At 53.4% G+C, this 119348-nt stretch overlaps 10 protein-coding genes across 35 annotated transcripts; 6 read left to right on the forward strand and 4 right to left on the reverse strand.

The window, feature by feature from the left end:
- Positions 1 to 233: 233 nt before the first annotated feature.
- On the forward strand, positions 234 to 7866 carry PRSS36 (serine protease 36). 4 transcript variants are annotated; one of them, XM_004330240.4, is made up of 15 exons: positions 234 to 270; positions 571 to 606; positions 794 to 829; positions 1057 to 1219; positions 1661 to 1941; positions 2233 to 2399; positions 4058 to 4307; positions 4418 to 4547; positions 4894 to 5150; positions 5237 to 5400; positions 5802 to 6039; positions 6152 to 6293; positions 6568 to 6833; positions 6911 to 7032; positions 7297 to 7866. In XM_004330240.4, exons 1-15 carry the CDS (start codon positions 234 to 236, stop codon positions 7573 to 7575), a joined length of 2568 nt encoding a protein of 855 aa, XP_004330288.2. In that variant the 3' UTR covers positions 7576 to 7866. The 4 variants fall into 4 exon arrangements, 3 of the variants coding, with proteins under 3 accessions (XP_004330288.2, XP_019777278.2, XP_004330290.2); XM_019921719.2 differs by having other exon boundaries at positions 5237 to 5385; XM_004330242.4 differs by lacking the exon at positions 6911 to 7032 and having other exon boundaries at positions 6568 to 6646.
- A 3442-nt stretch (positions 7867 to 11308) lies between these two features.
- PRSS8 (serine protease 8) lies at positions 11309 to 15635 on the forward strand. 2 transcript variants are annotated; one of them, XM_033841295.2, is made up of 6 exons: positions 11309 to 11630; positions 11913 to 11930; positions 13590 to 13752; positions 14033 to 14304; positions 14395 to 14561; positions 14693 to 15635. In XM_033841295.2, exons 1-6 carry the CDS (start codon positions 11546 to 11548, stop codon positions 15014 to 15016), a joined length of 1029 nt encoding a protein of 342 aa, XP_033697186.1. In that variant the 5' UTR covers positions 11309 to 11545; the 3' UTR covers positions 15017 to 15635. The 2 variants fall into 2 exon arrangements, with proteins under 2 accessions (XP_033697186.1, XP_033697187.1); XM_033841296.2 differs by having other exon boundaries at positions 14395 to 14519.
- A 75-nt stretch (positions 15636 to 15710) lies between these two features.
- On the reverse strand, positions 15711 to 26377 carry KAT8 (lysine acetyltransferase 8). Of its 4 annotated transcripts, XM_033841292.2 has the most exons (11): positions 25151 to 25453; positions 23775 to 23849; positions 23520 to 23695; positions 19846 to 19899; positions 19580 to 19744; positions 18742 to 18831; positions 16912 to 17052; positions 16721 to 16814; positions 16476 to 16626; positions 16171 to 16325; positions 15711 to 15886 (listed from the first exon to the last, which is right to left on the reverse strand). In XM_033841292.2, exons 1-11 carry the CDS (start codon positions 25359 to 25361, stop codon positions 15822 to 15824), a joined length of 1377 nt encoding a protein of 458 aa, XP_033697183.1. In that variant the 5' UTR covers positions 25362 to 25453; the 3' UTR covers positions 15711 to 15821. The 4 variants fall into 4 exon arrangements, with proteins under 4 accessions (XP_033697183.1, XP_033697181.1, XP_033697182.1 ...); XM_033841290.2 differs by having other exon boundaries at positions 15711 to 16325; positions 25151 to 26373; XM_073792091.1 differs by lacking the exon at positions 15711 to 15886 and having other exon boundaries at positions 16241 to 16378; positions 25151 to 26375.
- Positions 26378 to 27678: 1301 nt separating this feature from the next.
- On the reverse strand, positions 27679 to 34816 carry BCKDK (branched chain keto acid dehydrogenase kinase). Of its 4 annotated transcripts, XM_004323745.4 has the most exons (13): positions 34681 to 34814; positions 32269 to 32561; positions 31314 to 31680; positions 31120 to 31188; positions 30915 to 31025; positions 30570 to 30617; positions 30370 to 30489; positions 29794 to 29892; positions 29516 to 29589; positions 29047 to 29175; positions 28868 to 28957; positions 28227 to 28385; positions 27679 to 28134 (listed from the first exon to the last, which is right to left on the reverse strand). In XM_004323745.4, the coding sequence occupies exons 3-13, from the start codon at positions 31506 to 31508 to the stop codon at positions 27990 to 27992; spliced, it is 1239 nt and encodes a 412-aa protein (XP_004323793.1). In that variant the 5' UTR covers positions 31509 to 31680; positions 32269 to 32561; positions 34681 to 34814; the 3' UTR covers positions 27679 to 27989. The 4 variants fall into 4 exon arrangements, with proteins under 4 accessions (XP_004323793.1, XP_033697184.1, XP_033697185.1 ...); XM_033841293.2 differs by lacking the exon at positions 30570 to 30617 and having other exon boundaries at positions 34681 to 34815; XM_033841294.2 differs by lacking the exon at positions 31120 to 31188.
- A 4343-nt stretch (positions 34817 to 39159) lies between these two features.
- VKORC1 (vitamin K epoxide reductase complex subunit 1) lies at positions 39160 to 41401 on the forward strand. 2 transcript variants are annotated; one of them, XM_004323743.4, is made up of 3 exons: positions 39213 to 39517; positions 40350 to 40459; positions 40938 to 41401. In XM_004323743.4, exons 1-3 carry the CDS (start codon positions 39345 to 39347, stop codon positions 41144 to 41146), a joined length of 492 nt encoding a protein of 163 aa, XP_004323791.1. In that variant the 5' UTR covers positions 39213 to 39344; the 3' UTR covers positions 41147 to 41401. The 2 variants fall into 2 exon arrangements, with proteins under 2 accessions (XP_004323792.1, XP_004323791.1); XM_004323744.4 differs by lacking the exon at positions 40350 to 40459 and having other exon boundaries at positions 39160 to 39517.
- PRSS53 (serine protease 53) lies at positions 39380 to 48352 on the forward strand. Its single transcript, XM_033839001.2, has 11 exons — positions 39380 to 39517; positions 42372 to 43201; positions 44157 to 44177; positions 44283 to 44445; positions 44773 to 45035; positions 45179 to 45333; positions 45478 to 45697; positions 46491 to 46641; positions 46727 to 46971; positions 47058 to 47203; positions 47434 to 48352. Exons 2-11 carry the CDS (start codon positions 43144 to 43146, stop codon positions 47650 to 47652), a joined length of 1641 nt encoding a protein of 546 aa, XP_033694892.1. The 5' UTR covers positions 39380 to 39517; positions 42372 to 43143; the 3' UTR covers positions 47653 to 48352.
- On the reverse strand, positions 48277 to 58962 carry ZNF646 (zinc finger protein 646). Of its 4 annotated transcripts, none has more exons than XM_033839000.2 (3): positions 58563 to 58962; positions 50192 to 55611; positions 48277 to 48872 (listed from the first exon to the last, which is right to left on the reverse strand). In XM_033839000.2, exons 2-3 carry the CDS (start codon positions 55527 to 55529, stop codon positions 48751 to 48753), a joined length of 5460 nt encoding a protein of 1819 aa, XP_033694891.1. In that variant the 5' UTR covers positions 55530 to 55611; positions 58563 to 58962; the 3' UTR covers positions 48277 to 48750. The 4 variants fall into 4 exon arrangements, with proteins under 4 accessions (XP_033694891.1, XP_073648195.1, XP_033694889.1 ...); XM_073792094.1 differs by lacking the exon at positions 58563 to 58962 and adding an exon at positions 57503 to 57625; XM_033838998.1 differs by lacking the exon at positions 58563 to 58962 and adding an exon at positions 56860 to 57077.
- On the forward strand, positions 57258 to 67150 carry ZNF668 (zinc finger protein 668). Of its 4 annotated transcripts, XM_073792097.1 has the most exons (4): positions 57258 to 57833; positions 61291 to 61447; positions 64086 to 64754; positions 65185 to 67150. In XM_073792097.1, the coding sequence occupies exons 3-4, from the start codon at positions 64108 to 64110 to the stop codon at positions 66395 to 66397; spliced, it is 1860 nt and encodes a 619-aa protein (XP_073648198.1). In that variant the 5' UTR covers positions 57258 to 57833; positions 61291 to 61447; positions 64086 to 64107; the 3' UTR covers positions 66398 to 67150. The 4 variants fall into 4 exon arrangements, with proteins under 4 accessions (XP_073648198.1, XP_004323789.1, XP_019777280.1 ...); XM_004323741.4 differs by lacking the exon at positions 61291 to 61447; XM_019921721.3 differs by lacking the exons at positions 57258 to 57833; positions 61291 to 61447 and adding an exon at positions 61454 to 61748.
- A 10639-nt stretch (positions 67151 to 77789) lies between these two features.
- STX4 (syntaxin 4) lies at positions 77790 to 86333 on the reverse strand. Of its 9 annotated transcripts, none has more exons than XM_073792103.1 (11): positions 86038 to 86326; positions 85748 to 85849; positions 85536 to 85635; positions 85325 to 85399; positions 84524 to 84594; positions 82880 to 82988; positions 82732 to 82808; positions 82357 to 82494; positions 81359 to 81469; positions 81181 to 81279; positions 77790 to 78979 (listed from the first exon to the last, which is right to left on the reverse strand). In XM_073792103.1, exons 1-10 carry the CDS (start codon positions 86065 to 86067, stop codon positions 81199 to 81201), a joined length of 894 nt encoding a protein of 297 aa, XP_073648204.1. In that variant the 5' UTR covers positions 86068 to 86326; the 3' UTR covers positions 77790 to 78979; positions 81181 to 81198. The 9 variants fall into 9 exon arrangements, with proteins under 9 accessions (XP_073648204.1, XP_033695397.1, XP_073648201.1 ...); XM_033839506.2 differs by having other exon boundaries at positions 77790 to 79185; XM_033839505.2 differs by lacking the exon at positions 77790 to 78979 and adding an exon at positions 79830 to 79968.
- A 14896-nt stretch (positions 86334 to 101229) lies between these two features.
- Positions 101230 to 117450, forward strand: STX1B (syntaxin 1B). The gene is made up of 10 exons (XM_033840307.2): positions 101230 to 101461; positions 110197 to 110271; positions 110470 to 110569; positions 110658 to 110732; positions 113229 to 113302; positions 113708 to 113816; positions 114010 to 114083; positions 116069 to 116206; positions 116308 to 116418; positions 116675 to 117450. Exons 1-10 carry the CDS (start codon positions 101432 to 101434, stop codon positions 116753 to 116755), a joined length of 867 nt encoding a protein of 288 aa, XP_033696198.1. The 5' UTR covers positions 101230 to 101431; the 3' UTR covers positions 116756 to 117450.
- Positions 117451 to 119348: the final 1898 nt, after the last annotated feature.

The following is a 119348-nucleotide window of genomic DNA, read 5'->3' on the forward strand; positions in this document are numbered from 1 at the left end:
ACACCGGGCCCCTAGAGACCTGAGACGCGCACAGGGCTCTGGGTGGGGACTTAGGCTCCCTACTTCCTCCTTCTAGCCCCAGATCCACTCAGATTCCCAGAGATGGGCTCCAGCCAGGGAGGGTGGGGCTGTCCCTGGGACCATCAGGAGTCACGGGCTGCCTAGGCAGACAGAGCTGTGGCAGGGAGCAGATCTTCACCCATCTCTGTGCCTCCAGCTGACTCAAATGTACCATGTCCCAGCACCTGCTTCTCCCACTTGCCGTCCTTGGTAACCTCAGGGGACAGGGCATGGTTGTAAGGGGCCTGGCTTCTAACATCTGGGGAGCTGGAAAGCAGGACTCCAGGGGTCTGCCTCGGGAGTGGGGTGTCAGAGGAGGCAGGGGAGGAGGACATCAGCGAAGGTGGGAGTGAGGTGTCGGGAGGGGAAGGAATAGCATATGAGAGGAGGAGGAAAGGAGGCCTGGGTGCCATGGGGGGATGGAGTACCTGTAAAGTTTGCGGGGAGGGGGTCAGGGAGGGCGTGTTGTGAGAATAGGTCTCCAGCCTCTTCCTGCCTCCATCTTTCCAGCCATAAGCCCCATCCCAGGAGCCTTCCAGGACTCAGGTAAGGCAGCTGGACTAGGTGAATATCACCCACAGAGGCAGAAAAGATGGGAGAGGTAGCATGGGTGCTGGCAGGGCGGCTGAGAGGGCAGGGAATTGGGGAAGAGGAAAGTAGGAAGATGGCAGCTGGGCGCTGTCAAGGGCTGGATGTCACCAATATCTTCCTCTTTTTACCCTGTGACTCCCAGCTCTCAGTCCTACCAAAGAAGAACCTGAAGATCTGGGTAAGGAAGGGTGGGGGGCTGGTCCTCAGATCTTAAAGGAGGTTAAAGCTGGCTAAGCAATGAGGGAGGTGGAAATGATCAGAAACTTAGAAGTGCCCAGGTTCTCTTTGTTCCCTGTTCGGGGGCAAACTGAAGTGGATTGGGGGGTGGGGCTTTGCCCTGAGTTACCTGGGCCTCCGGCTTTGGGGACAGGGGCAGGTGATGACCTCCACGGTATCCCATTGCAGACTGCGGTCGCCCTGAGCCCTCTGCCCGAATCATGGGGGGCTCAGACTCGCAGCCGGGCACCTGGCCGTGGCAGGTGAGCCTGCATCAGGGCGGGGGCCACATCTGCGGGGGCTCCCTCATCGCCCCCTCCTGGGTCCTCTCGGCCGCTCACTGTTTCGTGACGTGAGTATTCGCCCACGTCCAGCCCCTTTCTTTCAAAAGCCAAGCCCGCCCCGCAGCTGGGTCCCGCGGACTCAAGGCTAAATTGAAGCCCAGCTACCCCCGCCTCCCCTCCCTCCTGAAGCTAAGTGCTCTGCGGGGTATCCAGGTTCGGAGTGTGGTGAGGCCGCCAGCAGACTCCGCCCACCACTCCACCAAATATCCGGGTCTGAATTCCACCTTTCCAAAGCCCCCCATCAAGCACCTCCAAATCGCAACCGCTCCTCCCCCTTTCAGGAGTCTGTCTCAACCTCGATCGCCCCAGCCCCGAATCTGGATCGGATTCCGCCCCTCCTGGCTTCCCGCTGACCCCCCCTTCTCCCTGGTTCCAAGCCCCCAGCCCCACGAGGCCTGCCCCCTCCATGCGGTCCACCTAACCCCACCCCGGCCTTGGCCTTGGCTTAGGAATGGGACCTTGGAGCCCGCGGCCGAGTGGTCGGTAGTGCTGGGCGTGCACTCCTATGACGGACCCCTGGACGGCGCGCACGTCCGCTCGGTGGCCGCCATCCTGGTACCGGACAACTACAGCGGCGTGGAAAGTGGTGCCGACGTGGCCCTGCTGCGCCTGGCCTCTCCCGCCAGGCTGGGCCCCACCGTGCGGCCCGTCTGCCTGCCCCGCGCCTCGCACCGCTTCGCTCACGGCACCGCCTGCTGGGCCACGGGCTGGGGGGACGTCCAGGAGGCCGGTGAGTGGGGCGGGGGCGGGGGGGGGCGTCTCAGGAGGTGGGTTATTGGCGAGGTGGAGGCTACCAGGTGGGGCCGCAGGGCAGCCCGCACTGGACACTTGATGGGGCCGTTCCTGAGATGAGGCTGTAGGAAGAAGAACGGAGAGGAGTGGGAGGGGACATTGGTTTGGGATGTGGTGGGCGCAGAGACAAAGATGTCCAGGAGGCAGCTGGAGGGGACCAAGCTGAGCCCTGGGGAACAGGGGGCTGCATTCCTGACTCACAGCATTTCTTCTCTGGTTCTGCCGACAGACCCCCTGCCTCTCCCCTGGGTGCTACAAGAAGTGGAGCTAAGGGTGCTGGGAGAAGCTGCCTGTCAGTGTCTCTACAGCCGGCCTGGTCCCTTCAATCTCACTTTCCAGCTATTGCCAGGGATGCTGTGTGCTGGCTACCCAGAGGGCCGCAAGGACACCTGCCAGGTGAGGGGAGGCCCCTGCACCTGCCTGAAGGGCCAGGCAGAGCCCTCACCAATAGGAAGCAGTATGATTAATAGACAAATCCCATCTCGCTCATATTTCTGAACCTCATCTGCAAAAAGAGGGCAAGATTGCCAGTGGATGGGATTGATGTGAAGATTACAAATGGACAGAACTTGGGGCTCAACAAATGGGCACTGTTATCGATGGCAGTGTAGCGCAGTGGTCACATGCCAGACTCTGGAGTGTTATCCTGGTTAGAAGCTCAGTGCCACCACTTATTAGCTGTATAGCCTTGGCCAAGTTATTTGACTTCTCTCTGTGCAGATTTTCTCATCTGGAAGATGGGGATGATAGTGTTACTTTCTGGAGGTTATGATGATTAAATAAATCATCATATGATTTATTAATCATTATGATAACTAAATAAATTTGTACATGTAAAAAACATTTAGAACAGTGCCTGGTCCTTAGTAAGAGCTAAATAAGTATTAGCTATTATTATTACTATTATTATTATCATTATATTATTATCCCATATCCTAGCCTATAGCACAGCACCTATTACTTAGTAGATACTCAACAAATAGTTATTTTTTAAAATGAATTAATCCTTCACAGAAGGGAATTTTCCAGATAACCTGCTGAAGGCCAAAACATGATATATTTTCACCATTTTCCCCAGAAATGTTCCTGCAATGGCACAGAGCTTTGAGGGCACTCAAGCATGCATGGTGGTGATGGGGATTCAGGCTAGATGGTTTTCAGGGTCCTTCCCAGTTATAAAGTTCCAGGACCTAGGGACATAATCCCTGCCTTCTTGAACAGGACTGCCAACAATTCAACTTCCTCTAGAACAGTGCTGTCAAATAAAACTTCCTATGATGATGGAAATCTTTGCTATCTGCACTGTCTGATATGATAGTCACTAGCCACACTGGCTACTGCACATTTGAAAGGTGGCTAGTGTGATCAAGGAATTGAATTTTAATTTTATTTAATTTTAATTAATTCAAATAGCCACATGGGGCTAGTGTCTACCATATTGGACAGCACAATTCTAGATGATTCTGCACCTTCTTTGTAACCCTCCTGGGGTCACAGAGGTGCCTAACCTGGAATATAGTGATATCTTAGGGACAATGCCCCGGCATTAAATGGCCCCAGAACCCTTGTTTTACTGTCTGTTCCTTGTAGTTCTTCCTCCTTACTTGCCTTCAAACTGTCCCTTCTTGCTGCTTTTCTAATAGCCTATTTCCAACAGCCTTTTCCTCCTGAATGCTGGCATCTCTGATTTACTTTAACAATTTAACAAGGAATTCTAACAACTTAGAAATCAAAGACAGCGTTTGTTTGAACTATTTATTGAACAAGAATCATTGGCTCTGAGTGAGACCTGCAGGCCTCTCTGGCATGGCCTTTAATGCGTTAGCTTGGTGCTCCTGGCTTTGACTGCTCATCAGCCTTTCTACTTTACAAGGCTTTCTTCTGTTTAGAGTTGTAGGGGTTACAGAGGACAAGGCACAGCCAACAAATGTTTCTAGGAGAAGGTGGCTGTATGTAGGGCCAACCAGAAGAGGTGTAGAACCTTTGCGAGGTGGTCCGGTATAAGCGGGTGGGTCTCTGGGCTGATCCCGTGACACTAAGTCATCTATCATCAGGGAGACTCTGGGGGGCCCCTGGTCTGCAAGGAAGGTGGCCGATGGTTCCAGGCGGGAATCACCAGCTTTGGCTTTGGCTGTGGACGGAGGAACCGCCCCGGAGTCTTCACTGCTGTGGCTCCCTATGAGGCATGGATAAGGGAACAGGTGTTGGGCTCAGAGCCTGGCCCTGCCTTTCCCACCCAGTCCCCGGAGCTCCAGTCAGGTCTCCCCGAGCCCACGGATGAGAACTGTACCATCGCCCTGCCAGGTGAGGGGGTGCAGGACACCTGGATGTCAGCTGGATCTGGGAGATTTGAGTTCAGGTGGAAATTGCCTGGGGTTCAGGAAGCCCCCTCACTCAGGCCTCTCACCCCTCAGAGTGCGGGAAGGCCCCAAGGCCAGGGGCCTGGCCCTGGGAAGCCCAGGTGATGGTCCCAGGATCCAGACCCTGCTATGGGGCACTGGTGTCTGAAAGCTGGGTCTTGGCACCTGCCAGCTGCTTTCCAGGGTGAGTGAAAACCCAGTCTCAGGCAGATTCTTGCCCCTTCCCCCATCAGTCTGAGACACTATCTAACTGGCCCAGCCCTTCCCCTGGGTAGGATAGGGGTAGGGGAGTGGGGTGCCATTGGGAGGTGTATGATCCAGCTCAAAAATCCGGGTCCTAGTCTCTCTGGGGCGAATAGAGGGGTAATACGAATTCGACCCAGGATTGGGGTGGGGGGGTGTCTGAGTGCACAGGTCTCAGGTCCGGGATGCAGAATCCTGCCTGGAGATACAGAGTCTAAGCCACGGGTGGAGGTTTAGACGTGAGCATGTGGGATCCAGCCCACGTCCCCAGTCTCCCCATCCCGCAGCCGCATCAGCTCAGACCTCCCACCCCGCGACCTGGACCACTGGCGCGTGATGCTGCCCTCGCGCCCGCGCGCGGAGCGGGTGGCACGCCTCGTGCCGCACGAGAACGCCTCGTGGGACGACGCCTCGAACCTGGCGCTGCTGCAGCTGCGCGCGCCCGTGAACCTGAGCGTGGCCCCGCGGCCAGTGTGCCTACCCCACCCAGAACACTATTTCCTGCCCGGGAGCCGCTGCCGCCTGGCTCGCTGGGGCCACACGGGTGAGCAGGGACCCGGCTCGGGCCGGGCGGGGCGGAGCCGGGGCCGGACACCACCGCAGCGCAGGCCTCCTCCCTTTCTCTTCCAGAACCAGTGCCCGGAGCCGGTTCGCTGCTTGAGGCGGAGCTGTTGGGCGCCTGGTGGTGTCATTGCCTGTATGGCCGCCAGGGGCAGTCAGTGCCGCCACCGGGAGAGCCGCCTCTAGCTCTCTGCCCCGCCTACCAGGAGGAGGAGGTGGCGGGCCGCTGCTGGGTGAGCGGCGGCGGGGAGGGGCCCATGGGTCTAAGTAGGAGGGAGGGGCAGACTGGGGGCGGGGCCTGAGAGAGACAGGAACTGGGCTCCGTGATCTGGGGACGGAGGCGGGGTTAAGGCGGGGCCAGAACGCGCTAGGGGCGAAGCTTGGCCCAGAAGGACTTTGGGGAGGGGCCCCGAGACCCGCCGGGCCTTTTCGCTACCTCTAGGTTTAAAGAGAATCCTAAAGTGAGGGCCGACTTATTACACAGATCTGTGTTGGAGCCTGGCTTGGAGGAGGTGGGATTTGTTTATCCGAGTGCGCGAGAGTGTGGAGTCTAGGAAAGCCCCAGGACTTTGGCATCCTCTCATCAACTGGCACACACCTAGAGGCTGGTAACACACACACTCTCTCGCTGCAGAACTACTCTCATTGGAGCCTTCTATGCCGGGAAGAAGGGACCTGGTTCCTGGCTGGAATCAGAGACTTACCCAGTGACTGCCTGCGTCCCAGAGCCTTCTATCCGCTGCAGACCCACGGCCCATGGATCAGCCATGTGACTCGGGGAGCCTACCTGGAGGACCAGTTGTCCTGGGACTGGGGCCCTGAGGGGGAGGAGACTGAGACACAAACTTGTCCCCCTCACACAGAGCATGGCGGTGAGGAGGTGCCTTTGGGGCTTAGGGGCTCCTGGGAGTGCTTAGATCCATGGTAGGGGCTTTGCGGGTCAGCTGTTGGGCCCCCACTGAGGGAGTCGCCTCCTCTCTCTAGCCTGTGGACTGCGGCCAGAGCCGGCTCTGACGGGGGGCCTGTGGCCCTGGCTGGCAGAGGTGCATGTAGCTGGAGAGCGAGTCTGCACTGGGATCCTCGTGGCCCCAGGCTGGGTCCTGGCAGCCACTCACTGTATCCTCAGGTGGGTCTCACCCATCTCCCTGGCAAGAGGGAAAAATTGGAAGATGGGCCAAAGGACTCTTTCAGTAGAGGTTTGTTCTCCCTTTAGGGCTTTTATAGCACAGGGTAATTGCTGCGACGTGTTTTGAGACAAAGAGAGATTTGGAAGGAGGAATAATGAATGAAGGAGTTAGTGGAATGACCCTGGAGATTCATTCCACCCTTTCCCCTGGACTGGGAAGGACTTTATCAGCAATGAGGGGAACAGAAAATGACACTGGACCTTGTTCCAACAGGCTGGGCTCTACAACAGTGCCTTATATTGAAGTGTACCTGGGCCGGGCTGGGGCCAGCCCCCTCCCACAGAGTCACCAGGTATCCCGGCTGGTCATCAGCATCCGCCTGCCCCGGCACCTGGGACTTCGGCCCCCCCTGGCCCTCCTGGAGCTGAGCTCCCGGGTGGAGCCCTCCCCATCAGCCTTGCCCATCTGCCTTCACCCAGGGGGTACTCCCCTGGGGGCCAGCTGCTGGGTGCTGGGCTGGAAGGACCCCCAGGACCGAGGTGAGAGCCCTGGGTCCTGGGGGTGAGAAGTGGCTGGATACCAGAATCCCTGGGACAACCTTCCTTCCTCTCTCTAGTCCCTGTGGCTGCTGCTGTCTCCATCTTGACACCACGACTCTGTCACTGCCTCTATCAGGGCATTCTGCCCCCTGGAACTCTCTGTGTCCTGTATGCAGAGGGGCAGGAGGACAGGTGTGAGGTACGGAGCCTGGGTATCCTGGTCCAGGCAGGGGAGAGGCAGTGCTGGGCAGCTGGACACCAGGGAGAGGGCAGGGTTGGAATTCTTGGGTGCTGGGTCTCAGATAGGAAGAAGCAGTGCTTCCTGGCTGAACCTTGAGAGAGACCAGGGGCCAAGATGCCTGAGGATGGAGGCAAGCTGTGCTTTGTGGCTGGGCCCTAGAAGGTGCAGGGGACCAGGAGGAAAGGGTAAGAGACCCTTTTGGTCTTGGCTCTGATGCTGCAGGTGACCTCAGCACCTCCGCTCCTGTGCCAGACTGAGGAAGGCTCTTGGGTCCTCGTGGGCATGGCTATTCGAGGCAGCAGGGACCTATTTGCCGCCATCGGACCCGAAGAGACCTGGATCTCCCAGACAGTGGGGGAGGCGCATTTCCTGCCCCCCAGTGGCTTCCCCCACTGGCTCCCAGAAGGCGGCGACCTCTGTCCCCCTGACATGGCCAGGGCCTCAGGTTCCCCTCGAGCTGCTCTCTTCCTGCTGCTACTGACCCTCCTGATCCAGGGCTGAGGGGGCCTGGGTCCCTGGGCCACCTCCCCTTCACCTCCCCCACCCCCTCCAGCCCTCTACTTCCTACCTGGTGGGGCTGGAATGTGGCCCAACCGGCTCTGTTCCCTTACCCAGAACCTCCTGAGTGCCCCACCCACCTAGACTGCAGCGGCTTCAGACAATTGGGCCTCAGTGCCCAGCTATTTTGGGCCCTGGCATGCTTGAGGGCAGGGGGAGCCAGTGGACCACAAAGGTGTAAACAGAGACATGCGTGGCTTTGTGGCATTGCTGGGGGCAGGCTGAGGGACGGGGGGTGGGGGTGGGGGGGTGGGGGGGGAGGGGGAAGCCCCAGGGAGCGGGCCTCTCCCTCCTGGGCCTCTGTCAGGCCTTGGGCTCCCAGAAAATGTATCCCTGATAATGTGGCATCTGTCCCTCATTCCTGCCCCAGGGCGGGGGAGGTCGAGTGGCCAGCTGGGTGTGTGTTACCTCCCCAGTGGAATCAGCATCCCCAGCACACACCTGCTGGACACCTCAGCCCTAGCTCTCTTGGACCCTGCTGCCCCTCCCCCCAGAGCAAGAAGGACTGAGGGTGAGGGTCAGAGGAAGGGTCCAGGAGTCTGGGAATCCAGGGTCTGTCTGCCATATCCTGTACCTGCACGGAGCCTCCCCCGTACACATACCCTGATGAATGGTGCCCCAGAGTGTTCACCTCCAGTGTCCCCAGTACACACACATGACACTTGTACCGTTCAAGGGTCCACGACATCCTGCCCAGTGCCCCCAGGGTTTGGGCCCCATCAAGAGTCCCCTGTATGTACATCTCACTACCTCCGCCCACCCCCACTTACCAGTGCACCTCCCTGCATTCATTCAACCACGTTCCCTGCTAATTGCTAAGTCCCGGCACAGCTCGGGCCTTGACAAGCCCATGAAGTGCTCCCAACGTGGGGGGGAACACATGGACTGGGGATCAGGAACAAGTCATAGAGGAGGTTCTAGCAAAGAATAAGGGCAAAAGGGAGACCCATCCGGGGCAGGAGGGGTGCTTGGGATGGAAACCAGCCGCTGAGGGTGGCAGAGGGGTCACCTCTGGGGCTGGGGTCACCATCCCTGAGTTGAGTAGGCAGAAGGTTGGGGAGGGGAGACCTTACAGGGAAGCTGGAAGTTCTTGGGAGATTGAGAAGATGGGCAGAGGTTCTTAAAGGCCCTGGCTAATCGTTTTGTGTTTTTTTTTCTTTGGCCGCACTGCATGGCATGCAGGATCTTAGTTCCCTGACCAGGGATCAAACCCCTGCCCCCTGCAGTGGAACACACAGTCCTAGCCACTGGACAGCCAGGGAGAGAATATTCTGCATCTATATCTCCACAGGGACATACACCCCTACCTGCTCTCCATAAGGCAGGAGATAGATAGTCCCCAGGCTGAGTAGCTGGAGTTTGTCCCCTCTGGGCAGATACTCCAAGATGAAGAGGAGGAGGAGCTAAGCCCCCACCCAGATAAGAGACCATGTATTTCTCATTCTCGAGGTCAAGGAGACCTTCCCGACTCTACGTGCGCAGAAAGGCTCCTCAGAGGTCAAAAAGGAGGGGGTGCCACCCCACAGTAAGTGATGCCAACCTATCCATAGATCTCTTTGCTAGAATCCTTCTTGGCTAAGAGTTGCTCATGCACACGTGGGAGGACCCTGAGGTAAACCAAGTACGGACTCAGAGGCAGAGAAAGCAAGATGATTGGCCAAAGGAAACCTGGAAGAAATGCCCCATATAAGTGATTCAAACTACCCACGAGCGCGCGACTCTCTCTCTGAGTCCACCTGTGTGTCTATCCACACGTACCCTTTTTCCTCCTAATAAACACTTTACTTGTTTCACTACTTTCCGTCTCTTTGTGGAAATTCATTTCTACACAGCTGACGGGACAGGGCCTTGGCACTGGCCACTCGTCCTCTGGTGGTCTAGTGGCTAGGATTCAGCGCTCTCACTGCCACGGCCTGACTTCCGTCTCTGGCCAGAGAACGGAAATCCTGCTTCAAGCCACTGCAGGCCGAGGCCACCCAAGATCACCCATGCCCAGTCAGTCACTCGTATGTCATCCCCCACAAACATTTAATATACCCTGTCCTCTACCCAAACCCACCCACAGTGTCCAGGGTCTTCCCCCTCCACCCCAGCTTAGACCCCTTCCCGAGTCAGTCTTTTTTTTTTTTAATAAATTTATTTACTTACTTATTTATGGCTGCGTTGGGTCTTCGTTGCTGCACGCGGCTTTTCTCTAATAGCATTGAGCGGGGACTACTCTTCGTTGCGGTGTGCGGGCTACTCATTGCGGTGCTTCTCTTGTTGTAGAGCACGGGCTCTAGGCGCGGGCTTCAGTAGTTGTGGCTCACGGGCTGTAGAGTGCGGGCTCAGTAGTTGTGGCACACGGGCTTAGTTGCTCCGCGGCACATGGGATCTTCCCGGACCAGGGCTCGAGCCTGCGTCTCCTGCATTGGCAGGTGGATTCTTAACTACACCGCACCACCAGGGAAGTCCCCCGAGTCAGTTTTGTCCCCTTTCCCATTACAGGAATTCCCTGCCCTCCAGCCTAGGCCCTGAAGTCCTGGCTCAGAGGTCCAGACACCTAGTCTTATGGAAGGCAGGTGGACAAGTGGGGCTCTGTATTTCTAAAGCTTGAAGCCAACACACTTTCCCAATTGCCCAGATTCATACACTCACAGAGGAGGCTCCTGTCCCCCAACCCAGGCACATGGGCCTCCTTTCCCTGAACCTAGGTCACCTGCGCCCTCCTTCTGAGGACGATTCACCTGGACCACCCTTCCCCATCTTTGCCTTGTTAACAGCTTTTCATAATCCCTTTAGGTCTCAGTTCTAAAGGCACCTCCTTGAGGAGCCCTTCTTGATTCCAGCCTAGGTCACGCTCCTGTAAGTGGCTCCCAGAGCCCGCATTCTTCTTTCTCCATCACAGTTCGTAGCTTGAAATTATTCCGTAATTGTTTGTGTCATTTTATGATTCAAGTCTGTCACCGCAACTTCACCATGAGCTCAGGGAAGGCAGGGACAGTGTCCACTGTGTCTCCTGTGCCTGGAACATATTAGGCGCTCAGTAAGTATTTGTGGAATGATTAGCACCACCAGACACGCTCACCACACCTCACCACTCGAAGATGAGGCTGCAGGCTCCACAGAGGACCTGAAAAGGCCCCAGCCCGGGGGCAGACCTGGCTGTCCGGGGCTCAGATGCTAGGCCTCAGGCGGAACGGAGGGAGAAGCAGCTGGTAACACAGGCCGGGCCGGGCCCTGGGGGCATAACTGGTCATGGAGACCTGAAAGACCTGGGACCGAGAGCCGAGAGCCGCTGGGTCAGGAATCCAGCCATCCGGGTTTCCAGCCCTGCCTGGGGCTGCTCAGCCCAACCCCCCCACCCCCCTTGCCCCCCCCCCCCCCCACACACAGCCTAGGGGTCTGAGAGGACTCAGGACTCAACCCAACCCCGCCACCCCCTCGCCCCCCCCCCATACACACACACACACACACACACACACACACACAGGACTCAACCCAACCCCGCCACCCCCCTCGCCCCCCACACACATACACACACACACACACACACACACACACACACACACACACACACACACACACACACGGTCTGAGAGGACTCAGGACTTTGGCAACAAGAGAGGCTGGCTGAGCTGATCAGGGAGGGCGGGACCAGGGGAGGGGCCGGCAGGTAGGTGCCCTTTCCCAGGAGCTGCCACTTCGGAAGGAAGATCTACTGTGTACCCAGGCCGGGCTGGAGACGCGTCCTCACTGCCGGCTGCGGAGACCCTGGCGTTTACTCTGTGCCCGCTGCCTGCCTTCGAAGCCGCCTTGGACACCTGCTTCCGCTTCCCTCTGGTTCTGACACCTGGATCTTGCCTTTGAACCCCAGCCTGAGGTCCCTTCCTTTGGGTGCCTGGTGTCTTCCCAGGGCCCCTGGTCCTGGGTCATGGCCCAGAGGGCAGGCCTGGGGCCTAGGTGGTTGGAGGCTCTGGCCACTCTGCTTTTGCTTGGATTATTCCAGAATGAGATGGGTGAGCGTGTGGGGGTGGGGAGTGTGGAGCACGGGGGGGGGGGGGGGGGGGAGGGGGCGGCCGGTAGTGCACCGGCGCCGAGGGTGTAACCCTTTTCTGGGGCACATCCCTTATTCTGGGCTCAAGAACCCCCAGCTTCAGCCTCCCTGGCTCTTGGCCTCTCCCCTCAGCTTTAGCTTCCTGGGGGGGGGGGTGCAGCCCTCTGGAGAAGCAGGAGGTAAGGGGGCGTCTGGGCACTTGAGACTTCCCCGCTTACCCCTCCCTCTTTCTCTTTCCCTCCAGGAGCCGTTGGGGCTGAAGGTGAGGCTCGCCGGGGAAGTGGGGGGAGGGGAAGGGGAGGGGGAGGTGCCACGGGTTCAGATTTCCCTGGGGCGTTTGAGTGCCTGACCCTCTCTGCAAGGCCGTCTCTTTCACTCCTGTTGTCTTATTTGGGTCCTCCAATAGCTCTGGGAGGCGAGGATTACAGCCCTCGTTCTTTGGATTAAGAAACTGAGGGGCAGAGAAATAACTTGCCCGACGGCACACAGCCAGTAAGTGGCAGAGCTGGGATTTAAACCCAGGTCTGACTCCAAACGTGGGTTGTTTTGAGGGAAACAAACCAAGGATCCGTCTCCTTGGCAATCCCGGCTTCACCATGTACTGGCTGTGTCTCGAATGCCAGTTCCCTCACCTCTGAAATGAAGTTGAGGGAGTTCCCTTGGGGTCCACTGGTTGGGACTCCGCACTTTCACTGCCGAGGGCCCCCGGGTTGGGGAACTAGGATCCCACAGGCCGTGCGGTGCGGCAAAAATAAAATAAAATGAAGTTGATTCTGGGAATTCCCTGGTGGTCCAGTGGTTCAGACTCTGTGCTTCCAATGCAGGGAGCACGGGTTCGATCCCTGGTCACGGAACTAAGGTCCCACATGCCATACAGTGCGGCCAAAAACAAAAAATTTTTTTAAAAAATTAAGTTGATTCTGTCTGTCTCCTGGGGCTGCAATGAAGAGTCTGGAAGATTAAGGAAGTGAAAGCCCCTTTGGGGCCTGGCATTGCTTGAACTGCTGGTCTCTATTGTCCTTTTTACAAGGAGAGGGGGAGGAGCCTCACTGGGTGGTTTTCCCTGCTTCTGAGCAGGTGACTTTGTGAAGGGCACTTGGGTCCTGCTCCAAACAGCGGCCTCTGCGGGGGTGGGGCTGTCCTGGAAACTAGACATTCACACCCTGGGAGCCCGGCTGTTCCGTTCGTTTGTTCAACACACATCCACAACTCCATCCATGTGCCCAGCCCTGTGCTGGGTGCTGGGGACATAGGGATCTGCCCTCGTCCCTGCCCCTAGGGAACGCCCAGGTTGGCTGGTTGAAGCAGACACGTCATAATGCGGAACAGCCACGTCTGGGAAGCACGGACCTCGGGAGCTCCGAAGCGTCGCCTCACTCAGCCAGCAGGGTCAGGGCAGGCTACAGAGGGACTGAGAATTTGAACCATCTCCATAGGCGATAGCAGTTTGCTGAGCGAAGTAGGGATGAGGAAAGGTATTCTAGGCAGAGTGACCTGAATAGGCCAAGGTCTGGAGGTGAACAAGTGTGTGGCCCGCTGTGACAGGGTGTGCAGAGGGATGGCTGTGCCACGGAAGGTCTGGAGTCTCTCGTAAAGGCAGTGCGGGCCAGGGAAGGATTTAAGCGGGGGTATGACCTGGCCAGATTTGTAAGGAGTGGAGCAGATGGAAGGCAGGAAGGCCGGTGAGGACAGAAGCTGGATGAGACCTTAATTAGGCACTGGGTCGAGGGTAGCGGGGGCAGGCGATCTGACCGTGACTGGTGAGCCATGGGATGGGGACACAGGGTGGCTGATTTCTGTGAACTCACTCCCCAAGCTCCAAACCAGACCTCCTGGGCTATGTCGGGAGTGGCAGGGTCGAGGATGTGGTTTGGGGGACCCTGAGGACCTGACCCCCTCCCTTCCTTTCCTCCCTGGGCAGCCTCCTGCGGCGTGGTCCACCAAGCACGTATCACAGGTGGTAGCGATTCAGCCCACGGCCAGTGGCCCTGGCAGGTCAGCATCAGCTACAACGGCGCCCACGCGTGTGGTGGCTCTCTCCTGTCTGAGCAGTGGGTGCTGTCGGCTGCTCACTGCTTCCCAAGGTACCAGCTGGGTAGGGGGCAGGGCGGGGAAGTCAAAAGTGGGCTGGAGGTCAAAGTTCAAGGATCAGTGTGGGTCAGAGGTTGGAGATTCTTGGGTTGTATCTAGGGATATCAATAAAGTCTGTAAGGATCCGTCAGGAGTGAAGGCCAGAGGTCACAGGTCACAGGATAAAACTAGGATGCAGGGTGGACTCTGAAAGGTCAGGAACTGAGGTTGGACGCCACAAGGCAACAGGGATCCCGGTCTCTCGGGTCCCAGCCTTCGCCCCTCTGCCTGCAGGGAGCACCGCACAGAGGACTACGAGGTAAAGCTGGGGGCCCACAAGCTGAACTACTACAGCTCTGACACCGAGGTCCGCATGGTGGCGCAGGTCATTTCCCACCCCAGCTACCTCCAGGAGGGCTCCATGGGTGACATTGCGCTCCTCCAGCTCAAACCCTCTGTCACCTTCTCTCGCTACATCCGGCCCATCTGCCTCCCCGCAGCCAACGCCTCCTTCCCCAATGGTCTCCAGTGCACTGTCACGGGATGGGGCCACGTGGCCCCCTCAGGTGAGGGTGAGGTGGGCGCTGATGTCTAGGGGCACGGAGGGAGCCGACGCAGGGTAGGAGGCCCTGGGTAAGCATCTTTTGCCCCCACAGTGAGCCTCCCGGCCCCCAAGACGCTGCAGCAACTTGAGGTGCCACTGATCAGTCGCGAGACCTGTAACTGCCTGTACAATATCAACGCCAAGCCCGAGGAGCCCCACTTTATCCAGCAGGACATGGTGTGTGCTGGCTATGTGAAAGGGGGCAAGGACGCCTGCCAGGTACACGCGGGGGGTCCGGGGAGAAGATGAGACAGGCGTGTCTTGGGAGATGAGGGCTCAGTGGGGCTGGCACGGATGGTTGGAGGCCTGGGGGCTGGTCCTGACAGCTGCTGTATGGATTTTCTCCTCAGGGTGACTCTGGGGGCCCACTCTCCTGCCCAGTGGGGGGCCGCTGGTACGTGGCAGGCATCGTAAGCTGGGGTGATGCCTGTGGGGCCCCCAACAGGCCTGGTGTGTATACTCTGACCTCCAGCTATGCCTCCTGGATTCACCACAAAGTGGCAGAGCTCCAGCCTCAGGTGGTGCCCCAAATCCAGGAGTCCCAGCCTGATGGCAACCTCTGCAGCAACTACGGGGCCTTCAACCCTGCCCCAGCCCCAGGCTTGGTGGGACCCCTCCTTCTGCTGCCACTAGGCCTGACCCTGGGCCTCCTCCGCCCACAGCACGACCACTGAGCTACTCACCCTGGGAGCTGACTTGCTTCCGGGACCTCCACAACACACCCAAGGGCACACGCCTGCTCCCAGGATGCCTGACTTTGAGCCACTCCTTCCTCCCAGGACCCTGTGGGAGTTCAAAGCACCATCCTGACCTTTGAGCCCACTCTTCTGGGTTGCTCTTTGGGACTGTAACCTCCACCACAGGAGTTTACTGCCTAGGAGTCTACTGGCTAGAAACTCTGGTCACTTCCATCTGCTGTCCACAAGCCTATCGGTTGGGCTCCTGTGGAGCCCCCAAGGACCCTCGGCTATGAAAGTGGGCCCCGGCTCCCCACCTGTTTCTAGAAGACGCCCAGATGCCTGCTGCTGAAAGGCTGGCTGTAGCACCTCACCTGCTCTGCCTGATGAGCCCCATCATTTCACCCTCTCACTGTTTTCTGGGCTGGGGCTGCCTCTGGGCAGCATGCTTTCAAGGACAGAAAAGGCCCCACTCTTGCCTCACTGGCTGCCACGCCCCCCTGAGCCCCGACTCCTGGACTCCGGAGGACTGAGCCCCCACCGGAACTGGGCCCCGACTTGCACCTGGTGTGCGGGGTTAGACGGAGCGAGATGGAGTAAAATGTTCTGAGCACAACTGGCCGTGTGTGTGTGACGTGAAATGATGCCCATCCGCTCTGGGCCTCTCCCTCCCACCTCCAAAGTCCAGAGCCACTGGCAGAACTTACTTTATTAAAAAAATGACGAAACAGGTCTGTACATATTTACAGGCTGGGGTGCAAGGAGGCACGGGTCCAGCAGCAGGGGCACAGGCACAGGACACTCACTTCTTGGAGAGTTTGACTTGCTTGTGCTTGGGGGGTGCCCACTTGAGGCAGACAGAGTCCACTGTGGGGAGAAGAGGCATGAGAGGCAAGACTGGGCCTCCGGGCCCGGCCGCTCGCAGTGGCTGCTCTGCCCTGGGCCCAGACCAGGTTTCACCTCGAGGTGAGAACAGGGGTAGACTGGGTCCTGGGGAGGGGGCTGCCCCAGGCTTCGGTCCTGGGAGCTGGTCAGACTGGTTGGGGATCCGATGACAGCAAAACAGAGGCCTTGGCTCACGGCAGTCCTTACATCTACCCTCTGCCCACACACACACACACACACACACACCCTGGGCAGACTCCACCCACCTGTTATGGGTGGTTTCTTATACTGGGCACTTTTGAGGTGTTCCTCCACCAGCTTGGGTGTGACACAGATCACATGCTGGCCCTTCCAGTACTTGACCATGTTGAGGGACTGCAGGGTGCTGATGATGTCATTCTGGGTGATGCTCGTCATCTGGCTGCAGAAAGGGATTAGAGCAGATGCTGGAGAGAGCTCCCTTGTGGGATTTGGCTGGGACAGCAAAAGGGGACAAGGAGACAGTTTGACAGCATCACGGCCAATCTTAGGAGAGTCCTTCCCTCCTGAGGGTTCCAGGTGCCTCCCTTACCTAAGGTCCTTGATGGACAGAGTGCCCCGGAAGTCTCGCAGGATCTCCAGAAGGACCCAGGACCAGTAGCTGCGGTAGCTGAGCTTGCCCAGGTCAGACAGTGGCTTCTCAGGGGAGCCTACTGTGCTCTCCAGCTTGGACAGCTCATAACCTGGCAACAGTGGAAATGAGGAAACTGAGGACCCACCCTGCCCTGGCACCCCTCACCACAGCTGCCTTTCCTGGACAGGCCGGGAACCACTCACTGAAAGCAATGAGGAACTTTCCATAGCCACGGCGCTGGTAGGGGGGCAGGGTCAGGATGCAGGCCACGTTGTTCCCATCTGGTGACTCCTTTTCCTGTAGGGGTGGGTGGTCAGGACCTTTGCGGAGGCTCAGCCCCTGCTTCAGGTTCATTCTCCCCCTCTCCCTCAACCCGGGCTTCCCAACCCAGCACCTTCGAGAAATAGCCGACGATGTGGGCTCCCTGCCTGTCCACCTCGGTCAAAATGTAAAAGACGAATGGCTCCACGTCGAAGTACAATGTCTTGTGGTCCAGGAAAAGCTTGGCCAGCAGACACAGGTTCTGACAGTAAATCTGAGGGGTCGCGAGGTGGAAGCAGGCTCAGGGAGCAGGCGTAACTCCTCCGCCTCGCCCCATGGAGGCCTGGGCAGGAGCTGCCACCCTGCCCTGCAAGTGCCAGGCTCCAGACAGCAGCCAGTGCCAGCACGGTGAGAAGTGGGATCCTCACCAGAACAGTCATGTTTAGAATTGGAAGGAGTCTTAGAGTCACGTTCTGATGGATGGGGAAACTGAAAATCAGAGAGCTATGAGCACTCAAGGAGGTAACGGCAGAGCTGGACCAATCACGGCTACCGCTTCTGAGCGCTGAAGAGGAGCTCAATCTTCACAGACACGAACTCTTCTGTTTCAGGTCAGGAAACAAGCTCAGAGGAGACAGTGGCTCGCTCAAGGTCCCATGGCTGGTGAGCACTAGGGCAGGATTCAACCTGCTATATGAGTTCTGACTGTTCACAGCTGTGTCCTCAGCACCTAGCTCAAGGCTAAGCGTGAAGCTGGGAGCTTGGTAAATGTCTGCTGAATGGACGACCCTCGAGCCTGACTGCAACCTGAGCTGTCTGCCCAGTCAGCCACACCGGGACAGAGACCAATGCCAGGAGGGCCAGTGGGACCTGGAGGTTGGCTTCATGGCAGAGATCAAGGACACCTTTTACATCCACTCTCGTTGGATTCAACAATTGTGTGAACCCAGCACTGCTAGACCCATTTTGCTTAGGAGGCAACGGAGGCTCTGGGGGGCGGCAGTGGGGAGTGCTTGCCTGAGGACCCAAAGCTGGAAAAGGCAGAACTGGGAAGAACACCCAGGTCTCCTGCTGGGGCCCCTCCTGCCGCCCCCAGCCCCATTCATGCTCAGGAGGGCAGAGCAGGGGGCTCTGGTGGGGCTAAGATTTCACAAGCTGCTTATCATAAGGCTGACAGAGGCCCATGTTTACTAAACCCTATTCGATGCCAGGGACTGTGCTAAGTACTTGACTTTGCTGTCTCATTTACTCCACTAACAAGCCTGTTAGTTAACTATTAGCATGACTCCTGTCTTAAAGATGAGGAAACAGGAACAAAGGACCTTAAGTAACTTGTCCAAGGTCAGCTAGGAAGTGACGGGGCGATTTGAAGCCAGGAGCCACTCAGAAGCCAGGCCTCTGCGTCTTACACTCCACGGGACTTCCCCAGGAGACCTTCCCAGACTGACCAGGCAAGGGTCAAGTTCTCAACACAGCAAAGCAGGCCCCAAAGGCCCCACCCTGCCGCAATGCCGCAATGAAGTCCTTCAGGAACAAGGAACTTAGCGGTCTGAGCCACAGAGCGCTCCCAGCAGGAAACCTCACACAAAGCAGTTCACACCCAGGAAAAACAAACACCTTTTCTTCAGGCAGAAAGAGAAAGCAGTTTTTAAGAACAGCCTGAGGCAAGACAGTCTCCACTCTGGGTTCCAAAAGCGCCTGAACCTAAGCCACCCCAAGCTACTCCATCAGAAGGCAAGTCCTCAGGGAGAGAAGGGAAACCCAGAACTCGAGGCTGGCACCACAGGGCCACGAGTTGACTATGCACCAACCACAGGCCGAGCACCAGCCCGCGCACCAGCCCACAGTCCTCTTCGCACACTGAGGCCAGCCTCTACCCTATGGCGCCAGGGAGATCGTGAGATCGTCGGGAGGTGCCCAGCGTGTCCCCCCACCTGTCACAGTGCCTCCCCCCGGGGCTCACCTTGTGGTCTTTGCCGTCCACCTCGTACACAGAGATGTTGCTCTTGCGGTAGATCTCCTTCCCCGGGGGCTGCCGCCACTGGCACTGGCCCTGGGGGTGGGGACGGGCAGGGGGAGGCACAGGCATGAGGCCCCAAGGCTCCCCGCTAGGTGCCCCATCCCGCCCCGTGTGGCCTGCAGCAGGCCTCTGCTTCTCTCCACCTGGAGACCCCGGGCCCCACCCTTTACCTACATCGAGTAATACTCCCAACCATCTGAGGAGACGGGTGCTATTCTACAGATGGAGAAACCGAGGCACAGTAACCGGCTCAAACATCACACAGCGAGACGGTTTTAAGTCCAGCTCAGCCTGGCTCTGGAGGACTCTGGAGGGCCGGCACCCATGACAAGGGCATTTCCCAAACCACATACATTTGCCTCAGTGTCTCTACCCTGTGGGAAACACGCCACTGCCCTGCCCCAGCAGGTCCTGCATGTGGATTAAAGCTTCCTGTCTGTCCGCACCTCATGGTCCCACAGCTCGGAGCTGTGCTTACTTCCTCTTTTCCACAGGGGAACCTGGCTCTGGACTGGCCTTGATAAACATGTGCTGAGGGCAAGGGACCCCAGAAGGTTCCCATTCCACAGAAGAGGAAACTGGGGTCTGGGGAGGGTCAGCAAGTTGGCCAGGGTCACTCCAGCAAAGGCAGAGTCAGGCCTGGAATCCAGGTCTCTCCAGCCGGGGCAGCTTTTCCTTGGACTCAACTGCTCTGGACCTTGCCTAGTGCCGCTGCCTCAGCCGGCCCTCAGCCTCTATGCCCACCACCGCACTCACCAGGCCCGGCCCAGCCCAGCCTCACCAAGTGGAAGCGGTAGCTCTTTTCGTATTTCATGTACTTGAGGCAGTACTCGCAGAGCCAGAGCTTGGGCTGTTTCCCGTAGTCTTCAGGGAACGGGGAGAAGTACCAGGCGTCGATTTCGTAGTTCCCGATGTGGATCTTGTCCACGTACTTCACCTTGGTGATCTGTGGGCGAGGTGGGAGTGAAGGGCAGGGGGTGGCTCGGTCGGGGCAAGGGATGCTGTAGGGAAGGGGTGCCCCCAGTTAGGACCCACTCCCCTACTTACCGCCTCATGTTCCTTCTCCAAGGCTGCTGTTGTGGGGTCCATCTCTGCATAGGTCTGAGTGAGAAAGAGCAGTGGACACAGGTGAACAGAAGTGGAGGTCAGGCCACGCCTCCCATCCCAGAACCCAGCACTTCCCGCCTGTCTAGCAAACCTGTTTCACCTGGTTTCGGAGCTGACTGGTCCAAGTTCCTCTCCCATCTGCCCACCCACCCATACATCCCAGACACTCCTGATGCCCAAGTTTGGACCTTTTGCCTGATGAACAGGGCTAGGATCAGGAGGCCTGGTTCCAGTTCTTGGGCTGGTAAGAGCTTCAGCTGTACAACGCGATCAATCCAGCTCTGCCACAGTTGTTGTGAGACAGATGACATAATGGGCCTGGTCTTCCGTTTCCACAGCAGGAACTGGTGCGGACACTCCGGTGCGCCTGGACCTCTTTCCTGCCCATGGGACTGCTCCCGGAGGCCCCTCCCACAGGCACATCAGGCTCTAGGTGTCCAGAAAGGAACTCAACCTTTCCTCCCTGCAAACCTGGTCATCCTCCTGGGTTCCCCATCTCACTAGGAGCATCACCTTCAGTCCAACTACCCCAGACCAATAAGAGGCCAGCTCTCAAGACTCCTCCTCCTCTCAGCCTGGCATCCGAATAATGGCCACGTCCTGTTAGCGCTACCTCCTTGTCATCTCTGGAACCGGTTCCTCTGTCCCACACCGAATAGCCACTGCCACCGTCTCAGGTCTGGATAGTTGACGAGGCCTCTGTAAATTCCCAGCCCCCAGTCTCAGCCCCCTCAGATCTGCTCTGCTATCAACACTCCTGTTGCTGGCCTCCATGGTTTTGCACATGCAGTTCCTTCCACCCTGAATGTCCTTCCCTCTCCTACAGCTGCCAGAAAATGCTTACTCAGCCTGGCACCGAGCACGAGCCAGGCAAGTGCATGATGAGGCAGAGCTTGGCGAGTGATCACGTGTGATTGTTTTTGCTGTGCTCTCCCTGTCCTTCAAGGCCCAGCACCCTGGGAAGGTGTGGTCAACAATCCTCCAGGAGGCCTGACTGCATTCTTCCCGATGCAGAATACATTCGTTCCCAAGTCAGGAATTCAGTGGTCAACAACAGTACCCTCCGACTCCCCCTTCTTGGTTTCCCCCATTTTCCAAGTCTTTGGAAGGCAGGGACTACAAGTCAGGTGGCACTCACAGCCCATCTTGTTCCTAGGCCAGATGCTGAAGGAGGAACCAAGTCCAGCCTGACAGTGGACGCAGTTAGGCCTATGACCTACACCAGAGTAGATGGCAGCCTTGCCCTGTAGTTCAGAAGGGAGAAGGAGCCAGTCTTTTACCCAGAACCCCTTCCACAAAGCACTTTGCCTGGATGGCCTCATTTAACCCTTTTGGCAACGCTGAGATACAATGTTCTTACTTCTGTTCTACAGAGAAGTAAACAGGCAGGGAGAGGCGAGGTCACTGGCCCTTGGGGACTAGCCAGCTGCCATTTATTCCAAGTACTAAGCACTTACGTCGTAGGCATTACTCAGAACAAGCCTGAGATGGGAATCCTCACTCTCTCCACTGCACGGAAGAGGAAACTGAGGCACAGAGAGGTAAGCTCACAGAACTGGCACCCAGGACAGCTGGGCATGGGCCCCTCGCCTGTCCAACTCCACACCTAACCCCTGCAAAGATGAGGGAAGGATGATTTTCCTCCTCACATGCCTCTTTAAAACACATTTCCCAACTCATACAACACAATCCTCCTCTGTAAATGCATTAAAGAATTACAAAAACACTACTTTCCGTAAATGCTGCAGTTTATTTAGAATTAAACATTAATTAGGCTCTGAAGAACCTTGCTGATCGTTAACTCGCTGTTACTCGTTCTTTGATTTTATCCCCACTGGCCCACTGTCAACCACCCTGCTGCCTGCCATACATCTTTGCGACTTAATGTGCCAGTGCAACCTGGCTGGGGAGCTAAGAAAACCGTAGATCTGAGCTGTCCAGTAGTCACTAGCCACAAGTGGCCACCTAAATTTAACTTCATTACATTCAAATAAAATTTAATTCTTGGGACTTCCCTGGTGGTCCAGTGGTAAAGAATCTGCCTTTCAATGCAGGGGACACGGGTTCGATCCCTGGTCAGGGAACTAAGATCCCACATGCTGTGCAGCGCGGCCAAAAAAAAAAAAATCTTTTAATAAAATTAAAAAATTTAGTTCCTACTCACACGAAACACATTTCAAGTGCTCAAGGGCCACACGTGGGTAGTGGCTACTGTTTCGGACAGCACAGAGGCAGAACATTTCCATTTATCACAGGACGTTCAGTTGGACCGTGCTGCCTTAGATGGTGAGAGATTTTTTTGGCCATGCCACGTGGCTTGCAGGATCTTAGTTCCTGACCAGGGATTGAACCCGGGCCATGACAGTGAAAGTGCCGAGTCCTAACCATTGGACCGCCAGGGAATTCCCAGTGAGAGATCTTTCTAATTCAGGTATTTCAAATTTTTTTTTATCACAGCACTGTAAACCAACTGCAAGTTTGTGTATATACATATATATATTTGTATGTGAGATAGAAGCTTCTTAAAACAATACTTACCTTTAATAAAGTGCAATGCACTATGGTACTTTCTACCTTGTCCTAGTTCTTCCATTTTTGAAATTTACATGGTCACAACCCACTGAACTAATTTGGCAATCTACTAACAGCCCCACAGTTTGCAAACCATTGCTGCTAAGCCCAGGACGAGCACTCAGAAGAATGGACTGGCACTGGTTGAAAATAATGAACGTCTGGGTGCCTTGAGAGTTCCATAAATCCTCCTCTTGTGTGCACACCCCATCTCACAAATCCAGAAACTAAGATTCAGAGTGGGAGGATAGAAACCCCCCAGGGCAGGCTAGCTTCGTGAAAAGAACCCAAGTTTTGGAATAAAGTGGCAGGAATTTCTGGCATGTTTCAAAGAGCTTGTGCCCCAAAGTAGGACAATCTAGTTGGTCAATCTAATTCCTAACTGGATTCCTAAAACTACCTGTACCTCCCTTGTAAACTGGGGATATAATGCTTACCTCAAAGAGTTGCTGTGAAACTTCAGTGAGATCATATACTGAAATACTTAGCCTAATACTGTGGTTCACAAGCCTATAAATGTTTGCCATTATTACTCTAATCTCAACCCACCCTTTTACTAGCTGTGTGATCTTGGGCGTGTTACTTAACCTCTCTCAGCCTGCTTCCTGTTTTCCTCAGTAAGAACTAATTATCCCCGAGGTGTTGAGTTGTTAGGGCGGATCTGATGAGCTTATACAGGCACAACACTCAGCACAATGCTTGGCAATAACAAGTGCCCCTAATCACTCATTCTCTTCCTCCCCTTTGGACTTCAGGTCCATCTGTCAATGTGGCACAGCCAAGAGCGGGCACGAAAGGTGCAAGAGGCCTGAGTTCCAGTCCCAGCTGTGTCATTTCCTTGCCACGAGACTGTAGCCAAGCTCTCACCCTCTCTGAGCCTCAGTTTTCTCATCTGTGAAGAATACCTGAGAAGAAATAGAGTCCCCTACACGCTGTAGGAGCTTAAGAAATGGGAGCTGCTGTGGTTTTGGCACCGGGACCCAAGGGAGTCAGCAGAGGCAGCTGAGCCTCCTGCGGCCCCGGGGAAGGGGAGGGGCCCGGACCTTCTGCACGTGGTTGATCTCGTCATGCTTGCGCTTTTGGTTGCGAGTGATCTTTCGCTCAGGCTGCTCGGCCAGCTCGCTGAGGTACTTCTCTGAGTTCTTCTGCACGGCATCCTTCACCGTCTTGGTCAACGCCAGCCGGTTCTTGTCTACCCATTCGTCCAGTCGCCGGTTAACTGTGAGGATGGGCCATGAGGGTGCTGCCCTTCCGCCCCCGCCCCCCCCCCCCAGACCTGGATACCCCAAGTCACTCACAGCCCACATAGTGTACATAGAATTCCTCTCGGCCCTCCTGATCGTTCACTCGAGACTGGATCACTTCAGCAGAATCTGTGAAGGGAAAAGGCTAGGATCACCAGGAAAGAAAACAGGGCTGGAACAACAGTGATCCTTCACACTGAGGAGCGGTTTCCCAGATTCTGTGGCCAAATGTACGCTAACCTCACCTGTTCACATCTGCCACTCCCTTCAATCACTGTCTGAGGTGGGCCAGATTGGGCTGTTATTCTTATTTTAGAGACGAGGAAACTGAGGCTTACCCAGGGTCACCTATTTGAAAAGTGATAAGAGCAAATACTTAACTGAATTTAAATCTGGCTCCAAATTCAATGTTTCTTTTGCTATACTCAGTCGTTCATTTGTTCAGGGGTCATGAGGGCTAGCTGTGGAATCAGACGGCCCCACTTCCTAGCTATATTTAACTGAAAAAGTTATTTTGGCTTTCTGAGCCTCAGCACCTTCATCTGTAAAATAAGGATAACCGTGCCCACCTCAAACGGTGAATTAATGGCTCTAAAACTTTCAGTGACAAACAGCCGACCATTCGATAAACGAGGAAGGCAACCACTGCATGTCTGGCCCTGTGCTGGGTTGCTGCTGGATACGGTGATGGATCATGAGCAGTCCTGCCCTCCGGAAGTTCCCACTTTGATAGAAGACAGACAGACAGACAATGACAACATAATGGTACATATACTATAGCTCAGGTATGAAGAAAATGTTGCATTTCTTCATACAGAAAGGGAACATACAGAAGGGAACGACTCAATCTGCCTGAAGGGAGTCAAGAATGGCATCACAACGGATATGATGCTAAAAGGATGACTGGGGCTAGCCAGCTAAACAAGGAGAGAGGGAAAAAAGGGCATTCCAAGCAGAGGGCACAGGCGGTGAAAGGCATATGGCCTTCAGAGCACACAGTGTGGTCTGGTCTGGCAATGGCCTTTACTAGGGGTGCTGGAAAACAGAGAGGTTACAAAAATGAATGCCATTCTAAGGAACTTGGGGTTTATTTTGGAAATGAGGCAAAGCAATAGAAGGGAGGGGAAGCTCGCTTTTGTGTTCTGGTAGGTCCTCTCCGCTGGCGGCTGCAGGGGATGGATGGAAGGGGGGAGTCACAGAGACAAGGGAGACCATTGAGGAAGGAGGTTAACAAGAAAAGGGAATGAAGCCTAAGACTGGGCAAGGAAGTGGATTGGGAGCTCTACACACATTAGGAAGAACTTGGCGAACACCCAACTCGGAGGGGGTTGTAGGCGGCGCCGGGGCAAGTCCGAAAGTCCGCGTTCTCCTCCCTCAGGCCCCGCTCCCGCCCTTAAACCCCGCCCCCTGGCCCTGGGTCCCGCCCTCACGCCAGGTGCTATCCGGCCGCCGGCACAGGTACGTTTCTCCGATCTCCACAGTGACTTCTGGCTCGCCACGCGCCGGGGTCGGCGGAGAGACGCGGCCCGGGGACGGGGAGGTCCCCTCGACCGCCACATTCTCGCCGGGCCCGGGATCGCCCTCCCCCGCGACCCCTGAAGTCGCCGCCGCAATCGCCGCAGCTGCTCCCTGCGCCGCCATCGCTGTAGTGGAAGTGACGCCAGAATACAGCGCCGCTCAGGGCCTTTAGCTCCGGGTCAGCGACTCGTGGCGGAGGCCGCGGCCGGCTGGAGGCGGGGGGGGGGGGGTCTGTGACGTGGCAGGAGCTCATTGGCTCGTGCGACGGTCTCCGCGGCGCTGGGCCAGATTGACGTGGACTGTGCCGGTTGCCCTGGAGTTGTTTTCCGTTTGGAACTATGGCTGCACCCTGGAGTTGAAAAGAGGAAAAAGGCTTTCCTGATGTGATGCCTCAGCTCGATCTTTTTAAAGGTCCGGGTGCCTGATCAGGGGGCGCTGCCCCCACTTGACCGGGGCAGAGCCAAAGCAGCCTCCCTGGATGCCTGGCTTTAGGGCGATGAATTTGGGATTAGCACCCATCCCCGTACCGCCCACTTCCGCCTGCCAAATACGGGTCTCCCGTCTAAGACTGAAGAAACTGCCTTCCTTGTTGAGTGGGAAAAGGACAGTTGGGGTGGGGAAAGCAGGACGGATGTGTGTCCTGGGACAGCCAATAAATCACTCTCACAGAATCAAGCCTTTGTAAAGAAAGGACCAGGTCCCCCAAACAGAAACTAGCCAAAGGCAGTGGACATAATGGAGAGCATCTGGGGCTTATTGAGTAAGGAATCCTGGGTTCTGCCCCTTCACTGGGGAAGTTGTACAAGTATGTCCATTCCCAGAGTGTCGTTAAAGGTTAAACTGTACAAGCCATATAACTATAAAAAGGTTGAACCATGTACTTATCTCTTATGTATATAAAACAAGTGTACTGCACAATACCAGACAGGGTAGGTGCTCAAACATTCCCTTTGGCCTCTCTCTTAATCATCTTTGACTTATAATTTGGTTATTGGGCTTAGAAACAATTCTAAGAGGGGTGTAATGCTCAAGCCCTAAGGATGAGGTTATAGATCAGGAAATGTCTAAGTATTTGTGAGGGATGGCAGTGGGAAGTGCTGGTAACTTGGCTTTTGGGGAATGAAGGAGTTTGGGGGGAGCAGTAAATGCCAGTTGTCTGGCAGCATATGAAACAGAAAAAATAAAAATCAGGCAAGAAAAAAAAAATTAAAACTGTAGTACCTTTTCCCACTCTCCACCCACCCCTAGAACTATGTAGATGATTCACCCAGATCCCCTAGAATCTTTTTCTGTTGCTTCTTTGTGCTTATATTTCCTTTGATGGGCTTTCAAAAGCCAGCACCAGAGGCTTGTTTGGCAAACTGCCCCTCAGGCTAATAGAGCTATTTTGCCTCAGAAGAGATGAAAACAGAAGTTCTTAGCCAGCGAGTTTTAAGTACCTCCCCAACCCCATTCAAATAGGGACATTAAACGAATGATTGTCCAGTGGAGGAGTCCATCAATGACTGTGGAGCTTAGCTCTCTTGCCTGGCCTCCTGCCCTTCCCTTTCCCACTTCCCCTACTCCCTTCTGGGAGCACTTTCTCAACAAATCACTCGGACACAAATCCTCCTTTTAAGATGTGCTTCTAGGGAACCCAACCTGAAACATCCCTCCTAGCTTAAAACCCTTCCATGGGTCCCTGCTGCCTCCAGGATAAAACCCATGCTTCTTCACTGTAAATTCAAGGTCTTTCACCCTGACTGCCACCTACCTCTCCAGTCTCACCCCCTCTGCCCTGCAGCCAGCAGGATCAAGTCACTATGGTTTCCCACCACCAGATACAATTCCTGTCTCCCCTCAGTGCCCCACCTCCATCACCAGTTCCACCAAACAGGCCTTCAGGCCTTCTCCTTCCCTGGCAAGATAGGCAGGTGGTCACCTCACCACGTGCTCCCTGGAGTCCTTTCCTTTTGCCCTCCCTACCAGGACCCCACTGTCCTCTGGGGCCTGTCAGAGCACAATCTGGTGTGTTCCTTTCCTTGGCAACAGCAAGCACAGCTGGCAGACAGTATTTTTAACCTTACTCAGGTTCAGGAATCAGGTGGCTTGGAAAGTTGCCTAGTCTGGTGACCGACACCTCCGCAACCTGTGACTGCTGGGAAGGGAAGGGTCAGAACTGAGGCCTAAAGCTGGGCCAACCCGGGCCTTCAATATTGTCTGGGAGCCAGAAACATTTGGTAAATGAAATAAATGAAAGGTCTTTGCACAAACTGCCCAAGTCATCCCCACTCCCGCCAAATGTAACATGCAAGCGACTCGGGGCCAGTTCCATTCCTGGTCTGCCAGGCTGTGAGGACAGAGACTGGAACATGAACTAGTTAAACCCAAGGGCCCAGGGGACCTGAATGGGGGCAGAAACAAAGGCTCACCTGCCCTGCCCACACATGGGGCCCAAGAGGGCATTCAAAATGTGAACTTTAATAACAAACAGCAGGTCAGAGTGGGGGTTCCCCAGGAACAAGAATGACGGAGCTGGTGCTGGAGACCCCAAGGGTCCCCACTTCATCCCCTCTAAGGCCTGGAGGCAGGGAAGCAGTGGACCCCATCGAGGAGGGGAGGTGCCTGGCTCCACGTAAGTCCATCTGCTTGGGGCCCTAAGACCCGAGATGCAGCAGTGTGTAGAGCAGGGTGGCACCCTGCTGGGCCCGGAAGGTCCTGCCAGGGTGTGTGGCCTAGGCTGGGCAGGCAAGCAGGCCAAGGGCTGCGGGGTCAGATGCGGAAGCTTTCCTCCCGGCCGTCGATGTGACGGAGCCGCAGGTAGACGTCCGTGCCAATGCCCTGTAGGGACTGCAGCCGAAGGGAACCACCGAGGTACTCTGCGTAGGCCCGCGATGTGGGCAGCCCGAAGCCAAAGCTGGGGGTGGGCAAGGGGACAGAACACGGGCTTCAAAGGTTGAGTCTCCTGGCCCCCCCCCGCCCCTCCATTCTGGCCAGGTGGGGCCTCACCCGTGCATGGGTCCCGACTGGCCGCCACTGTGCAGGTCCAGGTGGCCGAAGAGGGGGCTGATCCGGGGGTCCTGGGTGCTGGCCTCAGCTGTAGTGAAGTGGTAGTCCATAACCCGATCCAGGTCTTTGTGAGCGATTCCCCCGCCCCGATCTGAAATCCTGGCAGGATGACGACGACAGGGGTTTGGCTCAGCTTTGGTGGGGCTCACTACCTCCCCAAGTAGACAGTGCTAAGTCGGGCTTCCTGTCGCTTCCACGCAGACATGGAATGTGGTCACCTAGACTCTTGGGCCTTGTTTTTTTAAGCTATGTTTCTCCACCCTTACCTCTGCCACTAACTGCTTATACTTCCTCATAGGACTTGACGTTTATTCTCAGCCCAGCACCGCAGACTGTTTATTTCTGACTCTTTTCCCGCTCTGGGCCCCTCAGCTGCTGACAAGGACAGGGCCCTGGGGCCCACAGCTGGCCCCAGATCCACTCATGTCCAGCTCATGGCAACCTCAGAACTGGAGAATATCCTGTCCAACCAGAAACTAGATCTCAGACTGGGGCAGGTACTGGCTTGAAATCATCCAGCAAATCAGAAACAGTGCCCGGAACCCCCATGCATCCCACCCCAACTCCCACCCAGGGCAAACCTGATGACGAGATCGATATCATTGTTGGCGATGGTGATGACCACATCTGGGACATTGTAGGGAGTGTCTAGGTGACTCTCCATTGTGGCTCTGTGCAGGGGGCAAAGATCAGTAGGTGGTGGTGCCCCAGCCTCACCCCAGTTCCTGTCTGCCCCCTTCCAATATATCCAGCAGCCCACCTCATGGCATTCTTGAGCAGCTCGGGCAGGATGTAGTCCAGCGGCATCGGGATGAAGGGAAAACGGGCAGCCACATGTCCATTGATGCGGACTCGGGGGGCATTGCCATACTTGTGTTCACACAGGCGTCTGCGGAAAGGAGCAAGGGTTCAGATCTCAACCAGTGGTTATCAACTGGAGGTGATTCTGTCCCCAACCTCCCAGGGAAATTTCACAATCTCAATCTCTAGCGACATTTTTGGTTGTCACAGCTGGAGAGTATTACTGGCATCAAGCGAGTAGAAGCCAGGGACTCTTCTGAACATCCTAACAAGCACAGGCCAGCCCCTCACAAAAAAGAATGATCTGGCCCAAAACGTTAACAGTGTCACAGTTGAAAAACCCCGCCCTGGACCATGCCCTGGGCAACGGATCAGACCCAAACCTTCCCTGCCCGAAGACGTCACCCCCTTAGCCGTTCTAGCCTCACCTGGCAAAGTCCACCCACTTTTCAATAATCTTCTTTGGTGAGAGGCGAGTGCAGATGATGCCAACAAAGTCGGGCTGGCAGGAGAAAGAAGGTCAGGACCAGGGATCACCTCCACCCACACCGTGGCCACCAAAAGCTTGCAAACTCTAGACTACGGAAGCAGCCCCAAGGCTCTCCCCAGGCCCTCGGCCCGGGTCCCCAGCCCATGGGGGCTCCTGGCTCAGTCCTCTCTGCCCCACTTGACATTCCCAGGTAGGTCTCAGGTCCCCGTGCCCCACCTTGTCCTCATGTAGCGCCAGATGATGTGTAGCCAACATGCGTATCCCAAGCCTTGAAGTCAACGTCTTGTCTAAGAAGTAGCGGACGAGCTTCTCATCCTGTAAAGAGCAGGGGCTCAGAAACCCTGTGCCTGGGACTTCCCTGGTGACGCAGTGGTTAAGAATCTGCCTGCTAACGCAGGGGACACGGGTTCAATCCCTGGTCTGGGAAGATCCCACATGCCGTGGAGCAACAAAGCCTGTGCGCCACAGCTACCGAACCTGCACTTTAGAGCCCACGAGCCACAACTACTGAGCCCATGCACCACAACTACTGAAGCCCGCTCACCTAGAGCCCGTGCTCCGCAACAAGAGAAGCCACCGCAATGAGAAGCCCGTGCACCACAACAAAGAGTAGCCCCCGCTCGCCGTAACTAGAGAAAGCCCGCGTGCAGCAACAAAGACCCAACACAGCCAAAAATAAATAAACAAAAAATAAAAACAAAAACAAAAAATGTTAAAAAAAAAAAAAAAGAAACCCTGTGCCCTTCCCAGGCCCTCACAACAGGCCTGAGCCCCCATTGCGCTGCCCCTGACCTCTATGTGCTTCCGGCTCTCACGCAGGCCCTCAGCTAAGAGGGTCACCACATCCTTGTGGTCGTCCAACAGCTGTCGCACCAGCTGGCAGTATTGGGCATCATCCGTCTGGTCCTTGATCTGCAGGCCACAGAGTCATGAGCTTGGATGGTCCAGCCCTGACTTCTCAGCCCCTCACCCTGCCCTGGCCCAGCCCTCACCGGAGGGAAGTCTGTCAGCTTCTGGAAGGCACGGATGTACAACTCGTGCTGCAAGGAAGAGGTGTGGGAATTCACAGGGATGCTATCGGCACCAGGTAGAGAACAGCCACCCGTGCCCACCTATGGGGATCGCCATCCACCCCAATTCATTTGGTTCAAACCCCATCATGGCCTTTCAAGCCTCCATGAAGGCTTGGGTCCGAGTCCTCTGTGGCCCTGAAACCTTTTGGCAGGTAAGCCTCTACCACTCTGATTCCGTCTCCCCATTTGCCCCATGGGCGGTGGGCACACTGATCTAAGGTCCTCTCTACTAGGGAAACCGACGCCGCCTTGAGGCCACCTTACCACGTGCAGTATGGTGGGGTTGCAGCCAATGATGAAAGGAAGGCTGCGGAAGCCCTTGATACGATGAGCAATCCTCACTGGCAACTCCTGCTGCAAGTACCGGGCACTTTTCTAGAAGAAAAAGAGGAAGAAAGTTAAGGCCAGGGCCTGAGTGGCTGGGTCAGAGCTCCAGAGACCAAGAGAAAAATAGGGGCAAGAATCTTACCAGAAGGTGACTGCCATCCTGAGAGCGGCCTGAATAGAGCATCATGGTCGGAGTGAGACGGACTGAGGGCTGGAGGGGCAGAGGGCCCTTGAGCACTGAATCTCTGACACCCTGCCCCCATCATATTAGCTCCACCCCTTCCCTGGACACCCACTCCAGCTCTGGACCCAGGCCTCACCGCCCTAGCTGCACACCTTCTCCGCTGCCACATCGATGGCCGACTGGTTGTAAAAGGAGGTGACTGTCTTGGAGCGCTCCCGTGCCATCTCCACGTGGTGGGTATCGGTGGCTGATGTGGAGCGGGCCCGGAGAGACAGTGAGGGCCCCAAGAGAGGCCAGAGTGCTGGCCCGCCCCGGGGTCCGCTCCCCAGCACGGAAGCCAGTATCATCGTTTTGCTCTTTTGTCGAACTGGGCGGCCACTAGGGCTGAGGACCGGATAGATGGAGGCGACCCCAAAACGGGGCAAGAAGGGTGTGGGTGGGCAGGGGCACTTCTCTGACTTCAGGGGCGAGAGCCGGTCGAGGATGCTGACAAGCTCAGCCTCCAGGAGCAGCTCCCATCTATAAAGGCGGAAGAAGGGGGAGTTGTAAGGCTCTGAATCCAGGCGCACTATCTTTCCACGTGAGCACGGGTTAGTCAGATTTGGACAATCTCTGCCCACCCCTTCAACCACTTCCCCAAGTACACACAGGCCGACCCTGGATAACCTTGCTTTCCGGGGCTACTATTCTTCAATCTGATGTTCTATCTGGTAGTCTGGAGGGAAGAGGATCCTTAGACCCATCCAGCCCGAAAACCTCAACCCCCGCTCCCTCTGATCCCGGGCACCCTCGTTCAGGGGGCGGGGCTGACCCCTAATCCGGCGCCTTCGGACCCCGGCCGGTGTCTGGCCTGCGTACCTGCGGCACACAGTATTGTTTACCCCAGGGTCGGCTGCGTTGAAGTAGCGGCTCGGGAGTCCCTGTCTGGTTCCCTCCCTCCGCAGGGTCACTTGGTTCGGCCCGGATCTTCCCCATATGGTAGATGCCAGTCCCCCAGCCCCCCAACCCCAGTCCACGCGCGCTCCAGCAATCCAGAGCAAGGGCGGAGGCGGCGGGCGCGCGATGCGAAGCCTTCGCGGCACGGTCTGAGCAGGTAGCTCCACTTACCTCGGGGCCAGAGCCAGGGCCGGGGTCCGAGAGGAACGGCCCAATAGTCCACCGGCCGGGCTGGCCGAGCCGCTTGCGCCCTCTGCCGCCGTGACGTCACGCGGGCTATGGGCGCCCGGTGCCTCCTGGGAGTTGTAGTTTGGAGCGGAGGACTCGCAACTCGCGCCAACCCATCGTGGCTGTGTCTCTGCTCCCAGGTCCCCAAATAAATAGCACAGCTCTCTCCCGGAGAGAGCTCCCGGAGTTATCTGGTCTCTCTGGGCCTCTGTCTTCTGCTCTATAAAATAGGATCTCTGGGAAAGAAATGCGAGAGGGCGAGAAGACCCTTAGACGCAGAGTGCACAGACCAAACCCTACCTGGATTCCTCCCCTGAGGTCCCGTCCTTCTCCCTTCTAGCTCTTGACTCATTTGTGGGAAACCAGACTGCCTGGTTCAACCCCCAGCTCAGCCACTTACCATCTGGGGCAAGTTACTTAAACTACTCAATACTTCAATTCCCGTATTGGTAAAATGAGGTTGTACCAACCTTAGGGTTGTATGGTCACATGAATTTATATATGTAAAGTGCCCAGAATAGTGCCAGGTGTGGAATTAACACTCTACTAGGTATTACTATTACTATTATTGTTACTGAGTCTAAGCTCGCTCTGCTCGCCGCACGACAGGGCATAGGAGACGAGGTGTTGGGCAAGCAATTCAGCAGACCGAGAAGACGGCAGACTAAAGTCTCAAAATCACCAACTTATCGGGGTTTGGATGCCAGTTTCTTTTATAGCACAGAGAGGGGGAGGAGATGAGGAAGTAAAGTAAAAAGGCCATAAGTTTTGCAAATATCACCTGGAATGGCCAGCCTCGGGGAGGGGATGTGTTAATTTCTTCTTTCTTATAGCCATCCACAGGCAGACAGGGTCCAGATGTTTCCTTGAACAAAGGCACTTTGGTTTAACATTCAGGCAGAAGGGCAGGGTTCCCCGAGGCAGGCCATTGTGTGTAGACAGTATCCTTTTCGTGAACAAAAGCAGCAGAAAGCAAAGGTTAAAGTAAAAGAAACAGATGGAACATATAGTCAGATATGGCTCTTCCCTGTTACATTATCATTATTACTAATTAATGCCAGCAACAAACACAGTTTAGGTGACTTTTCTGTGCAAGGAGAGGAGATTGGTGTTGAATTAAATAAATAGACCCTTCCCTGCCCTGAAGAGGAAGGCAGACAATTTCCGTGTCATCAGTTGTGCTAAGAGCCACACAGGAAGGTCTGGGAAATTGGTATAGGTGCAGTGTGAGCAGGACTGGCCAGGCCTAGGAGCTGGAGTGGGAAGGACATGTCAGGACAGGGAAGAGCCTGGAGCATGTGGAGTCTGGGAGGAGAGGAGCTGAATGAGGTGACCAGAGCCAGATTTTGAAGGATGAGTGTGCATTTGTCCTGAAGTAGTAAGAAGCCACTGAAGAGGGCTTCCCTGGTGGCGCGGTGGTTGAGAATCCACCTGCCAATGCAGGGGACACGGGTTCCAGCCCTGGTCCGGGAAGATCCCTCGTGCCGTGGAGCAACTAAGCCCGTGCGCCACAACTACTGAGCCTGAGCTCTAGAGCCTGCGAGCCACAACTACTGAGCCCGAGTGCCACAACTACTGAAGCCCGCGATCTACAGCCTGTGCTCTGCAACAAGAGAAGCCACCACAATGAGAAGCCCGCGCACCACAACGAAGAGTAACCCCCGCTCGCCGCAACTAGAGAAAGCCCGGCACAGCAACAAAGACTCAACACAGCCAGAAATAAAATCAATTAATTAATTAACTAATTTAAAAAAAAAGCCACTGAAGTGTTTTATCTAGATAGATCTGCTCCTTAGACAGAATGCTCTGGCGGTAGTGATGGGACCAGTGAGACCAAACGAAGAGAGACCAGTGAAAAGACAGTTTTTCCAAGCAGGCGATGATGGGAGAGAGACTTTTCAGTGTGTGTTTGTGTGTACTTATACTGACCAGATTTTTCTTCACCATGGTCATGTATTTTCTAAATAGTTTAAATTTTTAAAGCAAAGGGGTAAGTGAAGCAGGCGATATTTTGGAGTTGGGGGGGGCTGTTTTGTTTTGTTTTTGAAAATTTTTTTTCTTTTTTGGCTGAGCCATGCGGCTTGAGAGATCTTATTTCCCGGACCAGGGACCGAACCCCGGCCCTCGGCGGTGAAAGCATGGAGTCCTAACCACTCGCCCACCAAGGAATTCCCTGGAGCTGTCTTTAAACTTCAGCAGAGGTGGGACCCTTCACCACCGGCTGGCCTGCCTGAGGGACTGGGGGAAAGTCTGCACAGATCATGAGGAAGGGGCTCCCTGGGTCTCTGGATTTTCTCTTCGCCCCTCATCCCCACACCATTCCCACCCTTTGTTTTCCCGCATCCCGGGCAATACCCTGGAGTGAAGCTGGGAGGACGCTCAGCTCTGGAGGCGGCTGGAGGAAGGCAGGGCTTGAGCCAGCGTTAAAAGGGAGAGGGGAGGGTGCTCCCGCTGGGAAGGCCGAAGTGCGCAGAGAAGCAAAAGATGGCTTGAAGCGTGCCGGATCCCGGCGCTCACGTGGCCGGCAGTGTATTTGACCCTGCGCGCTGGACCAGCCTGGCCGGGACTCGCTGCTACCTCCCGGCGGTGGAGGTTGGACTTGCACCCCAAGAGTCCACCTTCCCGTTGGTCAGGCTCTCTTCTAAGAGATTTACATGTGTTCGTTTCATCTTCATAACGAACCTCTGAGGTAATGTGATTATCCTCATTTTACAGATGGGGCAACAGAGACCCAGAAAGATTGAACGACTCCTCCGTCCCCTCTTTCCGTTCCGTCCTCACCCCCCATACTCATGGCAACAGCCACACTGGCCCACCTGTTTTTCCCTCAACATACCAGGCACGTTCCACCTCTCACTAGCTGTGCCCTCTGCCTGGAACACCCTTTCCCTAGATTTCCACAGAGCTTAATCCCTCACCTCCTGTAAGCTTTTGCCCAAATGTCAGCTGAATGAAGCCCAACCTGATCACCCTATTTAAAATTGCAACCACCCCCATTCCCCTCACACTGCTTTACTCTTATTTATTTATTTGTTTATTTGGCCGCGCGCGCTGTGTGGCTTTTGGGCTCTTAGTTCCCTGGGATTGAACCCTGGCCCCAGGCAGTGAAAGCGCCAAGTCCTAACCACTGGACAGCCAGGGAATTCCTTCTGCTTTACTCTTTATTTTATCCGTAGCATGTATCACTGACAGCATACTATATACTTATGTATTTATCATAGTAATTGCTCAGTTTTTTTCCTAAAATGTAAGCCCATAGTATGAATATTTGTCTGCTATACTGATTTATCCTGTGCCCCTAACACAGTCCCTGGCACATAACAGGTGATCAATAAACATTTATTAAATAAATGGAAGAAATATTGGGCTTTCTTCTTGAGCTATTGAAAGGCAGAGTGACAAAACTACATCTTTTAATTTTTGATAAAGAGGTACTTTGACTGCTGTATGGAGAATGTATCTTAGGGTAAGAGATAAATATATCTGAGAGACCAAAGATGAGGCTACTGCATTTATCTAGGTGGGAGGTGATGATGGTTTGGGTCAAGGTAGAGGTCTGCATAGATTATAGGGAATGAGGGAGTGGTCCAGGAGGAGTGGCTTGGGTGGATTGGGGGGGGGCATGGTTAAAATGGGAACCCCAGAGAAGGGCCAGGTTTGGGGAAGGTAAGAAGCTCAGTTTGGGGTGCATTGCATTGCATCTGATTGGCCTGTGAGACGTACATATGGTGATGTCCAAGAAGTGTTTCTGCTCTGGGGTGTGGAGCCCAGGAAAGAGATCTGGGCTCAGGTCAGAGTTCAGAAGCTGTGACCTGGAAGGAGTAAGGGAAGACATCAGTGGAAACAATGTTGCCTCATGTGGCGGTTTGTGTTTCCCAAAGATGCCCCACCCCACATGCCCACATGAATTTCTTAGAATGTGACTTTGACACTTCTCATATCAAGAGGTGAAGTTCTGTGTTCCTTCCCATTAGAGCTAAGCAAATTTGTGATTACAGTGGAAGGGATACTATATGATGACTTATGAAGCTAGATCATGAAAGATGATGCAGCTTCCACTTGGCTCCCTGGAGAACTTTTACTGGAGTCCTGAGTTACCACATAAGCAGTCTGATTGCCCTGTATTAATTGTCCATTGTTGTGTGACAAATCACCCTCAAAATATAGCAGCTCAAAACAATAAACGTTTATTATCGCACACAGTTTCTTTGGGTCAGGAATTTGGGAGCAGCTGAGCTGGTGGTTCTGGTTCAGGGTTGCTTATGAGGTTGCAGTCAAGATGTTGCCCGATGGTCCAGTGGTTCGGACTCTTCGCTTTCACTGCAAGGGCCTGGGTTCAATCCCTAGTCAAGGAACTAAAATCCCATAAGCTGCACGGTGCTGCCAAAAAAAAAAAAAAAATGTTGCCTAAAACTACAGTCACATGAAGTCTTGACTGATGCTAGAGAATCCACTTCCAGGGTGGCTCTCTCACATGCCTAGCAAGTTAGTGCTGGTTGTTGACAGGAAGCCTCAGTTTCTCACTAAGTGGACCTCTCCTTAGGGCTGCTTGAGTGTCCTCATAACATGGCAACTGGCTTCACCCAGAGTTAGTGATCTAAGAGAGAGCAAAATGGAAGCCACAATATCCTAATGACTTAGCCGCCAAAGTCACAAACCATCATTTCTGTATTATCCTACTGGGTCAGATCAGCCCTATTTCGTGTGGGAAGAAACTACACAATGTTATGAATCCCAGGAGGTGGAAATCATTGAAGACAACTTTGGAAACTGGCTATTGTAGCCTGGAGTCTACCATGCTGTGAGGAAGCCCAAACTAGTGCCTACGGAGAGGCTACAGGGATTCACGAATAGCCCCTGAGACTGCAAGAAGAGAGAGAGAGGCCAGGTTATCAGCCTCCCATTGTTCCAGCGTTAGCCAGCATCTGACCACAGTTATGTGAGCCAGAACTACCCAGCCAAAATTCTCGTACTGAATGCCTAACCCCTAAAAACTGAGAGGAAATAAAATGATTGTTTTTCTCTTAAGTCATTATTTTTGTGGTGATTTGTGTGAATCCTCGATGATTCCCACCTCCCGGTATTTATATCCCTCTGTAGTCTCTTCCCACATTGAACAGGGCTGACCTGACAGAATAGGATAAATGACAATATGAGACTTTCAAGGCTAAGTCATAAAGATACTGTGGTTTCCACCTTGCTCCCTCTTAGATGACTCATTCAGGGGGAAGTCAGTCATGGATATAGGAACACTCCAGAAAACTGTGGAAAGAAGTGAGAAACTGGTCTAAGTCTTAGTCCTCTGTATTAGTTTCCTATTGTTTCTATAACAAACTACCACAAACTTAGTGACTCAAAACAACATGAATTTTGACTTCCCTGGTGGTCCAGTGGTTAAGACTCCACCCTTCAAATGCAGGGGTTGCAGGTTTGATCCCTAGTCAGGGAACTAAGATCCTGCAAGCTACATGGCTGGGCCAAAAAAAAAAAAAAAAAATTCTCTCTGGAGGCCCTAGGGGAGAATCCATTTCTTCAACTTTTCTTGCTACTACAGGCCACCCACATTCCTTAGCTCATGACACCCTTTCTCCATCTTCAAAGCCAGCAACACTGCATCTCTTTGTGATTTTCTTCTATAGTCACACCTTCCTCTGAATCTCTTCTTCTGCTGCCCTTTTTCACTTTTAAGGACCCTTGTGATTACATTGGATCCATAGGATAATCTGTTTTAAAATCAGCAGATTAGTAGCCTTAATTCCATCTGCAACCTTTAATTGCCATTTGCTACGTAAACTAACATGTTCACAGGTCCCAGGAATTAGGACACCGACATCTTTAGGAGCCATTATTCCACTGGCCACATTGTCTGGAAGAAAAGGAATGGGCCTGAGAAGGAGCAGCCAGAGAAGGAAGGGGGCCATCAGGAGAGTGAAATATCACAGAAGCCAGAGGAAGACAAGAGTTCCCAGGAAGGAGTGCCCAACAGTGATTAATACTGCTGGGAGGCCAAGCATGATAAGAACTGAAAAATATGCATTGAATTTAGCATCCTGGTGACACTAGCCGTAAGTTTTCAGGGGAGTATTGGGGGCAGGAGCTAGTTTATGGTGTGCTGGGCAGCAAGGAAGAGGTGAGGAAGTAAAGACTGGGAGTGTAAAATCTTCCAAAAAACTTGATTGTGAAGGGATATTTGTTGCAACTTCTAAAATGGGGAAAAGTTTCAATGCAAATGGGAAGGAAGGGGAAGTATAGGTGAGAGGGGTCATCAATAGTTGCTATGTCTGTGAAGTGGGGAGCTCAGTTAGCCCACCAAAGGCTTGGAAAGGAGGGACTGTTGGGTTGATCTGGGCTCAGGTTTCGCCAGGTGGCGCCACAATAGAACAAAGGTTAGGGTACTGTCAAGGGTATGGCGGAGGTGATGGAGCTGGGCGTGTGGGGGAGAGACGGAGAGAGAGATCGGCCAGCAGGAGGCGCTGGTGCAGCAGGAGGGAATGGCTGGGCAAACTAGGCGGATTGGAGGTTATAGTCCTAATAATGTCTGAGATAGTAATTTCAGGGAAAACGCGTGGTTCTTGATCGGATCGCAGTATTCGCTGGATTCTCCGATCCTCTGGTTTCTAGTTCATGGATATTCCAAAGTTAGAGCAGGGCTTGGGCGAGAGTAAACTCTATATACTGTTAGCCCGATTAATAAAATTTTTAAAACTCCGGAGACTCCATTACCCTTGAGGCATTGCGGCCACCCCGACTACAATTCCCATCATGCCTGGCAGGCCGTCAAATCAGTAGGTACCCACGTCCCTTAATCCGGTTTTCTAGTCCCAGCATTCCTCAGCAGTTTTCGTACCCAGGCAGCACTTCTGCCAAATCCTGGGAACAGCCAATTGGATCAGGGAGTGTGAAACCAACAGACCAGTCACCCAGCCAGACGGGCGGGAGAGAGCGTGGCCAAATCCGGCCCCGCCCCTGCTCCGTGGCTGGTTCCCTTCCGGCTGGCGCCTCCGGCGATACCAGAAGACATGGGCAATACCTGGCGGAGCCCTGGGTGGGCGCGGCTCGCGCTCTGCCTCGCGGGCTTAGGACTCTCTCTCTACGCGCTGCACGTGAAGGCGGCGCGCGCCCGGGACCGGGATTACCGCGCGCTCTGCGACGTGGGCACCGCCATCAGCTGTTCGCGCGTCTTCTCCTCCAGGTGCGTGCGCGAGTGAAGCCTTGGGGGACCCGCTGCTCGTAGGAGCGGTGCATGGGGACCAGGTGTGCATGGCGACCAGGTTGCCAGATGAATCTGGGATTGGGGTGCCCGGGGAGCGGATGCACGAAGCCGGACTGCTGAAGGGGACGTTGCCTGGCGAGACGGGTGTGTACGAGACAGGAGTGTGGTGGAGTAGAGGGGTCAGATAGTGCTGGGGACTGGGGTTATTCGAGGGAGAGTGCACGTGAATCCTGATGACAAGGAATAAGTGACCGGGAAGGACGGGGAGGTGGGGTCGAGTTTAGGGACTGATTATGGTCTTTTTAATTTATTTTGATTATGGTCTTAAGGATGGCTTTGCCTGGGGACAAGGTAGCCAGATCTGGCTATGCTTGAGGGTCTAGGTTAGTGGGATGACCTGAAACAGAATAGGGGAGAGGGTGGCCAGGGCGCTGGAGATTTAGGGATCCAGGGCAGAAAGATTCTGCCCTGGTTTCCCAGTCTCTGGTAACTCTGTAAAGCAAGGTGAAGGGTTATACTCACCTTGCCATGTTAAGACTTATTGAAGGTCTAGGATGAAAAGGGGACCTATCGGGGAGCCATGGCCTGGTGTGACCTGGGGATGGGGGAGGATAGGGGCAGTGACATGGAATCCTGTCCTGGCCAAAGAAAGGCTGTTCCTGGAGGCCATTGACCCTTGGACTCATGTGGGGGTTGGGGGAAGGGCTAGAAGGGGAAGGACAGCCCAGATGGCTTCTTGGAAATAACCCTCCCAGGATAAGGCCCATGGCACTCAGTTGACACTCCTAACCTGGGCCCTCCCCTGCACCAGGTGGGGCCGGGGCTTCGGACTGGTGGAACACGTGCTGGGCAAGGACAGCGTCCTCAATCAATCCAACAGCATATTCGGTTGCATCTTCTACACACTACAGTTGTTGTTAGGTGAGCGGCCCTACGCTCTCATGACAGGCCCCTTCCTGTCTTGGCCACCCCAGCCCCATCCCTTGCAATCTTGGTGACCCAGACATCTGATGGCCAACTGCTCATCACTGAGCACCTGGGAGGTGGGAAGCTAAAGGAGTTTTTACTGTCAGAGCCAGAAGGGCCCTTAGAGACTTCATAGGAGCCCAGTTTTCTGGAAAAGACTCAGAAGTTCCTTTCTGGGGGAAAACCAAGGGTTGCTTATCTTTCATCTCATGTAGAGCTCAGCAGGAAAATTCACTATTTGGGTCCCAGGGATCATTGAACAGTTAGGAGAACCAAGGCCTTGGCGGAGCCTGTCAGAGCCTCTCATTTTAGAGACTCTTCCCCAGTAGCCCCTGCCATCTGGGTGGCACCATGGAGTCATGGCGTGTTCTAGAGGTAGCTAGTCCTGAAGCCCATGCCTGAAGCCCATGCCTGACCCTTTTCTGCCTTGCAGGTTGCCTACAGGGCCGCTGGGCATCTGTCCTGCTGGTGTTGAGTTCCCTGGTGTCTCTAGCTGGTTCTGTCTACCTGGCCTGGATCCTGTTCTTTGTGCTCTATGATTTCTGCATTGTTTGCATCACCACCTATGCCATCAATGTGGGCCTGATGGTGCTGAGCTTCCGGGAGGTCCAGGAACCCCAGGGCAAGGTCAAGGGGCACTGAGCCCTCACCCCAAGCCAGGCTGACCTCATCTGCTCTGCTTTGGCTTGTGATCTTTGCCCAAGGAGGCTACGTCTGGATCCTTAGAAGAGTCTGCAACCTGCCCCTGCCATACTCCCACACAGGACAATGGACCAAACATGCCACACTGTTTCCTTCACCTTAGTGCCTCTGCCTCTGTCCCCAAAGACTGGTTTCCAAAGTTCCTGCTATTGCCCAAGGAGGGATGGTTCAGAGCAATAAAATTCCTTAAATAAATTAGCCAAGTCTGAGCCATCTGTCTGCCAGGGACCTTAGTATTGGGGCTTTCCCAGTCTTTCCTCCTCTGGGAGGGGAAGATGTGAGTCAGAACGAGAGTGGAGGGCCTGCTGGGAAGGGTAGTTAGTCCCTTCTCCAGTATGTGGAGTCAGCAAGACCTGGGGTGCCATTAGCCCCCACTCCCAGGAAATGGGCTGGCAGCTTGTCCCTCCTACCCACAGAAGCCAGGCCTTGTCTTCTGGGACAGCCAAGCATGTGAGATCTGCCTTTCTGGTTCTATGCAGGCTTGCTGGGAAGTTCTTCCTGTAGTCTAACCTAACCCCTCCAGCTGCCTTATCTACCACCCCAAGCCAGTCTTGGCAGCCCTGGAGGGCCAGGTACAGGTTGTGTTTTTGTTTTGTTTTTCCCAGTATGTACTAAGCACTTATCCACATGTGACTCACTGTTTAAGACCCTGACATGTCAACTCTTTTAATCCTTATATCAATTGTATGAGGTAGGTATTATTCTTACAGTCATCCCTTGGTATCCACAGGAGATTGGTTCCAAGACTCACCTACCCACCCCCAAACCAAAATCCGAGAATGCTCAAGTCCCTTATATAAAAGGGCATAGGGAATTCCCTGGCCGTTCAGTGGTTAGGACTTGGAACTTTCACTGCCGTGGGCCCGGGTTCAATTCTTGGCAGGGGAACTAAGATCCCACTGCAAGCTGCGCAGTGCAGCCAAAAAAAAAATTAATTAATTAAATAAAATGGCGTAGTATTTGCATATAACCTACACACACCCTCCCATATACTTTAAGATATACTTTTAAGTCATCTCTAGGTTACTTATAATATTTAATACAATGTAAATAGTTGTAAATACAATGTGAATGCTAGGTAGCTAGTTGTTGGTAAGCAGTAAACTCAAGTTTTGTTTTTTGGAACTTTCTGGATTTTTTTTCTTTTTTGTTTTTGGATCTGCAGTTGGTTGAATCTGCAGATGCGGAACCTGTGGATACAGAGGGCTGACTGTATATCTTGATGAGGAGATTGAGGTTCAGAGAGAGAGGCTAAGTAATTTGCCCAAGATCACACAGCTAGTTTGGGGGAGGGGGTTAGGGAGCCCTCAGGACTTGAATTCACCAGGGCCATATGGCTCTGGTGTCTATGTTCTTAACCGGAGGGTAGCAGAGAGGCATTGAGATTGGCTAGTCTCGCAGCCAGCAAGCAGCAGACAGCCTGGCCCTTTGACACCTAGCCCTGTACACCCTGCCTCTGAATCAAACTAGGCGAAGATAAATGAAACCCCTTTGGACCCAGGCCTGGGAGGGAAGCTGAAATGAAGAGTGAGAACTGGGGAAGGCCTGCCCACCATGCCCTTCACCTGTTCCAGTAGGACAGCTCCCACGCTTGGGAGCAAGTTTACTCTGCTAGGCTTCGGTCTAAGCACTTTTACACTCAACAGTTTGGAGTTTTTCAGTCAAGGCACAAACGGGCTAACTGTCCAAGGTCACTCAAGTGTTAGGGGGAACTGGGATTTGAACCCAGGCAGTGTGGCCAAGGCTGAGGCCCAGGGAGAGGCGGTGAACAGCCCAGGGTCACACAGCCACAGCCCCAGAGCTGGAAACTGCTGGCTCCCTTCCAGCCCAGGAAAAGCAATGACTCCCGACTCCTAGCAAGTTGGGGGTGGAGCTAGCGAGATCCAGGTGGCTTCTCGGAGAACCAGAGCACAGGCGGCAGAGTGGCTTGGAGCAGCATGAAGGGGAGCTGGGGACCGAGGCTGCTCATCCTGGGAGCCGTGGTTCTCATAGAGGGTGAGTCACCCGTGTTTGCCGGGGAGGCGGCATGGTGGGGTTCGGGGGCTGTCCTCTACCCTAGTAGCCCCCTGCAGCTTGGTGTGTGAGAGAGTGCCTGCCCGGGAGGCCACAGTCAGCCTGTGGCAACGTAACCGTGTCTGGCTGTGTGTGTTGGGGAGGGGTATGTGGCCACCTGTGTCCAAATGGGTATGATTTCCTTGGGCTGGATTATAGTGTGTGTCTGCAGGAACTGTCATTATGCCTGTGTGTGCGCCCTGTGGCCCCATCTGCCTCTCTACTTCCAGAATGACCTTAGGCAAGTTCTGGGGTTCTGTGGCCTCAGTCTCCCCGCCTTTACATACGTCCCGGTTCTCCTGGAGCAGATGTTCAATGGGTGTGTTTGTGTGTGCCTGTGATGGGGAAGAGGCAGGGCAGGGGACCCTTTGGTAGAGTCTCTGGTGGTTTCCGGAAAGATGGCGGAGCCCGAGTTGTCAGAACAGGGGCGGGGTGAGTCTCGATCTCTTGATGCCCTCCCCAACTTGGACATGACACAGGCCTCTAATTATTCCTCTTAGGTCTCTGCAGCGCAGGGCACAATTAAGCTAATGCTCTTCACATGCACAGGCCGCCTCTCTGACTCAGCAGTTGGGGCAGGAGTTGGGGGTCCTGCGGCCTGGAGGAGGCTTGGCCTGGTCCCAAGCTGAACCCCAGGCCCTGCCGCTCAGGCCCAGGAGTGCTGAGCACGGCTGAGACAGAAGAATTAATGACTGAGTGTACACTCTGAATAGCTTCCAATACAAGCTGTTTCTCGACCTCATATAAATATTTTAATTCTGGGAGGGGCCGGTGAGGTCGCCACAGAGTCATAGCAGCAGCCCACACCAATCCCCCCAAACCTGCCCCCTCCACCAAGGCTGGGCCAGGCAGGTAAGGCTCCCTGCCCCAAGGCTCACCTGTGTCTCTCTCTTCCCAGGTCTTCAAGCAGCTCAGCATGGTAAGTCTGGGGCCGTGGGGCCTGGGCCTTACTTGGGTCTGGGTTGGGCCGGGGGTGAGGGCAGGACAGGGGCCTGCTGTCACCCTGACCCCCGCCTCTCCACAGCATGCGGGCAGCGTGGCCCTGGCCCCTCCACACCTCAGGAGGGCAACACTGTTCCTGGCGAGTGGCCGTGGCAGGCCAGTGTGAGGAGGCAGGGGGCCCACATCTGCAGCGGGTCCCTGGTGGCGGACAGCTGGGTCCTCACTGCAGCCCACTGCTTAGAAAAGTGAGTCACGGCTGTGGTCAAACAGGGTTTCTGGCTTTGGGGGTGAATGATTTGTCCCCAAGCCCCTCAAGACTGAGCCCTGCCCCTAGAGTAACAAAGTACCATTTATTAAAAATATGCCATGTGCCGGGTACATACTATCAAGTTAATCTTCACAGCCCTTCATGGTAGAAGCCTTACAAATGAGACATCTGAGTTGGGAGAAGGATGGACTTTGCTTAAAGCCACAGGTTTTCTGTCCATCTTTCACCCACTTTGTGCTGTCTCCCATGGTGTCACCATCCCCCGTTGCACTCAATGCCTGGGTCTTGTCCCCCCCACTTCCAGGGCGACAGTCACGGAACTACACTCCTGGTCAGTTGTCCTGGGTTCTCTGAAGCACGAGGGGCTGAGCCCAGGGGCTGAGGAGGTGGGGGTGACGGCTGTGCAGCTGCCCAGGGACTATAAGCACTACAGCCAGGGCTCGGACCTGGCCCTGCTACGGCTCGCCCACCCCGTGGCCCACACACCCCTCTGCTTGCCTCAACCTGCCCATCGCTTCCCCTTTGGGACCTACTGCTGGGCCACTGGCTGGGATCAGGACAATGACGGTAAGTGCTGACCCAGGCTGGAGCCCAGAGGGGCACTCTGCTTGCCCAAGGTCACACAGCCTCAGCTGCCAACTGTCCATGTTCCCGGTCTCCCTTGCTCCTCCGAGCCCAGACTCCAGCCCCAACCCCCTCTCTTTCACCAGTTCCCAGGGCCCTACGGAATATACACCTGCGTCTGATCAGCCGCCCCACGTGTAACTGTCTCTACAACCGCCTGCACCAGCGGCTGCTGGCCAGCCCGGCCCGGCCTGAGATGCTGTGTGGAGGTCCCCAGCCCGGGGTGCAGGGCCCCTGTCAGGTCTGAGGGGGAGGACAAGGGAAGGGAACAGGAGGGGGCTGGGCACTCAATCCACAGGGACTGGTGGGAAGGAACACACGTAGAGGGTGTCCGCCCAGGGCTGGGGCTCAGGTGTCTGTCCTTGACAACACTGCTTGGCTCCAGGGAGATTCCGGGGGCCCCGTGCTGTGCCGCGAACCTGACGGACACTGGGTTCAAGCTGGGATCATCAGTTTTGCAACAGACTGTGCCCAGGAAGACACTCCTGTGCTGCTGACCGACGTGACTGCTCACAGCTCCTGGCTCCAGGCTCAAGCTCAGGGGGCAGCCTTTGTAGCCCAGGACGCTGAGACCCCAGAGATCAGTGATGAGGACAGCTGTGTAGGTATGAACAGCGAGTGTCAGGAGCGGGACGTGGGGGGACCTCCCCTCAGGGCTGCATGACTTCTGGGCAGCAGGTGGAAGCCACAGTGGAACAAATTTCAGCTCAGAATAGAAAACTGATACAGGGTATCCACACGCTGCCAGGGGCTAATGAGGGGGCTTACAAGGCCCCTTTCAGCCCCCAGGATGGGAACAGCTCCATTTACGGCTAAGAGGCATAGATGCTTTGGAACTTTATGAATTTGGGGTTTAGGTAAGATGAGGAATTTCTGGGATCTGGCTGAAGGTTTTGGGGTAGGCTGCAAGTTTCCGAGCAGGAACTCCATGAGATTGGAGAGGGCAGGGCTCCCGCTCAGTGGGGCATTAATTCTGGCAGTTAAGTGACTAACATGCAAACTGCATGCAAAATAATTCCTGAGGCGGAAGCTCTATCTTGATGTTAAGAGAAGCACCGGTGAGCCAGGAGTTCTGGGGCCACTCCAAGCCCAGAAGGGTGCAGACAGGCGGGGTAGGGAATGATGAGCAGGCCACTCCCATGATCCTGGACCATCAGAGTTAAAAGCTTAGGCCCTGGATTTTGAATCTCAGGTTGGCTATTTGCCTGTGGTTACTGAGCTAGAAAGTCACGTAACCCCTCTGGAACTTTGGTTACCTTCGGTAATTAGGGCAAGCAAGATTCAACTTAAAAGGATATTGTGAAGATAGTTGATAGCACATGGGAAGCGGTTAGCACGGGGCCTGGCATGCAGTGAGCACTTAGCAGGAAGGCAGATGATGTAATCCGTCTGTTTCAGCCTGTGGATCCTTGAGGAGAGACGGGCCCCAGGCAGAAGCTCCCTCCCCACAGCCCTGGGACGCCACGCTGAAGCACCGAGGGAAGCTGGCCTGTGGCGGAGCCCTGGTGTCCGAGGAGGTGGTGCTGACTGCTGCCCACTGCTTCATTGGGTGAGTCCCGTCTCCCTTGCCTTTGTGCCCCCACCCTTGCTGGCAGCCGTGCCACCCAGTGCTGTCAATGCTGTCCCCTGCACAGGCGCCAGACCCCAGAGGAATGGACTGTAGGCCTGGGGGCCGGACCAGAGGAGCGGGGCCTGAAGAAAGTCACCCTGCATGGGATGTATAGCCACCCAGAGGGGGGCTATGACGTGGCCCTCCTGCTGCTGGCCCAGCCCGTAACACTGGGCTCCAGCCTGCGGCCCCTCTGCCTGCCCTACGCGGACCACCACCTGCCTGATGGGGAACACGGCTGGGTCCTGGGGCTAGCCCACCAAGGAGCAGGTATGTAGGTAGGACAGGGCCACCAGCAGCTGTGCATCTAGCCTAGAGGCCGAGGCAGCAGCTGGGTCTTCTCTGTCACCCTGCAGGCACCAGCTCCCCTCAGACAGTGCCTGTGACCCTCCTGGGGTCCAAGGCCTGTAGCCGCCTGCACACAGCCCTTGGGAGCGACAGAACCCCCATTCTGCCACGGACGATGTGCACCAGTGCTGTGGGTGAGCCGCCCAGCTGTGAGGTGAGCCCCACTCCCCCTGTCCTCACCCCACGGACCCCTTGCACCCCTCGCGCTGCCGCTCATGAACAGACCTTCTGCCAGGCTTGGCCTCAGACCTCTCACCGAAACTCAGCCCTTCTGCCAACTGGCTCCCAAAGAGCCAGGCCCCCAGCCCCGGCCTCAGCCCCCTCTGCCCCGTGAAGCTGCCTTGGGAGAGGAGGAAGTCACCAGTGTCCCCTGACCCCTGACAGGGCCTGTCGGGGGCACCGCTGGTGCAGGAAGTGAGGGGCACATGGTTCCTGGCTGGGCTGCACAGCTTCGGAGACGCCTGCGAAGGCCCGGCAAGGCCTGCCATCTTTACAATGCTCCCCAGCTATGAGAACTGGGTCAGCAGTTTGGAATGGCGGGTCTACTTCGCCGAGGAGCCAGGGCCTGAGGCCGAGCCTGAAAGCTGCCCGGCTAACGAATAGTACGTGGCCCTGGGCCCTCGTGCCAACACTGCCTCCGCAGACACCTTCTCTCTCGACCTGGGGCAGGGCAGGGCAGGGTCTGGCCTGACCCACCTCTAGCTGCCCTGGGTGGAGTGGAGCAGTGGACGGACCCATCTGGATTCAAATTCTGGCTCTTGTCATTGTTTGACTGGGAGAGCACGCCTCTCAGCCTCTTCGGACCTCACTTTTCTCATCTGTCATGGGGGCTGAGGAGCGCCTCCTTCCTCTTCCTCTAAGGGAGGAAGGGAGGGAAGCTGTGAGGACGAGGCCAGCCCCATCCTCCTTCCTCTCCCTGACAGGCCAGCCAGCCGGCTGTTGACAGGTGGCTGTGGGATGCTGCGGTCACAGTGAGGCAATTCCTGCGTCACTGCCCCTGCCCCTCTGCCATCCCCCCCCGACCCTGTCCCCCACTGGGGCAGGCCCGACAGCGCAATGGGCTCTGGGAAGGAGCCTGCCCCGACTGACAGCTGCCCCCGCTCCCCTCTGCAGCACAGGGAGACCTCCCCTGTGGATGCCCCCTCCACGTCCAGCTCTGCGGTCCAACGCAGGCGTCCCCAGCTTTCCCTATTCATCATCCCCTCAGATACAACCACACCAGCCATGTACTTTGAAAATTTCTTTTTTTGGGGGGAGCAATTTTCCTGTTTTTTTAAACTTAAATAAATTGTTACAAAATAGACTTTAGAAAATAAATTACAAATTGTAGTAAAGGGCTCCCCCCTTCCACAGGCAACATTCCCACCCATGGCTCTCTCTCTGAATCTGCCTCTCCCGAGTGTTGGAATCTGGCTGGTGAGGGTGGCCTGGCTGCAGAGCCTGGCACTGGGTTTCTTGCAGGGCTGGTCACAGGGAAGAGCATGGTGACAAAGGCAGGGGAAAGGAGGTCCTTGAAGGACAGGACGGGAGGAACATCTCACCCCCTCCGTGGGAAAGAAGCCAGATCTGGGTCCTCTTTGCAGGAGGAGGGGAGAAGAGAGCTGGGGATGCCCAAACTACTCCTGAGCAAAACAAGATCAAGCCTTTCCCTACAGTCTGCCCTCCCCCTACCCCGTATTCTGATCTTTGGAAACTTGAATTTCAGAGGGAGAAGCTGAGGTCTGCAGGCCACTGGGGTGAAGGGTCCAGGAGTGGGGTCGTGGGGGTGGGTGGAGGGGGCAATGACAAGTCCCCTCTGCCCGCCGCTGGTGCCTTTGGGGTTCCTGGGGAGAGAAAGACGAGGCAACTGAGGGCACAAACCCCACACAGCTTGTACCCCTCCCTCTCCCTAGCCCTGCAGGCCATTCCCCACAGCCCCTGCCCCCAAGGCCTGTGTGAGAACTCCCAATTATTTCCCCAGACCTGGTTAACTAACTCCTCACTCATTCCCTTGGGGTCACGAGAACTCTTATCCTGAAAGCCGTCTTATCAGCACTCTCAGGGGAATCTCACCACCCACCCCTCCTTGCCCTGACAATCTCTGGTCAAGGGGCCCACCATCTCAGGGACACCCACTTTGGGGGCCACTAAATGGAAGTGGCCCTGGGAGAAGGGCTACAGATCCCTAGGGGAGGTGGAGAGCAAGCCCAGGACTTGCTGAGGGAACAGGCTCTCCCATTCCTCTGCAGCCTCGTCCTCCAGCAAGGCTGGGCGGAGGTGTCTTTCCCTGGAGATTCCCCTTGACGGAAGGGAAATAGGGGCTGATAACTGTTGTTGCTATAGCTGGGCCTGGTTTCAAAGAATCAATTATCTGTGACTCAGTCCTCCAATTAAAGGTGTGCCGGCAGGAAGGCAGGTGTGCAGGTGGAAAGGGTGGTTTGGTTGGATCCCAAAAAGGAAATGCACAGCAGAGAGAGAAGAAGGTTGAATAAAGGGAAGGAGAAGAAACGTGGGCCAATAGAGGTGGGAAAGGGCCAAGGGTCTAGTTTCCAAGTAAAGAGGAGGGGGAGCAGAGACAAGATTCGGGGAAACAGGGACAGGGAGCTGGGTGCCAACTAATGACCCTGTTCCCCGACCAGGTCAGCATGGAAGCCACAGTCTGGGGGCGTCTCCCATGCCCTCTTCCTTTTTCCCTGGCTCCTTGCCTACTCTAGGGAAGAGCAGAACCTAGACCATCTTGTTCTCTAGAAATCATTACTTAATTGGCTGGATCAGGGGAGTGTCCGGATGCAGCAGCCAGGTGGCACCCAGCTACCTCCCCTCCCAAAACAAAAAGACCGTTCCTCTCTAGCTCCAGCACAGCAGAGGAGCTCCGGCAGCTGCCTCTGCCCCTGACCACTCCCTACCACCCCTGACTACCCCAACCCACCAGGCTACCTATTCACCTTGGGGTAAGGTAGCCTCCAGGGGTTCAGATCTCAGCCACTCAAAAGGCAGCATGCGCAAACTAGCTTTCTCTACATCCCAGCCCTGGCCGCCTCCTGAAATCCACGTGATCCTCTCACTCCTTGCTCCCCTTGGGGCCAGTTTTTACCCTCTACTATGTGCCCGCCTCCTCTGGGACCCTCCAATCCTCTGCCCAAGCCCATTCATGTCCCCATACCAGAGCTGGCCACTGTCCACTCCTCCTGGTGCTGCTGCTGGTGCTGCAGGAAGCTGATGCGGCGGCGGAAGTGGCGGGGACAGTGGGGGCAGGTGAAGGGCCCCTCCCGGGGTGCGTGGACCCGCCCGTGGCCCTCCAGCCGGGCAGCTGTCCGGAAGGCCTTGCCACAGACGCTGCAGCGGTGGCGCTTGGGGTCCGTGTGGGTCCTGCCGTGGTTCTTAAGGGACAGCAGGTTGGGTAGAAGTTTGGGGCAGAGGGAGCAGGGATACAGTCCAGTGGTGTGGGCCTTCTGGTGGTTCAGCAGGCTACCGGCATGGCGGTAGGAACGCCCACACTGGGCACAGCGGAAGGGCCGCTCCTCGTCCACAGCCACTGCGGACCTGATGCCTTGGCCTCCATTAGCTCTCCCGGCATTCTCTCCTGGGGCCCTGGGGGGTTCTGATGGGGCCTTCCGGACTTGACCAGGGAGATCCACCTCATCCTCTACAGCCCCAGCTTTGGGACCTCTGGCCTCCATCAGGGGCGACACCTGACTGAGGCCCCTGGCATGAGTCAGCAGGTGGCTGGCGAGTTCCTGGTGGGACCGAAAGGCCTTGCCACAGTCAGGGCAGGCAAAGGTCTGGGCAGCTACGTGGTTGTGGCTCTGGCTCTTGGTGGCCACAGGATTCAAGAACTCCTTGGAGCAGAGCAGGCAATAGTGACGGTCTGTCTTGTGGGTGTTGTGTTTCCAGGGCCCTTCCGACTGGCAGGAGGTCTTGCCACAAGGGCTGCAGGAAAAGGAGTGGCTCTCCGGCTGCGGCTGAGGGCTGCTGTCTCCATTGTCCCAGCTATCCATGGGAATCAGACTAGGTCCATTGGGCTGGCTATTGCCAAGGTGGCAAGGACTCCTGGGGACACTGTCCCCTGACTTGTCTTCCGGCTTGGTCGGTACGTGACCCCCAGGAACCCAATCTCCACCATGATTCACCAGTCCTCTGTCTCCTCGCCACCCATCTGCTTTCCCCGTGCCCCAGGACATTGGCTCCGTGCCTTCTAAACCTGCTGCCTTGAGGGGGCTCTGACTCTGCTCCGCTGGCCTCATGACTCCAGCCTCCAGCAGGGGTACCGACTCAGTACCGCACCACCGGTCCTCTAGTCCCTGGTCATCGACCAGGTTCCCCTCACCACCCTCGGTGCCGTTTGGGCCTCCCTGACCCCCTCTGGTCTCCTCATGCTCTCGCAGGTGCCGCTCCAGAGATCCCCGGCCAGGGAAGCCCCGGCCGCAGAGGGCGCAGCGCACAGCTGCCCGCCGGGACCGCCCAGCTCGGCGCCGCCGGCTCTCCGAGTGCAGCCTCTGGTGGTCCTTCAGGGCCATGCGGTTGGAGTAGGTCTTGGGGCAGGCGGGACAGCTATACTGGCCCGTCTCGTGGCTACGCCTGTGGTTCAGGAGGCTGCCGGCATGGCGGTAGGTCCGCCCACACTGCCCACAGCGAAAGGGCCGATCTTCCCGGGGCAGCTTGCGGGAGCCCCCAGCCCCACCGCGCTCCATGTGGACCCGCTGGTGGCTGGCCAGCTGCTTGCGCAGGCGGAAGGCCTTCCCACATTCGGCACAGCGGAAACGTCGGGGATCCGCGTGGATGCGCCGGTGGTTCTTGAGGGACATGAGGTTTGAGAAGCCTTTGGAGCAGGCCTGGCAGCCAAAGTGGCCGGTCTGGTGGCTCTGCCGGTGATTGATGAGGCTGCCGGCGTGCTTGTAGGACCGGCCGCACACCTCGCAGCTGAAGGGCCGCTCAGAGCTGGCTTCAGTCTGGCAGCCCTTCTCCGCGGTCTCCAACCTCGGCTCCATTTCTTCCCCCTTCACAGTGGTCTCCTCCCAGGCCTCTTCCTTCACCCTCGCCACCTCCTCCAGGGGCTCCACTTTAAGCTCCTTCTGGAACTTCTCCACCTCTGCCTGCCCGAGGCCCTCCTCTGCCATGTCTTGGGGCTCACCGCTGCCTCCTCCCTCTGGAACGGGCCCCAGCTGGGGCTCAGAGCCTTTGCAGCGCGGGTGGTTTCTCAGATGGTTGCGATAGGCAGCCAGGTTGGGGTAGCAGCGCGAGCAGACGGGGCAGATGAAGTCTCCGGTCTGGTGGATCTTGCGGTGGTTCACCAGGCTGCCCCCATGGCGATAGGTCTTGCCGCACTGGTTGCAGCGGAAGGGGCGGGGCTGGGTCTCCAGAGAACTTTCCCCACCCGGCATACAAAGGCTGTCTTCAAGCGTGGCACCTACTCCCTCTCCAGACTTTGTGTCTCCACCCTCCCCAGAAAAAGAGGTCACCGTGCCCTCAAAGGTGCCATCTGCAGCCATCCCTGTGGCATCACCTGACTCTCCCGGGTGATGAATGAGGCTGGGAACCTCGCCATTGGTGTTCCCAGAACTCTGGCTTTGGTGGTGACGCTCCAGGCTGCCCAGGTCATCGTAGGTCTGACCGCAGCAGCCACAGATGTGCCCATACCCGGCGCCATCCAGCGCCTCGACCTCCCGCTGCAGCTGATTCAGCAGTTCTGCTTCCGAGAGCTGTAGTGGGGGGCTATGGGTGGAGCCTGCCCCTGCTGCTCCTTCCTCTTCCCCCTCCTCCTCTGAGCCCTCAGTCGTACCATAGGAGTCATGAGCCTGGCGCCGGTGACGCCTGTAGCCAGCCCGCCCAGGGAAGATCATGCCGCAGAGGCAGCAGAGGAAGGGCTGTGCGGTTGCTGCCTCCCCAGGCCCATGGCTCTGGAAGTGGCTACGCAAGGCAGGCAGGGACTCAAACTCCTTCGGGCAGAGGGAGCACTGATAGATGCCCGGTGGGTGGCAGGGCCTGTGGCTCAGCAGGCCAGCAGCATGGGGGAAAGAATGCCCACAGTCAGGACACGTGTGGGAGACCTCAGCCTGCCAGCCAGCAGCGGCTCTGGCAGAGTGGGAAGGGGAGCTGGGCTGGCCAGGGGCTGGTTTCTGGTCTTCCTCCACCCCAGGGGGGCCACCACAGAAGCGAGTCCCATTGCTCTCCTCATCGCCTGGGATGTCCAAGTTGTCAAGGAAACAGGCCTCCTTCCTTTCCAGTCCCTCCTCAGTGCCGCTGCTCTCTTTATCACCCTGGAAACAGGCCTCATCCCTCTCAAGCCCACATTTGTCCCTTTCAGCTGCAGCCTGCAAACAGCTCCCATCACTTTCCACGTTGCCTTCGGCTCCACTCAGACTTTGCCTTGAAGGGTCTTGGGGACGGCTCAGGCCCTCACCGTTTTCCACCAGCTCTGGGGCCCAGCTCCCGCCTGACGGGAGTTCAGCTTCTCGCCCACCGCCAGCACTGCCAGCCCGCCTCCGGTGCCGCCTGCTCCGCCGCCGACTGTGGCGGCGCATGTGGTTCTTCATGGCGGCCACGGTGTGGAAGTGCTTGGCACAGGCCCCGCAACTGAAGTCTCCCGTCTGGTGGGTCTGCCGGTGGTTGATGAGGCTGCCTGAGTGGCGATAGCTCTTTCCACAGTCTCGGCAGGCAAACGCCCGAGGAGGTGACACCCTGGTCTCGGTCCTGCCGTTCTCCCCTTCCCCATGGCTCCAGCCGTGACGTTCAAGACTCTCAGGGTCTTCAAAGAGCGTGCCACCCAGGCTACATATCTGTGGCGCGGTCCTATCTGTTGCTGGCGGGACATCGGTGGCCCCCTCTTCACGTCTGCACCCAGGTCCCTGATCTGAACAGGGGGCTGCCTCTGCTCCCACTGGGTCAGCTGGGAGCTCCACCTTGCGGCGGCCGAGGGGACCCTCGGCCCCTGGGCCTGTGCTGCGGCGAGCAGCCTTGCAGTGTACCCGCACGTGGTTGCGCAGGGCCATGAGGTTGGGGTACTTGCGGGGACAGAGTGAGCACTGGTACTCTCCTGTCCGATGGCTATGGCGGTGGTTCACCAGGCTCCCCCGGTGCCGGTAAGCCCGACCACACTCATTGCACTTATAGGGGCGGTGGTCCACGGTGGCGGTGGGGACCTCCTTCTCTTTGTGGGTGGTCTCAGCCAGCGGCAGGGGAGCTGGCAGTACTGATGGCTGCCCATCCTCTCCGGCTCCTTGCCGGGGTCTGTGATGAGCCCGCACGTGGTTTTTGAGGGCAGCTGCGTTGAACAGCTGCTTGGAACAGATGGAGCAGGGGTAGACACCTGTCTGGTGGCTCTTGCGATGGTTGATGAGGCTCCCAGCATGGCGGTAGGTACGGCCACAGTCCTCACAGTGGAATGGCCGATACTCCTCCAGGCTGCTATCTTCCAGCTCCCCAGAGGTGCTCAGCTCCCCAGAGCCATTTAGCATCTGTGTACCAGGGAGCTGGTCCCGGCTGCTCTCGTCTGTGTGCCCATTGGTGGTGGGCATCCCCTTCTCTTCCCACAGCCGCTCCTGACTTGCACCCTCATGGGATTGCTGGTGTTCCAGCAGCTCTCGGGGGAGCCGGAAGGCGCGGGGGCAGTGGGGACACTGGTAAGGCCGATACTGGGCATGGAGTCGGGAGTGATTCTTCAGAGCCATGAGGTTAGAGAACTCCTTGAAGCAGATGGCACAAGGGTAGACGCCCAGGGTGTGGCTCTGGCGGTGGTTGGTGAGGCTCCCGGCATGCTTGTAGGTCTTGCCACACTGACTGCACTTGTACCGCCGCTCCTCCTCAGGAGGAGGGGACTGGGTGGGCTCCTGGCCTGCTGTGAAATTCACTACTGATTCAGCCAAATACTGTTCCAAATTGCTAAGGAGACTGCTGGCCGGGGTGGGGAGCGGTGGGTCTCTGGCAGAGTTGGTGGTGGGCCCCCAGCCCTCTGTGCCCTCCTCAGGATCTGGCTGGCTTTCCCAGCCTTCTCTTTGTCTGGTGGGTGGATCTTCCCAAGTGTCCAGAGCTGCCCTAGGGTCTGGCCCAGATTCACAGCCAGATGTCTCTTCAGTATGTTTCTTCTGGTTTTCCCAGCCTTCCCCAGGGCCAAGCCTCTGGCCCCAGGAGTCAGTGGACACTGTCTCCCCCTGGAGGCATGGAGTGGCTTCCTTGGGGCGCGGAGGCCTGCGCCGCCGGCGGCCTTCAGGAGCATGAGTCCTCATGTGGCTCTTGAGGGCCATGGGATTGGTGAAGTCCTTGCCACAGGTGGTACAGGGGAAAAGCCCAGTCTCGTGGGTCCGGCGGTGGTTGACCAGGCTCCCTGGGTGACGATAGCCCCGCCCACACTGCTGACAGCGGTAGGGCCGAGGGATGCCGTCGGCCTCCTCACTGTCCTGGTTGGAAGATGGATGGAGCAGTTCTCGGTGCCGTGACAGTTCTGGGAGGCTAGGAAAGTGGCGCTGACAGTCAGAGCAGCTGAGTGAGGTGGGCGTGTCCTCCATGGGGCAGTGTGGCAGAAACCTGAAGGTTCAGGAAGAGCAGGCAGGTGGCAGCAGCATCTTCCTCTGGTGGAGGGTCCAAGGCCTAGGAACAGGGGGCAGTGGTCAGAAGGAAAGCCTGAATTAACTTTGCCTATTAGTTCTATGAGCAACAAGTTCACCAGAGGGCACAGATGGGTTCCCCAAGCAGCAATGCCCAGAGACCTGCTCTCTACTGGATCTATTCTGGAAGCAACATCATTTAATACTTCCCTGCATACAAGCTCCCCAAACATGGCAGCTCCTCTAGGCCTGACTCATCTCTGGAGATATAGATAAGGAAACTGACGTCTAAAGGAATGCAACCTACCTCTGATCACAAATCTATTATTCTGTCTTCAGACCAAATCCCAAAAGCTTTACTGTCTCTAACCCTCTGCTCTCTATAAATCTGAAACAACCTATCTTCTGCGACATCTTAAAAGGATACCTGTACCTCTCCTAGGACCTTCTATAAGGTAACTCCAATCCTCCCTCCTTCACCCCTCAGCTAAACAGAGTAGCCTAGAGGCATGGAAAAAGCAGCTTCTTTCTTCAGTTGACAGCCTCGGACCTGAGAGGTGAGGTTAGAGGCCCCCTTCAGAGAAAGGGCTGGCTTGCTCCCCCACCTGCCCTATTCCTTTCAGGGTCACAAAGTCACGTTTCTGAAAGACTCTCTTGGGTTCCCTGGATTCCAAACGAGCTTCCATCTTGGAAATTTCATCTCCTTTCTGGCTCTTCACCCCCAACCTTTATCTTTCCTACGCCTCTCCATCCCTTCTCATTTTTTCTTCTACCTTCTCTCATAATACTAATGACAACAGCAACACGTGCTACCTAAGCATTACCATGTGTCAGGCACTGTGCTAAGTAAAGAATATTCGTTATGTCACTTAGTCCTCACAACACACTGCAGTGCCTCTGTTATCCCAGTTTACACACGAGCCAGCCCGTTTGACTCAATCTTCTTTCCAAAGCCCTTGCTCTCTCCATGGCAGGCCCCCATGCTTCCTACATCACCTTGGCCTTCTCTGACTCTGACTGTTCACTCCCTTGGGACCCAAATACAACTCCTATCTCCGACTCTAAACCCCCTTACTGAACCTGCTCCCAGAATTCTCACTTCACAAAGCCCCTTCGCTCAAGAGTCGCCTTTCCTAATCAACCACCAATAAGGTCCTCTTGCCTCACTCATCTCCTCGACCAGTTTTCTCTTAGGACCCCTACCTCACACCGGTGGCCCCTTCTCGTTCCCGCCGCGGGTGCGTCCGTTGGGGACCGCGAACGGGAATGCGCCTGCGCACTGGACCCTCACCCTAACTGCAGCCACGCACCCCAAGGGGTGGTTGTGGAGGGGCTCTCGAGCTCCCACACACGCACACTCTGCCAGGGCTCCTGGGCGGTGGGAGGGGAGGGAAAGAGGGAAAGGAGAGGGGGAGGAGGAAGGACGCAGAGGAAAGAGGGCGCAGCTGGCACGAGCCAGCAGTCTACCCCCCAGCTCCGCGGACACTTCCTATTGTTACTAGGAAACAGGAAGTGTCCTAGCCGCAAAAGCTTCCCCGCGAAACTTCCGCCTTAAAAATGCTTCTGTCCCGCCTCCAAGCAGCGGTTCTACACAGACACATTTCCGGTGCTAGATGAGAAGCGGCTAACGCGCGACTCTGACCCCGCCCACGTAGGTCAAAGAGCTGTGTCGTTCTGCACTAATCTTAGCCACACTTCCGGGAAGAGCCGCTAAAATCGTTACGGTGCATATTGGGTGAGCGCAGAAGAGGATAAAAAGGGTTCTGCAGCCCTGGCCTCAGTATTTTGGCGACACTTTTCCTGGGGCTTCTTGTAAAACTTCTAAAGACAGATGAAGGGAGCGTCATTTACTCCTTGCTATTAAGGGAAATGTTGTGGAATATAAGCGGATTTAGGTACTACAAATCTTGGGCATGGCCTTTCTGTCCTCCCACCTTCTAGTTCACGGTGATCTATCCCCAGGCTAGCAATAGCCGGTGCATCCCGTAAACCTATTCCGGTGTCCTCTGTCATTAGCACCCACAGAGACCCCCTGCAAGGTGTTTCTCCGCCACCTTCGGCTGGGGGGGTGCTCGGATAAACTTTGCCTTCCTCCCTAGCGGGAAAAGCTCCCTTCCACTTCCGCTCGCCGGCCCCGCCTCCCGTCCCTCCCCCTCCACCCCCCCAAGCTGGGTCCTAGCGCCTGCCGCGCCCTGGCTGTGTCCCGGGCTCCGTCGGTGAGAGGAGCTGCCGTTGACGCCACAGAGCCAGCCCCAGTCTGTTCAGGTAGGAAATGCCGGCGGGAAGCCGCAGGGACCCCCGAGCAGTCCCACTGCGGACGCAATCCGAGCGGGCCTCAGTTTCCCTGTGGGTGCAGAGGGCAGATGGGGTTGGCCTGGCGCGAGCGGCGCGGGCGGGGCGGGAGGAGTGCGGCCCCGGGAGGGCGCGGGCGGGCGGGCTCTGGGCCCAGCGGGTCCTAGAACCCGCCGGCTGTCCCGGCGGACCGGCTGCAGCAGACGCCTGGGCTAGGGCGGCATGGCTGCCCGCCTTGCGCCGTGCGCACACGAGGGTCCTAGAGCCCGCCATGTTGCGGGCTTTTGTCCCAGGCGTGCGGCCCGTCAAGCACGGTCCCCGGAGCCGGCGGCCCCCCTCCCCGGTCGAGGTCCTGGCCGCCCCTCCCGCGGTCCTAGAGAACGCCATCTTGCCGGCCTTTGTCCAAAGTATGGCCTTTGGTCCATTCATTTGTTCATTCTGTCATCCTTCGTTCACTCCTTCTTGCCGCGTTCTCCGATTCCTCGTTTTCCCAGGGCTTTTCCTGAGAAGAGGCAGCCCAGGGCCCTGCCCTGCGGGGCTGTCTGTCTGCCGGGGGCCCGACACGTAGACAGTTGCAGGGAGCGAGAATGCACAAGGTTTCCGCAGCTCTCGGCTCTTAACGACCTTAAAACTCCCACATGCCTCAGAAACCTCATTTTACTGATGAGAAAACTGAGGCCCAGAGAGCCATGGCGCTCTTACCTCTATAGTCTTATTAAGTATTCCTGAGGGCACTGGGGAAGCAGGTATTTGAAAGATGCAAAAGAGTTTTCCCACGGGAGAAGGCAGAGGGAACTGCATATGGAGATGTATTTAGGTGGTGAAGTTTGAGAATTGTGGCTGGAGCTAAGGTCGCTGTCGGGAGGGGCACAGTGCCCCTGGAGGTGAGGCTGGAAAAGTGGGTTGGGATTAGATTGTGGACTGACCAGATTGGATGCCTAGGAGATGATTAGTTCTTATCTCTGCATGGTTCACAGTTCCCCATCTGCCGTCTCACCGGATCTCTCATGGCCTGTGAGGCCTATTGGTAACTACTTGTTTAGAGGTGGGGAGACTGAGGTGCAGAGAGGATAAAAAGTGGCTTTTCACCTCATCACTGCCCGCAGGGTTCTAAACTCTGGGAATTAAATCTCTGCATCCCTGGCATTTAGAGCCTGTTCATACAGCAGGACGTGTCCCGCCCCCTAAATTCAGTAGTAAACAAAGACAAAGACAAGCCTCCCTCACCAGAGCAATGAATCCACTGTGGGGTACTGGGGGCGATATTTGGACCCTGTGAACTTGGAAAAGCAGAGAAATTCAGTTACTAAATAGTTGTTGACCGACATTCTTACAAACTCCTACTATGGAGGAGGCAGAGGCTATAGACCTGGGTTCAAATACCGCCTCGGAGGTTGATTTGTTCAGTTTGTTTTGGGCACCAAGCATGGTTCTATGTGTAGAGGATACAGAATAATAAAGGTTCCTGGCTCTTTGCCAGCCTAGACTCTCAAGCTGGAGACAGAGAATTAACTGAACCATACAATGTATAAGTGCTAGCAAAGCAATAAGCAGGGGACAGAGGGCAGAAGTTTGGGAGGCAGAGACCACCTGGCTTTGAGTATTGGCTGTGACTATGACTAGTTTCTTCACTTCTGTGTGCCTCAGTCTCCTTGTCTGAAAAATGGGGGGAAAATAATACTATTTAACTTAGTCTGTTTAGGCTACCATAACAACAACAACAAAAATAACAGACCGGGGGGCACAACAGAAATTTATTTCTCACCGTTCTGGAGGTTGAGGTGTCCAAGGTCAAGGTGCTGGCCAATTCAGTTCCTGGTGAAGGCTCCTTTCTTGGATCGTATGTGGCCACCTTCTGTCTTAAGTTCTCACATGGCCTTGCTTCCATGCATGCGCACATTCATCCATAACAAACTCCTAGGCCATCGTGAGGCTTAGCTTGAGTAGCACACATAAAATGCTTAGAATCATACCTGGTCCATGGTAAATTTGCAAGGAGTGTCATCCAGATGAGCAACATGAAGGAAATTAAACAGGAGGGGGATAGAGAGTGATTAGCAGGGGTGCAGATAGCAGTAAGAAAGGTGGTCAGGAAAGCCCTCTTTAAGGAGGTGACAGGGAGCTGAGACCCAAATGGAATCAAAGAGATAGCTACACAAAGACCCTTGGAAATAATGTTTCTAGCAGAGGAAACTACTAGTGTAGAGTCCCTGAGATGGGAAGGAATTTAAGTCTTTGAGGGGAAAAAGGGGGAGCCTGTGTGGGTAGAGCCTAGTGAGCCAAGGGGAGAGGAGTGGGAGATGGGATAGGCAGGAGTTAGATAGTTCAGGGCCTTGCTTGCCATGGAAAAGATATTGGTCTTTGTCCTGGGAGCGGTGGAAAGTCTCATGATTTGGCTAATAAACCTTAAGTAAATGAAGACTGGTAGAGAAAGAGCCCAGCCCAGGGACCTGAAGACTCGTGTTTGAGTCTGGGCTCCTTGACTAGCTGTGTGTCCTTATGTAAGTTTTTTCCCTTACGGGGGCCTTAATCTCCACATCTGAAAAAGAGGTGTATTAAAAATGCCTCTCTCCTAGAAGCTTCTGAAAACCTAAGGTTCTTAAATAAGTGTTAGTTGGAATGACCCAGAAAGCATGTTTAGAATAGATTTCTGAGTCCTACCCCATGCTCCCTGCATGATTATTTTCACGCAGGGAGTTCACAGAATCACTCTAGGGAGTGGTGGGTGGAAGAGTCCTCCGTGAACAGGGAAGTGAAGAGCTGATGATGTTTTTTTTTTTTTTTTTTTTTTGCGGTACGCGGGCGTCTCACTGTTGTGTCCTCTCCCGTTGCGGAGCACAGGCTCCGGACGCGACGCGCAGGCTCAGCGGCCATGGCTCACCGGCCCAGCCGCTCCGCGGCATGTGGGATCTTCCCAGACGGGGGCACGAACCCGTATCCCCTGCATCGGCAGGCAGACTCTCAACCACTGCGCCACCAGGGAAGCCCCTGATGATGGGTTTTTGTTTTTTTTAATATTTACTTTTTTGGTTGCACTGGGTCTTTGTTGCGGCGTGCAGGCTTCTCTAGTTGTGATACGCGGGCTTAGTTGCCCCGTGGCATGTGGGATCTTACTTCCCCGACTAGGAGTCAAACCCACGTCCCCTGCTTTGGAAGACAGATTCTTAACCACTGGACCACCAGGGAATTCCCAACGGAGGGGCTTTAGACAGGGGCCTAGCCTACCTGACCCTTCGTTCTTTATGGAGCTTGTGCCTGGCACGCCCCTACTATTTCCCCTGGGAAGTGCCTTAGGAGAAGGGATTTACCCCTCCAGCTACCTGGTTTCTGGCTCACAGATGGGAAGACTGAGGCCCAGAGCTTGGAACCCACGGTTCCAGCCCTCTGAGAGGGAAACAGAAACATAAAGGGTGCTGGCTCTGGTCTCCAGGGACTTCTACAGGAATGACAGGAGACCAAGGTGTAACCTGAGCTCAGGGTTCTGGTCATCGTGGGGCTGGCCCAGGTAGCAGATAAGCCTGGGAGGGCCCAACTACTCAAGGCGAATTAAACACCTGGATTCAAGTCTCAGCTGCACGAGTTACTAGGTATGTGACCATGGGTTAATCACTAACCTTCTCAGAACCTCAGTTTATTAGTCTGTAAAATGAGGACAATAATCCCTATCTCAGGAAGCTATGAGAGAATTAAATAAGGTTGCACACTCAGCAAGGTGTCTGGCTCTGAGAAGATTCAGTAATTGAGGGCAGTAATTATTCTTACCTCATTCAGCCCTCGCCCAACCCTGTGAGGTAAGTAGTGTTATTACCTCCCTTTTTTCAGATAAGAAAACTGAGGTCCTATGGCATGAAGTAAATTGCACAAGGTCACAGCTAGGAAGTGAGGAAGGTAAGATTCGAAGCCATGCAGTTTGGCTTCGGAGACTGCACTTAACGACAATGCTAAATTGTTTCTCTGGGCCTCAGTTCCCTTATCTGTGAAAGGGGGTAATAACAGAACGTTTTTCATGGTGCTGACATGAAGTGCAAGTAAGTTAATACATGTAAAAAGGTTAGGATGTTGTCTGCTGTTTAGCAAGTGCCCGGTAAATGTGAGCTATCATTTTCTTTTTTTTTTTAATATTTACTTATTTATTTGGTTGCACCAGGTCTTAGTTGTGGCAGGCAGGCTCCTTAGTTATAGCTCCCGGGGTCCTTAGTTGTGGCATGCGAACTCTAAATTGTGGCATGCATGTGGGATCTAGTTCCCTGACGAGGGATGGAACCCGGGCCCCCTCCATTGGGAGCATGGAGTCTTATCCACTGAGCCACCAGGGAAGTCCCAGGCTATCGTTTTTATTAAGGAGAAACTTTATCAGACTGTCCAGAGATGATCTAGAAAGGAGGAGTGAGGGCCTCATCCAAGGATAGGCAGATTCCCTAGAAACTAGGCGGAATTCAAGCCCTGGGGAAGGCTGGGCCTCAAGCCCTTTAACTCACCTTCCAGCCCTAGGATTTAATGGGAAAAGTGAAAAAACCAAGCTGAGGGTGGAACAGAGCTGTGTGGGATGTAGGGCAGAAACCAAAGGGGAGATGCAGGAAGACCTTCCTTTGGGAAGTAAGGCTCTTCTTTTTTTTTTTTTGCTGTACGCAGGCCTCTCACTGTTGTGGCCTCTCCTGTTGCGGAGCACAGGCTCCGGACGCACAGGCTTAGCGGCCATGGCTCATGGGCCTAGCCGCTCCGCAGCATGTGGGATCTTCCCGGACCGGGGCACGAACCCGTGTCCCTTGCATCGGCAGGCAGACTCTCAACCACTGTGCCACCAGGGAAGCCCGGGAAGTAAGGCTCAAAGGAAGGATTGGTAGGATTCATAACAGCCAGGAAGGACCTGGGAACTTGCATGGTGTGATGGAAGCCATGAAAAATTCTTGAGCAGGGGACAGAGCATCACATGGTACCTTAGGGAGAAGACTCCGGCTGCCTGTGCACACTAGATTGTGTGTGTAGGGGTGGGAGACTGAGGCAGGGCCGCCAGGCAGAAGGGTGCTGATTCTAAAGATGCAGCCCTTGCCAATCACCCGGGGACTCCTGCATCCTCCCTGGGTCATAACTTAGAAGACACCAACCCCTGAGGTATACAGATGAGGAAACAGGCCTAGAAAGGAGTGCTAGAATCCCAACCTCCTACCTCCCAGCCCATCCTTTGGACACACCTGGCTCCCCTCCCCTCTCTATAACATTGTCCTTCCCCCACCCTGGCTGCCCCAGCAGCTGCTGCACCTTAAGTGGATCTGATGTAATCCTCTTCCCTTTATCCCCCAGGGAGGATGAGCTGGTGTTAAGACTAATGCAGCTGTTAATCCTATTTCCTCCCAGCCATGATCTGCGGGAGCAGCTGGGCGGAGGCTGTCTGGGCTCTGAACAGAGAAAGAAGGGGCCATAGCTAGAGTGGGTGTCCCAGGAGGCCAGGCCAGAGCAGATACATTGAGTATGAGACAGAGACTTCTAACTTCTGCTAGCAATGGCTCAAGCTGCTTTGAGAGTAATTGAACTTCCCATTACCAGAGTTATGGGAGCAAGAACCAAAGACCCATTCCAGAGCAGAGGGTGGACCAGGATTCCTATCTGGGGTGGAGTACCTTACAGCTGTGCAAGGCCAGAATTCTGTGTGAACAGTTGCTGCCTCTGAAAGCTAACCAACCAGAGGGGAAAGACAAAATACATACGCTGGGGACCTGTCCCTTCCAGACAGATGGTGCCAATGACCACATTTAGCCCACTGGCTCTGCCTTCTTCTGGACCTACCTCTATCTTTCCTGAGCACTTGGAGACCTTCAGGCCAGACCCACATCTAGGTAGCCTCCGTGTCTGCAGCCTTGCACAGGGCTTGGATTCTGAGCTGTAGAAGGAAGATGGTGAGATGGACAGAGCCTGGGCCTTCTGGGAATGCCACAGGGTTTGGAGAAGCCCAGAGGCTGGGGAGGGAAGTGCAGGTGGGCATTTCGATGATCCCGGCCTCTCTTAGTTCCTCTGAGGTCACCTGGTCCAGCTCCTTTCATCAGTGAACAGACCAGAGAGGAAACTTGAGCGCAGAGAGACAGGAATGTTTGCGAGGAAGGATGTGCATCCCAGGTGGGAAATGCAGATAAGATAGAGTTCCTTCTGAGGCCTCAGAGGGCTTTAGTGAGGAGACAGGCCTTGGAGAATTGGAAAGGGGTGTGGCTTCTAACTTTGCCTCTCTTGCAGAGAAGCCCCGCCCATCCAGGCCATGGAGGTAGAGTCATCGGAGGAGAGGTCCCCAGCCCCTGGCTACAAGCGCTCTGGCCGTCGCTATAAGTGCCTGTCCTGTACCAAGACGTTTCCAAATGCACCCCGGGCAGCACGCCATGCTGCCACACATGGGCCTGCAGACTGCACAGAGGAGGTGGCCGAGGCAAAGCTGAAGCCAGAGACAGACCCCAAAGCGGAGGATGCCAGCGGGGACAAGGTGTCAGGTGCAGCGGCGAAGCCTCGGCCGTATGCGTGCCCGCTGTGCCCCAAGGCCTACAAAACGGCACCAGAGCTGCGCAGTCACGGGCGCAGCCACACGGGCGAGAAGCCCTTCCCTTGCCCCGAGTGCGGTCGCCGCTTCATGCAGCCCGTGTGCCTGCGCGTGCACCTGGCCTCGCACGCCGGCGAGTTGCCCTTCCGCTGCGCGCACTGCCCCAAGGCTTATGGCGCGCTCTCGAAGCTCAAGATCCACCAGCGCGGTCACACCGGCGAGAGGCCCTACGCCTGCGCCGACTGTGGCAAGAGCTTCGCTGACCCCTCGGTGTTCCGCAAGCACCGGCGCACGCATGCAGGCCTGCGGCCCTACAGCTGCGAGCGCTGCGGCAAGGCCTATGCTGAACTCAAGGACCTCCGTAACCACGAGCGGTGAGGGCGCTGGGCTGGGTGGGGGGCAGCTGAAGGGGTTGGGAAGAGCGCACCAATAGCGTGAAGGCGTTGAGTCCCAAAGATCGGAAGGAACCAATGGGAAAGTGAGTGAGGCAGAGCTATGGGGGCAGAGGGTGAAACTGGGGTCTGATTGGCCTGGGTTCCTGGACTAGGAAGGGGGTGGGGCTTGAAGTTGGGCTGCTGCCCAGGAGGTACGAGTGGGGGCCGGGTCTGTTGAGTGCAGAGATGGATCTAGAACACCTAGACACCCAGCCTGAAAGTTTCTTACTCTGAGGTACAGACCTGTGGCCCTTAGGGGATTGGGCCAAGGCCCCAGCGATGTTAGGGGGCCCTAACGTACAGTACAGACAGGCGGCGGGGGTCGGGCGATGGGCTGCCACCTTCACTCCGGGCCTCTCCACTCCCACAGGTCCCACACTGGCGAGCGCCCCTTCCTCTGCTCAGAGTGCGGGAAGAGCTTCTCCCGCTCGTCCTCGCTCACGTGCCACCAGCGCATCCATGCGGCGCAAAAGCCCTACCGCTGCCCGGCCTGTGGCAAGGGCTTCACGCAGCTCAGCTCCTACCAGAGCCACGAGCGCACGCACTCTGGCGAGAAGCCCTTCCTCTGCCCCCGCTGCGGCCGCATGTTCTCCGACCCCTCGAGCTTCCGGCGCCACCAGCGGGCGCACGAGGGTGTGAAGCCCTACCGCTGCGAGAAGTGTGGCAAGGACTTCCGGCAGCCGGCCGACCTGGCCATGCATCGGCGGGTGCACACAGGCGACCGGCCGTTCAAGTGCCTGCAGTGTGACAAGACCTTCGTCGCGTCCTGGGACCTCAAGCGGCACGCGCTGGTGCACTCCGGCCAGCGGCCCTTCCGCTGCGAGGAGTGCGGCCGAGCCTTCGCCGAGCGGGCCAGCCTCACTAAGCACAGCCGGGTGCACTCGGGTGAGCGCCCCTTCCACTGCAACGCGTGCGGAAAGTCCTTCGTGGTCTCGTCAAGCCTGAGGAAGCACGAGCGGACCCATCGCAGTAGCGAGGCCGCAGGGCCTCCCCCGCAGCAGGAGCTGGTGGTGGGGCTGGCGCTGCCGGTCAGCGTGGCAGGCGAGGGCTCAGCAGCCCCGGCAGCAGGGGCTGGGCTCGGGGACCCTGCAGCAGGGCTGCTGGGGCTGCCTCCGGAATCGGGTGGTGTGATGGCCACCCAGTGGCAAGTGGTGGGCATGACGGTGGAGCACGTGGAGTGCCAAGATGCTGGGGTTGGGGAGGCTCCTGGTCCCTTGGGGGGGGCAGGCGAAGTGGGGGGTGAGGAGGTGGACGAGAAACCACCACAGTTTGTATGCCGGGAGTGCAAGGAGACGTTCTCCACGCTGACGTTGCTGCGACGGCACGAGCGCTCGCACCCAGAGCTCCGGCCCTTCCCCTGCACCCAGTGCGGCAAGAGCTTCTCAGACCGGGCTGGGCTGCGCAAGCACAGCCGCACCCACAGCTCTGTGCGCCCCTACACCTGCCCGCACTGCCCCAAGGCCTTCTTGAGTGCCAGCGACCTGCGCAAGCACGAACGTACCCACCCTGTGCCCATCGGGACCCCCACGCCCCTCGAGCCCCTCGTGGCTTTGCTAGGAATGCCTGAAGAGGGGCCAGCCTGAGTCCCAGGCCCCCTCTGCCACACTCCTGGGAGCTCCGCCCCTACAGGGTGCTTCCTGAACCTCCCTTTGCCTCAGCTCACTCTTAGACTCCAGATCCATCCCTTCATCCCAGGCAGCTAGCTCACCTTCCTGACAAAGAGCTGGGGACAGTGGAGGCTGGCAGCAGCCTCTGAGAGACATGGCTCCCTCCGAGCACCACTCATTAAAGCATTCGCTTTGACACTGGGTTGTCTTCTGTGTTCTGGTTGGGGGTAAGTAATGGGAATTTGGGCATCAGATAAGGTTCAGTGGAGATCCCTGGATTGACAAATTAGAAACTAGAAGGGTCTTTGGGTGCACTGTTTTCTCTACGTTTCAGAATGTCTTGTGACAAAGGGTTCCACGGTCAAGTAAGTACAGGAAATTCCTGTACCCTTATTGGGGATTCTTGGTGATCAAAGTATGTTAAAGTCATCGATAAGTCCTGCAATGAACAAATCTGTTTTGCTTTGTTTAGCCCACACTTACTTGACCTGTTACTGAGTAGCTCTACTTCTGTCTTTTTGCAGATAATACTGAGGCCCGAAGTTAGTATATTTCCCACAAATTGCAATAACAAATTAGAAAATACACTTGGGGTCCCATTCACAATAACAACAAAACCCATAAACTACAAAGGAGTAAATCTCACAAAAAACATGCAAACCCTGTATGAAGAAAATAGTATCTTTGTCCTGAAGGATATAAGACCTAATTAAATGGAGATATACCATGTACCTGAGTGGAAAGTTATTATTAAAAGATGTTGATTCTCCAGTTTAATCCTTAAGTTCATTGCCATCCAAAAGAATTTTTTAACAAAACTTGAAAATCCTAAATTCCTGTGCAATATATATATGTAAAAACAGTGGAGGGGACTTCCCTGGTGGTCCAATGGTTAAGACTCCGTGCTCTCAATGCAGGGGGCCCAGGTTCGATCCCTGGTCAGGGAACTAGATCCCATATGCCGCAGCTAAGAGCCCGCATGCCGCAGCTAAGACCCAGCACAGCCAAATACATAAATTAATAAATATTTTTAAAAAACCAACAACAGTGAAGCTGTCAGGACTTCCCTGGCGGTCCAGTGGTTAAAACTCCGTGCTTCCACTGCAGGGGGCAAGGGTTCGATCCTTGGTCAGGGAACTAAGATCCTGCATGCTGTGTTGCTCAAAACAAAAACAAAAAAAACGGTGGAAATGATGTATTTGACACGCTAGATAATCAAACACCAAAGCACTGGAATAAAAACAGGAGATTACTGACATAAGAATAAATTAATAGAGTGGGGGAGAGGGTTCAAAAGCAGCCCTATTTCTGGGAATGTAGTTTATGATAAATATGATTATTCAAATCGGGAGAAATGTAGGCTGTTAAATAATTTGATAGTTATAGCTGTACTCTGGAAGGCTACATAACTTTTAAAGTAATTTTGCAAAGAACCAAAAATGGAAAAACAAAAACGAGGCGCCACATTTAGTGTAAACTGGGAAGATGATTTGATGTTTATCAAAAGTTAAATACTTCATGATGTATGTAATCATTATGCTGTACGCCTTAAACATACAGTACTGTATGTCACGTCTCAAAACTGGAAGAGGGGAAAAAAGCAAACAAACACATTTTTTTAAAAAAGGTTAAATGCATATACTCTCAGCAAGTACACCTCAAAGAATTTACATCACAGATTTCCTTTTCCAGTTCTGTGGCAAAACTGAAGATGAAAGATTCTTTGGTGCAGCAAAATTTGTGATAACTGGGAACACCCTATATGTCCATTAGCAAAGGACTAACCATATAAGGCCTCTGTACGATATATTATGCAACAGTTTTTTTAAAAATGAGGCTTATCAGTAGTGGGAAGCAGCCGCACAGCACAGGGAGATCAGCTCGGTGCTTTGTGACCAACTAGAGGGGTGGGATAGGGAGGGTGGGAGGGAGACACAAGAGGGAGGACATATGGGGATATATGTATATGTATAGCTGATTCACTTTTTTATAAGGCAGAAACAAACACACCACTGTAAACCAATAAAGATGTTTAAAAAAAAAAGCCAAGAGAAAGAAAAACACAAAGCTCAAAAAAAAAAAAAAAAAATGAGGCTTATCAGGACTTCCCTGGCGGCGCAGTTGTTAAGAATCCACCTGCCAATGCAGGGGACACGGGTTTGAGCCCTGGTCTGGGAAGATACCACATGCGACAGAGCAACTAAGCCTATGCGCCACAACTACTGAGCCCATGTGCCACAACTACTGAAGCCCGCGTGCCTAGAGCCAGTGCTCCGCAGCAAGAGAAGCCACCGCAATGAGAAGCTCACGCACCGCAGCAAAGAGTAGCCCCTGCTCGCCGCAACTAAAGAAAGCCCGCAGGCAGCAATGAAGACCCAACACACACAAAAATAAAAATTTTTTAAATGTTTAAAAAAATGAGGCTTATTAATCTATGTTGTTGAGCAATATTCAAAAAATATGTCAAGTGTAAAATAGTGAAGTACAAAGCAGTGTGGTTAGTATGCTCCCATTTGGGCCGAATTACACATAAGTGCTCAAATTCCTATAGAATATTTCTAGAAAGATAATCAAGAACTGATTCTGGACTATAAATTCTAACCACCAGGGCCTTCTGCATTTATAAGCCAAAACAAAGCCAAAGGTCAGAGTGAACCAGATCCTTCTTTCTATGCTGTTATCTGTAGACTTGGGGGCCACCAAGTTGGCAGCCTTAGGAAGTGCCCGGTGTGCCACTGCCAGTCACGGGGACTAGGCAGCAGCTGGCTGTAGCCCAGGACTGGTACACCAGGTAGGACCTGGAGCAGAAGTACTAGGTATCCCCTTGGTGTCAGGGGCCTCACTCAGTGTTGTCATGCCCAGGCCCTCATTCCTGTTCTCCACAGCAGAACAAGGGGGCCACATGGCAACAGCAGGGATCAGTGTCATGGCTGCAGAAAGAGGGCACCAGTTTGACCAAGGACACTCACTGCCCAGAACCATATCCAGAGCAGGAAAGAAACAGACACCGGACTGAGGGATTGAAAGCAGGGGAACTTTTGTTTACTACTGACTTGAGTTTTGGCCTTGAGCAAGATGATTTATCTTGGGGTTTGGGGAGGCACCTTTTAAAAATAGGTGTAAAGATACCATATACACTAATCAACAGATATCCCTGGGTATCTATCTACAGTGAAGGATGAAGTGGGTCCCCTGGATGTTCAGAACAGATCCACAACTCCTGCTCCCTTTCTGGGCCCAGACAACACACCCATCCCTTGGTCCCTCTTCTCTGACACCCCCAGTATCCCATACCCTAGTTCCTGCTCCCTGAGGACACAGTCTGACTTTCAAAAAATTAACAGCATTATTAAAATATAATTCATATACCATACAATTAACCTGTCTGAAGTGTACAATTCAGTGTTTTTTTGGTATATTCACAGGGTTATGCGACCATCACAGTCTGATTTTAGAATATTCTCATACCCTCAAAAGAAACTCCATACCCATTAGCTGTCACTTCCTATTGATCCAAGCCCCTCCCCCCACCAACCCTTTTCCCTCAGCCCTCGTCAATGGCTAATCTACTTTCAGTCTCTATAGGTTTGCCTATTGTGGACATTTCATGTAAATGGAGTCATACAATATGTGGTCTTTTGTGACGGATTTTTTACTTGGCATAATGTTCTCAAGGCTCATCCATGTTGTAGTTTGATCAATTCTTCATTCTTTTTTATTGTCAAATAATATTCCATTGTATGGCTATGCTACCTTTATTTATCCTTTCATCAGCTGATGGACATTTGGGTCTCCATCTTTTGTCTATTGTGAGTAATGCTGCTGTGAACATTCATGTACAAGTTGTTTTTTTTTAAATGAACTAAGTGAGCCTGTCTTTTTTTAAAATACATTTACTTATTTTATTTTATTTATTATTTTTGGCTGCACTGGGTCTTCATTGCTGCGCACGGGCTCTCTCTAGTTGTGGTGAGCGGGGACTACTCTTTGTTGCAGTGCACGGGCTTCTCATTGCGGTGGCTTCTCTTTGTTGTGGAGCACAGGTTCTAGGTGCGCAGGCTTCAGTAGTTGTGGAATGCGGGCTCAGTAGTTGTGGCTTGCGGGCTCGGTAGTTGTGGCTCATGGGCTGTAGAGCACAGGCTCAGTAGTTGTGGCGCACGGGCTTAGTTGCTCCGTGGCATGTGGGATCTTCCCAGACCAGGGATCAAACCCATGTCCCCTGCATTGGCAGGCGGATTCTTAACCACTACGCCACCAGGGAAGTACCTGTACTTTTGGGTGGACAAATTTTCAATTCTCTGTGTATATATCTAGGAGTGGAATTGCTGGGTCATATGGTAACTCTATGTTTAACCATTTGAGCAACTGTCAGACTGTTTGCCAAAGTGGCTGCACCATTTTACATTCCCACCAACAGGGTATGAATGTTCCAGTTTCTCCACATCTTCACCAACAGTTCTTATTATCTGTCTTTTTTATTACAGCCATCCTAGTAGGTGTAAATTTGTTGTTTTGATTTACATTTCCCTGGCGGCAAATGATGTTGAGGATCTTTTCATGGGCTTATTGGCCATTTGTATATCGTCTTTGGATAAATATCTATTCCAAGTCCCTTGCCCATTATTATTATTATTTTTTAATTTGGCTGTGCTGGGTCTTAGTTGCGGCACGTAGGATCTTTTAGTTGCAGCATGCAAACTCTTAGCTGTGGCATGTGGGATCTAGTTCCCCGACCAGGGATCAAACCCGGGCCCCCTGCATTGGGAGCACCAAGTGTTAGCCACTGGACCACCAGGGAAGTCCCCCTTTGCCCATTTTTTAAATTGGATTGATTCTGTTGAGTGGTAAGACTTATGTATTCTAGATACAAGTTCCTTATGATTTGCAAAAATTCCCTCCCGTTGTGTGGGTTGTATTTTTACTTTCTTGATGGTGCCCTTTAAAGCACAAACATTTTTAATTTTGATGATGTCCAATTTGTCTATTTTTGTCTATTTTTGCTTGTGCTTTGAGAGCCATATCTAATAACCCATTTCCTAATACAAGGTCATGAAAATTTATGCCTATGTTTTCATCCAAGGGTTTTATAAACATTTACAAAGTTTATAATTTAGTTATAAATGTAAAGGTTTAAAATGCATAAAAGTTTTTTTCAAATAAACTATGTTTTTATAGCTAAAAGCTCTTACATTTAGATTTTTGATCCATTTTGAGTTAATTTTTTATTTTTTGAGTTAATTTTTGTATATGGTTTGAGGTAAGGGTCCAACTTCATTCTTCTGCATGTGGATATCCAGTTGTCCCAACTCCATTTACTGAAAAGACTATTTTTTCTCCACTGAATTGTCTTGACTTCATTGTTGAAAATAAACTAACTGTAAATATAAGGGTTTATTTCCAGACTCTCAATTTTATTCCCTGGGTATATATCTTTCTTTATGCCAGTATCACATTGTTTTGCTTACTGTAGCTTGGTAGTAAAATTTTAAATCAGGACCTGTGAGTCTTCCAACTTGTTCTTCTATTTCAAGATTAGTTTTGTTTTTCTAGATCCCTTGCATTTCCATATGAATTTTAGGATCAGCTTGTCAACTTTTGCAAAAAAGAGAAAGAAAAGCAAGCTGTCTGGGATTCTGATAGGGATTGCATTGGCTCCGTAGATCAATTTGAGGAGTACTGTCATCTTGACAATATTAAATCTTCTGACCCGTGAACATGGGGTGTTTTTAAATTTATTTAGATTTTAATTTCTTTCAACAGTGTTTTATAGTGTTCAGTGTATAAATCTTACATTTCTTTTGTTAAATTTATATAGAAGTATTTTATTCCTTTTGTTCCTATTGTAAATGGAATTGTTTTCTTTCGTTTTTGGATTGTTCATTGCTAGTGATGAGAAATACAATAGATTTTTGTACATTGTTCTTGTTTTCTGAAACCTTGCTGAACCAGTTTACTAGCTCTAATATTTGTGTGTGTGTGTATTCCTAAGGATTTTTTATATACAGGATCATGTCATCTGTAAAATGAGATTGTTTACTTCTTCTTTTCCAGTCTGGATGCCATTTGTTTCTTTTTATTGCTTACAGGGTTAAATAGAAGTGATGGGAGAAGACATCCTGATCTGAGGGGGAAAACATCCAGTCTTTCATAATTTAAGTATGATGTTAGCTGTGACTTTTTCACAGATGCCCTTTGATAATTAGCAAGTTAAGGAAGTTCCCTCTTATTCCTAGTTTCTTAAGCTTTTTTAAAACATCAAAGTTGTTGGGCTTCCCTGGTGGCACAGTGGTTAAGAATCCACCTGCCAACGCAGGGTACACAGGTTCGAGCTCTGGTCTGGGAAGATACCACATGCCGCAGAGCAACTAAGCCCGTGTGCCACAACTACTGAGCCTGCATGCCACAACTACTGAAGCCTGAACGCCTAGAGCCCATGCTCCTCAACAAGGGAAGCCACCGCAATAAGAAGCCCGTGCACCACAATGAAGAGTAGCCCCGGCTCACTGCAACCAGAGAAAAGCGTTCACACAGCAATGAAGACCCAATGCAGCCAAAAATAAAATAAATTAATTTAAAAAAAAAAAGAAAATCGAAGTTGTTGGATTTTGTCAAATGTGTTTTCTGTGTCTATTGAGATGATCAGAGGGTTTTTGTTCTTTATTCTACTAATATTCTTTATTACATTAATTGATTTTCAGATGTTAAACCAACCTTGCATTCTTGAGATAAATCCCACTTATAAAATCATTTTTATATATTGCTGAATTTTGTTTGCTAGTATTTTGTTGAGGATTTTTACATCTATATTCATAAGAAATAGTGATCTGAAGTTTTCTTTTCTTGTGATGTCTTTGTCCCGTTTTGTTATCTGGATAATTCCCAGACAGTCTGACTTTTGGCCCTCACTTTTCTTCTGCCCCAACTTCAATTCCCTGGCTCTCTGCCAGGACTGTCCCAGGTACTGAAAGCATCTTGGGAATGCAAAATCATAGGCCCCGCTGCTGGGGCAATAGCTGGCATCACTCCTTAGTCTGTACTTTGGACTTCAGTCATGATCCCCTCCCCAGCTGAATGTCTGCATAAACTGGGACTCCTTGCAGGAGAAAACTCCAGAACCAGGGCTGAGGCAGAGGTAAGGGAAGGCAGCAGGCTTTGTAGATGGGGCGGTCATTCTAGATTCAACCAAGGAGATTTGGAGACTTGTTCTCAATTACTTATGCACAGCCCACTCTCAACTAAAAGCCCTCTCCCTGGAGCCTGCTTTCCATTCAAGTCCTATCCCAGCTCTGACCTCATCTCTTACCTACTTTTTACACTCAGCAGGCTCCAGCCATGCTGGCCTTCTGTTTATTTTCTTCCCAGTCTTGGGACCTTTGTACTTGCTGCTTCCTGGGGATGGAACCCATAATCCTAGATTTGCCCATGATGCTCTTTCTGTTCAAGTCTCAGCTCAAATCTCACTGCTTCTACTGCTGCATAATAAATGACCACAAACTTAACATCTTAAAAACAACGTCCATTTCTTATCTTATAGTTCTATAGATTAGAAGTCCAGGCTGATTCAGCTGGGTCCTCTACTTGGTGTCTCATGAGGATGAAGTCAAGGTCTTGGCCAGTGTGAGCTTTTATCTGGAGGCCCTGGCATAGAATCCACTGCCAGACTCACCTGGGTTATTAACAGAATTCAGTTCCATTTGGCTGTAGGAATGAGGTCCCTGTTTCTTTGTTGGCTGTCAGCCAGTGGTTGTTCTCAGTTTCTAGAGGCCATCTACATTCCCTGGCTAGGAGCCCCTCCCTCTTCAAGATCAGCAATGGCACATTGAGTCCTCCTGCTTCAAATTTCTCTGACTTCTGTCTTCCTCTTCTGTAGCTAGCTGGAGAAGCTTTTCAGCTTTTAAGAGCTCATATGATTACATTTGGTCCACATGAATAATTCAGGACAATCTCCCTATCTTAAGGTCAACTGATTAGTAAACTTAATTACATCTGCAAAGCCCTTTTTCTCATGTTAGGTAACATATTCATAGAGATTAGGGCACGGAATCTTTGGGGGCCATTATTCTCCTTACCACAGTTCACCTTCTAGCCCTCAAAGATTCATGTCTGTCCCACACACAAAATACACTCACTTCCTCCTGAGGTCCCTAAAAGTCTCATCCCATTACAGCATCAAGTCAGAGTTAAAAAAAAAAAAAAAAAAAAAAAAAAAGTCTCATATAAATCTCATCAAACCAAAAGTCCCAAGTCTCATTATCTAAATTAGATGCAGATGAGGCTCTGGGTATAATCCATCCTGGAGCACAATTCCTCCCATCTGTGGACCTATGAAACTAAAGAAACAAGTCATGTACTCCAACATGCAATGCTGAGACATGCATAGGGTAATAGTTATAGACATTCTGGTTCAAAAAGGGAAGAAATGGAAGGTAAAAAGGAGTCACTGATCCAAAGCAACTTCAAAAGCCAGCTGGGCAAATTGCTTTAGGTGTCCAGGCCTACAAGTAACCCTCCATGGCTCTGCTCTGCCTTCTGAGCTCTCAGTTCTGCCCTTTGGATTAATCACCTCCCCTAAGAAACCATTCCTGCCTATCTTTTAGAACAGCCGTCTCCAAACCCTTGTAATTTTTTGTCACAACACACTGCTTGATTTTTTAATAATACATGTCCTGGTTTTGGGATGTCTTAGCTATTTCTTTACTTGTCATCTCCACTAAAATATAAACTCCATGAAAGCAGAGACCTTGTCTGAATTTTCACCTCTATTTCTCCAGCACCCGCCATAATGCCTGGTGCGTAAGTCTTGCTCAATAAATATTTTGGGAATAAATGAAAGAATCAGTTAAATGTGGATTGGGGTGCTGTGGTATGCTGAACAATAGCCCCCCAAATATGTCCACATCCTAATCCCTGGAACCTGAGAATGTTACTTGACATGGTAAAAGGGATTTTGCCAATGTGATTAAGTTAAGGATGGTGAAATGGTAGATTATACTGGAGTATCTGGATAGGCCTAAGGTAATCACAAGGGTCCTTATAAGAGGGAGACAGGAAGGTCAGAGTGGGAGGAGAAGGTGATATGATAGAAGCCAAGATTGGAATGATGTGCTTTGCAATGGATGATAGGGCCACTAGCTAAGGAATGCAGGCATCAGTTAGAAACTGAAAAAGGTAAGCAAATGGTTCCTCCAGAAGGAGCCAGCCCAGCCAACTCCTTGACTCCTTTAGCCCAGTGAAACTGATTTTGGATTTCTGACCTCCAGAGCTATAAAAGAATACATGTATGCTGTTTTAAGCCACTAAGTTTATGGTAATTTGTGCCAGGAGTAATAAGAAACTCAAGTTCCATTGCCTAAAGCAAACCATAGCTGATGTCAGTGGAGTGGGGATATATAATCTCTTCGTATGGAGGGGCTCCACAGGGAAGGCCAACGAGTTTTTGAACAATTGTAAAATCTTCCCCCGTCTGCCCTCTTTGTCACAAATACTGTCTTTTGTGTTTCCTCCACATGCAAAATAAATGCATCCCCGTCTCAAGGCAGACCACCCAAATGACCTATCTAATCATGGCATCAGGCTCAAATCCAGGACCTCTGATAGTCTCTATATCAGGTCTAGATGTGGCATCTCTTGATCCAGAGACCTATGACCCAAAGTAAATAAACAGATAAACAGATAACTAGATAGATAAATAACTAGATAAATAGATCAATCAATCAATCACAAGTTATCTCTGTCCCCTCCACCACATCCAACATATGAAGTGGAACAGGGACAGGATAATAGCAGTAAATACCCTCATTCAGAAGGAAAAATGGGAGACAGAAGTTACTGGTCTATGATAATTCTAAAAATCCTGCTGGGCAGATGTTGAAAAGGACCCCCCTCCTTCCCCTGGGAGTGGGACTGCTTCCTGGGACTAGTTCCCTAGTTCATTCTTCTCCATGTCCTTAGCTCTGCCTTTGTTTGTTTGTTTATTTGGCTGTCTTAGTTGGGTCTTAGTTGCCCCGTGCGGGATCTCCAGTTGTGGCATGCGGGATCTTTAGTTGCAGCATGTGGGATCTAGTTCCCTGACCAGGGATCAAACCCAGGCCCCTGCATTGGGAGTGCAGAGTCTTAACCGCTGGACCACCAGGGAAGTCCTGGCTCTGCCCTTACAATGGCCCATCCTTTTCCATTTATTCTCCTTGGCCACATTTGAGAACACTTGGAGGTTATGCCTTTCTTTAATAAGGCAGCTTTCTTTTTTTTTTTTTTTTTTTTTTTTGCGGTACGCGGGCCTCTCACTCTCGTGGCCTCTCCTGTTGCGGAGCACAGGCTCCAGACGCGCAGGCTCAGTGGCCATGGCTCACGGGCCTAGCCACTCTGCGGCATGTGGGATCTTCCCGGACCGGGGCACGACCCCATGTCCCCTGAATTGGCAGGCGGACTCTCAACCACTGTACCACCAGGGAAGCCCCAGACATGCCTCTTTTTCGACTTAGTTGTAGGCAAATGGAGAGTTACACTCTTAATCTCTTTTCCCTGAATCACCTTGTATAACTGAAAGGATTTACTGGAAACCACTTCGACCAAGTCAGAGGTTTTTACATAAGGCATGAGAGCCATACACTTGATATGGCCCTTGCCACAAAGATGAGTTTGTTTTTTTACAATAAATTTATTTATTTATTTTATTTTTGGCCGCACTGGGTCTTCGTTACTGCGCGTGGGCTTTCTCTAGTTGAGGCGACCGGGGGCTACTCTTCCTTGCAGTGCGTGGGCTTCTCATTGCAGTGGCTTCTCTTGTTGTGGAGTACAAGCTCTAGGCACGCAGGCTTCGGTAGTTGTGGCTCATGGGCTCTAGAGTGCAGACTCAGTAGTTGTGGCGCACAGGCTTAGTTGCTCCACGGCATGTGGGATCTGCCCCAATCAGGGCTCAAACCTGTATCCCCTGCATTGGCAGGTGGATTCATAACCACTGCGCCACCAGGGAAGTCCCACAAAGATGAATTTTAATAAAACTTTGTGCCTTAACGGCCTTGTCAAGTTGTATCTTGGTTAAAAATCTGGATCACTTGCCTGGAGTTTCTATATTCTCTTCCATTTCTGCTTAAAAACTGGCCAATTATATTCTGAGTCATCTCTTTCTTACAGTAACTTGTCAAATGCACGCAATAGCAACCAAGGCATGCTACTAATATTCTCTTTCCCCAATTTTTTGCCTAAAGCTCTAAACTCAGTTAGACGTTATTTATACTCTTAGTTCTATTCCCAGCTTACAGTTTAAAAAAGTGCTTCACCACTGCATAACACACATCACCATCTTTCCAGCTTCCAATGGTAGTTTCCTCACCAGCCACTGTCCAGCTCCAAAGCCAATGACACACAATTCAGGTTTATTTTTTATTGTAGCAACACCCCACTGCTGGGTAATAATTCTGTAACAGTTGAAAGGACTGTTGATGTGGTAACAACCAACCTCAAAATATCAGTGGCTAACAGCAAGAGAAGTTTCTCATTTACATTACACGTCATTTTACAGGTGGGCTACAGCTCAGCTTCATGTCCTGTTAATTCTGGGTTCCAGGCTGAAGAAGTCTTGATCTGGCAACTGACAGTTTCATGGCCGAGGAAAAAGAGAAGGGAAGCTCTCAGAATACTCATTGGTGCTTAAAGCTTCTATTTGGAAGTGGTACTTTGCATTTCTACTCATATTCCACTGGCCATAGCCAAGCCCATTGTAAGTGGGGCATGAATGTATAATCCTCCTAAAGAGAGGGGCCCAGTAGGAAGGACAGCATATATTTGGAACAATAATCTACCACAGGGCTGTACCGGAAACTGATATCAATCACTGAACTCGTCCATTCTTGCTTCATATGCACTCTGCTGCAGCGTTTTGTACCATGTGACACCTCTCATACATCTTGATCAAGGGTAAAATCTTGACTCAAGGTAGACAATTCATAGGTAGGTCAATGTAGCCTGACCTGGACCAGTCAGGTTCCTTTTCTTAAGAATCTGAAGCATGAAATATTCAGCGGGTGAGGGAGTAAGTGGAGAGGGCTTGCAGGTGAAAGGTGATACAACATGATTTGGAAAAGCCACAACTAACACAGGCCATGTTCCCTGAAAGCTGGGCTGACAGCAGCCAAGCCAGGATTTCAGTGCAAAACCTGCCCTGAGCCCCTCACTCAGGTCGGTTTCCCACAGGGAAGGGGTATATGCAAGGAAGCCTGTGAAACCTCCGATGCACTTGTCTTCTAAGTCTGCTCCAAACTTGCCACTCACCTGTTCAAAAATCTTCTATAGGTCCCCACAGCCCACAGAAAAAGTTCAAATTGTTGAGCCCGGCATCTGAGCCCTCGCTTGGCCATCTAGCCACCTCTTCCAGGAGGTTCTGGATGGCGTCCTGGGTGAGACGGTTAAGCAGCCTTTCAGGGTGGCGCTGTCCAGCACGGCCAAGCGGAAGACACACGCTGCACGTGGACACCCAGCTGCGTAGATGTGGCAGTCTCCGCGTCGGCTTGACAATCTCTATCAGATTCCAGTAGGTACCATGGGTCGTGCAGTTTGATTCTGAAGGCAGAAAAATGGGGGACTGGACAAAGGCGACCAAGAGGACAGGATTCTGCTGAAGCAGCAGGCCGCAAGGGGAAGAGATGGAGAATGGAGAATCAGGGAAGCGCAGAGGCCCCGCGTCCAAATCAGTCTTCCCCTGGGGCAGGATCCATCCGGTTCCGCAGTTTCCCCATTGGGTGGGCATCCATAGTGTTCGAACGCTTCTGAAAATGAGGGGTTACTTCCTGTAGGCGTCTACTAGAGTTTCTTCTGTACACAGGACACAGGATCTCAGACAGGACGAAGGCGTGGGTAACCTCCCAGACTCGGCCCGCCGCAAGTCCGAGCAGCTAGGGAGAGCGACCCGGCCACGCCTTCTCGCGTGAGGTTCTGACTCCCTGCGCACGCCTGCCAGTCTCTCACTGGCCAGCCGCCTTCCGTCTCCTTTGGCGTTTTGATCATGCCCCTTGAGCTCTGTGATCCAATCGCTTTTGGGTGCGACTGAGGACTCGCTCTGAGGCCCCGCCCACATCAGCGTCCTCTAATTGCTGTTTAATACCTGGTGCTCACTCCTTCAGGACGCCCTACGGACCAATCCTGATGCTCTTCAGGAACAACACTTAGGTCCGCTAGTCAGTCGTTTTCCAAGTGGCGACCGGGCTACCCTTCAGCCACACCCCGTACACTCGGGGCCAAGTGTACCCTCGGATCTGGCGCACGCACCGAGCAACCGCCATTCTAGGGCCACAGGGAGGCGCTGCAGGCGGGCGCCCAGCCACGGATGGAGGCTGGGCGGTCCTGTCCCACGTCACTGGGGCCCAATCCCGCCCTCTGACCCCTCCCCCATCCCGGGTCCAGGGACGGGTCCGAGTCTGCACCAACGACCACACAGCTAGCCCTTCATCGCTCGCATCGCCCCGGCACCCACGTGTGCACCCCATACTTGGTGGCCGAAGCGAGCGGTACTGCAACCAGACGGGCTGGGCTACAGGAGCAGCAGCGGTGACCTGTGGGATCGAAAGTGCGATGGGACAGGGCGGCTGGAACCCGGCTCCCAGACCTTGGTCAGGATCAGGCACCTCCCTCTTTTTACCAGGCTTCGGAGCAAGCAGCCCTGAAACTAGGTGTCTGGGGACACGCGCCACACCCAGCTGCAGAAACTAGGCATGGGACTTGGAACTCTTAGACATATAGAGTGGAAGCCTGGAGCTCAGGTGAGTCATGGAAACCCTGGGGTCAGGCTCCTCTGCCTCCTCTACCCGCTTCAGCCACAAGACCCCTGAGAAACAAGGTGAGCTGATACAGTGCCTGGCTCCATAACCTGAACTCATATAAGAGGCAATGCCTTTTTCTGGGCACAGGGCCTGGCCTGTTGAACCCTTTGCCTGGCAACCTCTTCACTGATTCTTCCCATAACTGGCCCCTCCTCACTTGCCACGCCACTCAAATATCGCCCCCTCTGAGACAGGCCCTTCCGAGTCCACTATATCCAAAGTAACAGGCTCAATTACTTTTTCACAGTGCCTCTTCTTCTTGGCCTCAGGAATGCCCATAGATCACACACACACACACACACACACACACACACACACACCCCACCTGTGTCCCAGCCTGGCCTGGCTCAGCCTCACTCCTTTGGGGTTAGGTACTCACAGCCAGATGTGGGTGTTACACCCTCCCGGCCCCACTCATTCTCATGGGAGAGTAGAAGGGCACTGCCAGCCTGGTGTGCTCACAGCACCTACGACAGTCTGATCTGAGCCTGCCTGGGCTGGGCCTGTCCCCAAGGGTGGCCAGGAGGTGGGAGGCTGGTTACCTGGAGGCCCTGGACCAGCCTTTTCAGGAACACACATGCACAGGGGAATCTCCAAGCTTTTTTTTTTTTTTTTTAATTTCTTACAAAACCACATGTCCCAGCCAGACAGGACAGTGCAGGCCCGCCCCCAGGCACTGTGGCTGGAGGAGGGAGGCCCCCATGGATGAGGGGCTGCCGACCCCAGAAGGACCGTCTGCCCTTCTGCACAAGGCCAGTGTGAGGAAGGGGTCTGGCTGGAGGCTCTGTCCTGCCCACCCCCAGCTGCTGGGAGAGAAGGTAGACCCGGGGTCCCTGGTGCTCTTAGTGCCTGCAAGGGAAGGAGTGCAGAAGAGGGTCTGAGGAGAGGAGGAAAGGCTGGGGTCAGGGATGGGGCAGGCCAGGGGGCAGGCCCACAGTATCTCACCGAGAATATGCAGCGCTATCAAACCAACGTGGAGACGCTAATGATGACCACCAGAACGAGGACAGTGACGGACAAACAGATGGCAATAAAAACTTTCTTCTGTGGGAGAGGAGTGGGGTCAGGGAAACTCAGGAGGGGAGGGAGGGCCACCCGGGGGGTGGGGTGGGGGGAGGCTGACCTTCCGCGCCTTCTTCTGGCTCTCCAGGGCCATCTTGACATGTTCCTGCCCACGTTCCACATAGTCTGCTGAGCTCAGAATGTTCTTCTCAATTCTGTTGATCGTCTCCCCCTGTTCGGAAGAGGGGGCGGTTCAGGCAGGTAGGAATGACTGGGGGTGGAGGGCCCAGCAGCTCCTCCGTCTGCCCAGCCCAACCACAAATGACTGAAGGACATGCCTGGCAGAGAACACTGCACTAACAAAGATGTGGAGTCAGGACCACATCTGACCAAAGTCCGCTCTCCTGCAGGTGGCTTCGAGGCCCCCTTCCACCATGTGGTCCCTCCTGTCCTGCTCCCTCTCCCCATACAACCTCTACTCGCAGTGCTGGCTGGGAGCTGAGTGCCTTACATGGCTCCTATCTTTTCACACAGGGTGAACTTTTGTCCCCTCACAAGTCTGTCTGAAGTCGTGTTCTTTAGGCCTGTCTCCCTGCTGCTGTGAAGCTCTCCCTATCCTGGTACTCCTACCGAGTGAAAGCTCTTCCCCATGACTCCCAGCTGCGAAAGAGCATTGGGTCAGCTCCTCCAGGACAGGGCTGGAAGCTCCCCTTATCCTGAGATAAGGGCCGGGGGAAGAATACCACCTCGCACTCCATCCTTGTACAGATTTTAGGAGGCAGGCCCTCTAGGGGGCAGCTGTGGAGCTCTCAGAAGTATGAGGGTAGATTCTGTTGGTGGAGGAGAAGCCAGGGTTGGGGCCATACCTGGGGTGGGCTCAAGTTTGAGGGATGGGGTACAATGTATAGAGGAGTGGCCATCCAAGTAGCTGTTCAGGAGGACGCAATTTGGGGGCACAGCTAAGGATGGAAATAAAGGCCAGCCTGGGGGCTTGGCCCAGTCTGGAGGGGAACAAAAGCCCCGGGGAGAGAGGCTAAGGGTGGAGGTGGGCTGACAGGCACAACACAGTCTCACGTCTGGGGGCTGAATCAAGCCTGGCCAGCTGCCTGGGGTGCCCACCTGCATCTCCACTTCAGTAGCCAGAAAAGTGAAAATCTCATGAAGTTCACGGATACTGCGCTCAAGCTGCTGGATCTCACTGTGCCGGGCCGAGATCTCATTTAGGGCCTGTCGAGTCACCTGTGTGTCCTTCAGTATCTGGAGAGTGGACAGGAGTGAAGGGACAAGTCACAGGGAAACCAGCAGCAGGTTCAGAATTTCCTGTTCAGCTTTGGAGCGGCCCTCAGGCCTAGAACTGGGGCCAGGCCCCTGATGAGTGGTTCCAGGCAGGCTAATTCGTGCCCTTCCGGGCCTTAGGATTCCCTCCATGAAAAACGGCCAGGACTCAGAGAGGACGGGGGGCCCGGCAGAGGGAGGCTGGCTGTGGCCACTCACATTGGACACAAACACCTCGCTCTGCCCGCTGTCCAGCATCTGCTCCAGCTCCTCGTCAGACACCATTCCAGCATTTGCTGTGAAGGAAAAGGCCAGGCTCAGAGCTGGTCAGGTCACCTGACCCTGTGGGCCGGACGCCGCAACTCACTGATCTTCAGCTGCCTCCGAATCCGCTCCACGTTCTTCTCCCGGTATTCGGACTGCATTGAGTTGCACTTGTTGATGAGCTCCACAAATTGTTGGGACAGGACCCCGTGCTAAGGATGGAGAATAGAAGCTGGGTACTCCTGGGAGGATCCCTGCCCGGTCTGGGCTTCAGCATCCCCGTGGGTACAGTGAGCAAAGAGCATGAGCTCCTAGGTGCCTGCTGCCTTGACCACCTTGAAAGGCTCCCCCAGTCTCTCAGAGTAAAAGCCGAAGCCCTTACCAGGACCTGCAAGGCCCTATATGACCCGCCCCTTCCCCCGTTGCCCCTCTGACCTTACCTCCCAACACTGTGCCCTCACCCCTTCCCTCCAACCACAATGGGCTCTTTACTCCTCTCTGAGCAGAGCACAGCCCCACCTCAGGCCTTTACACTTGCGGGCCTTCGGCCTGGAATGCTCAGGCCCCACAAAGGCCTTTAGTCTTTGTTACAATGTCACCTTCTAAGTGAAGTTTTCTCCACCGTATTGCAACCTGCCTTCTCCCGATGTTCTCATTCCCTCTCCTCCTGCTCTTTTCCCTTAATACTTCCTACGTTCTAAAATAATTTACTGATTTATTATGGTGATTGTCTCTCCGCACTGGAATGTAAGCTCTGTGAGGATAGGGATCTTTGGTTCACGGCTGTATCCCAAACAGCTGAAAAAGGGTCTGGCACACAGTAGACCCTCAACAAATATTTGTGGAATGCTTGTTGAACACCAGCCTCACTGCTTAGACTAGAGGTGTGCTGGGATGCCCGGGGGTCATAGTGATTGCCCAGATTTTTACAGGCCCACCTGGGCCGTCAGCCTCTCACACCAGTGACTACCACAAGCCCCCCCTCTCCCCCGAAACGCTCTCTCTCCTTGTCAATTTTGCTGATGTCTAAAATCTGCTCATTCCTTGCAGTTCCTTCCTCAAAGACACATCTGCTCTCTTGGCTTCAGCTGTACCCTTTCAAGATGGCCAAACTGTTCCATCTTCAATCTGGGGTCTTTGCTGAGCTCTGGGCCCACCTACTTCAACTCTGATCTCCAAGAACTTCAAACCATGCCTCACTGCGCATCCAGAGGAGGCAGCTCAGACCACCTCAAATCTCCTTACAAAGCTGTTGATTCAGTGACCTTCCACCCCAGGGAAGTTCCTCTTCCTGACTTCTTGAATTCTGTCCCTGGGGCAGAGGATGTCCCTGTCACATAGGCAGGGAACCTCCCAGCCATTTGACTGCACCCTCTTCTTCCCTGGGCAGAGCCATTAGCTACCAAGTCCTACCTGAGTAATGTCTTTGTCATCTATTCAAGCTTAACTCCCCATCTTGGCTTCTAGAAAGTATCTCCTACAGCCGAGCCCAGATCATGTCTAGGGACTCAGCAACTTCTCACTGAATGGAGGAGAAGAGGGCAGTGATATAATGGACTGGAAGTCATGAGACCTGGGTTCTTGACCTTGGGTGAATCCTATTCCTCTCTGAGCCTCAGTTTCCCCATTTGGAAAATCATCTGGTTGGACTTGATGATCTCTAAGGGCCCTCCCTTCTCACATCTGCCATCTAATGATCTATAAAACACTAGCTGAAATTTCCTAGTTCTGGGGATAATGAACCCACCTGGGTTTTTCTCATTCTTGTGTTGACCGAGTTATAGTTCTCATCAGCTTCCTCCTTCTGGGGCTCTATAGCTGTGGAAAGACACAAGAGTATTGGTAGAGCAGGGGAGTTTGACCTGTGGCTTCTGAAATTCGGTTTGGGGACTAGGACCCCAGCCACCCAGCCATACAATAGAGAGGTGCTTATGACCATAGGATGTTTTTTTGGAAATAAAATTTATCATAAAATGACTAATTCTGAGTCTCTGACAGGCAAAAGTATATTTTTCTTTGCAATAAATACGTCAGAGAATTCCCACAGGCATGCAGAGGCCTCCTAACAAAACCCCCATCGGCCTGCCCAAAGAACGCACACTGGTCAGCAAGAATTGTAGAAGTACAGCTGATCCTTGCACAACTGCATGGGTCCACTTATACTTGGATATTTAGAAAACAAATGCATGCTACAGAACTACATGATCCACGGTTAGTTGAATCCACCCATGCAGGACCTGGGATATGGAGGGTGGACCATACAGTTATATGCATATTATGACTTGGGGGGTGGGGTGGCAACACTAACCTCTGCCTCGGTCAAGGATCAAATGTAAATGGTTTCATTATAAATAAGAGAACCTAAGAGGCAGGCATATGCTGTGGAAAGAACTTTGGACTGGAAGCCAGGAGACGGAGATTCTAGACGTAGGCCTGCTGTGTGACCTGGATATATGTCACTGGCCTCTCTGGGCCACACACTCCCCAGATATACCAGGAGCTGGGCAGGATCAGAGGAAAGTATCTGTCTGAGGTCCTAGAAGCTCACCCTTCAGCTGCGCGCGGATGTCCCTCCCCAGCTGTTTGATCTCGTCGCGCAGGTTCTGCAGGTCCTGCTTCATGCCTGAACAAGAGAAAGCCATGATGCCCAAACAGCAGCCCCTACCTCAACAAATCTCCCTGCCCACCACCTGCGTGGAACTACAATCCCCACAATCCCTCGGGCTCAGCACGCGTTCTACACCCAGGGTTTGACTCACTCTCCTCGGGAAGGGGCGTGGCCAGAATGGTGACCTGCTGCTTCTCCAACTCTCGGACTTTATTCTCCAGCTTGACAATAGTTTGCCGAATTGTCCGAACCTGGGGAGGATGACCGAGAGGGCTGAAGGAGATATGGGGGTACTCCAGGCCGCTATGCTCCTCGGGTCCTCCAGCCCCCTCGTGAATCCAGGCCGAGAGCCCAGCCTCTTACCTTCTGGAAGAATTCATCGTCCGGGCTCCCCAGCCGTGCAGTGCCCGGGTGTACCACCAGCGCGACTCTCTCCTTGTCTTCATCGTCCGAGCTGTCATCCCCCTGCCAGGGCCGGGGTCACTGGCATCACTTCCTTAATATTGCTCTCGCCCAGCAGGACTCACAGACTTCCGGGTCTTTCCTTCCTAGCCCACAGCCACCCCTCCCTGCCCCGAAGACCAGGAGTCCTGCATTCCAGCCAGACCCCACCCCGTCCGCCTGTCCCCAACCTTGCTGTTCCGACTTCTCACCTGCCTCAGCTCGTGGGTCCTGTCCCGCATGGCGGCCCGAGCTCCCTCTCCCCGGCGCCGGAGCCCGGCGGGCCTCAAGATTCTAAGTTTGGAACTCCCGTATCCCACTCACACTCTGACACTCCCCTCCGCCCTCACCCTGCGGACCCCAAAACTGCCCCCTCCACGAGCCGCCAGAGGCTCTTTCCCTGGCACCATCCACAGTCAAGGGGAAGGAGCCGATCTCGGGGACCCCCACGTTTCCACAGGTTGGAATTCCCTTTTCTTCCCCCCCTCCCGCTCCAGTAGCCTCGGCCCCGCCCCCTCTGGGATGACTGGAGCATGCGCACGGGAGCTCGTCCCTTCCCCACTCGAGGGAAAGGCGGAGGTCGGAAGCAGCAGGGCTCCGAACGGAAGCAAAATTGCCAGGACGTGAGAACCCGCCCACTTCGCCGGAACTATCGCATCTTCAAACGGAAATCTACTTGCCAAAAGGGGTGAGAATGCGTCATTGGTATGTAATCTGAGAGGCCCCTCATCTCACATCACCCCACGGTGCACCCCTCCTCGCGTCACGTGGCCGGCCCGGTCCCAGCCTCTCGGACCACAGAACGTGACGCTTGGACTGTCACATGTCTCGGCTCTGTCAACTCCGTCTCTGGAACACCTATCTCCCCACGACGTCCTCGGCACCCCGGTGCCCGAGTTACCTCCCTTCAGCCCCCACGCGGCGGGGAGGGGGCGCTGACTATCCCCAGAGGCAGTGGGTGGTAGGACCCTGGCTGAATTCGGCTTTATTTCTTTTGGGTCCGGGCGTGTTGGGCAGACGACTTAGAATTTGGAGCTGTCAACATGATGAGACCTTGAAATTCAGAAAAGAAAAAGAGCCAGCATCAGAGAATTGCAGCGTTTTGTAGGCAGAGCATCTGGGGGTGGGAAGTGACCTCACCCGAGGCAGAAATCTCTTCTCCCGCATACTCCTGGCACAGCTTCTGACAGGTGGGCGGCTGGCGCCCGGCTTGAACGCTGCAGTCCCGCTGCACTCACCACCTTCTGAGCAGCGACACCATTTCAGGGCAGCTCAGGCTGAGAAAAGAGTCTATTATATTGAGCAGCATGTCACTTAGACCGCCGCCCCCCAGACCCCCACCTTGCACCGGAGTCTACCCTCTGGAGCCCACAAAAAAATTCCACATTATAGTGGCCTGTGAGCTCTTGAGGTGAGGGCATGACTGTAGGGTTCTCACCAGAATTCCAGCACCTAGTTCAATACCCAGCACATAGTGGACCCTCAGTAGATATTTGGGGTTTTGTTTTTGGGTTGTTTTTGAGGTACACGGGCCTCTCACTGTTGTGGCCTCTCCCATTGCGGAGCACAGGCTCCGGACGCGCAGGCCCAGTGGCCATGGCTCATGGGCCAAGCCACTCCGCGGCATGTGGGATCTTCCCGGACCGGGGCACGAACCCGTGTCCCTTGCATCGGCAGGCGGACTCTCAACCACTGTGCCACCAGGGAAGCCCAGTAGATATTTGTGGACAGAATCTTAGCCTTTCATATAACTGAAGATGAAGCTTCTGGTTCCCTAGTCTTCTCTTTTAGGCTTCAGGCTGTCACGGTGACACTTCCCTAACCCTAGCCCTGTAGACATTCATTCATTCAGTGGATAGTTATTGGGAATTTACTGTGGGCCAGACACTGTTCTAGGGCTGGGGATACATGAGGGCGTAACAGACAAGAATGCCTTGCACTTTTGGAACCTACATTCTATAGGAGGAGGCCCCAAGGCCACTGAGTGAGTCTCAGCATAGCCAGGATGAATATTAGTTCTCCTGGATCCCAGGGTTCTTTCCAGGGAGCTTATATGAAGGTCAAGCAAGGGAAGGAAGGGCCCCTTTCTATTATGCCCTACTAAGGAAATCTAGATTTTTTTTTTTTTTTGGCCACGCCGTGCAGCATGCAGGATCTTAGTTCCCAGGGATCGAACCCATACCTTCTGCAATGGAAGCCAGGGAAGTCCCAAGGAAACCTAGATTTCTGTGACTGAGTTGCTGTGGACTTCTGGAAAGTCACTTCTTATCTCAGGGCCTTGATCTCCCATCTCTACAATGGGTGGCAGTAGGGGGATGGGGGGATAGTCTTTATGGGTATTCCCTGCTCTAAAGCTCAATGATAGTGAAACTGTTAAGTGCTGTATCACTCTATGTGAGGGGCTTTGATCCTTCTCCTCTTCCCTTTAGAATTCGGCTCGTTTGGGTTTGGGAATGAAGGAGTGAAGATGGTGCTGCTCTGATCAACCCACAGGGGGAATGAAGGGTTAGAGGCTTAAATGAAGGATTCGGGAGGCCAAGCCCTGCCCACGGAGTTCCCTGGAAATCAGGAGGAAGAATTGCTCTGCTCTTGGGTCTTTCCTATTGGCCTCTGCCTCCCTGCCCCCCTCCTTTCTTTCCCTCTGTCTCTGTCCCTAGTCTCTCTCTGTCTCTCTGAGTGGTACGGTGGAAGGGCTTTTGGACATCTGACCTTTAGTCCTGTCTTAAATAATTCATTGCTCCTCCGTGGGCCCTAATTTCTTCATTTGACAACTTGGTCTGGTCATTTCTGTTTTGCCTAAGGTAAGAATTGAGCAATATCAGGTGAGGTAAGGAAGGATATGAAAGGGTCTTGCAAAAGCCCCCCTCTGTGGGCTTTTACTGCTGTGGATTCCAGGTCTCTCTGGGCCCACCAGTCCCACCTGTCTCTCTCTGTTTCTCAGCCTTTGGATGACTTGCCTTCTTGGTTCCAGCTATGATCTGGATTTGTTGGTGCCTTTGTTAAATTTCCCAGGATTATGATAGTCATTTTATTTGTGGTCTCTGGATGGGATCACAGGGCTATGGGATGGTGACTTAAGGGCATACATAGGAGGCTGGGCTCAAAGCCCCATGGAGTGGTGTGTGGAGGAGCTGGGGAGCAGAGGCCATCTAGAGGGAATAGCTCTGGGGATGGAGCTTTCCAGAGCTGAGCCCATATCTCTGTTTCATGGTCCTTTTTGACTCCTCTCAGGCCCTCTGAACAGCCTTGAAGGGTGCATTAACTATATTGGGCCTCGAATGTGTGGGTGTTGGGGGGTATTTTCCTTTCAGTCTGTGGGAAGGTCAAACCCTACTTGATTTTCTTTAAATTTTGTTTTGGCTGTGCAGGCTCTTCATTGTGGTGCACAGGCTTCTCTAGTTGTGGCGCTTGGGCTCTAGAGCGCGTGGGGTCAGTAGTTGCAGCATGCAGGCTTCTCTCTACTTGCAGCACACAGGCTTAGTTGCCCCGCAGCATGTGGGATCTTAGTTCCCCCACAGCATGTGGGATCTTAGTTCCCCCACCAGGGATTGAACCTGCGTCCCCTGCATCGGAAGGCGGATCCTTAACTGCTGGACCACCAGGGAAGTCCCAAACTCTACTTGATCTTGATGCTTGGCAGCTTGTCCTGTCCCCTCCATCTGCGGGTCCATCTACCAACAGTGGAACCAGATGACCTGGGTTGGAATCCCAGCTCATTCACTTGCTGTATAACTCTGTAAGGCAAGTTACTTAACCTCTCTATGTTAACTCAGTTTCCTCATTTGAAAAATGGGAACCATAACAGTACCAATCTCATAGGGTTGCCGTAAGGATTCAATGAAATGATATATGTGTAAGGAGAAAGAACAGTATCTGGTATTAGGTGCTAGCTAAGTGTTTGCTGCTATTATATGAGGGTGATGATCACGATTGTCACTCTGATGATGTCAGCAGCCCCAGTGTCTCTGCCAGGGTTTCCACGCTGCTGCTCGTCTTCTTTCCCCTTTCCATCTCCTGAGCCCCACTGTGCGCCAGATCACAGGCTAGCTGTCTTGCCAACTCCTGCCCATCTCTCCTGTCTCCACTTGGATCTGACACACCATATATTTTGCTAATTTATTTTATATATTGTCTGCCTCCACCCCTCCTCTCCACTACTAAAATGTAAGCTCCATGAGGACAGAGATTTTCACCTGCATTATTCACTGCCATGTCCCCAGTGCCTACAACAGTGCCTGGCACATAGTAGCTAGTCAATAAGTATTCACAAAGGAATGAAATTATTTCTTTTTAATTTAATAGTTACCTAGCATTCACTATGTGCCAGGTACCAGTACTAGTACTTTATAAATATTTGCTCATTTCATTCTCATATCAATTCTATGAGAAAGTACTATTATTGTCCTCATTTTACAGAGGAGGAAACTGAGGCACAGGGATGTTAAGTAATTTGCCCAAAGTTACACACTAATAAATGCAAGGGCCAGGATTTGGAACGAGAAAGGAAGCTCCAGTCTCTATGCTCTTTTTTTTTTTAAATTATTTTATTACTTTATTTGTTTATTTTTGGCTGCTTTGGGTCTTCATTGCTGCGTGGGCTTCTCAGTGCAGTGGCTTCTCTTGTTGCGGAGCATGGGCTCTAGGCATGCGGGCTTCAGTAGTTGCGACACGCAGGCTCAGTAGTTGTGGTGCATGGGCTTAGTTGCTCCGCGGCATGTGGGATCTTCCCAGACCAGGGCTCAAACCCATGTCCCCTGCATTGGCAGGCAGATTCTTAACCACTGCGCCACCAGGGAAGCCCCAGACTCTATGCTCTTAGCCAGTTCACTAGGATCCAAGGAAAATGCCAGCCAGGGATGGCTGCCTGTGTTCCACCCACCTTTGGGGAGTTGTTGCTACCTATTGATGCACTGCTTTGGATCATCTGTGGGGGGAGGAGGGGGCCGACTGCAAGACTGAGCCTTTTTCCTTCCCCCATCACCGGGTCTCTCTTCCACACCTGTTGGGTTGGGGCGGACTGCCGGGGAGGTTGTTGGTCCTCCTCCCATTCCGTTTGCCGTCTCCCCAGGAACTAAAGATGTCCATGCATGTATTACATAAAGGGCTTCTCTTCACCCTACAGATGTCTCTGAGGCTGGTTTTGTGCCCAAGCCCCAGGTGCTACAGAGATGAAGCCCACACAGCTCTCTCCTCATGATATGTCTTGAGCCTGACCTTGGTCACTCCCTAGAGCGCCATCTGAGAACCTCCCTTCTTTAAACTCTGCACACATTCTCGTGGCTTTAACTGACATCGTATTTGGCTCCCAAGCCCACGTCTTCAGCCCCCAATTTTCTCATAAGCTCTAGACCCCTGAATCCACTTGCCTCCTGGACATCCCCTCCTCCCCTCTTGGAGGTCCCATGAATGTCTTAAACTCACCATGTCCCAAACACCATGCATCATCTCCCCCTGAGAATGTCCTAAACCAGCTTCTGTTCCTCCTGTTTCCTCTCAATGTGGATGACAGGGGGTCACCCATGCCATAACCTTGGCCTTGAACTTCATTCTAAAGGTGATGCTTCACACAACTTGTCAGGATAACCTCCATAAAAATACTAGAAGAGGGCTTCTCTGGTGGTGCAGTGGTTAAAGAATACGCCTGCCAATGCAGGGGACACAGGTTCGAGCCCTGGTCCGGGAAGATCCCACATGCTGCGGAGCAACAAAGCCTGTGCGCCACAGCTACTGAACCTGCACTCTAGAGCCCGCGAGCCACAACTACTGAGCCCACGTGCCACAACTACTGAAGCCCGTGCACCTAGAAACCGTGCTCCGCAGCAAGAGAAGCCACCACAATGAGAAGCCCGCGCACCGCAGTGAAGAGTATCCCCCGCTCACCGCAACTAGAGAAAACCCGTACACAGCAACAAATAAAAAAATAAAAATAAAAAAAATAAAATAAAATACTAGAAGAAAATATGGGCAAAATTGTTTATAATTCTTAGAGTGAGGAAGGCCTTTCCAACTACAATTCAGAAACTAAATATTTTGTAATAACCTATAAGGGAAAAAAATCTGAAATAAAAGATATATATATGTATAACTGAATCGCTTTGCTGTTCATCTGAAACTAACACAACTTTGTAAATCAACCAAACTTCAGTAAAAAAAATAAAAACACATTACCAATGGATATGAAAAATTCAGAAACTATAAAATAAAAGATTAATACATTGTCTACGTGAAAAAATTCTGCATGGCAAAAAAAGTCAAAGCAAAATCAAAGGCCAATAAACTGGGAAAAAATATTTGCAATCCTTATCATATACAAAGGGCTAATCGCCCTACTATTTAAAGAGCTCCCATATATCGATAAGAAAGACCAACAGTTCAATAAAAAAAATGGGCAAAGAACATGACAGATCACAAAAAGACAATAAAGACAAACAAATATGCAGATGTTCATCTTTGTGCATAATAAAAGGTGAAAATTAAGATAATACTGAGATATTATTTTTTAATTTATTGCACTAGCAAAATTCATATGTTTTTTTTCTTCTTTTTTTTTTTTTTTTTGGGCCACACTGTGCAGCTTGTGGGATCCCAGTTCCCCGACCAGTGATAGAACCCGTGCCCCCTGCAGTGGAAGTGCGGAGTCTTAACCACTGGACCGCCAGGGAAGTCCAGCAAAATCCATATGTTTGACAACATAGTCTTTTGGCAAAACTGTGGGGAAACAGGGACTTTCACTCGTTGGTGGGGCTGCAAAATGATACAACCCAGACCATACTTATCAAGATTCTGAATGTATATATTGTTTCTGAATTCTGAATGCATGTATTGTGTCTCCAGATTCTAAGAATGGCTGGGTGGTTTTTTTGCCCATCTTACCTTAGATTACTCAGCAGCGGTCAGCTTGCCCCTTGGCTGGAGTTGGATGGCCCACGATGACCTCTCTCACACTTACATGTCTGGGACCTAAGCTCTGATGGTCCAGTTGACCAGAATGGCTGAGCCACTCTCTCTCTATGGTATTTCATCCTGGGTTTCTTCATAGCATAGTGGCCTCAGAGTTCCAAGAGGGTGAGAGTAGAAGCTGCAAGGTCTCTTGAGGCCCTCCGGCACAACATTACTTGCACCATATTCTATTAGTTAGAGCAAGTCACAAGTCCATGCGGGCTGCAAAGGGTGAAGAAATGGAATTTTAATTCACCAGATCTGCACACGTGTGAAATGACACATACATCAATGTTATTCATTGGATATTGTTTGCAGTACATCCGAAACTTGTCCATTAGCGGGTATGCAGCCATCAAAAAGAATGAAGATATTCATTATGTATAAATATGAAAACATTTCAAAATATATTGTTAGTTAAATGTTAGAATGAGTGTATCATGCTACCGTTGTATAAGAAAGAAAGTGTGCGTGTGAGTGTGTGTGTGTGCGCAGGCATATGTACGTGTTTTTCCTGGAACCTCATAAAGAAATCCTGGAAAGTTGTGCATAAACAAATAGAAGTGTTTCCTGTGGGTGGTTTGTGAGACTAAGGTAGTGAGTACAATTGTTAGAGTAAGAATTTTCACTGGAAACCTTTTGTATAATTTAGATTTTTGGACCATGTGAAAGTATTATTTTTTATTAATTAATTAATTTATTTTTTTTTGCGGTACGCGGGCCTCTCACCGCTGTGGCCTCTCCCGTTGCGGAGCACAGGCTCCGGACGCGCAGGCTCAGCGGCCAGGGCTCACGGGCCCAGCCGCTCCGCGGCATGTGGGATCTTCCCGGACTGGGGCACGAACCCGTGTCCCCTGCATCGGCAGGCGGACTCTCAACCACTGCGCCACGAGGGAAGCCCTTATTTATTTTTATTTATTTGTTTTATTTATTTATTTTTGGCTGCGTTGGGTCTTCGTTGCTGCACGCGGGCTTTCTCTAGTTGCGGTGAGTGGGGGCTACTCTTCGTTGCAGTGCTTCTCACTGCAGTGGCTTCTCTTGTTGCAGAGCACGTGCTCTTGGCGCACGGGCTTCAGTAGTTGTGGCGCACGGGCTCAGTAGTTGTGGCTTGTGGGCTCTAGAGCGCAGGCTCAGTAGTTGTGGCGCATGGGGTTAGTTGCTCCGCGGCATGTGGGATCTTCCCAGACCAGGGCTCAGACCTGTGTCCCCTGCATTGGCAGGTGGATTCTTAACCACTGAGACACCAGGGAAGCCCAGTATTATTTATTTTAAATAATTATATCAAAGAAAGAATGGTAAAGGCATACCTTTGAATAATTTTAAGCAAAGACATATGTCTTAGCTTGGGCTGCTCTAGCAAAAAGCCATATACTTGGTGGCTTAAACAACAGACATTTATTTCTCACAGTTCTGGAGGCTGGAAAGTCCAAGGTCAAGGTGCCAACAGAGGGAGTTCCCTGGCGGTCCAGTGGTTAGGACTCTGCGCTCTCACTGCCCGGGGCCAGGGTTCGATCCCTGGTTGGGGAACTGAGATCCCACAAGCAGCGTGGTGCGGCCAAAAAAAAAGGTGCCAACAGATTTAGTTCTTGGTAAGGGCTCTCTTCCTAGCTTGTACTCACTGTGTCTTCACATGGCAGAAAGAGAAAGTTCTGCTGTCTCTTCCTTTTCTTATAAGGGCACTAATCCCATCAGGGGCTCCACCCTCATGACCTGATCTAAACCTGATTACCTCCCAAAGGCCTCATCTTCTGCTACCATTACATTGGGAATTAGGGCTTCAAAATATGAATTTTGGGGGGACACAGACAGACAGCCCCTGATAGAGCACCATGATCAAACTTTCATTTTACAGAGATACCCTCTGGTGGCCACGTGCAAGGCCACCACAGATGACTGTGCCAGTGTGCACTACACAAGGCACCACACAAAAGGGCCACCAAGTACATGTAGACACCATGTATTTGAACATTTATTACAACAGTTATCTGACAGATGGAGGTAGAGTGTCCTGGGAAAGGACACCTTTCTCTATTTGCACAAGGGTGCAGTAAGTATTGACTATAGTGAAGGTTGATTGGGAGATCAGTTAGGAATCAGGCCAAAAATAATGAGGCCTGAAGTTAGAGATGCAACATTCACTAAAGAGACAGATCTATCAGACACAGTTGCAGATTGGAAGGGATGGTGAGGGAGGAGGAGGGTCCTAGAGCACTCCTCAGTCACTGGCCCTTGCTGTATGTGGAGGCAAGTTTGCGGGAATAAGAGAAATACCTTAAAATAAATTGCCATTATAAATCATAGCAACAAACTATTAGGAAATGTAAAAACACCATTTACAGAAATATATGATGCCTGGGACTTCCCTGGTGGTCCAGTGGCTAAGACTCCATGCTCCCAATGTAGGGAACCCAGGTTCAATCCCTGGTCAGGGAACTAGATCCCGCGCACCACAACTAAAAAGATCCCACATGCCACGAAGAAAATCCTGCATGCGGCAATGAAAATCCCACATGCCACAATGAAGACCCAGCACAGCCAAATAAATAAATATTTTAAAAAAAGAAATATATGGTGCCTAAATAAATCTTTTAAGAATATGTCAATGGCCTTTATGAGAGAACATTTTTAAATTTTATTGAAAGACTTTAAAGAAGTCCTAAACTAACGGCTAGATATACCACGTGCATGGATAGGAAGACTCAATATTATAATGCCATCGGTTCTCCCAAAACACATCTACAAAGTCAGTGCCATGATCTAGTCTCTGCTGCATGATGTTGACTCTGGTTTTGATGGAGAGAAGGGCTAGAATGAGCCCACTGGGAGGCAGATGCCCGTCGATCAGGAGAATGTTTCAGTAGTCCAGGATTTCTGCCTGGTTTGAATCCTAGCTCCTGTCTCGAGTAAGTTACTTAAACTCTTTTACTTCAGTTTCCTTATCTGTAAATGGAGATCATAATAACAGTAATCCCAGATGGTTTTTGTGAAGATTAAATGAATTAACACTTAAACAGGGACTTAGAAGTTAGGTAAGTGGCTCCATGGGGACAGGTTGATGTTTGTTTTGCCCTCTTCTGTGTCTGTAGCCACAGGGCATAGTCCTGGCACAAAGAGCAGGGCCTCAATAAATACTGGTTAATGGATAAATAGGTCAAATGGGTATTCCTTCTTTTGTTCCTGAGCAAGCAGGTGTGATAGGTCCTGTGCCAGGTACCACGGGGAGGCAGAGATTAATCAGATGGGGTCCTTGAATATGAGGCACTCGGAGTCCAATGGGTTGTTAAGCTGCGTTTAAATTTTGCCACCTGAAGCACTGAGTCTTCCTTGAAGGACAGATGCTCTGGGAAGTAACCCAAGCCCACTACAAAAATAAACCTTTGTTGTGTTAAATCACTGAGATTTGGGAGGTATTTGTTATGTAGCATAACCTAGCCTTAGCCTTGCCTATCTGATATACTGTGGTTCCCAAACTTGACTGAAAATAAGAATTGCCAGAGATAATTGCTAAAAACCCAGATCTACTGACTCAGAATTTCCAAAGAAGAGACCTGGTCATCTGTATATGTAACAGGCTTGCCCTTCAGCTTCTGGAGGGTCAAGAAAGACTCCTGCAGCTCACCTTGAAAGGAAGAGTAGGAGTTGGACTTGGAGATGGAAGAGGGAAAGGTATTCCAAGGGTCAGGAACAACGTGAAGAAAGGCATGGAGGTGGGGAGACGCAGGAACTACCTTGGGACCAGAATCAGGTACATGGGGAATGGTGGTACGTGCTAAAGTGGGAAGTCAGGTGAGAAAGTCTGAGCTTTATCTCATCAGCGACGGGGAACTGGAGAGGTTTTCTGAGCAGGGGCTGGCCTGGTGATATTGATGCTCTAGAAAGGCCACTCAGTCAGGGAGACTGCATAGGAGGCTGGTGTGTGGTCCAGGCAACCCACCTCACATTGTTATTGAGTGGACTTTAAGTGAGCATGGATGTATTGAGCTCAAAATCACTGACCCGTGAGACGGATTACCATTGTCGTCACATCGTGTGTGCTTATATATGTCCTTAGAGCCGCAGCAGATTCGAATTGTGCATCTTTCACAATTCACTCATTTAATGAATATTTACTTTTTTCTGTTTTTTTATTTAACTAATATTTATTGAGCACCTACTATGTGCCAGGTGCCATAGTGCCACTGGAGAACCAGCAATGGACAAAACAAGCAAAAACCCCTGCCTTGAAGACCTGAATAAACACTTCTCCAAACAGGATATACAGATTGCCAACAGGCACATAAAAAGATGTTCAACATCACTATCATCAGGGAAACGCAAATCAAAACCATCATGAGATATCACCTCACACCTGTCAGAATGGCTATCATCAAAAAGAACACCGATAGCAAATATTGGCGAGGATGTGGAGAAAAGGGAACCCTCGTACGCTGTTGGTGAGAATGTAAATTGCTGCAGCCACTACAGAAAATGGTATGGAGGTTTCTCAAAAAACTAAAAATAGAACTACCATATGACCCAGCAATTCCACTCCTTGGTATATTTCCAAACAACAACAACAACAATTAAAAAAAACTAATTCAAAAAGATAATTGCACCCCAATGTTCACAGCAGCATTGTTTACAATTACCAAGATATGGAAGCAACCAAAGTGTCCATCAACAAATGAATGGATAAAGAATATGTGGTGTACACACACAGACACACACACACACACACACACACACACACACACCAGAATACTACTCAGCCATAAAAAATAATGAAATTTTGTCATTTGCAACAATATGGATGGACTTGGAGGGTATTATGCTAAGTGAAATAAGTCGGGCAGAGGAAGACAAATACTGTATATATCACTTATATGTAGAATCTGGAAAATACAACAAACTAGTGAATGTAACAAAAAAGAAGCAGACTCACAGTTATAGAGAACAAACTAGTGGTTACCAGTGGGGAGAGGGAGGGGGAGGGACAATATAGGGGTAGGGGATTAAGAGGTACAAACTATTATGTATAAAATGACTAAGCTATGAGGATATATTGTACAACATAGGGAATATGGCCAATATTATATAATGACTACAAATGGAGTATAATCTTTAAAAATTGTGAATCTCTATAGTGTACACCTGTAACTTATACTGTACATCAATTATATTTCAATTTTTAGAAAATCCCTGCTTTCATGGAACTTATTTTCTTTGTCTTTTTTTTTTTTTGCGGTATGCGGGCCTCTCACTGTTGTGGCCTCTCCCGTTGTGGAGGGAGGCCTCTCCCAGGCTGCACAGGCCGGATGCACAGGCTCAGCCGGATGCACAGGCTCAGCGGCCATGGATCATGGGCCCAGCCACTCTGCGGCATGTAGGATCTTCCCGGACCGGGGCACGAACCCGGGTCTCTTGCATCGGCAGGCGGACTCTCAACCACTGCGCCAGCAGGGAAGCCCCCTTCTTTGTCTTTGTGCTGGGATAAAGGTGTGAGGGAATATGCCATTCAGTCATTCATCTCTTCATTCAGATTTTTAGTGAATGTCTACTTTGTGCCTCACCTCATGTTAGTTGCTGGGGAGAAGCAGAAATGAGTCAGCCCCATGGGACTCCCATGGGAGTCCAGTGGTTAGGACTCCATGCCTCCACTGCAGGGGGCACGAGTTCCATCCCTGGTGGGGGAAGTAAGATCCTACAAGTTGCGGGGTGGCCAAAAAAAAAAAAAAGAAATGAGTCTAGTGTGGAAGCAGGCTCAGCCCACGGCTCATGAGGCTGTCAGCCTGGACTGCCGGGAGAGGCTTGAACTGGGTCTTGAAGGATGAGAAGGCTGACTATCAATGAAGGGACGAAACAGCGTACTGGGTGGAGGAAAAGACACAGCAAAAGACTCCAGGGTGTTTGGGGTCCATGATTCCTTGGTGTCGTTAAGGCCTGGGGTCCATGGAACAGGGAGGGAAGTGGCAGGAGAGATGAGGTGATGGGGACCAAATGCCAGAGCAGCGATTGAGTGTAATCCGGGAAGTTGTGGGGCATTGAGTTTGTTGATGTAGGGGACTGATTTTATCTCATTTCTTTGGGGGGTAATCACACTAGCACCTGGGTAGAAAACTGGATGTGAAGGAAAAGGGCTGCAGGCGGGAAGACCAGAAAGGAGGCTGTTCTTTCTTTCTTTCTTTCTCTCTCTCTCTCCTTCCTTCCTTCCTTCCTTCCTTCCTTCCTTTCTTTCTTTCTTTCTTTTCTTTCTTTCCTTTCCTTTCCTTTCCTTTCCTTTCTTTGCCATGCCGCACGGCTTGCAGAATCTTAGTTCCCCAGTCAGGGATTGAACCCCGGGCCATGGCAGTGAAAGTGCCAAGTCCTAACCAACCACTGGATGGCCAGGGAATTCCCCAAAAGGAGGCTGTTCTGATGGCCCAGGTCAGTCACCCCTAGACTGATCAGGGGTGGTGGGGATGGAGGGGACCCAGGAGACAGCTCTGGATTTGGCAGTTGAGGGAGGGGCTAGAACCTTGTGGTCTTACGAGAATGAGCTTTGTAATCAAAAAATGCAGGCAAGAGCCCCAGCCCTGTCCTTTACTAACTGTTATTTAACCATTCCAAGCCTGTTTCCTGATCTGGGCACTTGGGATAATAGCAGTAGCTGTCCTGAGGTTGGAAGGATTATGGGGGCTACTCAGTGGAGCACCAGGGACTTGGTGGGTGCTCGGAACATGGTAGCATTCTTTGGATGGGGGAGGGAGCCAAGGACAGCTTTCTGTGTGCTTTCAGTGACTGGGTGGACGGAGATGCCCTCTTTGATGGAGAGCACTTTGGGGGACGGCGAGGCCACCACAGTCTTTGTGGTCAGCGTCAAAGCCCTGGCCTCGCTTACGATAGTTATGGATCCATACGTCTCCGAGTGCATCTTTGGTCTCTGTTCTTGGTGCTCAGCTCAGTGCTCAGGCATACAGCAGGTACTGCCCTTGAGGAGCAGGACCTGGCTTGCAGGTATAGATGTGGATATTGCAGGCATGTAGGCGCGGCTGAACCTGGGGAGGTGACAGGGTATAAAAAGAAGAGAGGGCTTCCCTGGTGGCGCAGTGGTTGAGAGTCCACCTGCCGATGCAGGGGACGCGGGTTCGTGCCCCAGTCCGGGAAGATCCCACATGCCGTGGAGCGGCTGGGCCCGTGAGCCATGGCCACTGAGCCTGCGCGTCCGGAGCCTGTGCTCCGCAACGGGAGAGGCCACAACAGTGAGAGGCCCGTGTACCGCAAAAAAAAAAAAAAAAAAAGAAAAAAAAAGAAAAAAGAAACTGGGAGGGGGGCCCGGAAACCCTGCTGCTGCGGGGATGTGGAAGAAAGGGGGGTGGGCGGTCTGGAAGGAGGCTGGGCAACAACATGCAGAGTTTGGAGGGGGAGGCGTGGGAGGCAGGAGGCAGGTGGGAGCCAAGATGGGAAGGATCTCAAGAAGAGAGGGGTCATCAGTGTCGTATATCCTCCCATCACGATCACGGAGGATAAGGCCTGGCAAGTGGTCCATGGATTCAGCATAGAGGAGGTCACTGGGTAACTTGGCAGAAGCAGGTTCAAGGCCTGTTAGAGGCCAAAGCCCCATTGCAGGGGTAGAGGACTTGATGTGACATTAAGACGTGGAGATGGGAAGAGGTGAGGCAGGCATTAAGGAGAGGGATGCAGGGTACTTGGACCCTCGGGGGGACCAGAACTCCTCTCCCAATAAGGACAAGTTTTGTTTTGACAGTCAGAGCCATCTAAAGATAGGCCAGGAGGTCCCCGGAGGTGGTGAGCACCCTGTCCCTGGAGGTAGACAAGCAGAGCTCTGTGACCCACACTGTCCGGGGACTCTCACACTTAGAGTGGGGAAGGCTGTGCAAAAAAACAAGCCCCATGTCCTTCTCAGCTAGGCTTGGCCGATTCCTTGCATCACAGAAGCCACCTAGAGGGTCACTCTTGCTATTTCTAGTGTCCAGAGAGCCTCCCGCAGGGACACACACACAGAGGTGGTCGTGCACAGATTCACACATATGCTCCCAAACACAAACTATAAAATCTATCTATATCTCCTGGTGTAAAGGGATCCACAGCTCCTCTCCCCAGGCTATTCCCTTAATTCATTCCCTTACCCCTTCTTTCTGCCATTCCACCGTCACCCCCGTCCCACAGCAGCATCCCTGTGCCTCCTGCCACATCTCCTCCGTCTCTCCGCATCTCTCCCTCCTTCTGTGGCTCTGCCCTTCCCCACCCCCCTCTAGGCCTCTCCAGTCTCCCTCCCTCCTGGGTCCCCCTCCCCGGACTACAACCCCCAGGCGCCCCCAGCCCCGGGCGCTGCGCATGCCCCCTGCTCCCCGCCCCCTCCCGGTTCCCCCCTCCCTCCCTTCCTCCTTACCTCCCTCCTCCCCCCTCCCCCGCGCTTCAGCTCCCGCATCCCTCCATCCAAGCCTGTGCCGCAGCCGCATCACCACCGCATACCCGGCAGAGCCGAGCCAGGCCCAGGCCCCTGCCCCTGCCCGGCCCTCAGCCCGCCGCCCCTCAGCCCGCCCCCGCCCGCGGGCCCCCCTACAGCGGCCTCGGCGCCCCCCCGCCGGCGCCCCCAGACTCAGGACTCCAGCACCGAGGCAGGAGGCAGGGAGCAGAAGCAGAGGCAGGAGAACGAGGAGGAGGAGGAGGAGGAGGAGCCGTCGCAGGATGAAGGATCGGACTCAGGAGCTGCGGAGTGTGAGCTTGGGGGTGGGGAAAATGGGGGGGCGGGACCCCAGTATTTGGGGAGCGCGTGGGGGTGGAATGGGGGAGGTGCTGGGACGTGGGGGCAGATGATGAGACTGGAGGTTGGTGGCAGGGGCACCCCAATATGTGAAGGCACCTGATGTCTCCAATGAACCTGCATTTTAGGGACAGTGGCTAGAAGGGGTTGGAGACCATTAAGACACAAGGGGGCAGGAGAGGTCTCAGGGGCCCTGGACACCCTACATTCCCAGGAGGACCCTGGGGTCTAATCTGGGGATGGAAAAGAGTGAGTGTGGGAGAGAATTGGAGGGTGCTGTCATCCGCTGGGCAGATTTGCTGAATTAGAAGGATGTGGGCAGTTCCTGGGCCAGGCTGAGCCCAGCGAGACCCAGATTTGGGGGCTGCTGTGGGGAAGGACACACGTTGGGACTGACTTGAGATGCCAGCACCTGGCAGTGAATGAAGCGTGTGTGTGTGTGTGTGTGTGTGTGTGTGTGTGTGTGTGTTGCTCTCCGTGGGGAGGGGGCACCTCTCAGAGACAAGGAGGGAAGGGGTGGCCTCAGGAGATAGCCAGAGGGCCGGGGCCTGAGATAGGGTGACCCCAGAGGTGGGAGAGGGGGTTGCAGGGGAGACCGGGAGGAGGTTCCATGCACGGGGCCATGGAATTGGGCTGTATGACGGGGATCAGGCTCCACTGGGGAGAACTGGGGCATCCTAAGCTGACAGGGGCGGGCTGGCGTGGGCCTCTGGTCTGCAGGCCTGAAGAGGCCCAGCTCCAGGAGTCGGGCCAGGCAGTTAGCTGTGTTTGGGTGACGGGGGAGGAGGGTGGCACTGGTGTCTGCAGTGAAGGCTGCCATTTGGAGGGGCTGGGGAGTGGGGGCTTGTTAAGAGTGGCTTCTGGGCCTGGGGGGATGCGGTGGGGTGGAGGGTTGTAGAAATGACCTGGGGCCCCGAGGAGGCAGAGCTGACAGCCTGCTGTGGGGTTATGTTAATAAAGTACTAGACCCAACTGATGTAGCCTGACACACTTCACCAGGAGCCTATTGGTTATTACCCTGGGGTTGTTATCCCATTTGACAGATGAGGAGATTGAGGTTCAGCAATGGGCAGGAACTTGCCCAAGGTCACCAAGCAAGTGGCTGGGAACATCAGACAGGAATCTGGGTTTCCCGTCTGCAAAGTTGATATGCGTCTCTGCTTTTTTAGCCCTTGAAAGAGAAGTCTCAATACTGGGGGTAAAAAGCTCTGTCTTTGGAGAGCCCCCTGGATTTGGGGGTGGGGAACCTGCTCACAGAAAGACAAGAGGAAGGGGCTTAGAGGCAAGTGACTGTTGTCTCTGGGAGAGGTGGGTTGGCAGGTGGGAAGGAAGGAGGAACTGGTGGTTGGGGGAGGGAATTTTGAAGGTTTATTTTTTTAAATTAAACTTTGAGTGAATATACGCTTAGGCATCAGGAAAATGACGGTGATAAAAATAACCAACACTCATGTGCCAGACAGTTCTAAGTGTTTTATGCATACTCATTTCGATCCTCACAGCAACCATAGGAGACTGGTACTAGTATTATCCCATTTTATAGATAAGAAAACCGAGGCCCAGAGAGGTTAAGTAACTTGACCAAAGTCACACAGCTAATTAAAGGCAAGCAGGCAGGCTGATTCCAGTGTTGGTGCTCTTAACTCCCTTTCTGTCCCCGTTTTCATCCAAAGCAGGTTGCCATCCATAATCTCATTAGACCCTCACCTGGTAAGGTAGGGAGACTGGGAGACTACTTCATTTTATAGTGAAGGAAACTGAGGCCCAGTAGTTGAAACTTGCCCAAGGTCACACAGCTAGCAAGTGAGTAGTCTGGATTTGAACCCAGATCCACTGCAGCCAAGACTATGCCATGACTCCAAAATCCCAAGAAATGGAAAGTGGGTCAGGGTGAGGTGGTGGTGGAATTGTGGTGTGATTAGAGAGAGGGGGAGGGAAAAGGCGAAGACAGGGGTGCAGGGAAGGCAGGGGATGGGAGTTCTCATCTGAGTGGATCAGGGACCCCCTGCCCAGAGGGGAGGAATCCTGTCTGCTGGGGCTGCTGGGGGCAGCAGATGGGGGAGGTGGGAGGTGGGGTGGAGGGGCAGAGGGGGCTAAGTGAATGCTGATGGCTCTGGTGTTAGTCATGGCTTAGGGAAACTGGAGATTTGGGAGGGCATGTGTGGGGCGGAAAAAAAGCTTCCAGATACAGGGAGTACGGGGGTCTCCCTGCCAGAGTTGAGAATGAGGAGGCTGGGAGGCAGGAGAGACTAGGCAGGGTGTGGGAGGCCTGGGAAAGGGGTCTCTGAGAAGCTGAGAGGGATGGAAAGGCAGTGATGGGCGGGGATGTCAGCCCAGGGGGCCTGATTGTCTTTTTTCAACAATACTTTGAGTTCCCGAGGGGTTCTCACATCTGTTCATCACATAGCTGTCAAGGGCACAGATTTGGGAGTCAGACTGTCTGGGTTCAAATCCTAGCGTTGCTACTTCCTGTGTGACCTTGGGTAAGTTGCTTAACCTCTCTGGTCCTCACTTTCTTCATGTGTGAATTGGGAGTAATAACGGGACCTGCTTCAGACGGCTGTCCTGAGGATTGAAATTATGCTGGAAGCGCCTAGAAGGAGGCCTCATGCTCAGCATTGCTCCATGAGTGTTTGTTATTCCACAGCTGACTCATTTATTTCTCTTGAGTCTCACATCAGCCCCCTGAGATGGGCAAGATGGGACCCCTAATTTATTGGAGTAAATTGAGGGCCACAACGGTAACCTGACTTGCCCAAGGTCATACAGCTGTTAATGGTGGAGCCAGCGTTGAACCAGGGTTTTCTGTTTCCAGTTCACCAGGCACCTTTGGTCAGCAACTGGGAGGCACTGGGCTGGAGTGGAGGCTGCGACGGGGAGTCAGTTGGCTGGATGGGTGTCCCAGGGTCCAAGAAATGGGTCCAGGGATGGGGCTGAAGAGGAGAGCAAGGGAGCAAGTGAAGTGGAGAGGAAGGTTGCAGGGAGAGAGAAGCCACAAGGGGACGCGTTGTGGGCCGGAGCCTGAGAGGCAGCTGTGGAGTGGGAAGGCGGGGGTGGGGGTGGATGGGAGACTGGGAAGTGGGGGGAAACCTGAGGTGAGGGAGGCTGGAATTTGAGGGCAGCTGTTCTACGACAAGTCATGCACCCTGAGGGCAGGGACTGGGTCCCAGGTGTAGCCCTCAGGTATGGGATAGGCACAATAGGCGCTTTAGAAATGCAGACCGGAAGCAGAAGGAAAGGGCGGCCTCATGTTTGAGGAGAGCGGCAGGGACCAGGAGAACCCTGGGTGATGGGTTGGTATCCCCCAGCTGCGTGGGGCTTGTTTCTGCCATTCAGACACATCACGTTCCCCCTGCTTGAGGGCCTTTGCACTTGCTGGTGCCTCTGAATGCTGTTCTCTCTGCCTGGACACTGTTCCCTCTGCCTTGAATTCTGTGTGCTCCAGACTGTGGTGCAGTTAACTCCTCAGGCCTTAGCTCAGATGTCAAGGCCCTCCCGAAAGGCCCTCCCTGATGCCCATTTCTCTCTATCACACCTCCTGCTTTATCTCCCTCTTGCTAAGTAGCACCATCTGAAATTGTCTTGTTCATTTTCCATTGTCTGTCTCCCTCCGCTGGAATGTCAGCTCCTTGGAGGCAGGACCCCTTCCTGTCTTGTTCACCATTGTATTCTCCGCAGCACCCAGAAGAGAACTGGACACTGATCAGAGATATTTGTCAGATGACTGAAGGGCTCAGTGGGGCAGAGGGAGGGTGAGGAAGGGAGTTGGTCGGGGATGGCAGGGAGGGCGGAGGAGAGAGGTTGGGATGGGAGGACTGGGCTGGATGCTGGGAGTGCGCAGAGGCCTGGGTCAGGGAGACAGATGGACAGAAGCAGGGGGTGCGGTGGAGAGAGGCTGCTGCCTCTAGATCAAAGGATGCTCATGCCCCTGAGAAGGAGGTGTCAGCACGTGTGTGTTGTATGCGTGGGCATGCATATGTATTTACACACACACACACACACACACACACACACACACACACACACACACACTCTGTGACTTTTTTTTTTTTTTGGCCGCACCACGCGGCATGCTGGGATCTTAGTTCCCCTACCAGGGATCAAACCCGCAGACCCTGCATTGGAAGCATGGATTCCCAACCACTGGACTGCCAGGGAAGTCCCCACTCTGACTTTTCTATCACCCAATTCCAGTCTCTTTCCACCTCTGTTTTAGTCACCCTCTCGTTTGTCTCTGTTGACTTCCTGGCCCACGTTGTCCCACTCCCTCCATCCACGCATCTGTCTATGTTGTCTCCCCGCCACTGACACTCCTATGAAGACCTCCGGTGTCTCTGATGGGGAAGGACTGAAGCTAGAGGCTTGGATCTGATGCCCCCTGTCCTCAAGGTGGTTCCAGAAGGTGCCCAGGGCCTCCACGGTCTCCCATTTCATCCTCCTGAGCGCTTGAGGAGCTGGCAATCCGTAAAGAGCAGCGTGCCTGGGTTCCAATCCAGCGCCATTGTGTCAGCACCCCATCAGCTGTATGATCAGAGGCAAATTACTTAATCTCTCTCTGCCTCATCCATCAGATGGGAATAAGAAGAGTGTCTACTTCATGGAGTGAGTGGCTGTAAGGATTAAACGAGAAATGCAAAGCACTTGTAACAGAGCCCGACGCATGGTAATTGCTACCTACTTGTTGGGTATATATGATTCTTACTTTCTTCATTTCGCACAGGAGGAAACTGAGGCTTGAATTGTCCATATAGTGGATGGGAGCACATTTGGTCATCTTTTCTGAGGTAGTCTCATTTGCCCTCAGCCTGTTTTCTTTTAGTCTGGCCAGCTTCTTCCAGAAATGGAGGCCGTGCTCATTATGAAACACACACCTCAGAGCAGGGAGGGCCCACGCATTTCACAGATAAGCCGGGGCCCAGAGAGGGTCTGAGAGTCACACAGCAAGTCAAATGGAGGCTACAACAGCTGGCTTCCTGTCTGGGCTCTTCCTTGCAGCCTGGCACGTCTTACTGGTTTTCTGTCCCAGCCACAGGAGTTCAGTGGTACTGAGGACACAGCAGAGCAGACTCTTCAGGGGCCAGGAAGGAATAGAGAGACAGAAGGGAAAGAGCCTGAGCTCTAGCACCAGGACAATTCAGGTCCCACCTCTGGCCTTATTTCCTGTGAAGCCTTAGGCAGGGTCAGACAACCTCTCTGAGGCGGTTTCCTCATCTGTAACATGGGGGAGGCAGTGGGTAACAGCCAAGCCTCCCTGAGCACTTATTCTCTCAGGCAGCATCAGGCATTTTTACTGCCTCGTCTCACTGGCTCCTTCTGCCCACCATTTAGGGAGGACTTTCTCGCCATTCAGCAAATGCAGAGACTGAAACTCAGAGGGAAGAAGGCATGTGGCCTTCCAGCTGCTGACCTGGGCAAGCTCGTTAGCCTCTCTGTGACTCAGTTTCCCTATCTATAAAAGGCAGCTATTGTAAGAATGAAATGGATAAATAAACGCAGTATGCTTTAGAACGGTGCCCAGCATGTTATCAAATGCTGTGTAAATGTTTTCCGCAATTATAGTTATGTTGACCAATGGTCCTTACAGAGTTTTAATGAAGATTAAATGAGATAACAAGAATGCAAGACCTAGGCCAAAGGTGCTATCACACGCTAGTATTTTGCTAGGTTTTCGGGGCGCAGAGCCTCGCCCAGATTGTGCCTTGTCAGGAGGGGACCTGAGAAGGGAAATCTCTGGTGGCAGAGTGGCCAGTAGGAGGCAGCCTGGTCTCAAGCCTCAGAAGGGACTATGGGAGGGACTTCCCTGGTGGTCCAGTGGTTAAGACTCCACGCTCCCAATGCAGGGGACACAGGTTTGTCCCTGGTCAGGGAACTAAGATCCCGCATGCTGCACAGTGAGGCCAAAGAGGGAAAAAAAAAAAAAAGAAAGAAAGAAAGGAGGGGCTATGGGAGGAGGCATGTCTTAGATGTCTCTGGTTTCCTGGCCCCTTTCAGCCTGGGTGCCCTTGAGCAAGTCCATTTCCTCTTCCCCCTCAGACCTCCTGTTCCCCTCATCTTGAAATGGGGACAGCTTTTCTCGAGGGCTATGGTAGTGAGGATCAGAAGAGATTATAGATGTAAAAGTGTCTGTCAACTGGAGAGGACTTTAGCTGTCAGCTGTCTGTAATTATTACACCAACTAAGTCATCCTTGGGCACTCTACCTTTCCTCCTCTCTCAAGGGCAAGTAAACAGGCAGCCAGGGACACCCCAGGGCAGAATCAGGGATCTGGCCCTGGGAACCAAAGGAGAGAGGGAGAGAAATGAGACTTGAGGAAGTCTAAAGTCAGCCTGGGGAGGGGAAAGAGAGAACAGGAAAGTTCCCAGATACCTGGGCCAGCGAGAGGCCTCATGACCTGTGGGCAGCCAAGCTGAGGGCCAAGTGCTTGAAGGCAGAGAAGGGACAGAGGCGGCGGTGGCGGTGTGGGTGGGTAAATCCCTTGCGTGTCTCTGAGCCCTGGGATGTGGAGGGCTGAGCAGCTGCAGCTTGGCTCTAGGGGAAGGGGAATCTCGTGAGGCAACTGGCTTTTTGAGGATAGAACATCATGGGAGGCCGGTGGGTCCTCAGAGATGAGCCGAGCATCCCAGAGCCTCATGGAGCCAAGGTCTATTGGTGTGGTTCCGGGTCAGGTGGAAGCTTGAGAAGCCAGAAGTCCCATCAGGGTCGCCAAGCCCCACCTGGTACCACCCCTCCTTCTGGGGGCAGCTCAAATGGAGGCTAGAACAGCTGGCTTCCTGTCTGGGCTCTTCCTTGCAGCCTGGCATGTCTTACTGGTGGGCAGAGAAAGAAGAGCCTCCCTTTCCTGGGAGATATTTGGAGCTTAAATGGAAGTGCTGAAGGTATTCCCCAACATGGCGAGGGGAGGATCCCTGGGGACCATCTGAGCCGGGCTTGGGTGGGAAGCTGGGGTACCTTCGAGAGGGTCCAGCTGGACGTCTCGGTGCTCACGCTTCCTCGGGGTGCTGTCGGGCCTCTCTGATTCCAAGTTCACTTGGCTGTCTAGATCACATCTAGGTCCCATCTGGCCCAGTCTAGGTTCGATCTGAGCTGTCTGCCATCAGTCTGCGCGGAGTCTGGTTCGGTCTGAGCTGTCTGGTTTCTGTCAGGTCCTGTCTGCGATCTGCTCAGACCCTGTCGAGGCCCCGTGCAAGCTCTTCTCTTTAGATCCCAAATGGCAATACCCCCCGCTAGACGCTGTGTGGATCCCATCTTGATTTCATTCAGGTTCTGGTCATGAGATTCTGTCTGAGTTTTGGCTCGGTTTTTTCTGGAAATCAGGGTGAACTGTTTTGTTTGTTTGTTTGCTGGCCTCTCACTGTTGTGGCCTCTCCCGTTGCGGAGCACAGGCTCCGGACGCGCAGGCTCAGCGGCCATGGCTCACGGGCACAGCCGCTCCGCGGCATGCGGGATCCTCCCGGACCGGGGCACGAACCCGTGTCCCCTGCATTGGCAGGCGGACTCTCAACCACTGCGCCACCAGGGAAGCCCAGGGTGAACTGTTTTAAGTTTCCGTGGAGGCTGATTAGGGCCCCAGATGTAATTAAGCTTGATGGGCTCAGCTTTTGCCCTCAGACTTCTGTCCCGAGCAGAGTCTTGAGACTGGAGTTTGGAGCACTGGGGAGCCCTTCCTAACCCCCTTTCCTCCTTCCCAGCTCTGAGTGAGTGTGCAGACCGGATGCTCAGAGAGGCTGGGAGAAGAGCCCCAGAGGGCCCTCCCGAATGTCCTTGGGGGCAGAGGGACGGCTGCACGTCTGTGTGTCCACATGTGTCGGCAGGCAGCTTTGCTGTGGGTCTGTGTGGGTGTCAGTGGGCCTATTTCTGTGTGCCTTGTGTGTCAGCCCTTCTGTCTATGTCACTGGCCTGTCTGGTGGCGGCAGTGGCAGTGTGGGTGGGTAAATCCCTTGTGTCTCTGAGCCCTGGGGGTGGAGGGCTGAGCAGCTGCAGGTTGCAACTGGGAAATCCAAGCAAGTGAGAGTAGGTGGGTGTGAAGTTGGAAGAGGCTGGATGAAAGCAAGTGAATACACGGAGGAGAGTGGGGGGAGGGGAAGAGAGTGGGTGGGAGGAGGGAGGTCGGGGTGCTGACTGTGTCTCTCATCCAGCCCTCCCCTGGCCGACTGCTTGCTTAACTCGGCGCCTGCCGCTGGCAGTGAAGTGACCTTGCATAGGGGACTAGGGGACGTGGCTGGTCGCGTTGGAGGCTGGAGGGGAAGAGAAGGGAGCAAATTGAAGCCTGGCAGGAGCGGCTGGGGGGATGGTGGAGGGGGGGGTCAGGCTCCTGGGACGCTATTCCAGACCCCTTCTCGCAGCCCAGAGCCAATTACCGCAAGGCTGACATTTAGCTGGTTGTTACAATATCGAAATACTTCCATACTGGTTGGTTAAAGCATCTGTCCAGGGCGCCACCCGCCTCCAGGGTGACTGCGCTCACAGGACCACGTCTACCCTCGAAACGGTGCCTTTGGATAATTCCCTCCAAGGTGTCCTTTGGGCTGTCAGGTACCCGGCCTCCGGGACTCTGTGCCACAAGACACCCAGGATTCGTTGTGACTGCTTGGTGCCCCGGCCCCCTGCATGTGACCCTTCCCAGGACCCCCGCTCTGAGCCCAGAGCTGGGAGCATCGGGATTGCGCACAGACTGCCTTTCTTTGCCTCCCAGGCGAAAGACAGCGATGATGAGGAGGAGGTGGTCCATGTGGACCGGGACCACTTCATGGATGAGTTCTTTGAACAGGTAACAGAACCTGGCCCCCAGCCAACAGCTTCCTTCTCCCCGGCCCCCGGCCCCCACCCTGCTCTCTACTCCTCCATCCCCTTGGCCTTTTACCAACCCCTCTGGGTCTGGCCCGTTTCCCTGAACCCTGACTGAGCCCCCTGAATCCCTTTGTCTGGCCCGACGACTTGGCTGGGTATAGCCGATTTGCTGCCCCAGGTGGAAGAGATCCGGGGCTGCATTGAGAAGCTGTCAGAGGATGTGGAACAAGTGAAAAAACAGCATAGTGCCATCCTGGCCGCCCCCAACCCGGATGAGAGTAAGTGCTGCTGCCGGGTGGCTGGGGGCTGCGGGCAGGAGTCTGGGGTCCCACCCAGACATCTCACCTGCCCCTCCCCTCCCCTCAGAGACCAAACAGGAGCTGGAGGACCTCACTGCAGACATCAAGAAGACGGCCAACAAGGTTCGATCCAAGTTGAAAGGTGAGGAATGCCATCCCCTGCCTAAGGAGGAAAATAACTCTGCCCTCCATTGGACTAAACAGGCCTCTCTGTGAGGAGTGTCTACAGACTTCCAGGAGCCAGATTCTTAAACACTGAGAAAGCATAAAACCCGAGATTTCCCAACTTGCTCCAGATGCCTTGGAGAAAGATATAGACATGACAGGGAAATGACAGAGAGGAGGCTTTCTGTCCAAATTGCATCTGACCTCTGCTGGTTCCATCAGCAGGAAGGTCCACCAGGAAAATACAGTCTTCCAGGTGGGTTTAATTTCACGAAGGCCTCATTTCTCCAGAACAGTTGCCGGACATAGCGCTAAGCACCCAGTAGGTGGGCTCAGCAAATGCTTCTGAATTGGTATCCTTAGCGCAGGACAGATTGGACTGTGTGGCTGACATCAGGGGCTGGCAAACTTTCAGGAGGGACTTGCCAAATGCTCATGTATTCACTCTAATTTAAGGACTTGGGTGCTGGTAATAACCACCTTCCCCCAAATCACTGTGGGTTGGGAACCTCCTTGTCTGCTGGTGCCAGGGGAATAGCAGTGTTACCATGATGCTAATTTGTATGCTCATGGTAATTCAGCATCAGAAAACATTTGCCGAGCACCTTGAGGCACATTGCTGGGCTTTGGGGGAAAGGAGTCATGTCAGATGCCTGGCCCTGAGCACAATGACCTTGGTCCAGAGAGATGAGGACAGGGACTCCGTGCCCTCCTGGACTCAACAGGAGGCCATATGTGAGCGTCCAGTGCTGATCTGTAAGCCCTTTGCACTCAGGAGAGCGTGCTAGAAAGCAAAATGATCCAAACTGGGAGCACACTGATTGCAAATCCAGACAGAGGGAGCCCACTTCCATCACCAGCTCATTCTGGACAAGTACCCTACCCTCAGTTCCTCATCAGTACAGTAAGAACTACTAAAGCAATTTCAAAGTTAGATGTTTTTGTTGTTGTTGTTTGTTTTTGTTTTTTGGTAGCAAAATCTTTTTTTCCCAAGTGAAATCTTACCCCAAATTCCAATACATACAACACATAAAAGTCAAGCTGTTCTGGCTGACCTGGGGTTGGGAGACCCAGAGCCCTACCTGCCTAGCCTCCTCATCACTCCCAGGAACAGACCCCTCTGAGGTTCCTTCTCAGAAGCAGGGTTCCGTGGGACACAAGTTTAAAAATCCCTGGGCTCAGCAATTTCTTTGAGCCCATTGAGCTCTGACATTAACACTCTTTATAAGACCATGAGGAGGGCTGTATGGTTTAGGAGTTCAGGAATAGACCAAGAAAGAAGCTAGGAAAAGTGGCAGTGGCTCAGAGGAGCTGACCCTCCAGAGCTCCAGAAAAAGAGAGATCATCTTCTCCATCTTTCTCCAGCTCTGTGGTGGCATGAGCTCCGGCATTGCGTGTGACCTTGAATGAGTTGTTTTCTCTATTTCAACCTCAGTTTCTAGTCTGAAACCTGGACTGAACTCCCAGGATTACTGTAAGAAGTCAATAAGACCCTGTAAAGGATCCCTTTCTCCTGGGCTTGGCCCCAGCCCCAAGTCTGACAACAGGGTCCCAGTCTGAGCCAGAGATTCCAACATTCCTGGGTGTGTGTTTCTGGACTTTTCCCATAACAGCTGGGCCAGAGCTGTCACTCAGTCCCTGTCCCGCCATCGCTGGTGGGGGAGCGTTGGGGTGCCACCCAGCACCGTACCTCCACCGCTGCCAGGAACGGAGAAGCAATGTTCTCGGGAGTGGCCCGGAGGCTCTTCCAGGTCTGAGAGGGCCTGGTGATTCATCCCTGCTGCATTTTCCGAGCACAGTAGATCTTACCCTCAAGCTCTTTTTTAGAAACTCTAAATAAGTGTGGGGAGTGCATGATCTAGAAGCAGTAATCCCAGTTAATCTGTGTGCTTTTCCAGAACATCCTTTAGAAGTGGGGATTCCTGGGACAGGGAGCACTTTGTAAGGCGGGGGGAGCTATTTTCTCTGTTGGAACATCCATCCACTTACCCTAGAATTTTCCAAGGAAAGGGCAGCCACTGGAACCTGACCCACTTGAAAGTGCTTGCCCTCCACCAGATAAATCCCAGGGTGGGTTCCTGACCCTTTTCTGAGGCTGCAAAAAGCAGAGAGTTCTCCCGCCCCCCATACAGGGGATGTGGACTGGGGGGCTGGGCAGGAGTTACAGCTGTGGGACTTTCCAAGACGCAATCCTTCCACCAGAACAAATAGCCCCCTTCTGTCTGGTGACCGACTGACCCTCGATATCCCCTCCTACCTGGTTTCCAGGCCCCCTCAAACATTGGTCCCTTTATCCGCTGGCCGCCTGCCTCCCCACCCTAGACTCTTTACTGTCTGCCCTCGCCTGGGTATGACATCCGTTCACGGGCCTGGGGGGCCTGCCTCGGGGTGTCCACCCTTCATATGTCCCAGACCCCCGCCCCACATGCGCCGGGTCTCTCGCCCTCCCGTCACTGCGTCCTCTCTCCCGCAGCGATCGAGCAAAGCATTGAACAGGAGGAGGGGCTGAATCGTTCCTCTGCGGACCTGCGCATCCGCAAGACCCAGGTAGGAGGCAGCGGCCAGGCACGGTCAGGGTCGGGGCCGGGACCAAACCGCACAGGACCGGACAGGGGAGGGGCCCAGGCTGGAGCCCTGCCTGTTGGGCGTGGGCGGGCCAGAGCAGGCACTAGCGTGGGGCGTGGCCAAGGGGGAGCCTGGGCAGGGGCGGGGCTTGGGGCGGGACTACAGCGGAGGTCGGAACCCAGCTACATCTCAGTGCCCTAGCCCGGCCTTGGCTGGCTTGGGCATAGGATGGGGGTGCTGGGGTATGGGACTGCACACTTGCGAGGGCTTGGGGTCGTGGCATGAGCTGAAGAAGGGGCCGTAGGCTAACTCAGCCCCTCCTGCCCACTCCATCCCTCCACGGTCTCTGCTCCCTGCCTCCTGATGTGTCTGTACCCCCCACCACAGCACTCCACACTCTCCCGGAAGTTCGTGGAGGTAATGACTGAATATAACGCGACCCAGTCCAAGTACCGCGACCGCTGCAAGGACCGGATCCAGAGGCAGCTGGAGATCAGTGCGTGTGACATCTCCCCCCCGCAAACTCCCCAGACCTGTCCCATACTCCTTCCAGGCCCTTCCCCTCCGTGGAGGGGACTCGTGGCCTGAGGCCGGATGGGAGGGTGGGCTCCCGGGTCCCTACCACATCCCACCACCTCAGGTGTCCAGGCTGGCCCAGTCGCTGAGCAGCGAGTCGTTTCTCCCCACAGCTGGAAGGACCACGACCAACGAAGAACTGGAAGACATGCTGGAGAGTGGGAAGTTGGCCATCTTCACTGACGATGTGAGCCCCGCGTGGGGTTGGGGTCTGTTTTTGGAAAGCATTCGCCTTTCCTTTCCAAGCGTAGGCTGAACTCAAGGTCCTAAGTCCGCCGTGAAATAACAAGCATCGGGAAGTCTGAACCTGGAACTGGGGAATTCCATGGGGGCAGAGCAGGAAGTACCCTCATAAAAATGGCAATCAGTAAGGTGCCAGGCACCGTTCTAAGCATTGAATGTATTTACATTTACCTACTAAATTCATTTAATCCTCACCACAAGCCTCTGAGGGAGTCGTGTTTCACAGATGAGGTAATCTGATCCAGAAAGGTTAAATGACTTGCCGAGGTCACACAGCTACAGGCAGAGCAAGGATCTGAATCCGCAGTCAGGACTCTTCAGTGCTAAGATACACTTCTCCCTAGTGATGTGGGTCATTTCACCAAGTGACTAATTTGCCTACATTTTGAAGGTTTTCTAAAACATCAGTTTCAGTTTTGCTGAAGTTTGGCACACTGCCCTGCGCTTGTCATCTTATATGTGAAAGAGATGGGCTTTCCCCAACTGTAGTTCTTCTTTCTCTTTCTTGACTCTCGCCCTGGCTGACAGGTTTTATCTCCCTTTCAGCTTCTGGTGGCAGAATGACTCTGGTTTAGGTTTCTAGACCAGCGTTAAAGTACATTCAATGACCGTCTAGCAGTTTTCAGCAAATTGCTATTTAGAGAATTGATCTTTGTTAAATTAGCTTTGAGCAAATTGATAATGGGCCAGTTAGCCCGGAGCCCTCCCAAACAGCTCTGCCCAGGCTGTCAGTCTGTCTGAGAGTGGAGGGAAACCTGGTGAGGGGTTCTAAGGGGATAGAGCTGATCCCTGCTGGTTAACCCACCATCATTACGATGCAGGGTGGTCGGTACCTTGCCTGAGGGCTGAACAAGATGCAGACAGGCCCTAAGGTAGTAGTTAACTTCTAGGGTCGGGAAAGGCTTCCTGGGGGAGGTGGCATTGAGTTGTGTGCCTTAAGAGACAGGGAGCATTTGGACACGGGGAGATGGGCAAAGGACATTCCAGAAAAAGGGGACAGACTGAACAAACACAGAGAGAGTGGACCACTTGCCAAAGAGCCATTGGATGATTGGGGCTCTTAGGATTTGGGGAGATGAGGACGGAAACGGAGATGGGGCCTCGACTGCTAAGGAGGTGAGGACGGAAAGGGAGATGATGGGGCCTCGACTGCTAAGGAGATGAGGACGGAAAGGGAGACGGGGCCTCGACTGCTAAGGTGAAGGTGTGGAGCCTGTGGATGGTGGGGAGCCTCGGAGGGCTTTAGAGCAGAAGAGTGTCTGGATGTGGTCTAAACAGTGAGTGGTTTGGAAGGTGAGTGGTCTGGCTTCCGTGGGGAGGAGATATATCTGACTGTGGGTTAGAGTCTCTCCCACTGACTCTTGAGGGCTGCAGAGCATTTCCTTATTATTTCTACCCCGGCCCATATCATGGGGGCTCCAGGGCACACTGCCTTCTCATCTGGGCCTCCTTTTCTGCTTCCACTCTCTGCTGTGTCCCCTTCCATTATCCTGTCTGCCTTTGACCAGATGGTGGCCCCCAATCCTGACAGGGGTCCAGGACCCCTGTCTCCCTTCCCAGGGCCTCCCTGGTGTGTGTGATAGAGACAGCCATGGGCTGAGGTGGCGGGCTCAGGGCAGGTTTTCCTTCTTGTAATTTAACAGATGTCTCTTTAGTGCTTCCTGTGTGCCAGGTACTATTCTAATTGATACACACATAGTCATTCACTTAATCTTCGCACAACCTTGTGAGGTGTGAAGTATCTGCATTTTCTAGGTGGGGAAACTGAGGCCTGAAGAGGTTAAACAATTTGCCCATGGTTACAGCTAGTAAACGCCAGCCAGGTTCGAACCCAGACGCTCTGGCTGCAGAATCCAAGCTCTTCCGGGAGTGAAGGGTGGTCTGCAGCTCTCCTCCCTCTTCCCCCCTGCCCCTCCCCTTTCACCCTAGATCAAAATGGACTCACAGATGACAAAGCAGGCACTGAATGAAATCGAGACAAGGCACAACGAGATCATCAAACTGGAAACCAGCATCCGTGAGCTGCACGACATGTTTGTGGACATGGCCATGCTTGTGGAGAGCCAGGTACTGCCTCTGCCACAGGCCTCGGGGAACCTCACCCGGGTCCCCGGGATCCCCTCTTCCAGCCCAGCTCCCACCCCATCCTATGCATGTATCCTCTGCAGGGCGAAATGATTGACCGCATTGAGTACAACGTGGAACATTCCGTGGACTACGTGGAGCGAGCCGTGTCTGACACCAAGAAAGCTGTGAAATATCAGAGCAAGGCCCGGAGGGTGAGCCGGGGCAGGCGGGCCTGTGGAGCAGGTGGGCTGGAGCCGAGCGGGCGGGGCTGGGCTCAGGCCAGGGCTGAGGTGAGTGATGAAATCCCGCGAGAGGCCTTATTTCTGGTTCTGACCTCTTCCTTTTTCTGTTTTCTCTCCCCTCTTCTTTTTCCTCACACCCTCCTCCCCATCTGTCTGTCGGTTTGTGTGTCTCTTTACCTCTCTGTCTCTCCATCTCCTCCCTCCCTCTCGCCCTTCCTGCCTGCAGAAGAAAATCATGATCATCATTTGCTGTGTGGTGCTGGGGGTGGTCTTGGCGTCATCCATTGGGGGGACGCTGGGCTTGTAGGCCCCCCACCCCTGTCCCTCCCAGACCCTTCCCCACCACATCGGGAGCAATACCCCCACCACCCCTTCACTCCATCCCCTGCTCCAGGCTCACCCTCAAGACAGACCCGGGCAGCACCCGCAACCTTTACCGCCTGTCAGACCCTGGAGTCCCTGGACCTCCCCCCCGCCATGGACCACCCCCCGCCCCCGCACGTAGATAGCAGCAGGCGTGATTACACGTGCACACCAACATGCATGCCGCCGGCACATGCTCGAGACGTGTGGACTCCCCAGCGTGTGTGTGTGTACGTGTGTAGACGTGTGTAGAAGCACCGAATCGCCCTCTCTGCCCCCACCTCAAGTCTGTGTGTCGTCCTAGCTTTCCCCCTTCCCCCGGGTTGTTGTGTAGACTGTGGCTGGGTGTGACACAGCAGCCATCAAGCCCCACTCTTCTGTCTTCTGTGAATAGGGGTGTGTGTGTGTGTCTGTGTGTGTGTGTCTGTGTGTGTGTGGCGCCACAGATCCGTGGACACACAGTTTGCCTACATGGAATTTTGTGTTTGAGTGTTTAAATCCAATGTAGCAGCACCTCCTCCACTGACACCGCCCCTCCCCCATGTCTGCTACAGATGGGGCAGGTTGTGAGTGTGCAGAGGCTCACACTAACATTCCCAGAGGATCCAGGCACAATACACACACAGGCCATGGCAGACACCCCAGCGTGATGTTGAGCAAACCCTCCTGGCTTAGTCACCCCGGGACTGACATGTCCTGGGGAACATGTGTGTGTGTGTGTAGTTCAGTCGAGGCGAGTGGAAGAATACACGTGTCAATAACCTAGCTTGGCCTGTATATCCATGTGCATTTCCCCCAATAGGTGATGTGAGGGACGTGTGTGTGTGTGTGTGTGTGTGTGTGTGTGTGTCTAGGATGTGCCTGAAGTGTCAGTAGGTCTTCTCCTGAGACAGAGCCCTCAACATTTTGCACTGGACATCTGTTTTGGGTGGGCACAGAAATCTATATTTCTACGCTATCTAGAGTACGCCTGTGCGAGTGTGTGTGTGTGTGTGTGTGTGTGTGTGTGTGTGTGTGTAGAGGATTTCTACGTAGTGTGTTTCTATCCCCCTGTGTATTGTACACACACGTTTACCTTCAAGGACCTGTGCCCCATCCAGGTTTTCTATCCAGATTATTTGCCCCCTCCCTTTCTCCCCAGAGCTGCTGGCCGCTATCTGGTGTGGCCACACACTGCTACATCAACATTGTGCAACTGCAGCTTCCTGCCCTGCGTGGTTGGATCCCCTGTGCATACATGCCCACGTGCTTATCTTTCTCGGTCAGATAGGCCTGTACATGTGGAAGCTGGGACACCTCAGTGTGCTCCCACCCGCCCCGGCAGATGAGGCCACACCCAGGCACACACATGCACACAGGAGCCGGCGTATGCTGACGCTGGCGCTGGCACGGTGCCTGTTCAGGCGGGCACTCGTTTGCACATGAATGCCTCCCTATTGACGGGAAGGGCTATTGATGGGAAACATTACTGATCACGGGAATGTCAAGGGCTGCCCCAGGCTCTCAGAAATAACCTTCTTGAGCACTAACCTCAGAACTGAGAGGCCAGCGATGGTCCCCACCGCCCCATCTGATGCTCTGGCCTTTGCCTCAGGAACCTTGGATTTAGGGAACTGTTTATTTCCGACGTACTGGAGTGGTCTAAGTCCTGGGGCCCATGCCCTGGATACATGTCCTGCTGAAATGTCACCAATATCTGTTCCCCTGCAGGCTGAGACTGAGGGTGGGACACGGGCCTGAGTTTCTGACGGTGAGGAAGAGGCCAGCTCCTCCCTTGCTGCGTAGACAACATATGCATCAGTGGGTTTGTGCGATGGGTGGCAGGTGGGAGGTATGTGGGCAAAGGACAGTGTTAGAAGCCTCCCACTCCACTGGCCCAGGAACACAGACCCACATATACAGGATTGAACACACAAGTACAGGAATGCGCCCTGCCTTGGGGTCCAACATCCGTGTGCACAGGGTGGACTTTGGTGTGTGTGCAGATCGTTTCCTGGAGTCCCTCTTCATGTGAAGCGTGTATGTGTGAGAGAGAGACAGTGCAGATGTGACCTTCTGGAACATAGTACCCCACTCCCACCTCAGCTCAGATAGCCAACCTCTTCCCTACCTGGCTGGGCCCTGCCTGTGTGTGGCCAATATATATATATACATATATATACATATATATATATATATATATATATATATGTATGTAAACCCCAAGGTGGGCTGTCCGTTCCCACAGTGCCCTTTGTCAGGACGGGAAGTTTGCCCCCGTATCTGACTGCAGCCCTCCTGCTCCCACTCAGGCTTCTTTGGGGACATCAGAGCAGGCCCCAGCACCCCCCACCCCAGCCTTTTTCCTTCCTGTGGTCCAGCCAGGATACCCTTTCATACCAGGCGTTTCTGGAATTCCCACAGCCTTGGGGCCACAAGGAGAAGGGTGGAGCCATGGCTGGAGTGATGCAACCGCCTCATTGACTGGTATTAGGCCCGTAGCTGCCCATCTCTGGGCCTCAGATGGACCAGAGCATCCCTGAGGGTCTGTTCTGCCC

Source organism: Tursiops truncatus, chromosome 15, assembly GCF_011762595.2.
Source record: "Tursiops truncatus isolate mTurTru1 chromosome 15, mTurTru1.mat.Y, whole genome shotgun sequence".
Lineage (NCBI taxonomy): Eukaryota > Metazoa > Chordata > Mammalia > Artiodactyla > Delphinidae > Tursiops > Tursiops truncatus.

Excerpts from the sequence above, each read along its gene's own strand:
- VKORC1 (XM_004323743.4), top strand. The coding sequence starts at position 39,345 with ATGGGCAATACCTGGCGGAGCCCTGGGTGGGCGCGGCTCGCGCTCTGC. Across the intron at positions 39,518-40,349 it reads TCGCGCGTCTTCTCCTCCAG|GTGGGGCCGGGGCTTCGGAC; the intron begins GTGCGTGCGCGA and ends CCCCTGCACCAG. Across the intron at positions 40,460-40,937 it reads CACACTACAGTTGTTGTTAG|GTTGCCTACAGGGCCGCTGG; the intron begins GTGAGCGGCCCT and ends TCTGCCTTGCAG.
- STX4 (XM_073792099.1), bottom strand. The coding sequence starts at position 86,067 with ATGCGGGACAGGACCCACGAGCTGAGGCAG. Across the intron at positions 85,400-85,535 it reads CACGCCCCTTCCCGAGGAGA|GCATGAAGCAGGACCTGCAG; the intron begins GTGAGTCAAACC and ends TCTCTTGTTCAG. Across the intron at positions 79,969-81,358 it reads GCCAGAAGAAGGCGCGGAAG|GTCACCGCTGCTGCTCCTGT; the intron begins GTCAGCCTCCCC and ends TCGATCCCACAG.
- PRSS53 (XM_033839001.2), top strand. The coding sequence starts at position 43,144 with ATGAAGGGGAGCTGGGGACCGAGGCTGCTCATCCTGGGAGCCGTGGTT. Across the intron at positions 45,334-45,477 it reads GGGTGCAGGGCCCCTGTCAG|GGAGATTCCGGGGGCCCCGT; the intron begins GTCTGAGGGGGA and ends GCTTGGCTCCAG. Across the intron at positions 46,642-46,726 it reads GCTGCCCACTGCTTCATTGG|GCGCCAGACCCCAGAGGAAT; the intron begins GTGAGTCCCGTC and ends TCCCCTGCACAG.
- BCKDK (XM_004323745.4), bottom strand. The coding sequence starts at position 31,508 with ATGATACTGGCTTCCGTGCTGGGGAGCGGACCCCGGGGCGGGCCAGCA. Across the intron at positions 29,893-30,369 it reads AGAGCCGGAAGCACATAGAG|GATGAGAAGCTCGTCCGCTA; the intron begins GTCAGGGGCAGC and ends TGCTCTTTACAG. Across the intron at positions 28,135-28,226 it reads CAGTCGGGACCCATGCACGG|CTTTGGCTTCGGGCTGCCCA; the intron begins GTGAGGCCCCAC and ends GCCCACCCCCAG.
- ZNF646 (XM_033839000.2), bottom strand. The coding sequence starts at position 55,529 with ATGGAGGACACGCCCACCTCACTCAGCTGCTCTGACTGTCAGCGCCAC. Across the intron at positions 48,873-50,191 it reads GTGGACAGTGGCCAGCTCTG|GAACCCCAAAGGCACCAGCG; the intron begins GTATGGGGACAT and ends TTCTCTCCCCAG.
- ZNF668 (XM_073792097.1), top strand. The coding sequence starts at position 64,108 with ATGGAGGTAGAGTCATCGGAGGAGAGGTCCCCAGCCCCTGGCTACAAG. Across the intron at positions 64,755-65,184 it reads GACCTCCGTAACCACGAGCG|GTCCCACACTGGCGAGCGCC; the intron begins GTGAGGGCGCTG and ends CCACTCCCACAG.
- KAT8 (XM_033841290.2), bottom strand. The coding sequence starts at position 25,361 with ATGGCGGCGCAGGGAGCAGCTGCGGCGATTGCGGCGGCGACTTCAGGG. Across the intron at positions 23,850-25,150 it reads GCGGCCGGATAGCACCTGGC|ATTCTGCTGAAGTGATCCAG; the intron begins GTGAGGGCGGGA and ends TTCCCTTCACAG. Across the intron at positions 18,832-19,579 it reads AGAGCTACCGCTTCCACTTG|GGCCAGTGCCAGTGGCGGCA; the intron begins GTGAGGCTGGGC and ends CCCCACCCCCAG.
- PRSS36 (XM_004330240.4), top strand. The coding sequence starts at position 234 with ATGTCCCAGCACCTGCTTCTCCCACTTGCCGTCCTTG. Across the intron at positions 271-570 it reads TCTCCCACTTGCCGTCCTTG|CCATAAGCCCCATCCCAGGA; the intron begins GTAACCTCAGGG and ends CCATCTTTCCAG. Across the intron at positions 6,834-6,910 it reads GAAGGACCCCCAGGACCGAG|TCCCTGTGGCTGCTGCTGTC; the intron begins GTGAGAGCCCTG and ends TCCTCTCTCTAG.
- PRSS8 (XM_033841295.2), top strand. The coding sequence starts at position 11,546 with ATGGCCCAGAGGGCAGGCCTGGGGCCTAGGTGGTTGGAGGCTCTGGCC. Across the intron at positions 13,753-14,032 it reads GCTGCTCACTGCTTCCCAAG|GGAGCACCGCACAGAGGACT; the intron begins GTACCAGCTGGG and ends CTCTGCCTGCAG. Across the intron at positions 14,562-14,692 it reads GGGGCAAGGACGCCTGCCAG|GGTGACTCTGGGGGCCCACT; the intron begins GTACACGCGGGG and ends TTTTCTCCTCAG.
- STX1B (XM_033840307.2), top strand. The coding sequence starts at position 101,432 with ATGAAGGATCGGACTCAGGAGCTGCGGAGT. Across the intron at positions 110,570-110,657 it reads CGCCCCCAACCCGGATGAGA|AGACCAAACAGGAGCTGGAG; the intron begins GTAAGTGCTGCT and ends CCCTCCCCTCAG. Across the intron at positions 116,419-116,674 it reads ATCAGAGCAAGGCCCGGAGG|AAGAAAATCATGATCATCAT; the intron begins GTGAGCCGGGGC and ends TCCTGCCTGCAG.